General features: G+C 46.9%; 3 protein-coding genes across 8 annotated transcripts in view; 1 reads left to right on the forward strand and 2 right to left on the reverse strand.

Moving 5' to 3' along the window:
* Positions 1–35,260: 35,260 nt before the first annotated feature.
* On the reverse strand, positions 35,261–68,945 carry hspbp1 (HSPA (heat shock 70kDa) binding protein, cytoplasmic cochaperone 1). Of its 2 annotated transcripts, none has more exons than XM_043679717.2 (8): positions 68,076–68,945; positions 53,241–53,384; positions 51,549–51,735; positions 51,095–51,319; positions 48,095–48,250; positions 43,747–43,843; positions 41,546–41,657; positions 35,261–36,656 (listed from the first exon to the last, which is right to left on the reverse strand). In XM_043679717.2, the coding sequence occupies exons 1-8, from the start codon at positions 68,109–68,111 to the stop codon at positions 36,582–36,584; spliced, it is 1,032 nt and encodes a 343-aa protein (XP_043535652.2). In that variant the 5' UTR covers positions 68,112–68,945; the 3' UTR covers positions 35,261–36,581. The 2 variants fall into 2 exon arrangements, with proteins under 2 accessions (XP_043535652.2, XP_043535654.2); XM_043679719.2 differs by lacking the exon at positions 68,076–68,945 and adding an exon at positions 58,840–58,913.
* A 325-nt stretch (positions 68,946–69,270) lies between these two features.
* On the reverse strand, positions 69,271–101,245 carry LOC122542218 (histone-lysine N-methyltransferase KMT5C-like). Of its 2 annotated transcripts, XM_043679715.2 has the most exons (9): positions 101,200–101,245; positions 90,753–90,889; positions 87,652–87,817; positions 85,091–85,200; positions 80,673–80,836; positions 78,426–78,445; positions 77,141–77,277; positions 75,309–75,490; positions 69,271–73,323 (listed from the first exon to the last, which is right to left on the reverse strand). In XM_043679715.2, exons 2-9 carry the CDS (start codon positions 90,860–90,862, stop codon positions 71,678–71,680), a joined length of 2,535 nt encoding a protein of 844 aa, XP_043535650.2. In that variant the 5' UTR covers positions 90,863–90,889; positions 101,200–101,245; the 3' UTR covers positions 69,271–71,677. The 2 variants fall into 2 exon arrangements, with proteins under 2 accessions (XP_043535650.2, XP_087834420.1); XM_087978294.1 differs by lacking the exons at positions 87,652–87,817; positions 101,200–101,245 and having other exon boundaries at positions 90,753–90,879.
* A 16,853-nt stretch (positions 101,246–118,098) lies between these two features.
* Positions 118,099–143,830, forward strand: part of tmem150b (transmembrane protein 150B) — a 75,548-nt gene continuing 49,816 nt past the window's right edge. For 3 of the 4 annotated variants that reach the window (XM_087978096.1, XM_087978094.1, XM_087978092.1), the window contains exon 1: positions 118,212–118,591. The gene's annotated coding sequence lies outside the window, so the exon portion shown is untranslated. Of the gene's footprint in view, positions 118,119–118,211; positions 118,592–143,830 lie in introns of those variants that run through there. The other variant, XM_087978093.1, reaches the window with a different exon arrangement.

Raw genomic sequence — 143,830 nt, forward strand, 5'->3', positions numbered from 1 at the left:
GAGGAGCCTGTTACCCACAGAGCCTCCCATATACCACAACTGCGATAACGAATATGACCTACACCACACTTTCAGCAGATAGCATCATGTTCGAGAACTGTCACAGCAGCGAGCAAAAATTGCTCCTGACGCGTCACTGTTCATTAGCTAAAGTTTGGTTTGAGTCACATGGTCATGCATTCATCCCCTCGTTTATTCGCAACATTTCAGTGCTTCACAGAGGAAGTGCTGCATTATTGGAAGCACATCTCTCAGAAGGCACAGGAAACCCAAGGCACAACCTACTGGTTCAGGTGGATGCAAATGATCAATGGGAATATTTGAAGAACTGCAAGAGCCTACTCACTAATCTGGACATTAATCCCTGGTTGGACAGTTTACTGCTGCATTCCAGATGCTGCTGTGTTCAGACTGGTTGGTCCATAGTAACTACACTTCAAAAGCAATTCATTGATTGTAAGGAAGTCCAAGTGAACAAATGTTCCTGTCTTGGAAATAGTTTCAGTCTCAAGTGTTTCAATACATGCCTGTTTCTGCAGAACATAGGACATTTTTGAAAAAAAAAAGTTTCAATGGATGTGGGTGTTAGTGGTTAAGCCAGCATTTATTGCCCTTTAGAAAGGTAGTGAGCAGCGTCCTTGGAACGCTGCAGCCCAAGTGGTGCTGGTACTGTTTCAAAACTGTTAGAAAGGGAGTCCACAGTCTTGAATAAGGAACGTTGAAGGTTGTGGCAATATAAATCCCAAATCTGGATAGTAATTGAGTTGGAGGGAAATTCACAGACTGTGATATTGCCATGTGCCTGCTGCCCTTCTCCTGCGAGATAGTAAAGGACTTAGGTTTGGAAGTTGCTGCTGGAAGAGCCTTGTTAAGTCGTGCAGTGCACCTATAATTGGTCAACACTAATGCCACTGTGCATTGATAGTGGACTGAGTGAATGCTGAAGATACTCAAGTGGAAGTTGCTTTTATGCAAGTTGAGCCCAAATTTGCACACTACCAACATAATACACATTTATTTAAACATACAGGCAAAGCAAATCTCTCAACTGAGCCGTGGCTCAATAAGTAGCACTCTCGCCAGAGTCAAAAGACTATGAGTTCAAGCTAATCCAGAAACAGGAGTACTTGACCTTACCTGAAACAGTACTAATGGAGAAATGCACTAAGTAAAGCCTTTCCGGCAAGATGCTAAACGAAGGCCATGCCTGCTCTTTCAGACAAATGTAATACATCGCACAGCATTAAGCAAAGGGGAGTAGGGATGTTCGCCCCAACCAGTATTCTGGCTAATATTTATTGCTCAATCATGAAAAGAAAATCTTTCATCATTGTTCATGGGATCTAGCTGTGCACAAATTTACAAATGCACTTCCTGCATTGCATCAGTGGCTACATTCGAAAAGCACTTAGAAGTTTCAAGGTGATGTCTAGAGCTCTCTCAATGGAAGTCCTTCTTTCAAGAGGGCATGGACTTGTATTTAAAACTCTGTTGTGATCAGAAGCGTTTATTTCATAAGCTCTGACTTGTTAATAAGATTCGGGGTACTTGACATAAATAATTATTATTCTGGATCAGTGGTGCTGGAAGAGCACAGCAATTCAGGCAGCATCCGAAAAGCTTCAAAATCGACGTTTCGGGCAAAAGCCCTTCATCAGGAAATAGAACACTGTTTTATTTATATAAAGGTTACGAATTGAAACTTCTGTATCTGGAGCAGCACCAAAATTGACCAGTGTGTTTTTTTTTGGTGGTGTTAATTGCAGGAGGAATGTTGGCAAGGACACAGAAAGCCTGCAGCTCTGTGAGCAATACTGTCAGAGGCAGTAATGTCTTCCTGATTCAGAGGAACAGACACAAAGAACCTCAGGTTTTAGGTTTCATCTGACGGACGGCATTTTTGAACAATTTAGCTCTCCCTCAGTGCAGCTTTGGAATATCAATTGAGATTATGAACTGAAACCTCTTGAGCTGCACGAATCCATAATCTTCTGACCTAGATGCACGATTGTATGTCAATTGACATACAAAGTAATAAACTTCATAAGAACCAACACCAGAAGCACCAGACTGATGTTATTTTATAACTTGCTGTGGTGCATACCTAAAATTTAGAGGTGGGAAGAGAAGAAAGAAATGAAATGTAAATGTAGGGGTGAAAGCTTCACTTGTCAGGATTACAGCTTTTGCATGACCAAATGACTAAAATTGCACTTTTATTACAGGAACTTTACAACCATTTTGTGATCTCATTCCGAAATTCTGCCCATTTATAATTAGATTCTAGGAGTTTATGGTGCTTGAACAAGTAAATTCAGTTTTTATTGCCAGGGACTTAGTATTTTTACTCATGGTTTGAGGATCTTAAGCTGCAGTTCCATCCCTCCGTGCAGAAAGTGCAAATTAGCAGAGCTGATCATGTGAGATAACTTAACAAATACAAAGGAGGCCATAACAACATTCAGGCCAATGATAATACTTTATCCTAATCATTTTTCATCTTCTCATTAACATTATGAATTTAAATTTTGGATTAGTGGGGCTGGAAGAGCACAGCAGTTCAGGCAGCATCCGAAGAGCAGCAAAATCGACGTTTCGGGCAAAAGCCCTTCATCAGGAATAAAGGCAGAGAGCCTGAAGCATGGAGACTGGATCAAGGACTGTTCCCCATACCCTATAAAGAGCGCCAGGCATAACTGGACACATGCGGGTGCCCACAGCCACTCCTTTGACTTGGCAAAAGTGAGATGAATTAAAGGAGAAATTGTTCAGTGAGCGAACAAGTTCAGTCAGGAGCAGCAGCAGTGGTGGTAGATGGGGATTGTTCAGGCCTCTGGTTGAAGAAGCCGGGAGCTCTCAGACCACCCTGGTGGGGAACAGAGGTGTATAGAGATTGGACACCCCTGGTGAAGAGGAGGCAGTTAGGGCCAGGGAACTGGAAATTGTCAATACGGTGGAGATATTCCAAAGCTGCACTGAGGGAGAGCTAAATTGCTCAAAAATGCCGTCCGTCAGATGAAACCTAAAACCTGAGGTTCTTTGTGTCTGTTCCTCTGAATCAGAAAGACATTACTGCCTCTGACAATATACCTTATGAATTTAAATATTGAATTAGACACATAATAGCAGGTAATGAAAAGAACATTGCTAGAGGAGGCAGCAATATCAGAGGTATTGATATTAAAAGCATAAGCCAAAATTTTGATGCCAAAAATCTTGCAACTTCACTTTGACTGGTCTGTGAGAAATGAAAAAATACGTGAGTCCAGTAAGGATTTCTGCAATGGTAGGACAGAGATAGTAGAACACAGGAAGAGGTGCTTTACTCCATGTACAGCAGTGATACATCTGATCTCAGAATGCTGGATAATGTCATTCTGTATCTGAATTAGCCAGTGGCCCATTCCCAATTTTAATATCACTCACCAGGATTTGCATACAAATGAGTTTAAAAATGAAGAGAGAGTAAGGCAAAATTAGTTGAATTAAAATTCACCCTCCTTTAAATACTTACAGACAATATACTACAACACTTGATTTAAAGCCATGGTTCAAATGGTCCAAATAAAATTTTTTAACATTAGATTCTCCTCAGTATCAGCTACCGTTTTGTGAGAAGAACATTCGTCCCAAGTCAGAGGGCTGCAGGCTTAACTTCCATTTCAAGATTTGACAAAATAAGGCTGGCACTCCAGCATTGTAGTGAAAGATTACCACACGTCAGAGGTGCCACTTTTCAGATGAGAAGTTAAACTTAGATTCTGTTTGTCCTAATAAAAACAGAAAGTGCTGGAAATACTCAGGAGGTCAAATGCTCAGGAGTTATATTAGACTTGAAACCTAAACTGCTTCTCACTCCACAGATGCTGCCAGATACAGGTTTCTTTACTAATTTCTGCTTTTAGAAGAAAATTCTGTTTTCCAGCATCTGCAATACTTTGCTTTTATTCCATTTGCCCCTTCAAGGGGATGTACAAAGATCCCACAACACTACTTCAAAGGCAAGCAGGAATTTCCTTAATCCTGGCTAATATTTATCAATCAGCCAATGCCACTAAAAACAGATCAACTGGGCATTATCACATTGCTCTTTGCTATGTGTAAATTGGCTACCATGTTTTCTGCATTACAACAGTGACTACATCACACAGTATTTCTTCAGCTGTAAAACATCTTGCAATGTTCTCCTGGCTGTAGAAGACTTAATATAAATACAACTCTGCTCTGTTGTTCAATTGAAACAATTGAAGAATGGGAGTTTTAAGAGGAAACTTGCATCCTAAGTCAAGCCAGGTCTCATTCCATTAATGTTCATGAGTTGGAGGTGCTAGGGTTGGACTGGGGTGGACAAAGTTAAAAAGAAAATCACATAATATCAGGTTATAGTCCAACAGGTTTATTTGGAAGCACTAGCTTTTGGAGCACTGCTCCTTCATCAGGTGGTTGTTCGGAAGCTAGTGCTTCCATATAAACCTATTGGACTATAACCTGGTGTTGTGCGCGTGTGCGCGCATGTGGTGGTGGTGGGTGGTGGTTGTGGAATGGCCTAGTGCTTCCCAGAGGGAACAATCCCCGCAAAATGCAGACGGGGGAATGAGGGGAAGATGAGTTTGCTGGTGGTGTTCTGCTGGAGTTGTCTGAAATGGTGGAGAATGATCCTTTGAATGCAGAGGCTGGTGGAATGAAAAGCGAGGACAGGGGAGCCTGATCACGCTGTTGAGAGTGATGGGAAGGGGCAAGGGTGAAAGCATGGGTGACAGGATGGTTACAGTTTGACGGCCCTGTCAACCGCAGTAGGTGGGACACCATGGACATGGAAGAAGCAAGCCCTGTCACCAGTGCTGTTTTGGAAGGCGGTAGTGTCCGAACAGATACGATGTCGGCAAAGGAACTGAGAGAAAGGGATGAAGTTCTTGAGGATGTGGGGTGTGATAACCTGTAGCGAAGATAGCTATGGGAGACAGAGGCTTTGCAGTGGACAGCTTATTCCCTGAAATAGAGACAGAGAGATCAAGGAAAGGAAGGGAAGTCTCAAAAATGGACGATGTGAAGGTTATACAGGCGTGAACATTGGAGACAAAACAAATGAAGTTTTCAAGGCCTTGGCAGAAGTATGAAGCGGCACCAAATCGATACATTGAGAAAAAGACTTGTGGAAGGGGGTTTGTGTAAGACTGAAACAAGGACTGTTCCCCATACCCTATAAAGAGCCAGGCATAACTGGACACATGCGGGTGCCCACAGCCACTCCTTTGACTTGGCAAAAGTGAGATGAATTAAAGGAGAAATTGTTCAGTGAGCGAACAAGTTCAGTCAGGAGCAGCAGCAGTGGTGGTAGATGGGGATTGCTCAGGCCTCTGGTTGAAGAAGCCAGGAGCTCTCAGACCACCCTGGTGGGGAACAGAGGTGTAGAGAGATTGGACACCCCTGGTGAAGAGGAGGCAGTTAGGGCCAGGGAACTGGAAATTGTCAATACGGTGGAGGGCATCAGAGGAACCTATATCAGCAGATATAGGTGGGCAGGTTCTGGACAAGTGGGGAGTGGATTGAGGCATTGTAGGAGGAAAAGAGCTTGGTGGGTCAGGAACAGGCTGATACGATGGGCCTACCAGGGCAGTCTGGTTTGTGGATTTTGGGAAGGAGGTAGAAGCGGCTGTTCAGGGTTGGGAGACGGCTACGTTGGAGGTGGGAAATTTCCAAAGGTAATGAGGTCGGTGACAGTCCTGGCAATAATGCAAATGTCTACCCACTAAGTAAATGCAAATTGATGACGACTAAAGGACCATGAAGGCTTTCTGGTGGGGTGCTAACAGTCTTGAAAGAAAGTGGAACTGCATGAAAAGACATAATACAGATTTTGATATCAGATTGTATTGTAATTTCAAGGGAAATTGACTAGTCAGCGCTTTAGATGGAGGAGAGGGTCAGTACAGTCAAAGATTTGTCTCATGTGCAAGATGAGGTGAGAGAGGTCAAATTTAGAAAAAAGGAGAGAAGCCAGAAAACTGTGCAAGTTGAAGGCATTTCAAGGCAGGGGAGCAGCAAAGGCAGCTGAATGGAGAGTCTCAATCTTAGCAACAAAGCTGCTCACAACTTCCTTGCAACAGAGTTCAATATTTCATGAAGCAAAAACAAACAGCTAGAGAAACTCAACAGGTCTGGCAGCATCTGAGGAGAAAACAGAGAGTCAGTGTTTTGGATCCAGTGACACAGAAGTCTGAAGAAGGGTCACTGGATCCAAAACATTGACTCTACTTACTCCTCATAGATGCTGCTAGACCAGGTGAGTTTCTCCAGCTGCTTGCTTTTGTTTCAGACTTCCAGCATCTGCAATTCTTTGTGTTTTGTTTCATATTTCATGGTTTGTGCATTTCAAAATCTGATGTAAAGGCACTGTTATATAATTACTACGAACTTCGAACGACTAACGGCACTTTGAGTCATTGCTGACCCAGCTCACAATTTAGACAGGTTCTGTTGCACTGTCAATTGTTGTGGCAAGGACAGACTACTGAGCTGTTACAGATGCGCTTTATGGATGCAATATATAAAACCAAGGCAGCATCTACCTGCGCAGGTAAGACTCTGGAGATCTATTTGTTGACCAGTAGAGAAGCTACTAGATGTTCTGTCAACATTGCTCAATGCACCAACATCATAGGCAAAGATGAAGGCAAAGTCACCATAGCCCCAGAGGGCTGCTCTCTCATCAGTGAGACACAACTGATTGTGGTTTAACATGAGCGTCCTGCGCCTTAAGAGATAGGAGAGGCCGAGATGGAGCGTCCTTCATGGCAACCTGAGCTGGTGTGGGAACTGAACCTACACTGCTAGTGTCACCCTGTATTACAAACCAGCTGTCCAGCCAACTGAGACAAATCAAAGGTAAAATGCCAAGAACAGATGACCTGGTTATCCTCGTAAATGCCAGATGCTACATTTGTTGATGTTGCAAACGTTTAGGAGGTAATCTCTTGGCTGGCATTTTTGACTCCTGGGAGCAATGACTATATGTCCACAATGGCAGATGAGGATTATGTGAGTCTTATCTATGGAACTCTGTCCAAATGCCTCCATAGAATCCACAGATCCATGGAATCCCTATGGTGGGGAAACAGGCCCAAAAAGTCCACACCGACTCTCCAAAAAGCATCCCTCCAAGACTCACATGCCCTCCCACCCACCCTATCGCTTCCCATGGCTGATCCACCCAAATTACACGATGGGCAATTTGGACACGATGGGCAATTTGGGATGGCCAATCCACCTAACCTGCACATCTTTGGACTGAGGGGAGAAACTGGAGCACCTGGAGGAAATCCATGCAAACATGGGGATAATGTGTAAACTCCACACAATCGCCCAAGGTTGGAATTAAAACAGGGTCCCTGGCGCCGAGAGTTAGCAGTACTAGCCACTGAGCCAATGTGCCGCCCTCTTAAGTTCACCTTGCATGAGGCAAATCTTTAGCTGTATTCACCCTCTTCCCCACCTAAAGTGCCAACCAGTCAATTTCCCTTGAAATTACAATACAATCTGATAACATAATACAATCTCTCTTTTCCAGTGCTATTTAAATCAGCCCATTCAAAGAATAAATGGTAAATATCTAACAGGTATCAATCATATCTTTGATTAGAAATATCATGCAAATAGAATCTTAGATCAAATGTAGCATTTAAACTACATTTCACAGTAACAAAACAATCTTGTTTACTCAAATTACTTTGTATTTGGTAAACAGAATGGTGAGCGAAGACATTCAAGAAGAGAAAATTCATTATAAAGCAAGAAAGAAATGTTGTTCATGGTTCTGGTGAAAGCTGTCAATTTGATGGAAGCATGAAAAATAAGAAAGAAGGGTATTGATCTGGGAATGACAACTTGTTGAAGGACCTGCGAGACAAAGAGAATTGGACACAAGCCGGATGTTAATAAGGCAAGTGGGTCAAAAGGCAAGCTTTTTTCCAGGGAAGATGTTGGGTAAATTAATGGCTGGTATTTTGAAAAATAGCTAGATAGTGACTAAGGAGCAGCAAATACATAGAATGTCAGTTTCCTGCTCGAAACCACAGGTGAGAAAAGTTGGGCTTGAACCAAGCTCTGGTGCTTTTATAGTCAAGCACCTTACTGATGCTGACAGCCCAGGATTTCATGTGAAATAATAGACACATGGATCAGATATCATTGTATGCTTAGCACATGTGAAGTCAAACTTAGCAAAAACATAGTTACTACAGGAGAAATAGGATATAAACAAAGGTAGAAAAATATTAAAATTGCTTGGATGATCAAGGCAAAAATTTAAGGCTTCTTTACTATCTGCAATCCACTAGTAGGTTCTGGTGTTTCCTCGAAAAATATTGCATAACTACTGATACTGGTGCTTATTGCCATACGTTGAGCTCGCAAGACTTTGGGCTATTTTAAGAAACAGTTAGAGAAGAATTCACTACCCACCATACAAAACAGTTATGTAATTTTTTTTTAAGAAAGAGGGGACAAGGCTAACCATAGAGCAGTTCACACCAGTTTGACTTGACATGAATTTCATGCTGCCTCACTACCGGTCACGTCATGCTTCCTTGCGCTAATGCTGAAGGTCTAATATTTGCATATACACAAATCATGGGCAGACACAAACTTTTGTTTCTGAGACTTAATACCATGATCTACTTTGCAATTGCACATACTAGATTCAAAAGAGTTAGAATCTATGGAAGGCCGGGTCTTAGTTAAAGCAAGGCAAGTTTAAAGGGTCATCGAATCATAGAGTGCTTACATTGTGGATGGAGGCCCTTTAGCTCATCAAGTCCACACCTACCTTCCAAGCAGCACCCTGCCCAACCTTTACCATTTCCCTGAAACCTCGCATTTCCCATGGCTAATCCACCTAGCCTGCACATGCCTGGACACTATGGGCAATTTCCCATCGTTAATCCACCCAGCCTGCACTTCTTTGGACTGCGAGAGGAAACCAGAGAACCGAGAGGAAACCCATGCAAACACAGGAAGAACCGTGCAAACCCCACACAGACAGACAGTCACCCGAGGCTGGAATCGACCCTGGGTCCTTGGCGCTGTGTGGCAGCAGTGCTAACCACTGAGCCACCGTGCTGCATGATCAGCTGGGAAGTTTGACAAGCAGGAAACAGAAAGCTGCTCGTGGAGGTGCCTCCTCCTAGAAAGGAGATGCAGTGGAGAAAATTGGTAGCAAGATAAAATTCTGAAGAACAGCAATACCAAGCTCTGGATTTAAAGGCTGCACAAAGTTGGGAACAAAGGGACAGAAGGTAAGAAGCAAGGCAGACCCTACAACTGAAGATGGAAATGGTGCAAAGTTCAACTCCCAAAACTATATGGAAATGAAACTAGATTTCATATTAAGTTTTCTTGATATAAAGATTTATGCATTGAACTCATATCAATAGGGTTGCTGAGTTGTCTCATTCAGTTTGAATGGGAAAATAAACCCTGTATTTGGAAGAATAATAGCTGTACTCTTCACTTTTTCACTCGGTTGGTGGATATACTGCCTAGCATGGAAGACAAGCATCGTCCAAATTCTGATCCCTATCCTGAAATGGGATCTGCTGACTCGATAGATAGTGGCACAATTGTGGGGATGGGAGAGGAAAATGTTTCTCCATCCCAGTTATCAGCCGTCCATAGTTGCCAGAAAATCCAGGGTGTACACTGGATTAATAGGGACAGTTCCATCATAATACAATTATATAGCCTTGCATCATATTCTACCTAGGCTAATAAATTAATAAAGGCTCACATGAGTGAGATGTAAGAATATATCTAATACTTCTGGACTGCATGCCAATGTCTTAATAACTTTAAGAATCAAGGAAAAAGGTTTTAAAATGAATTTCATCCAGAGCCAAATTTTACAAAATCAAATGCTTTTGCCATTGCAATCAAACGTTTGGAACAACCCCTTACTTGTATCGAACTTTCTCATCCATATCTTCAGATGGTTCCATCGTGATGCAAGTGACAAGAGCTTCCATACTACTTGGCCGTGTCAGGAATTCCACCAGCTTGCGATTATTGGCTTTGCATTCTTGTAGGACATCCTCCTCGTCCATGAGCTCAAAGAGCGTAACATCCTCACGTTCCAGGAGCGTGTCAATGTGTGATGTCGTGTGTAGGTCAAACTTCCAAAACATGATGCGCTGTAGAAAACCAAGAAACAATAAAATCAGGAACTTCAGCAAACCCTGAATGCAGTCACACTATATCCAGCCTGGAATGCTCGGGACTGAGCCACCCCGGGTTTCAGAACTTTCTGGATTGTAGAAAGACATTAGAATGCCTAACCACAAGTCTAAGCTGGAAAATACCGTAGATATAAATATTTATTCAAAATACAAAACAAACAGTATCAAAATATTTTGCCTTGGACTCGTCAGAACAATTCTCAAGAATACCAATGTAAGGGGGAAATCAAGACATACTCGGAGAGGAAAGCACTAATTAGTTCACAAGTAGACTCTGACTGGTAGAGGCAATGCTTGGGAGAATGCACCAGTCAATGATGACTGACATATAAGTGCACAGCTTTGTGAAACTTCAAACCAGGCAGGTTGACTTCCATTGGTCAAAGCCCAGTACTGAGAAGTGAACCAGCAAATGGCTGTCATGTATGTTTAAGAGTACATAAACGATGAATGGAATATATAAACTTCGGTGCTGGTATAACATCAGGTGTGTAAGGTCATACATCCTGAAGATTGGTGGATGGTATCAAACAGCACAACCCTTTGGCTGTTTGCAGAAAGCAAGGTTCCTACCAGATTCTGCTTACAAATCTCTCAATTCAATGTCCAGTGTCATGTTTCATAATTGGACAGCATTTGCTGGATAATCCTGTGTGTACAAAGAATTACACCGACAACCAATTTAGGATTTGCAGTGAGATGCACTTGCATACCCTGGCAGTTACATATGTTAATACTCAGGAATCTGACTGCTGCAGACAGAAAGAATATATACAAGCACTGTATCTATTTTAACTCAACAAAATAGGTGACAGCTACCCTACGAAGTACTGTACTCAAAAACCGCCAGGTCTGCTTAACTTCCAAATAGTATATTTCTGAACGTGAGATTGCAGTGCATAAGCAATCAGATATGAAATATAGCAGATCATGAGTATTGTAATTGGGCTTTACCCACAATACTGTATCTCAGGTTTGTTTGACAGGCAGCTCCCAAATCCAGGTGATCAGAGCTGTAAACTGCTGACCTCTAAATCAATGTCTAGAATTTCCTATTTAACAGCAATCCAAATTATTTTCGCCACACAGACTGCAGTGGCTGAAGATAGCTCACTACCATCTTTATGCATGGCAACTAGAGACAGGTAAGCCTGACTTTGCCAACACAGCCTTACCTTAAGAATGAGCAAAACACAACCAGGGAGGAATCAAACTGTATCAGCTGTATAGAGCAGAAAGAGGACATTAGAGAGCTAGGGACAGAGCATCAGCATCAGGAAGAAATCCTTTTTGGAGAAGGCAACTTGGAAACTAGTGGCACTCTCGTAATAACTCACTTGGTAAATTAAACTCATTAACCAAGTCCCACACATCCACCCTTGGGCTAGAATTCCCAATGTTTTGGATGGATATATCTAGCGAGCAAGGCAAAGATGGTATTAGTTTTTCAAAGAAATCCTTGGTTAAGCACACCAAGTCCACATTTAAGTGAAATTGCTAACCTGGGTAAGGCACAGATTCCATCGCCTTTCCCTCACCTGAAACAAAGAAAATACATTGCAGCTTTTGAAGCAAAAGTCAAAGCATTTGAGAAGAGAACTGAAAAAGAGGACGTCCTTGCTTGCAGGTGGAAGGAATCTGCTGCAAGGACTCTCACCTGTAGGGATACACTCAATCACGGTCACTCAATCCATGGCCAGATGTGGTGCTGCTGCCCCATTTGACCTTCCACCCAAACAGCAATCACTGCCCGGAAGGACTCACGAGATGTTTTAGAGTGTCATACTGAGTATCACATTTTAAGTATCACACGCATGGACCTCACTAACAATGTCCTGTTTAATGGTGGTCCCTTTGTTAATTTCTAACTAAAAGCTAGACCAGATTTTAAAATATGTACGTCTGAAGAACAAAATTAAAGGGGGAAGAAAACCCAAACAATATAGAGACAGAGTTAAATTTCTTTGCCTGAAAATAGCTTATCTGAAAAATGAATGAACATCCAACAATACATGGGGGAAAAAGGGGGAGCCTGAATGCTTTCTATTGGTCGATTTAGACAGCCCACTCATCAGCAAACAGAGCAGAATGTACACATGCATATATGTACTTCTTTAATTATTGTTGTTTATTCAGCAAAACACCAGTTTACATACATTACATATTGTGCAGTAATTTTTTTTCCTGTCTCTACATCTGAGGCATTGGTTTGCATGTGTATAAAAATTTGAGTGCCAGGCTAGAAGGAACACAGGCCCTTACACAGGCCCTTACATACTCACCCAATGTTCTATTAACTTAAAGCAAGAAAATTAAGTTAGCAATCCTTGTGGATATTTCTCTCTGTCCCATTTCCCTACACTCAATTTGCTCTCAAATGTTATTAAATCAACGCAATTATTTCACCACTGTTACACTGATCAGGAGCAATGTCAAAGAAACACATCTAACCATTTCAGAATCCCTTCTCAACAAATTGTCAAAACACGCAACAAATATTTTCATCTTCTTGATAAGTCGTGGTTTTAATAAACATATCATTCCTATTTTTATTTCACCACACATCAGGAGGACCAAGTTCAAACTTGAAACACCCAGCTACAGTGGAACTCCATTTTCAGTGAACTCAAGAGTTTCAGTACAGACCTGGTTACAAACTACATCGCTACTGAATCCTCACTTCCACTTCTACCATCTCAGTTAGCCAACCTCTCAATTTGAAAACATATCGCAAAGCCAGGAGGTGCTGATTATATACCTGCATTGGCTGGCATCATTTCAGGTAGCAGAATGATGCTAAAATAGGTCTCAGAACCAGTGGGTTTGAGGAAAGTATAGAAGAGAGTCAGGTAAAGCTCCTGCACCTGATCTTTCCCAAATCAGAAGGCAGTGATAGGTTTAGGTCTTATATCAAGAAAGTTCAACACAAAAATATAATCTTGATGTTAAACTGAGGCCAATTCTGCTCTCTGTTGGATATGAAGAAATCTGATGTGCTGTTTCAGAAAAACGTAGGGGGGGGGTTTCCGGTGTTCTGAGCCAATATTTATTCTTTAACTAACAACAGGACAAATTATTTGCCTGCTCACAACCATACGGTTGTTTAGTGGGAGCTTGCTGTGCATAAACTGGCTGCCATGTACCCAACAGTGACTACTGTGCAAAACATACTACTGGAAAAAGACTGGAAGCACCCAAAAGGTTGTACTTTATATGAACACAAATCCTTTCTTCCTGCTGCAAAGTACACATCTGGCTACTGGGTAAGACCTAAATTAAGTTCAGCTGTAATTTCCTCCCATCCAATAATCAATAAACTTCCAGTATTCTCTGCCGAATTAACGTAATAAGAATAGACAATCAAGCTAGGTAGTTAAGTGCTCCAGGGAGTGGCGGAAATGCACGTCAGGATGAGTCACTGCCTTCAAAGATATAGCACAAGAAAAAAAATACATCATAGATTGACAGAAGAGACATATAAAAATATAATTAGGGAAACCACAAATGTTGGGTCAGAGAAAGGAAAAGAGGAGATTAAAACCATGCGAGCAACACACACACGCACACAAAATGAAATAAGTACCGAGTATAGGTTTGCTGAAACTTAATTCTCAATACCTAAACTGCTTTAAGAAAAGTTAACTGGCAAGAGCTACCAGTAATTGGCAACATATTGATTACAGCATGAGCCAAAGGTAAATGGACAGGGGTAAGAAGCATCAAGCTCAACAGGTGACCACACTGGGCAGGAGACTCAAGATGAAATTCTACCATTTGCAGTTAGCATTCTATAAGCCAAATTCCATGATTAACAACTGTGCAAGACATCTGAAAATAATGTCCGTTCTGAAACATGTTAGCTGTGCTGCAGAACATATGAAGATGGATTCAAGTTAGAGGTGGATATGAACAAGTCTAAAAAGATTGCGATCTCCAGTTTCATGGCAGATGTGATAGATCGTATAGCCCACTGGAATAGGTCAGCCATTCAAAACTAAAATGGATGCACTGTGGTGCAATTTTTCAGCCATATCACCTCCAAGTTACATCTCACTTGCTCCAATTCCTTGAACCAAAATAGACAGGATTTTCATTCAAGTGCTAATTTACCTAACATCTCTTCCCTTCTCTATGTCAGTACATTTCAATTGTCAGTCTTCCGAAGGTGATGATTGAGACCTTGCTAGGAATGGTTCTTACATCATGACAGATGTGACTAGTTACATTGACTGCTGGTCTCGGAGCATAACTGAGCTCAAACTTTATCCTCTTACCTGTTGTCTACCATGCAGTGAATCAGTAGGCTTCAACAATCTTCTAAACTCTCAATGCTACCTACCCCAGCTAACTCAGATGAGACTGGCAATTGGTCTGTAACCTAGCAAGGCTCTAATAGTCACAGTTACTGAAGGGGCTTCTCTCATGTTCTGGCATGAAACATTAGTCAAAGTGTTTAGGGCTTTTACCCTTAACCTCAGCTTTATGCCAGTGATACTAAATAGCACATCCTTTCTGTTTTCTGCATCTCATTGAACAAGACAGCAAGAACCTTCCTTTTAGGCCTATGAATGATTAGTAGGCATAGAGCTCAAGTCATTTCCTTCAGCAACTTACAAAGCATCACACCTGCGCTATCTTTTTCATAGCTTCAAATAAAAGTACCCAGGGAAAGCCCACACAAGTTACACTCCAGGCTTCCTCTTATTGGCAGCCAACATGCCCAAATATTAAATATTTTCATTTTGTTCAGTAAACATCATTCTGCTTATTGGGGGAGTAAATTCATTCAGACGTTTCCTGCAATCAAATTGCTGCAGCACTTTAATGACCTCAGCCATCTACATCCACCCACACTTGGGCCACCCACATATTTCAATTCAGAAATGGCACCCAGTTCATTAAGCAGCCCTGATGGAAAACACGTTTGCACTGCAAACCCATTCAGCAGTTTTATACCAAATTGTTGCACAGGAAATCAAAGTCAGCGCTCGAGTTGACATATTTTAACATTAATCCTAGCTGAGATTGCCATTTTTATTGAGGTTTCTTTGCTAAATCAGCTCCCTATTAGCATCAGCAGGACTTTATTGGAGCTAAAAATACACTCAAGATCCAATCCAAGTTTGGAAGCAGACAAATCTATAAACAAATCATACTGCTTGGTGCTGTTATACTTTATATGTGAACGGGCCAGGAAAACATCTCGAAGCCAGCAATCCTTTGATGATTTTGTGATAAAGCAGTATCCTGCTCTTCTGGCATGCCATGATTTACACATTGCACTCACCACCATCTGCCACATCTAAAGCCAACCAGCAGAATCAAAGGTGAATGAAGATTTCCTTTTCTGGCAGACATATCATTAAAAACCTCTGCACTCCCAATAATTCCCTCACACCATCAAACTGGTAAAATGGAGAGAAAAACAGATACTTACCCTTTAGAAGTCTCCAGACATTGTGCGCAAAGTGGATACTCTTCATCATTCTACATAGGTGCACAGGTCTCTGATGGAGGAGCTTTTCCAAACAATATATAAAAAGGCCTTTATTTTAAGAGGCAAGGTGATGAGAGGGAGGGTGAGGTCACAGCTACAGTATTTGGGAGCATTCCCTGGAGTTCTTTTAAAGATGGAATTTAGTTTGCCTTATTAAATTAGAAAATGAATGCAATCCCTGAAGGCCCATCTATTGATGGGCAAGCGTCTGATGCTCCTTCCTATTTTTGCCACTGTACATCCTATCCTGAAAAAGCTGACTATTTGACGGGCCATCGCTTCCAAGTGGTGCAACTCAGTATAATCGAAATGTCGACTACAGGCAGGTCAGATACGACAGAGGACTTCAACTCCAAGCTCCAATCTTTCTCCAATCAAGCATATATATGTTCATTTGCCACCACAAAGGGTTACAAATCTCAGTTAACTGAAAGCTTGGTGTGAGATCAGGCATGCTGACGTGGGACTGGTTTATGTGCTGCATCAGATTCATTAAAGTTGCACTTAATTTTGAAGCAAAGGGAAACAGTTACACTGAAGTTGCAGTTCTGAGGTACATAGATCACTAGGTCCCAAGCTCAGTTTAATGATATATTTGGTTTAGCTAATTCAATTTGGTTAGCAGTTAAGAACACAGATGCTAGGGATGAAGGAAATAAAATCATCAAGCTTGCTATCTTTCAGATCACATTCCCATGACCAAATGAAAATGCACATGCTGGCGTGATGCCCATTGCAGATGAAGAGCCCACCATCATTTGCCATTTATTTCTTACATAGGAAGGCTGCGAAATAAAGACAGCATGGCAAGCATTAATCTAAACGACAATCACTAGCGTCCAGATGAAATGACAATTCTCTTTTACGGACGTACTTTCCTCTTAAAATTGTTATTTAGATATCAGTGACATCCATGCTCCCAGACTGACATGGCTTTGACACTTGCCTGTCCCTGCAGGTGCTGGTGCAGTCCACTCTGGTGCAACAATTAAATCCCATCACTTTCACCCCAGCCAAATGGTATACCACAATTTCTGGTCAGAAGTTTTATAATTCCTTGTATAGCTGACCTGTTGATCTAGGAGGTTAATTCTCACTTTAGAATGATCAGTGACTGAGTACATGAAAGTACTTGGGTTCAAATTCCAAGTGAGCCTTGCTGAATTGTCACTTCCTGACCAAGTCGCAGATACTTTGGGCTCATGTGGCAGAGTGATATTGTCACTACCTCTGAGCCAGAAGATCTGGGTTCAAGTCCCACCAGCTCCAGAGGTGTGTCATAACATGTCTGAATAGATTGACTGAAATACCTATAAACTCCTTGCCTGCACTTTACTACTGGCTTGAACGAAAGTTAGCTGATGCTTCTGGGACATGAGTTCAAAAACACCACAGGAACTGGTGGAATATGAATTCAATTAACAAATCTGGAATTTAAAGATAATCTCAGTGGTCTTGTGGTGGCGTGTTTTATCCCCATCTCTGTACCAGGAGGCCAGGTTCAAGTCCCAGCTCTTCCAGAAGTGAACAATAACACCTCCAAGTGAGTGGTTTAGGAAATACCTTTCAAGCTAGACTCAGTAATGGTGACCAGAAAACTATCATGGATTGCTGTAAATACCCATCTGGTTCACCCTTGCAAGATCTGACCTACATGTGAATCTAGACCCATAGCAATGTGGTTGACTCCTAACAGCCATCTGAAATGGATCTTGCAACTTACTTAATGTAAGGGCATTTAGGGATGGGCAAATGCTGATCTTGTTAACACCACCTACATATCATGAATAAATAACGAAGAAAAACAGTGAATTTTACTGGCTGCTATTTAGCTCTGCTTCGGTTTCTTTTCCTCAACCAGGCGCTGAAAGAAAGTATTAAGGGCCCAAATTCAACTGTAACCTGTTTCTAATAATTATTTGTTTTTGACAAACTTTAAATTTAAAGTTTCTTCCTCCATAATAGCTGACTAGACAGTGATTCGTAGGTATTTACTGGTGCAGTGTTAAGTGATTTGACAAGACCCATCACTAAGCTCTCAATAGTATTAGACTAACAGCTTTCCCACAGAATTGTAAATCATTAAAGCATTTGCTCGAGTATGGAACAATGAGGAGAGAAATAAATGTCCAGTCCAACTTATACACTGGTCTTTGGGCACAGTACAAACACTTCAATAAAAAAAAATCAAAGCACATTCTCGCATTTCCACTGCAAGCAGCAACTATGATGATGTTCGGATCTATCCTGGCCCAATAGGCCATCTGCAGACATGTTCTATATTCTCTGAAACATATAGAGGTAAGACTGGAAGACACATGCATTACTTTCAAGTTTACTTCTGATCCTGGTCTCCACCAACATCTCTCTCTTAACCACATCTCTGCTGAAAGTGGTGAATCAAGAAAGAAAGAAGAGCCACTCTTCTGGTGTATCAATTTAGTGTCCATTCATCATTAGTGAACTGATATAATGAATTTCAAATAGGAGGAGACAGAAAGGGGCAGACAGAGGGAGAGGAAAACAGTATTGTAAGTGTCAAAATCCTGCTCTCAATTCATATCCAAACAGGCACACTCCCATCACAATCATTAACCACCAAGCAGAAGTTTAAGTGATTTACACAATCACTCCTCCCCAAATATGTTTGCCTAAGGAATGCCTTGGACGACTACATGAATAAGTGGATATTTCACTGAGCAGGAGACTGTTGACACCATTACAATCTCACAAAACAGTATTAGGTAAGCTTTTAAGACAGAACCACAAACTGCAAGGAGGCACCCAGTAGAATATGGACTAGTGGTCCTGGAGGCATAGATGTACACACTTATTTAATTTTGAAAAATGTGGTGCTGGAAAAACACAGCAGGTCAGGCAGCATCCGAGGAGCAGGAGAATCGACGTTTCGGGCATAAGCCCTTCTTCAGGAATGAAGAATTCCTGAAGAAGGGCTTATGCTTGAAACGTCGATTCTCCTGCTCCTTGGATGCTGCCTGGCCTGCTGCGTTTTTCCAGCACCACATTTTTTAACTCTGGTCTCCAGCATCCGCAGTCCTCACTTTTTCCCTCACACTTATTAATTCTCAACATGCAGAAAGGGAAAATCTTTTGAAGTTAATATCCTTTATCTTTTGGTCAATGAAACCTACTTTATGTCAGAAACAACTTTTGTAAGCATTCTACCCAATGCTGGAAATCAACAACTACCCTTAATTAATGGTGGCAACAATGTCCCTTATGCAAAGCTTCATTCACCTTAACTAGCTCCTCCATATCCCACTTCAAACACAAACACCGCTTGTATGAATGTGGAATGATACACATACATCACTATCACATCCTGAGATAGGAACTTTTGGTACAAAGTTAGGGACATTATCACTGCGTCACAAGACCCTGTCAGCTAAGCTTCTTTACTACCAGGCCCACCAATCCAATTAATGATTAGCACACCAACTTAATCATTCCTTCTTATCCAATTAATGCATTGTTAATAGGTTAATACAGTTTTCCCAATAGTCTTAGAAACTTTCAGGTTGATCAGTCTCTCTCAGTTCACAGAATTTTCAAAATGAAATACTGCTCCTCCTTTATCTACAAATCTTTTAAATCATGGCTCATCAACATTCACAATCTTTGAAGGCAGCCAACAGCTTGATGTTGTTCTCAAATTTGTACTGTTATGCCACTCAAGCGGTCAGTGTTTATCTCCCTTGTTTCCCTCTTGCTCTGCTACCTGCAACTTTACCAGTCACTTCCAGATGTATTCATTGCTATTTCCTAGGTCCACACCCAAAGAATTGTAGCTGTCTTGGTAACCATCGACAAAAATTCTGATATGTAAATGTTTCTTTGAAATGTTTAATGATCATCACCATGCATATCAGAAACAATTCACAGGGTTTTAACTTGAGGTCTCTGTGATATAAAGACACCAGTAGGGACATGAGCTAAGCCTTTGCAGGCACTCAGAAATAAAGGGACAAGGATGTTGAAACTAACATACAATGAGATAGGTAGTCAAGCAGAGATCAGGATGATGGAAGTATGTTGGGTTGAGGCTAGAGAACTTGCTCTGAATCACCATTAGGGAAGTGACACACAAACATTTGTGCAGATACTTTAAGACCCATCTTTGTCACTTCAAGTTAAGAATCTCATCAACACTATAGGAGAAAGGGAAGATGTAGAAGTTGGTCTAATCATGAAAGACAGTATTATTACAAATGACATGGGATAGAAACCTGACTGTCAGGAAGGAAAACATCAAGATTTTGATACCACTGGATTTAACCCAAGACGAAGTGGAAGGCAGGAGCTGATGAGATTTCAAAATTTCTGGCAGCATTAAAAATGTAGTTATGATGAATTTAAAAATTGGGACAGATAGTTAAAGTGAAGTGAGTCTTGGAGTCAAGAGGTAGCAGAATGGTGTATTTAATTGATAGAACAGTAACATACAAATGCTGAAAAAGGAAAGAAACTAGGATTTATCCCTGGTACACTTATTGAGGGAATTCACCAAGTTATTTAAGGCAGCCGTAAGTATCAACTGGACCAAATGGTGAACAGACTCGTAGAGACATGCTGTCAAGACATTGAATAGGGCTAGAAAGATCAAAGCAAGAGATTGTGGATGATAAAGGGATTATAAAAATAGCCATGGTGACCAAACACAAGGTCACTCGTGACTCTAATCGTCACATCTGTGTCTTATGGGGAAAGAGACAATGCTGCAGAATCCCAAATAGACAATGAGAGAGCTGGGTACCTAGATGCAAGGCAAAAATAGATCTGAAACTTGAGAAATGCAGGAAAGATAGAGCAATAACCGAAAAGGATGGTTTAAGCATGATTTTAAGTTATTTGGTTTGACAGAAGTAGGGATTTTAAGAAAGATAGTTTTATAACCTCACCTCCAGATCAGGGGGAGTAGGAGTTTAATTAACAAAATACAACAGGAGAGGAAGAAACAGGAGAAGGGAGGAGTTAGATTCAGGGAGTAGTAACATATATAAAACTACGAGTGGTCTTGATTTTAAACAAAGACTCTCACTTCGAATACTAAGAAGGGGTAGCAAGAACAGAGAGCAACCATGGAGATAAGTAGCACAGAATCTAAAGTTACATAAGCATAACTGAAAGAGTTGAGGTCTCTGCATTACTAAAAGGAGACAAGAAGTTGATGCTTATCATTTTGCATCTTAATCCTGGTGACTGCAAGACAAATACCTTTGACCTCCTGCCTCCTTTTAGCAATGTTTAAGTCTCTGCAACATTGATAACATCAATGCCTCTCCAATAATGCTGCAATTACAGAAAGCATAACTAGCCAAGGGAGCACTGATTATCAGGAAAATGCAAAGGAAAAGATGTCGATTTTGATTTGTCTGAGAGGACAGACATTTTGGAGGTATACACAAGGGACACCGGATACAAGAAATAAGTAAAACTAACACTGTTTCCTCATCAAACCGCTCACCATCATTGGCAAAAGCTGAGAGGAAGAAGTTTGAATGTGTCAACTCAACCACAAGAGTTTGTGATGGATTTCTCCACAGTTAAAAGTCACTATTTATAGGTAGTTGGCAATGTTCCTTTCAAGAAATATGACCAGAGTAATCTATAACAAGGATAACTTGCACACAAGTGCCTTGCAAATGTCAACTATATGAGTAACCAAAATTTTCAGCCACTCTCACATTTTATTTCCTGAGCTATCTTAGATTTCTGTATTGCGTGCAAGCACAGACAAGAAATCAGCCATGCATTATGCTCCAAGACATCTGCTCAGGACAATTTCTTGTAGCTAACGAAAAAAAGAAACGTCAGGGCTCAATCAAACATCTGATGCCACACATTCTTAACACATTCATTCATACATTTTGGTTGTGAACAATCACCATATTACGTAGGAGTTAAAGATCCAGAATTTGGTTTCCAGCATCTGCAGTCATTGTTTTTACCAATATAATCAGTGTAGGCAATATTTCTGTTAACTCCTTGAAAATTCAATTCACTAATTTCAATTTATACCTTTCCAGTGGCCTGAAGTATTGTCGAACTTTAGATATTTTAATATTTAGATACATTGATGGGTCTACTTAGCTGACTTTGTTATTAACTGCAAAGGTTAAGCTTCATTAACCTTAACTTGTAGCTCACTGCATTTTCACCTGGGGCCTGTACTGTTTCTTTTCTCTGATGTAAATTTAGCTCGTGTGGGTATTACCATTGAACTGCACTCTAAGCATAGCTAACCAGTGCATTCTATAACTGCTATCTCTCCTGACTATACACCTCCAGCGCAGGTGAGACCTGTACCCAAACTTTCTGGCCCAGACACTATGACTGTGCCACAAGAGCCCCTTCTCTTTCCTGACTATATAACAATTTTTATTTAAAGCTTCTTAAACTGATTCATTGTATTTGTCTTTTATCCCGAAAATGTCAGCTTTGTACAGGTAGTTACTCTCAATTTCTTTCTCCATGTGCCAATCTCATTTCATGCAGTGGTTGCTCTTTTTATGCCCGTGCTCTTTTTAATATACACGGAAGAAGTCACGATTGTTTAGTGTATGCCAGGCTCAATATGTAATTGGAGTTTCTTTGCAAATTTTACGCTGCATCCTTCTTCCTGGAAAAGTCACTCTTCCAACATTGCGTCATTGGCAAATGTAACCAGCTCAGTACGTTAGCAGCAGCAGCCCCTCCCATTCGGCCCTATCTGGAAGAACAGTGCCTAACCTCAGATCAACACCTCCCCCAACAGGTCTGCTCAGACAACACACAATATAGGGGTATGTTGCAGGCCCAAATAGTTCAGCAGCTCAGGAAACACATGTACTTTAATATTGTTACCAAGTCTGGCAATGGGCCTTACAACAGCAGTGCAACACGCCAAGAATGCTCTACTTTAGATATAGTGGATGTTGCAAGAACTACATGGTTATATATTGTTACCAGGGTGATTTTATTGTAACATTTCATAAACAAAACCAGCTAAAGGGGGGAGGGGAGAGAATTATTCAGAGTTTCTGGAACCAAACCAGTGGCCAGCCTGTGAAGCAGGTAAGGAAAGATTTCTTTCAGCTGTTTTCATAGAGATGTAAAGCATGGAAACAGACCCTTCGGTCCAAACTGTCCATGCCGACCAGATATCCCAACCCAATCTCGTCCCACCTGCCAGCACACGGCCCGTATCCCTCCAAACCCTTCCTATTCATATACCCATCCAAATGCCTCTTAAATGTTGCAATTGTACCAGCCTCCACCACTTCCTCAGGCAGCTCACTCCATACACGTACCACCTTCTGCGTGAAAAAGTTGTCCCTTAGGTCTCTTTCATATCTTTCCCCTCTCAAACTAAATGTTTTCTTCCTTGCTCTCCTGTTGTGTGCTGATACTTGCCAGAGTGTAGTCATCTCTGGTATATTGTCCAAGTGTTTATGCACAGGTTAATCATACAGGTTGAACCACAAATTCATCCAATGCTGCACACGCACCATCTCACTACGAAATCAGTGGACAAGACAGTTAACTGCAAGAATCCAGTGCGATCACTTGCCAGAGATGCTGAATATACCATTTTTACTGCCATACATTCAGAGATCAGATAACGCAACGAGAGGTGAGAATGTTAAACCCGCAGTTTTCTCATGTGCATGGTTCAAATTAAAACGTGCTGTTATGTGCAACAGAAAGAGCCAAGTTTTAGTAGAACATGCACCACCCTGCAAAGCTGCACACCTCTTCAACCACTCCCTCCAGCATCACCCAAGGTGGGGATATAGCTAAAGTTTCGTAAGAGGATGGGGCAGGTCAGAGTGCAAACAAGTTCACTATGGGATAGTTGGGCTTAGGTTCACAGTGACGTTATGAGTCATTGAGATGTACTGTCTCAAACATGGCGAGCTTCCAATCTCAGCTGAGCTGCCAGTGAAAGCAAGATTTTGGGCGAATGTTTAAACAAAATATATAAAAGTTCCAAACACCAGGACTACAATTCAGCCAAGGGAAGTTTGGGTAATTTCTTTTGATGCTCAGAAAGGGATGTGTGTGTTGCAAAACGAATTGCCAAAGAAATCTTCCGAAACGATATAAACAGCTTCAGGAGACATTCAGACCAGGGATTAAGTGGTACAAGATGGAGGTTACGTAGGGTTGACAGTTTCCCAAATGGAATAAGCTTTGTAGAGCTAATCTTTTCTTCCTGAAAGTTCATGTGAGTTTGTTAAGCAGCAATGATAAACAGTCTTTCTTAAGGTACAAAAAAAGGCACAGCAATGAAGGCTGAACTAGGGAAAGCAGTTTAGGCAACACTTGGTTTACCATTCAGATTACTGTTAAAAGCTATTCTTAGTTGTTTCTAGTAAGATTTCAGATCGAACCCATTCCTTTTCCAGCTGCCATTATTGCAGGTGGTGTAACTAGGTCACTGTGAATTAGTTAAACAGCAACATGTTTTAAGCACTTGATTAAAAAGAGAGACATTGATCGAGGTAAACTAGGGAATCATGAAATCTCATGCGATATTCCCATCTCCCACTCCAGTGGGATAAAGTTACATAGCCACAAGCACCCCTTCAACCTCAAACAATCATTCATCCTTTGTGCATTTACCTGCGGAAAACATCAGCCCAAAGTCCGACTTTACATGACATCAGAGCCAAACTCAATTATCTCCTTCCAACAGCCACGTGCACATTTTCCAAAGTGATCAGCAGTGGAATTCATTTTTGGTTCTGGGTTCAAATGCAAAATCCCCAAACAATGCTCCAATTAGCAAAAGACGAGCATCTATTACTTTGTTGACCAGTCGGTTGTTCCAATCTTTCAACCAACACTGACAGTAAGAGAAAGATAGAAAAGTGCCTAACAATTAAAAATAATTCAACATATAAAATTAAATTAGCCCCATCAGAAAACTTTCCTTAGTGAAGTACAGAGGAACCTCGATTATCTGGAATTCGATTATCCGAATATCGGATTATCTGGCAGGATCGCAATGTCCCGATGCTCAGCTAATCCACGTATCCAGAATTCGATTATCCGGCATTCGATTAACTGAACTAAATACTCCCCGCCTGTGTCCTTAAGATAATCGAAGTCCCTCTGTAAACCAATCCAATTTAGGATATAGAACACACTGAATGAGTTGTATAATATTTTCCAAAGTAAGGGTTATTGTTTGACATTGTTAAGGCAATTAAAATTAAGCGGCAGCCTAATTAAATCAGCTTCCTCATCGATAATGGTCAGTGATTCTCGAACATTGGGAGCAAACTTTAACCTTAAATCTCTCTTCAGAGTTGCAAAGTTGACCTGCAGAAACTACACCCTGGTCAAACCATGTGATTAATCGGCCCAGCTATTACACTACCACTGTTCCCAAATCAAACCTTTCCTTCACCACAACCCTATCTCCCTTTCTTCCAGATCAGAGCTCTTAAGATAATGCACTTATTCCCTGCCCATATCAGCAAAGTACCACAGGTGAGGACACATCTTAGTGATTGGCATTTTAATAGTTCATAATTCTAGATTAAATATACACAGAATCACATACAGGCATGTACCTTTGTGACTTAGAATGTCATTTCAGTTGAACTATACTTGTCAAATAAACAATATGGAATACTTTACACCCGATGACTCAGTTAAGCGATAAGGACCTTATCTTTCTCATCACAAATCAGCAAAGTCACCACATTACGTACCATAACCAAAACTGGACCAGTGTAAATAAGACAAATGAATATTTATACAGTTTGGATTAAATCTCTCCAAAATTCACAATCTTCTTTCTAGTGCAAACTTGGTAGCCATTCTACATTGGCAATATATCTGCAATAATATAAACGACTAGTTCATTTGTTTACTGTGGTGCTGATTAAATAAGAATACTCCCTTATATGCTTGCTCAAACATTGACATGGAATATCTACTGGCAGGATAATAGTTCGAAGTTTCAAACAAAGGACAGTAGCTCAGACTATACAGCATTCCCTCAGTACCACTTTACATGCCTGCATCAGGAATGCACAAGTCTTGTATAATCCACTTGGATAAACACCATGAAGCCACTCGGAGCACAAACAAAGAAAAACCTCCCATTATGTTGCACGTATCTTCCAATATTAAATCATCTTGACATTCTTCATGGTGCATACTATGACATGATAATGGAAAGATATAAAACAATTTTGAAATGCTTGAAACAATCTGTCACATTACATCACTCAAGTCCAAATAACCTGACTAACTGTGAAGCTTCATTGCTATGTAGAACACATTATTCAGCGCATGTAATTCTAAATTTCTCCAATTGCTTTTGCCCCTCTGTCCTGATTTTCTCCTGCTGGGATATTAAATCTTTGCAAGGAATCATTTCCATCAACCTCAGTGATCTCCAGTAATTGTTGTGTGCCTAAGTTATCAATTCAAGATAGATTGCAACCTCCTATCCTGCAACCTCTGTGTGGACCAGTTGCTTCAGCAGGCAGGGAACTTACTGCAGGTATTTTAAATTCAGTTGTTCAGGAGCACTCATCTCCTGCAGGTGATGACCTATCAATTCAGCTGTCACCCCTATGCTGCTCTGTTCTTGTGAGCCTTTTGGGGCCCAAGACTCAGTCAGAACCTATTCTAATGCAAGGCAGACAGTTTTCCAGCAGAAATCATTGAATAGTGGTTAAGAAAGTGAACATAAAACACACATTGGCAATGATATACTCCTTTCCCCCTCACTATCAACACTTTAAATAAACCAAATTCCATTCCAATGAACAACCAAGATCCAGCAACTAAAGGAAATTACACATTGAAGTCTACACCTTTTAAATTATGGGAACTCGAAACAGGCTGTGAACTGGCTCCTCAGCAGCACAGCAGATTGACAAATCATAGAAAAGCTTACACGAGGAAGATCTTTCATCCTCACCAGCAATTGTTTGATATAATTTGCTGGGGGATAAAAGAAAAAGAAAAACATGCAGTCTATTTAAAATCCAACCAGATTTCAGGATGGATGAGCCAATTTCCGAAAATAAAGTTCTGATGGATTAAATGACTATTTTGATTTTTTTAAAAAACATTATTTCTAACCCAATGTTTAGATCAACTCTATCATCATAATGGATATGACTGCCACTCGGTCCATCATCTCAGCCCAGCTCACTATAAGCACAACTCTGCTCGTCCAACTCTTTTCTCCCCACCCACAGGCCACAAATTATTTGAAACAATTATCTAACTCCCTTAAAAAAATGATTGAACACACTTTTACCACACACGCTGGTAGAGCATTCTGAATCCTAGCCCATTCACCACTAAGAAAAACTATTTCTCAAAGTTATTTCCTTCATGTTGCTGTCAGTATTTTTGCCACTGAACTTGAATTGGCCTGCTCTGGTTTTCAGCCCTTTAACAAAAAAAAATTCCATGTGCTTTGTTTACTCTCAACTGCCCCAGCATCTGCACTCAATCCACACCCCACATCCCTGAAATCATTCTTGTAAACATTTTATGATTAGATTAGATTACCTACAGTGTGGAAACAGGCCGTTCAGCCCAACCAGTCCACACTAACCCTTCAAAGAGTAACCCACCCAGACCCACTTCCCTCTGACTAATGCACCTAACACTATGGTCAATTTAGCATGGCCAATCCACCTGACCTGCGCATCTTTGGACTGTGAGAGGAAACCCACGAAAAAATGGGGAGAATGTGTAAACTCCACACAGGCAGTTGCCTGAGGCTGGAATCAAACCTGGGACCCTGGTGCTGCGAGATAGCAGTTCTATCCATTAAGCCACCGTGCCGCCCTATATGCTGTCTCAAATACCTTCACATCCTTTGCAGAAATAGGATACAGTCAAGTGAGGGCCACTTGAACACACTAACTTCCACTAACATTGAAATCCATAGATACCAGCTACTCAAGTACCTCATCCAATTTTTGTTCTTTCTGCACAGATTTTAACAAAAGATATCGACAAGCTATTTAACTGTGAACAGCATCACAGTCCAGCCTCATTCCCCTCTCAACTGACGATGAACATCAACTTTTTTCTATAAAACTGCCTTGGCCTTTGAATAGTGAACTGGGAAAAGACGTCAAGTTGATTTATTTTCCTGAAGAGCATCTATATTGGCAAAGCAGATCCAATATGGGCCTAATTCTGCTCTTGTCTTATAGAACTCAGACTGAGCTAACAATTAAGAAATTTAAAGCGTGGATTAGGCTATTCAGCCCATCACCTCAATGACAGCTGAGGAAGAACCATCGACTTTACCCCACGGTCTGCTCTTGGTCCATAGTCATGTTGGTTCCAGCATTTCCAGCACAGGGATTCTGCCCCAACACCCTTTCAGGTCGGGCTCCAGACTGTACCATACTCTGGCTAACAGAACCCCAACTTTCACCGAAACCTTCCACCTCCAGTTTATACCCGTTCGCTGCCTAGGGAAATGCATGTCCACTTCGGCCCCTCATAATTCTGTACACCTCAACTGAATAGTGCCCTCTGCACTCCCACAAATGACGCATTCCTTTCAGAACCCTGCAAACTGCACTGCTCAGTAAATCAGCAAAACATGATTTGTCCTGAAATGCTTCGTGCAATGATTTTCACGTTTGAAAGATAATCTTGCCAGCCGCCCCCTCCCCCAGTGGTACCAGGAAGAGAGAGAGGGAGGGAGAGAGGGAGGACGCACAGGAGGAGAAAGTGAATGTAAAAGTATCCACAGGTTGAACAGGCACAGCACCATCACCCCCCCCCCCACCAACAAAAAAACCCAACAAACAAACAGAAGGAGTGAAGAGGTCCCAAGCTGTGAGAGGTAGGCACTTACTTTTAAATCAGGGTGAGTGGGTAGGTCCCCGCCGCCAGACGGTAATGGAGGTGCTGCTGGTTGGATGGAGACGGTGAAATGCGAAGCAGTCGTCCGCCGAGAAGCTGCATTGGGCGCCCGTCTGGTCCACTTCCCAAACCTGACGGCAACCTGCCCTCCGGCTTACCCCCCCCCCACCCCCGCGTCCCTCCCTTCCCTTCCCCGCCCGCCTTCCTTCACCCGCAGCCCGGCCCCGCTCGCCAGGAAAGCCCGGGGATTGACCTATTTCCGCTAGGCCTCGGCGACCAACTTCTTTTTTTCTCTCTCTCTCTCCTGTTCGGTCGGAGATGGTGAAAGACCAAGAACGAATATTTTTTTTTTAAAGATTAAAACGGGGGGAGGGGAGTGAAGTGAAGGCTGCGGGTGGGGGGAGTTGGGGAAGGTGGCTCTGTGTGTGTGTGTCTCTCTCTGTCTGTCCCTCCCTCCCTCAGGCTCGGTGTCCGTCTCCCTCCCTCCCGCTCGCCCGTTGCTATTTACTATCGCTCACTCGCTCCGGTTCCCTTCACACAACATGTCCGCCCGACCCGGTCCTCCAGTATCCCGACGTGCACCGCGGTGCCTAGCCAGCCGGTTGCGTGGGGGGGGAAGGGAGAGGCTGACCATCTTACACCCCCTGCACCCTCGTTAGCTGGGGCATGGTCTGGGAGACCATGTGCCCAGAGCAGTGGGGAGTGCCAAAGAAGACTCAAAACCTTAATCCTCTTTTCCTTTTCTCTCTCTCCACTGATAATGACTGATCTCCTCCAGCAATTTATGTTTTTGGTTCAGGGTGGTTTAATAAAAGAGCTGGGTTGTGGCACTGTGGTAGTGCCCCTACCTCTGGGCTAGCAGCCCCAGACTCAAATCTCACCAGGTCCAGAGGCGTGCCAGGTTGATCAGGAAAATAGGGGCAAATTACTGCAGGTGTTGGAATCTGTGCTGGAAACAGAAAAAAGTGCTGGAGGTCACAGCGGGTCAGGCAGCATCTGAGGTGCAGAGAGTTGATGTTTCTGGCATAAGCCCTTTATCAGGAATGTGGTGCCCGAAACATCGATTCTCCTACTCCTCAGATGCTGCCCGACCTGCTGTGCTTTTGCCAGCACCACACTTTTCGACTCTGACTCTCCAACATCTGCAGTCCTCACTTTGGCTCTGATGAAGAGTCATCTAGAGTCGAAACATTAGCTTGCTCTCTCTCCATGGAATGCCGCCTGGTCTGCTGTGATCGACATTTTTTGTTTTCTGATCAGAAAAATATATTGCTGTGGTATGTCCCTAACTCTGAGCCATCAGCCTCAGGCTCAAATCTCACCTGCTCCAGAGGTGTGCCGTAACCCATCTCCAAACAGGTTGATCAGAAAAGTATCTGGCATAGTGGTACTGCTCCTACATCTGGGCCAGGTGCCCCAACTCTCACCTGCTCCAGGGTTACACTATAACACCACTGAACAGATTGATCAAAAAATATTTGACGCAGTGGAAGTGTCCCTACCAGTATGCCAGGAGGTCTCGTTTCAAATCCCACCTGCCCCAGAGGAAAGTCATATCATCTCTGCTCACAAAAATAAAGCAAAGAACTTGGAAATCTGAAACAAAATTAGAAATTGCTGGAAATACTCAGCACATCTGGCAGCATCTGTGGTGAGAAAACAGAGTTAACATTCTGGATCCAGTAACCCTTATTCAGTTCTTCAGTGAAGCAGAGTTAACTGCTTTCTCACTAGGTTGCAGACCTATTGAATTTCTCCAGCAACTTCCAATCGAAAAATATCTGGTGCAGCAATAGTGTCTCTACTTTAAGCCAAGCGACCTAGATACAAGTCCCAATTGCTCTTGTGTTTTGTCGTAATCTGTTTGAACAGAGTGGTTTAATAAAAGAGCTGGGTTGTGGCAGGTGTTGTGGCACTGTGGTAGTGCCCTTACCTCTAGGCCAGAACATCTGCATTCAAGTTCCATCTTCTCCAGAGTTGTTTAATAATATCCCTGAGCAGATTGATTGGAGATTTTTTTTGGTCAGCCTGCACGTGGATGCTATATCACACCTCTTGAGAAGGTCTCCTGGCTCATGACCACTTGAATACCATCTGTCCATTACAGAAGTGTCATCCACAGCTTTTCAATTGTATGCAGTCTGGCTCAGTTGGTATGGTTCGAGCACCTTAATCTCAGGGGCATTGGTTCAAGACACATATTTGCCATTGTTTTGAGGGTCTTGTGGTGCATTAGTAGTGTCCCTAACTCTGCGCCAGAAAATCCATGTTCCAGTCCCACCTACCCCAGACATGTATCAATAGATGTATGAAAAAGTCAGTTAAATATATCTATACATGCAAACCAGTGTATAACATGCAGTGCAGATACACAATGTATATCATAAATATTAAGAACATTACTACTGTATCGAGACACTAGAGTGGAATTTTCAATGTCAAAGAAAGCTGCATTTTAATTCACTTGACACCAGTTTTCAATTTGAAATGTTTGCCATCAGGACATTCCCCCTCAAGTATTACGATTACAATTGTAGTGAGGAATTTTGAGAGTGAAAAATGTTCAAAATGCACTGATTGTTGGTAGGGATATTTGGCAAATTGTACCTAAACTTCACCTCGAGACCTCAATTGAATAAAGTCACCCCCATAAATAGAATGGATGGAAATGGTGAGAAGCTACTCCTTCAGTCACAGGTTTATTCTCTCCTATGCTTACATGAATCAATGTATGGGGAAATGAAATGGGTGCTATTTTAATGAACAATGTCAATTGTACAATTGTTTCAATTCATAAACAGACAAGATCCTTTCCCTGTGATGGGGAAGGCCAGAACTAGATGACATAGGTTTAATGTGAGAGGGGAAAGATTTAAAAGGGATCTAAGGGGTAACGTTTTCACGCAGAGGATGGTGCATGTATGGAATGGGCTACCAGAGGAGGCTGGTACAATTACAACTTTAAAAGGCATCTGGATGGGTATATGTATAGGAAGGGTTTAGAGGGATATAGGCCAAAAGCTCAAAGTTTGAGAGAAGATTTGTAGCTCGAGTGCTCGTTGTTGTGGTTCTGTTCGCCGAGCTGGGAATTTGTATTGCAGACGTTTCAACCCGTCGAGGTGACATCCTCAGTGCTTGGGAGCCTCCTGTGAAGCACTTCTGTGATCTTTCCTCCGGCATTTGTAGTGGTTTGAATCTGCCGCTTCCGGTTGTCAGTTCCAGCTGTCCGCTGCAGTGATCGGTCCATGCCTCTAGGACAGAGAACAGCCAGGGGATTCCTAGAGGCATGGCACTCATCCACAGATTCAATCAATAAGCACATCGACCAGGACCCAATATATCAACCACAGCAGCGGACAGCTGGAACTGACAACCGGACGCAGCAGATTCAAACCACTACAAATGCCGGAGGAAAGATCACAGAAGCGCTTCACAGGAGGCTCCCAAGCACTGAGGATGTCACATAGACAGGGGACGAAACGTCTGCAACACAAATTCCCAGCTCGGCGAACAGAACCACAATAGGCCAAAAGCTGGCAAATGGGACTTGATATCTGGTCGGCATGGATGAGTTGGATCAAAGGTCCCGTTTCCATGCTGTACATTTCTATGATTTTAAATATTTGCATTTACATGCTATATGTCAAAATACCTTACATACTTTGAATTACTTGAGGTCAGTGGCTGTTAGAGAAAGACATGCAATGGTTTAGCGGTTATCCCACCAGTTAAAGAAAAGTGTATTTAGGATGAAGGCTGATGATGTTTTGAAATACGTAATTTTTTTAAAAAATGTTGCCAATTTATATCTATGTGTGATGCTGATTTAAGTACTGTGGTATTAGGGAAATTATGCTTACCTAGTACATTAATGGAGCAATGATAATTATTGGGGATACTGATGACAGAGTCCAAATACCCCAAACATTAACACAAATCATCAAATCCCTAGTGTGGAAACAGGCCCTTTGACCCAACAAGTCCATACCGACCCGCTGAATAGTATCCCACCATAACCCATTTCCCTACCCTATTACTCTGCATTCACTCTTGACTAATGCACCTAACCTACACATCCCTGAAAACTATGGGCAATTTAGCATGACCAATCCACCTAACCTACACATCTTTGGATTGTGGGAAGATACTGGAGCACCCAGAGGAAACTCACGTAGACACAGGGATCACGTGCAAACTCCACACAGATGCCGGAGGCTGGAATCGAACCCGGGTCCCTGGCGCTGTGAGGCAGCAGTACTAACCACAGAAGATAATCTTACTAAGCAATTGCAACACCTAACGAAGGAGTTAGTGAGACAAAAGCAGAAACATTTTGAGCTCCAGTATGGTGTCAAGTTGAATTTTATTGTCCTTCCTGTAATTTTGGAGTTCAAACTTCTGCAAAATATATAACAGTCTCAGAGAGCAGTGGGTAATGTCTCTGCCTCAGAGTCAGACTTCTAGATTCAAGTACCACTCCAAGACTTGATGGCTGATGGCCACAAAGTTGCATTGATAGATTGACCCAAAGTGTGTGGAAAGAGAAATAGAGACAGGAAAGCAGCTAAAATGGGTCTGAGTGGGGAGGTACCGAGATCCCATGGGGTGTTGACAAGTACTTGGAAATTGGAGGAAGGTAGATTGCTATTAGCTTGGGTGAAATCAATCATTGACCCGGATGCATCACATACAGCCATATTCACAAGACTTGTCCAGAGTACCATGTGCACCTTTAGCAAGGGTGATGTATTTTTTCATCAACACCCATCAGAACAATTCACAAGAATACTTTGAATTATAATGTCTGAATGTGCCAATTGGTTGAGAATTGGATTCTGATTTGTAGATGTGTTGCCATGAAGAATGTACCAACTAATGATCAGAAAGGCCATGTGTTCATGCCACCTTCAGTAATATGGTTATCCTGATCAGAGCACTTCTTGCTGCATAGCTCATAAATGCATAAAAGATGCAAAGGTATCTCAAAGGTTTCAGCAAAAAAGTGAAGCTTGGTTGTTCATTCTGATATATACTAGGAACAAGTGGTGCTCGCCACTTACAGGATGCTGCCATAATGCCAAAGGATATTCAGTCCATCGCACAAACGAGTATTGTGGTATATAAATTTCAGTGTTGGTGTGATATCAGGTACGTATGCCCTGCATCCCACACACAGGCATGTTGTACCAAACAACATATTCCTTGAGCTGTTCACGAAAAGCAAGGGATTGAAAACAACCAACCAGCCTACATTTGCAAAACATGAAATAGTGTGCAACGTTGGAGATAATTGACAAACTTTTAGCAGCATTGTGTGGTTGCTTTCATCAGGGTTGGTCTGTGACTCCATGCAGCGTTTTCTTTGGCAGCACGGTGGGTCCAGTTCAGAGTTCCAACACAGGCAAGGGTCATGTCCTCAAGCCCAGAAACGGACCAATTGGACTTTGTCTTATACTCTTTTCAAACTTTTTGCTTGATGATATTATCATGGAAAGACTTATTTCTGATCTTTTCATTTTTTTTTGCTATGATTTCGTATTTTAATGCTGGACTTTTTATTTCTTTATTTTTCTAATTTTTCTGAAGAATTTGTACTCAAGAATCTGCATAGGTACATATGTACCTAAGGTGGTACCATTAGTGGTTGCTCGTAAACTTTCACTGTACTCATTTGAGTACATGTGACAATAAAGCTAATTCAATTGCTGGAGATTCCTGAGTATACAGAGAGTTATGCTGACAAAGTTCAGATTGTCAATTGATCTCTCAGTGTGTACTGGAAGCTATGTATCTTAATGCACAGGACCCTGTTCTTTGCCGAAAGAAAGAGCACATACGTGCAATGCACCTGTTTCAAGTTAATGAATAAGTAATAGTCAGTCACTGGTTGAGGAAGTCACTTGGAGGGTTTATAATGTTGACTCTGATTTGTCATCAATCTGTCTGAAAAACTGAAACAAAGCCTGGCACTTAATTATCAAACATCATCATGGCAATTTTACCAAAGTCCACGTACCAACCAATTAGCATTCTTCTCTCTAATTGTGAAAATGCTGGATTTCACACTGGATTGGCATTCTATCAATAAACACATTGACGTGGATCCTATTTACTACGCCCCGAGAAAAAGAACAGGAAATGACATCACCAACCCAAGGAAACCCAAACATATAAATAGAAAACGCGAAACACCAGCAGTGCTTCGCCCGGAGGCTCACTGAAGATGTTACCTAGTTATGGTGATGAAACGTCTGAAAACGAACCTTCCAGCTCAGTGAGCAAACCTACATTGTGAATTGGCATTCTTGCAAAGGGCCCTGATGAGTGCAAGACAAAAGGTTTTTGACAAAATGTGTTTTTTAATCAGTAACACATTTTACTTAGAAGAGCCACATAAATGAAAGTTGTTGTTTACTGATGATTGTCTGTTGAACAGTGGGTTAAAAATGTGTTGCTGGAAAAGCGCAGCAGGTCAGGCAGCATCAAAGGAGAAGGAGAATCGACGTTTCGGGCATAAGCCCTTCTTCAGGAAAGTGAACAGTGGGACCAATATCATGACACTGAGTCATTTTAGAGAAAGGTGAAGATTATGTTTTAAAAAAAAACACAGAAGGGAGATCGTGTCAATTTGATGACTGCCAGAGTCAAAGAAAAATGTAGATTGGAATGTATTCAAAAAGTATATTTTTTTCACAGAAACTGAATCATAACGTTTTGCAGAAAAACAAAATAAAGACTTCAAATACTGCCGGGTTATTACAGTCATATCTTTGCTTCAGTTTTTAAATCAACATACAACATTGCTTCTGAATTTAGAATGAACTGTGGAGTGATCAGTAACACAGTGTGCATCTTCCAGGATCTGCACGATGCCCAGAGGCCACCTGACAGCTAGAGACACATAAGGCTGCCCTCTCTCAGCAGAACCGCAGCTAATCCTTCGAACTGCAGGTTAAGCATTAACTCACAGCCAAGTCAGAGTCAGCAACCCTTGTGGTCATCAACACACGAATGAATCACACCCCTGTCATCCTGCACACAGTGCTTAATTAATGTTTCCAGACTAAGAAGGTAACTTAAAATGCTTGCATTAGATGACAGAGTTTAAAATTGCCCCTCGCTGCTTAAAATTCAACTTATTTTTTCATTTGAACTGCTACAGCGAGCACTTCAAATTATAGACCAGTGCGTGGGGAAAGGTGTCCCGAGATCAGAGACTAGGGTACCGTTCTCAGCAACTTCACCAGATTGAAGTCACTTGTCTGGGTTTGTGCGTCACAGCAGCCCGAGAGCACAGACAGACAGACACTCAGAAGCAAACCGTGCGTCCCTAGGCTGGCTGCAGGAAAGCTGCCAAGCAGGGGCTAGAAAGAATGGGGTAACTGATGCATGCAAATTGCAACAATATGTCTTTTCATTGCTGTACTAAAAGTACTTTTTAAATCAACCTATTCATGTATCTCTGGGACTTGAACCCAGGCCTCCTGTTCCAGGAGTAGGGACACTACGACAGCACCACAAGAGTGGCTCTTGGTACTATCAGGCCAGCAACTGTACACAACATAGCTGAGGACAGTCTCTATCTAGCAGTCTGTCAGCAACCTAATACCTGAAATAAAACATTTGCAGCTAAAGGTTTTAGACAGTAAGTGACTGAAATTATAATTAATACCAGTCACAACTTGCTGACTGTATTTATCCTACAGTTGACTAAAGGAAAATTAGGGTGGCTGGAAACAAATTGAACGCCGAACAGGAATTCATTATGAAGGGTAACCGGGAAAAGCTCCTTTTGGGAGTTTTGTACATTTCTACCTGGAACCATTAAAAGATCAAACAAAAGTTTTTTAAACAGTCCACATTTTTAAATACGTGTAATATGTAGGCTCATTCAAAACACTCTAGGCTTTGGAGTCTTTACAGATTCCAATGGTGGGAAGCCATTTGAAAAAAATCAAAGCACTTTTCTCTGACAGTGCAGCAGCACATCACCGATCCATCCCATGCTCCTCTGGCTGGCTGAAGCAAGTTTGCAGGAGATGCTCGCAGAACTCCAACTCTTCCTGTTGAAAGATTAAAGTCAGACAGATTTCATTCTTTTAGCATCTCTGCTGATCTCCTCATACTCTAATCATCCATAAAAATTGAGAACCCATTCTACTTTTGTGGTCTGCCCTTGTGTTACAAAATAGTATTGCCCCAAATATGTTTTCTCCTCCACCCAAAACATTGAGACAAACTGTCTTTTGTCCTATTTGAAATCGCGTGCGTATTTAGGATAAAAGGGTTACAGCTTATGTTTCAAAGAATCCCTATAGTGTAGAAGCAGGCCATTCGGCCCATCAAGTCCACATCGACTCTCCAAACAGCAGCCCACCTAGACACAGCCCCTTACATGTAACCCTATATTTCCCATGACTAATCAACCTAATATGTACATCCCTGGACGCTATGGGCAATTTATCATGACCAATCCATCTAACCTGCACATTAGATTAGATTACTTACAGTGTGGAACAGGCCCTTCAGCCCAACAAGTCCACACCGCCCCGCCGAAGTGCAACCTACCCATGCCCCTACATTTACCCCTTACCTAACACTACGGGCAATTTAGCATGGCCAATTCACCTAACCTGCACATCTTTGGACTGTGTTGCAGATGACACAAATTGGAGGTATAGTGGACAGCGAAGAGGGAGGAAACCGGAGCACCCGGAGGAAACCCACGCAGACACGGGGAGAACGTGCAAACTCCACACAGTCAGTCGCCTGAGGCGGGAATTGAACCCGGGTCTCTGGCGCTGCGAGGCAGCAGTGCTAACCACTGTGCCACCGTGCCGCCCACATCTTTGAACTGTGGGAGAAAACTAAAGCACTAAAAGTAGTATTTTTGTAATTCATAACCCTTTTTATTTCAGATTTCCAGCATCCACAGTTCTTCAATTATTATAAATTCTTGCACTTCAACAAATGACAAAGGAAATGGATTATAATAAAACAAAGTTATCTTCTTGTCCACAACTCGATGTGCAGTACTTTTGGGTTTTGAATTGCAGTCAGTCAGTCAGGTATGATGGAAGATACTTGACATAACCTACACATCTGAAACTTTCACCTGTTTTTTCCTGAACCTGTGAGATGCTGAACAATCAGTTGATTGAGGAGTACAGCATTGTCAACAGGAGCGTTGTGGTACTGCAGATGGCTGCAAAGATGTCAACATTTAATCCACCAATTTTTAAATAAATGGTCAGAAACTTGACCTTTAAAATTGATGCCATACAGATGTACAGCACAGAAACAGACCCGATATCCCAACCCAATCTAGTCCCATTTGCCAGCATTTGGCCCATATCCCTCTAAACCCTTCCTAGTCATATAGCCATCCAGATGCCTTTTAAATGCCGTAATTGTACCAGCCTCCACCACTTCCTCTGGCAGCTCATTTCTTCCACACACAACCCTCTGCGTGAAAACGTTGCCGCTTTTATATCTTTACCCTCTCACCCTAAACCTATGCCCTCTAGTTCTGGACTCTCCCACCCCAGAGAAACTAATCGGTTTATTCTATCCATGCCCCTCATGATTTTGTAAACCTCTATAAGGTCACCCCTCAGCCTCCGACACTCCGGGGAAAACAGCCCCAGCCTGTTCAGCCTCTCCCTGTAGCTCAGATCCTCCAACCCTGGCAACATCCTTGTAAATCTTTTCTGAACCCTTTCAAGTTTCACAACATCTTTCCAATAGGAAGGAGACCAGAACTGCCCGCAATATTCCAACAGTGGCCTAACCAATGTCCTGTACAGCCACAACATGACCTCCCAACTCCTGTACTCAATATTCTGACCAATAAAGGAAAGCATACCAAACACCTTCTTCACTATCCTATCTACCTGCGACTCCACTTTCAAGGAGCTATGAACCAGCACTCCAAGGTCTCTTTTTTCAGCAACACTCCCTAGGACCTTACCATTAAGTATACAAGTCCTGCTAAGATTTGCTTTTCCAAAAATGCAGCACCTCGCATTTATCTGAATTAACTCCATCTGCCACTTCTCAGCCCATTAGCCTATTTGATCAAGATCCCGTTGTAATCTGAGATAACCCTCTTCGCTGTCCACTACACCTCCAATTTGTGTCATCTGCAAACTTACTAACTGTACCTCTTATGCTCACATCCAATCATTTATATAAATGACAAAAAGTAGTGGACCCAGCACCGATCCTTGTGGTACTCCACTGGTCACAGGCCTTCAGCCTGAAAAGCAACCCTCTCCCCTGTCTTCTACCTTCGGCCACTTCTGTACCCAGATGGTTAGTTCTCCCTGTATTCCATGAGATCTAACCTTGCTAATCAGTCTCCCATGGGGAACCTTGTCGAATGCCTTACTGAAGTCCATATAGATCACATCCACCGCTCTGCCCTCATCAATCCTCTTTGTTACTACTTCAAAAACTCAACCAAGTTTGTGAGACATGATTTCCCACGCACACAGTCATGTTAAGTAACCCTGATCAGTCCTTGCCTTTCCAAATACATGTAAACCCTGACCCTCAGGATTCCCTCCAACAATGTGCCTACCACCAATGTCAGGCTCATTGGTCTATAGTTCCCTGGCTTTCCTTACCACCTTTCTTAAATTGTGGTACATTAGCCAACCTCCAGTCATCCGGCACCTCACCTGTGACTATCGATGATACACATATCTCAGCAAAAGGCCCAGCAATCACTTCCCTAGCTTCCCACAGAGTTCAAGGGTACAGTGCTGGGGATTTATCACTTTTATTCATTTCAAGACATCTAGCACTTTCTCCTCTGTAATATGGATTTTTTTCAAGATGTCACCATCTATTTCCCTACATTCTATATCTTCCATGTCCTTCTCCACAGTAAACACTGATGCAAAACACTCGTTTAGTATATTCCCATCTCCTGCGGCTCCACACATAAGCCGCCTTGCTGATCTTTGAGGAGCCCTATTTACCCTAGTTACCCTTTTGTCCTTAATAGATTTATAAAAACTCTTTGGGGAATCTCCTTAATCCTACTTACCAAAGGTATTTCATGTCCCCTTTTTGCCCTCCTGATTTCCCTCTCAAGTACACTGTTACTGCCTTTATACTCTTCTCAGGTTTCACCCAATCTCTCCTGCCTATACATGACATATGCTTTCTTCTTTTTCTTAACTATAATATCAAATTTGTGGATAAAGGACTTGTCACAGGTTCGCAGAATTCTACAGGTCAAAGAAAGCAACAAATAGTCCACATTGCAGAAAGAAAATACTTGTTTAGTATGTTCCCATAATGGGCGGCACGGTAGCACAGTGGTTAGCACTACTGCCTCACAGTGCCAGAGACCCAGGTTCAATTCCCGCCTCAGGTGACTGTGTGTGCAGTTTGCACGTTCTCCCCATGTCTGCGTAGGTTTCCTCTGGGTGCTCCAGATTCCGCCCATAGTCCAAAAAGAAATGTGCCAGTTAGGTGAACTGGCCATGCTAAATTGTCCATAGCGTTAGGTGAAAGGGTAAATGTAAGGGAATGGGTCTGGGTGGGTTGCGCTTTGGCGGGTCGGTGTGGGCCGAAGGGCCTGTTTCCACACTGTAAGCAATCTAATATAGAGGCAGCAGAGGAAGTGCAAATGGTTTGAACGGTAGGACTGAGGTTACAAGCATCAGAAAAGTTTAAACAGGTTTAGGCTCTTTTCCCTATAAATGAGATGGCTGAAGGTAGATTCTGGGAGAGGTCCTTAAGATTGCAGAGGGTAGGTCAAGCTGGACGTACAGATGTTTTCAAGTAGGGGCCATAAATGCATGATTCTAATAAAAGCAACAAAAGGTTGACCAATAACCTCTGTACTCTGTAGCTATTGCTTACATGCGACACAGGAGAGAAAAGAATACAAAGGTAGAGAGAAGGCTCATGTGGATCCTCGTGATAGAGGATGACGTAGTGGTATTGTTACTGGCTGAGTGAGCCTGGGTCATGGAGTTGACTCCAACAGGGGGTGGAACTTGAATTCAATTATTAAAAGATAAATCTGGAATATAAAGCTAGTCTTAGTGACTAACGATAATCAATAATGGTAAAATTGACAATTATGCCCAAGTGTCAAAAACTCCATTTCTCTCACTAATGCCCTTTAAAGAATGAATCGGCAGTCCTTGTCTGGTCTAGTCTACTTGAGAGTCCAGACCCAAAGCAATGTAATTTACTCTTAACTGATCACTGCAATGGCCAAGCAAGTCACTCAGCTGAAGGGCAATTAGGGATTGCTTAAAAAAACTCTTTCGCGGGATGAGGATGTAGTTGGCCAAGCCACCAGTTATTGCCCATTTCTAATTGTAGTTAAGAGTCACCCAGGAGAAAGTGAGGTCTGCAGATGCTGGAGATCAAAGTTGAAACTTTATTGCTGGAACAGCACAGCAGGTCAGGCAGCATCCAGGGAACAGGAGATTCGATGTTTCGGGCCCAGGCCCTTCTTCAGGAATGGCCTGAAGAGTCACCCACATTGCCGTGGATCTGGAGTCACATGTTGGCCAGACCAGGAAAGGATGGCAGATTTCCTTCTTAAAGGACATCAGTGAATGAGATGGGAGTTTCTAACAATCGACAATGGATTTGTGGTCATCCTTAGACTTTTACTTCCAGATTTTTATTGAGTTCAACTTCCACCATCTGCCACAGCAGAATTCAAACCCAGGTCCCCAGAACATTCCCTGGGTCTCTGGGTTAACAGTCCAGTGATCATAGCACTAGGCCATTGCCTCTTCTGGGCAACAAATGCTGGCCTCGCCAACAACACCTATGACCCCTTCAAAAAAAAAAACATAAACTGATTCAGCTGAGTGGCTTCTGGGAGAATAAGTGTGCAATAATAATTCTAACAATAATACAATAGCAACTAGCTTGGGTTTCCAATGTCAAGCCATATGTAAAACCTCCTGCGCACCTGAAATTCTTCTTGATCTTTCAGCATCTGTGATCTCTCAAGCAGAATGTCCTCCAGACCCAGTTCCAGTTCTTGGCACTGCCTCACGCCACGAGGAAAGTCTGTCACAAGGCTGCAGAGGGGAAAGAGAAAACACAGAGCCATTCAAGCAGAGAAACCTGGTCAGGGCCTATCATGTACAACAACCTCCGCGCTTGCTTCCCCTTCCCCCACACGCACACACATAAAAAGAGTGAAGGAACAACAGAAAGCAAACTTTTGCATACTTTTAATTTAAAATAAAAATAACTGGTCCTGTGCATCTCGGAAAATAGCACATCATGGTTTAACAACTAGAGCAGGAGAAAGTTAGGACCACAGATGCTGGAAATCAGAGTTGAAAAGCTGGAAAAGCACAGCCAGTTAGGCAGCACCTGAGCAGCAGGAGAGTTAATACTTCGAGCATGAGCTCGTGCCCAAAATGTCGATTCTCCTGCTCCTTGGATGCTGCCTGACCAGTTGTGCTTTTCCAACACCACACTCTCGACTATAGTTCTCTGCACCCTGTCTCCATTCCTTTTTCAATCAAAAAAAGGAGCTACATTCGTTACTTTCCAATTAAATGGAACCTTTCCCAAATCTAGAGAATTTTAGAAAATGGAAACCAACACATGGGCAGCTCTACAATGCAACAGTTGTGTTCTTGTGCAAACCCCCCGCATTATAAAAAAAAAAATCACACTTTAGATGCAGCACTTAAAGTGTTGGCGATGTAATTGCATTACAGCCAGCACGTTTCAAAAAGCTGGCACTTTAGAAACAGCTTCCCCAATTTGCCAATCACGTTACAGTGAATTTGTGCTGGAGAAACACATTATAGCAGAACGACCTGCATCACCTATCGCACTACACACTATTTCAAAGACCCTAGGAAGAAGTTGATCAGAATGTGGGGACTTGGCTGGCTGCAGCTCCAGTCATTTGCTCAATACCACTTCCCTGGTGATTGCGAGTTCCTCTCTCCTTTCCATTTCCCGACTTATAGCTATTTTTGTTTTATTACCTGTGTACCTTACACAGTGAAGGCTGATGAAACATATCTGTTTAATTCATTTGCCATTTTGCTACTTACCCTTATTAACTCTACAGTCACACTTTCTACAGGATCTACACTCACTTTGTTATCTCTTTTCTTTTTAAGTATCTAAAGAAACCCTTCCAGCTTTTTTGTCATACTTTAAACAAAATAAAACAGAAAGAGTGACTAAAAATAATTAAGGAAGGAGCGATTAATCTACTGACATTCACCAGCATTCTCCATTTATGTGTTTTTCCTTCAGGTTTGAAACTGTCTTTAGCTTTTTTTTTTTAAAGTTAGTGGGTCCTCCCCTTGGAATTTTTGTTTCTCATTGAAATGCATTTCTTCCGAGTCTGCACTGCATCTCTATTCACCTCTTTCTTATTCTAATTTACCAGCTAGCTCTACTTTCTTGTGCTCATAACTGATCTTCTTTAAGCTTAAAATACCAATTTGGACCCACTCTTTCCTCCCACAGACTGAAGGTAAATGTCAAAGGTGAGCACTTCCTTTCTCCTTTTATGCCTCCAATGTTCCAACATAAAGAATAATGACAACTTACTGAGCAGTGATGCAGCTCGAGTTCACACCAGCTCACTGCGGAGCAATTTCATTCGACGTAGCCCTACAAATTTATTTTGCTCATTTCCTTCTGAAATTGTTCTTAGTTTCCATTTCCACTACGTTATGAGCCACAAGCACCAGGCCATTAACACTTGCTGCATCAGGCAAGTTCTTTGCAAACTCCACCTTCCTTCCATGGTCCAAATGCTTAAATCTGTGTCCCTGAGTTCTTGTGTGATCAGTTAACTGTAACTGCTTTTGTCAGCCTCTGTAAACCTGTCACAATCTTCCACAGTTTTATCAAATCTCCCCAAACATAACATCAAACAGATTTGCTCTATCCCGAAACTTCAATAAGTTAGCTATTTGAACTCATTTGTCTCCACCTGCTAATTAAAGGAATCACAGCAGGAAAGTGCACGATTGAGCCTGAACAGGATCGAGCTCAGCGATAAAGTCCCCACGGTTAAACAGTCCACCAATGCTCACTCAGAGGAATAGATGCACAAGTGGGTAATTGCAAGGTCAGTAAACAGTAGTAATGATACTGTGAGAGGGAAAGAAGGCTTATCTCACTCACCTGCAAAGTGCACCCAGAACATGCTCATGAAAGGAATCATGTTCTGTCTGTATGAGTGCCACTAATTGCTGTACCATCCCCATTGAGCAGAGAACATCTGTAGGAAGGGAAAATGCAAACTTGTAATCCAATGGCCTTGTGACAATGATTTCAATGGCCTCACAGCATTGTAAGAAATATTCTTCTTGATCTATTTTAAATTATGTATGAAGGATCTGCAAATCCCTACTACTGCTTGAAGCAGGGTTGACAGTTCCTGTAGTCTTGCTCTCGCAATATGATCAAGTTTCACCCCTCCCTTTATGAAGTACTGGCTTCTTGCTGGATTGCAGTTCCATCTGTGTCAGCTCTATCCCAATTTGACAAAAATCCCATCCAACAGTCGGTGGGCTATTCAAACACAGCATCACAAACAAGCCCAATCCTGTCTACTTTTCAAAGGTACCTCCAGTAAAGATTTGAGGGACTTTTTGGGGGGAGGGGTTAGAAAACACTACAGTTAAGGGTCATTTCCACATAAAAGAACTCAGTCAGCACACACTGGAGTTGCGATGTGGAATTTCCTGGTCTACGAAGCAGAAAATCAGTGGGATCTGCCATTGTCAGCAGCCATGTTAATGAGGACCTTGATGAGCAATGCGAGATCCGTGCCTTCAACGCCACGCAAGGAATCAAATTACATGCTCCCTGTGCAATCCTTATCTAAGATAACGTCACATATTAATGGTACAAGAACAAATCTAGGCAGCATCAAACACCACCATACCCGGCTCCCGTACTGACCCTAAATCCACTACAATACTAAGGCTCTGTACTAATGTGAAAGCTCTGGTGTGTAAACCGAGTGGTTAAGCCTAAACTGCTCCTGCATCAGGTCAAATTTGATTGCATTTTACCAGAGTTAGAGTGGCTGCAGAATAAAACAGTTCTGTGCAGATGCCTATTTCTACCTTTGTAACATCGCCTGTCTCAGGGAGACGGTGGCATAGTGGGAACGTCACTAGATCACCAATTCCAAGGCTCAGGCTAATGCCCTGATAAGGTTTCAAGCACACCACTACAGCTAGTGAAATTTAAATTCAATTAGCAAAATCTGTAGTCAGTAATAGTGATCAAGAAATGATCAATGATTTTTATCAAAAAGAAGTCACCAACATAGTTTAAAGAAGTACATCTCCCTTATCTGGTCTGGCCACATTCCACTCCCAACCACAGTAATGTGGTTGACTCTTAAATGCCCTTTGAGATGGCTTGAACATTCAGTTCAAAGTTTACTTCCTCAGAAGGTTAAGGAACTTCGGCATGGCCACAATGAGTCTTAACAATTTTTACACATGCATCTCCTATCCGGATGCATCACAGCAGCACAGATATCTGCTCCGTGACCGTAAGAAATTACAGAATTGTGAATGCAGCTCAATCTATCACAAAACTCAAACCTTCCTTCCATTGACTCCGCCTACACTTCCCACTGCTTCAGGAAAGCTTTGCTACTTCCAGACTATTCTAACACATTCCTAGGTAGCCTTCCAAATTTACTCCCCAGTAACATGATGTCACCCAAACCTTCACTGCCCATGTTCCAAATGATTTCAAGCCCAGACCATTCATCGCTGCTGCACATGATAAACTACATTAACCTCCCTATGAAGCAACCTTAAAATTCCCAACCTCATTTTTAAACCCCACCATGGCCTCACCCTTCCCATCGTTATAACATCTGACAGCCCCAATAATCTCTGAATTGTCAGCCCTCCTGGAATTCTGGCCTCTGGTGAAACCTGACTGTACCATGAATGGACGTGGAAATCTCTTCCTATATATCTTTTGGCTTTCTTTCCTCCTTTAAGCTGCTCTTCAAAGCCTAACCCTTTAAATAAGAGTTCCAACAAATAGTCTCTGGACTCAAAACGTTCACTCTGCTTTTTTCCAGCACCTTCAGATTTTGTTTCAGATCTCCAGCATCTGCAGTTCTTTATTTTATTTTCTTTTAAATAAGCGAACTGTTCTAAAATTTCCTCATGCCATTTGGCATCACACGTTGCTTCATAACACAATGGTGAAACGCCTCATTGTATAATGTTAAGAACGTGAACAGAGAGCAGTACAGGCCCCTTGGCCCTCGAAGTGGCACTGACCTGGGGAACCAATCTGAAGCCCATCTATCCTACATTATTCCACTTTCATCCATATGTTTATCTAATGACCATTTAAATGCCCTTAAAGTTGGCGAGTTCTACTACTGTTGCAGGCAGTGCGTTCCATGCTCCTACTACTCTTTGAGTAAAGAAACTACTTCTGACATCTGTCCTATATCCATCACCCCTCAATTTAAAGCTATGACCCCTCATGCTAGCCATCACCATCCAAGGAAAAGCGATCTCACTGTCCACATTATCTAACTCTCTGATTATCTTATACGTCTCAATTAAGTCACCTCTCAAACTTCTTCTTTCTAATGAAAACAGCCTCAAGTCCCTCAGCCTTTCCTCATAAGGCCTTCCCTCCAGACCAGGCAATATCCTAGTAAATCTCCTCTGAACCCTTTTCAAAGTTTCCACATCCTTCCTATAATGCGGTGACCAGAACTATACACAATACTCCGAATGTGGCTGCACCAGAGTTTTGTACAGCTGCAGCATGATCTCATGGCTCCAGAACTCAATTCCTCTACCAATAAAAGCTAACACACCATTTACCTTAACAACCCTATCAACCTGAGTGCCAACCTTTAGGAATCTAAGTACGTGGACACTGAGATCTCTCTGCTCATCTACACCACCAAGAATCTTACCATTAGCCCAGCACTCTTTATTCCTGTTGTTCCTTTCAAAGTGAATCACCTCACATTTTTCTGCATTAAAATCCATTTGCCACCTCTCTGCAGCTTATATATGTCCTTCTGTAACCTGCAACATTCTTCAGCAGTATCCACAACTCCACTGACCTATGTGTCATCTGCAAATTTACTAACCCAGCCTTCAATGCCCTCATCTAGGTCATTTATAAAAATAACAAACAGCAATGGCCCCAAAACAGATCCTTGCAGTTCACCACTAGTAACTAAACTCCAGGGTAAACATTTCCCATCAACCACCATCAGCTATCTTCTTTCAGCTAGCCAATTTCTGATGCAAACCACTAAATCACCCTCAATCCAAGGGCTCCATATTTAGTGCAATAGCCTACCGCGTGGAACCTTATCAAACACCTTAATGAAATCTATGTACACCACATCAACTGCTTTACCCTCATCCATTTGCTCACCTTCTCAAAGAACTCAATAAGGTTTGAGAGACACTACCTACCCTTCACAAAACCGTGTTGACTATCCCGAATCAACTTATTCCTCTCTAGATGATTATAAACCCTATCTCTTATAACGTTTTCCAATAGTTTATCCACAAAGACGTAAGGCTTACTGGTCTATAATTACCAGGGTTGTCTCTAGTCCCCTTCTTGAACAAGGGAGCAACATTTGCTATCCTTCAGTTTTCTGGCACTATTCCTGTCGACAGTGATGACAAAGATCAAAGCCAAAGGCTCTACAATCTCCTCCCTGGCTTCCCAGAGAATCCTAGGATAAATCCCATCCAACCCAGGTGACTTATTTATTTTCACGCTTTCCAGAATTGCTAACATCTCCTCTTTATGATCGTTAATCCCATCTAGTCCAGTAATCTGTATCTCAGTATTCTCCTCGATAACATTGTCTTTTTCCAGCGTAAATACTGATGAAAAATATTCATTTAGTGCTTTCCCTATCTCCTCGGACTCCATGCACAACTTCCCACTACTATCCTTGATTGGCCCTAGTATCTCTCTAGTCATTCTTTTATTTCTGATATATCTATAGAAAGCTTTAGGGTTTTCCTTGATCCTACCTGCCAACTTCTCATGCCCCCTTATGGCCACCATATGAATACAAGCTTTTGTTGTTACAGTAAGTGCAAGCTGTGGGGACAAATGTACCAACTGGAGTGGCCAAATATAAAACCTGGACTTTGATGTTTCAGTTGATTCCAGATTCCAAAACAAGCCTCAACCACAACAAACCTGACTGAAGTCATAAACAAGCCTCCTGCACTAGTGCTCACCAACTCTTTCTGTCAGTGTGTGTTCATGCAGGAGGGCAAAATCAAACTGCCTGCCAATACTTACTGGGGATAAACGACCAATGTGGAACTGCCTCCTAGCATGAGTCAGCACCTTCAGTAGAAGAGGGGAGATAAATGGGGAAAAAATGAAGAAATAAAACTTCAAACCCAATTGCCCCACAATTTCAGTCTGGGCTAGGACGATGTGGGATCACCCATCTATCTACACCTTGATTAAGGCAAATTCTGACCTTTGTGCTCAGGGTTGCTGATGAGCAGGTTCTGCAGCAGGAACGCAGCTTTCACTTTCAACTTCTCAATGCCGCTCTGCATGGCTCTCATCAGCACGGAGAAACCATCGCGGTCGACAAACTCAAGTAAACCAGCCGCCTGCTCACGCACCAAACCTAAAAGAAGTGGGAGGAGAGGGGGTTGCATTAGTATCTAGGTCAACCTTCCAATGTATGATAAACACCTACTGTTAGCAAGTCTTGAGAAGACTGGTAGCTCAGGTTGAAGTTCTGGATGCAAGTTTGCTTGCTGAGCTGAAAGATTCATTTTCAGACGTTTCGTCAACATACTATGCACAATCTTCAGCAAGCCTCTGGATGAAGCACTGTTGGTGTTTCCTTGGGTTGGTGATGCCATTTCCTGTAGTGATGCCATTTCCTGTGGCAATGTCATTTCCTGTTCTTTTTCTCGTGGGTAGTAAATGGGGTCCCAACCGGAACTCTATCAACAAACACATTGACTTGGACCCCATTTACCACCCCCACCTCCCCCGCAAAAAAGAACAGGAAACAGCATCACCACAGGAAACGACATCACCAACCCAAAGTAACCCAAACACAAACGGAAAGCAGGAAACACCAGCAGTGCTTTGTCCGGAGGCTCACTGAAGATGTTACCCAGTATGGTGACAAAACGTCTGAAAATGAACCTTCCAGCTCAGCGAGCAAACGATATCCAACACCTACTGTTGGTGAAACAATGAACAAAGCACAACAGGTATTAATTCAAAAGCACAGTCCAGTTCTTCATCTGCAAGGATAAGGTGATATTTGATGACAATGTGTACTGTAAATGCAAAATCTTTACCCTCCCCAAGAAATCAGACCTGGACATTGTAAAACACAGGTATAACTTCACCATATGAACTACAGCAACCAAGGCGGCAATTCACCAACATCGTCTCAAGAGATGGCTAAAAATATGCTTGCCTTGCCAGCGATGCCCACACTCCATGAAGAAATTAAAAAGAAAAACGTCCATTTATACTTTCTGCCTAAACTCCTAGTCAAATGCCTGCCTGCAACGTGGATGTTGCTGACAAGAGCACTTGTTGCCCATCCCATAACTGCTCCTGAACTGAGTGGCATGTTATGCCATTGGAGAGAGTAGTGAGGGTCTCAACTACATTGCTATGCATCTGGAGTCATGTGTAGGTCAGATGAGGTGAAGGGCTGCCAATTTCTTTCCCTAAAGGACATTACTGACCCACATCGACTTATTGGACAATGACACTGGTCACGGTCACCATCACTGTGGTTAGCTTTCAATTCCTAATTAACTAACTGAATTTAAAGTTGCCATGGTAAGAATTGAACTCCTGCCCCCAAAGCATTAGCCTGAACCTCTAGCATTGATTGCGCCTGGAGGAGCACTAACTCAGTGAAAGATGTTTCTCAGTCTGTCTAAAACAGTTGGTCTTGCAGGGTAAAGAGGTGACTGAGTGTTGCAGACTGGCACGTTCCAAAGTCCAGGACCACGTGCTGAGGGACACACTAAAGACAGCTGCCACCAAGGCGCAGTGGGAAAAGACCACTGTCTTCGGTCTTTCTGCCAAACATGAGGCTGGAAGAACACAGCAACCCAGGCAGCATCAGATGGTGGAGAAGTTCATGTTTCAGATACAACCCTTCTTCAGGACTGGAGGTGGGGGTAGTCAAGAGTATGGTGCTGGAAAAGCACAGCCAGTCAGGCAGCATCCGAGGAGCAGGAAAATCAACAGTTCGAGCATGAGCTCTTCATCAGGAGTAAGGTGAACTACAGGTAAAGAGTATAAAGAGAAAAAGTGTAACAAGAGTGTCTTAAGGTCCAAGACACCTTGCATGAGTAGAAAATTATCTTGTTTTGCAACTGCAGGGAAACTCTAGAGGAATGTCAAATTCCAATGTTATTTTTAGAACCTATATACTTATAGATAATTTTGATGAATAAAGTATCCTTTTGCAATAAAAAAAATAGCCTCACCTCTGGATTACTAGCTCACTGATATTACCACTGCAACATTGTCTCCTCAACTGCACATCCCTCCCTGTGGGCCTGGACACTGGCCATATCAGCAGCTGTTTAGGTCCATCCATTGGATATTAATTCTCTAAACCTTGCCTCCACCTTTAAGACAGCAGTGTAGAGAGACCCATGCCATCACTAAAGCTTTTTCTTGTACTTCTCTCAGTGTACATGTCTTCCTTGGGAGACTCTTTCTACAGTAAAGGTGCTCCATAAATGCTTGTTATTGACAGTCCCACCCAGTTTTCCACACTGTGCATTCTAATATGGCCTGAGCACCCTCAGATGCTCACAAATGATTCCATGCTGTTTTGAAGAGGAGCGGGGGAATTCTGGACATTGGGAGGGGGATCCTCAAGCTCAGAGCTGTGAAATAGACTGTGAACTTTGTCAAAATTCTCCTTCTAAATTTATTTTTTCTTTATTATATTATTGTGGAAGTATTGGTATTCAGAACGTTTTATCTCTTCACTTTTCTAATTTATTCCTATGACTTTGTACTTTTGAAGGTCTATTTTAATTTCTTCACTTGCTGATTTTTTCCCCAAAGACATTGTACTGAAGAATCTATACCAAGATACCTTTGTATTTAAATGGTGCCGTAAGTGGCAAATTGTAAACTTTTCACTGTACTCACGTGAGCACGTGACAATAAAGCTAACTTTAATATATTCTAACTCAATCGATTAAGAAACAAAATATCTGGTTGCTGTTTGTGGTAGTTTGCTGTGCACAAATTGACTGCTGCTTTTTCCCCTAATCACAACAGGGTTTTTACTTCAAAAGGTACTCGGATGTCTCTGCAGCACTTTGGGACATTCTGGAGTCACGAAAGATGGTAAATTAACACAAGTCATTCTTATAGTCATGGAGCTAGCACGGAGGGAAGCCTGATGTTACCATGGCGACTCCTACCCCTTTCTCCACTACATCCAGGGAAAACTGGCATCACTTACAGGATACAGCAAAGAGGGCCTTGATTCGCACCATGTCGTTGCTGTCACTGTTCAGAAGGTCCAGGAGTTTGGACATGGTGCCCAGGTTCAACACGTGCTCCTGGACAAAGGGGTTATTCTGGCTACAGGTGCCAATGAGGTGCGCCGCTCGCCATCGGAGCTCCGGGTCCGGGCATTCCAGGAAGTTCTGGACCACAATCTGCATGCCACCCAGCTTACAGAAATCTAAATAAAGCAAAAAGAGCATTAATAAACCTCCCTTCGTTGAACATTGAAAAAGATCAGTCATGGTTTCCAGTCTCCATAATAGCAGTTACACATTGAAGAACGTCATTGGTGATAAAGTACTTTGGATATAGTGAGAGTGTAAAAGTTATTATACAAAAGCCAACACTTTCCTCAAGTCTTTAGAAATTGGAAAAGACTCCCAGGGTTCAAAGGCAACATCAATTACCTCCTGCATTGTCTAGGTTTTCACACAGATCGGCCACGGTATCGAGTGCATTGCTCCTCCTTCCATCCTCGTTCAGGTCATCTTCAGAAGTATCGCTCAGAATTTGAAGACAATCCTTGATCTGTTTCACTTCATCAAGGTGCCCATTAAACACATCCGATAGTGCATCCTGCAGCCACTGTCTTCGCTTTGGGTGGAAAAAGGAAGAGTGTGAGAGCGAGAAATAAGAGGTCAGACAGCAGTAACACATGTACAAGACGGATGTCAGGCTCTGGACTACTTCAGTTCAATTAGCAGAGCTGGATTTTATCGAACATCAACCTGACACTCCCCAGCTTGATTCCTGGATTGTGATGTATTCAGGTGAAGATAAAATTTACGTGGAAGATATGAAATTTAAAAAGTTGAAATGAGAAGTGAGTCTACAAAGATATTTAATGCTGCAGACAGACAACTTTTAAGTTACAGGAGACAACAATCCTTGCAGATCATGCCATACATCACCTTTCTTCCCAATTTTTGAATAGATCACTAAACTGAATATCTGCATGGTGTCTCAGTGGTTAGTATTGCTGCCTCACAGAGCCAAGGACCTGGGTTCAATTCTAGCCTCGGGAGATTTCTGTGTGGAGTTTGCAAGTTCTCCCAGTGCCTTTATGGGTTTCCTCCCACAGTCTGAAGATGTGCAGGTTAGATGGATTGGCCATATTAAAGCACCCACAGTATCCTGGGATGTGCAGGCTAGATGGATTAGCCTTGGGAAATGCAGAGTTACAGTGACAGGATAGTTTTTGTGGTGGGGGGGGGGTCTTGGTGGGATGCTCTTCAGAAAGGCAGTGTGGACTTGATGGGCCAAAATGGCCTGCTTCTCCACTTCAGGGATTCTATTATCTGCCACAAATTGGCAACTGTTTTTGGTGTCAGCTATAGCATTCAGAATTAGAAGGACATGGGTTCAAATGCCACTCGAGAGACATGGACAAAAACCTCAGCTGACACTTCCAGCACAGTACTGAGGGTTTGTTATGAAGTCAGAAGTAATGTCTTTAAACTAAAGCCCTGGCAGCTTCCTGACGTGGGATGAAACAATTTCATGGCCATGGTTCAGAGCAAGGGAGTTATCCCCAACGTCCTGGTCAATATCTATCCTTCGTCACAAAAAGCCAATTATGTGACCATCAGCACATTGTTGTATCTCAGAGCTGGATTGTTTGCAAATTGTCTGCTGCATTTCAAGCTTTACAAGAGGGCAAATTTAAAAGTGTTTCATTGACTGCAAAACAATATAAAATGCAAGAATTTCTTTTCATTTCAGTTATGATCGTGTCTACATTGTGCATGCATTCTTCACAAGGACTTGCTGTTACAACTGAAGCTAATCGTTATTCACCCAAAATTTTAATAAGCTTTGGAAATATTGGGTAAGACATGGCTCAAATGATGTGCTATTAGTCAAAGGTTGACTTGCCATTTCTCTCCATAGATATGGTGCTTGCTTTTAGTGCATTTGCAACATGTTCTGTTATAGCTTTATTGCTACCCAGACTCACAACAGCAAACTTGGTAAATGCAAGTATTTGAGTACCAAGACAGCTAACCTGTCTAACTTTGTCGTGCCTCTTAAACAGTAGGCCATCGGGTAGGGTGTGGAACAGGAGGTGGGTTAAATAACAACAAATAATTCACACATACTTCCTCTGGCATGGGATGCAATTCAGGAGCTGTATCCCCCACTGACCCAGCTTCCACTGCAAGCCTTAGCAGCCCCTGCAGATTGTTGGGATGTTGCCTGTTTCTCTCAGATCCACCGTCCGCCATTTTTAAAAAAGGCTCAATCTGGAAAAAAGGAAAACCAAAGAGCAACCTGTTAAAGCAAAATGGAAAATGCCAGAAATACTTATTGAATGGGAAAAGCAGACTGCAGTCTGGTTTAGTCACTTGGCCTACTATCTGATTTTACTTCGCACTGCTATTAATCTCCCCTGTCTTCCACCTGATCGTAAACCTTGCCTTTGGTTCTTTCCCTCTCCTCATGCCCACTTTTTCTGCCTCAGTGCTTATCTAAAACTGGTTATACCTCTTAACAAAAAAGTTCATTTGCTTGAACTCATAAATCTGCTTCTATTTTCAAAGATGCTGCCAAAATGGCTGAGTATTTCCACCATTTTCTGATTTTTATTTAGGGTGCTGAAATTCGGAAATGTTTCACTTGTGTCTTTCTTTCAAGCAAGGAATGGGAGGAAAACCTTCTCATTATTTCCACCATTCCATTGAGACAGAGTGCACCAGTATCATTGTGTCGGGATTTTTCTCTCTATTCTTCATGAGATGTGGGTGTCACTGGCAAGGCCAGCATTTGTAACCATCTCTAACAGCACTTGGGTAAACGACTTGCTTGGCTCTTTCAGAGGACAGTTAAGAGTTAGCTATGTAGCAACACAGATGTAGACTGTTTTGACCCAGCTGCATGTTCTAGAAGAGCACGGCTAACATGGTTGTGGTATCGGTTCCACTTTCCGGTCTGCTCTCCATCGGAACTTATTCAAAGCAAAGTTAGATTTTGAAGTCCCAGACTTCACTACAGCCTGGGGAACAGAGTTCTACATCAGTGGCATTCAGAGAAAAACACTTCTCTAATCTCAGTCTTAAACGTTCCATAGGTTTGGGGTCACACCTAAGCCCGAGAAGGTAAGGGTGGCAGATTTCTTTCCCTGAAGGACACTGTTGTACATGAATTGTCTCAGAATTTTGATTACTGGCAGCCAGTCACTCTCCAGGTATGCCCTGTACAAAAAAAAAAGGACAAATCCAACCCCAGTCAATCAGTGGACTCTCCATCATCAGTAAAGTGATGGAAGGGGTCATCAACAGCACTATCAAACAGCATCTGCTCAGCGATGCCCAGTTTGGGTTTCACCAGGGCCACTCAGCTCCTGACCTCATTACAGCCTTGGTTCAAACATGGACAAAAAGAGCTGAATTCCAGAGGGAAGGGAAGAGGGACAGCCATCGACATCAAGGCCACATTTGACGAGTATGGCATCAAGGTACCCTGGCAAAACTGGAATCAATGGGTATCAGGGGGCAAACACTCCGCTGGTTACAATCATATCTGGCACAAAGGAAGATGGTTGTAGTTGTGGAGGGTCAGTCAGCTCAGCTCCAGGACATCCCTACAGGAGTCCCTCAGGGTAGTGTCCTAGGGCCAACAATCTTCATCTGTTTCATCAATGACCTTCCCTCTATCATAAGATGAGAAGTGGGGATTGTTTGATGATTGCACAGTGTTCAGCACCATTCGTGACTCTTCAGATACTGAAGCAGTCTGTGCTCAAATACAGCAAGATCTGGTCAATATCCAGACTTGGGTTGACAAGTGGCAAGTAACGTTCGTGCCAGACAAATTCTCGTCAATGACCATCACCAATAAGAGACACTCTAACCACTGTCCCTTGACATTCAACGGTATTATCATCATTGAATCCCCCACTGTCAACATCATTAGGGGATACCATTGACCAGAAACTCAACTGGATTTACCACATAAACACAGTGGCTACAAGAGCAGGTCAGAGGCTAGGGATACTGCAGTGAGTAACTCACCTCCTTGACATCTCAAAGCCTATCCACCATCTGCAAGGTACAAGTCAGGAGGGTGATGGAATACTCCCCACTTGCCTGGACGGGTGCAGCCCCAACAACACTCAAGAAGCTTGACACCATCCAGGACAAAGCAACCCCTTGAATGGCACCACATCTCCAAACATTCAATCTCCGGTGCTCAGTAGCAGCAGTGTGTACTATCTACAAGATGCACTGCAGAAATTCACAAGATCCTTAGACAGCACCTTCCAAACCCATGCCACTTCCATCCAGAAGGACAAGGGCAGCAGGTACTTGGGAACACCACCACCTGCAAGTTCCCCTCCAACGCACTCACCATCCTGACTTGGAAATATACCGCTGTTCCTTCACAGTCGTTGGGTCAACATCCTGAAATTCCCTCCCTACTGGCATTGTGGGTCAACTCACAGCAACTGGATTGCAGCGGGTCAAGAAAGTAGCTCACCACCAGCGTCTCATGGGCAAATAGGGATGGGCTATCAATTCTGGCCAGCCAGCGATGTCCAAATCCCACAAATGAATAATAAAAAAAAAGACAGGCGGAGTAGGGTTGTACTGTCATGTGGATGCAGTAACCGTAGACAGACTTAGTGGTCTTATCTCATCTTTACTTTCCTATGCCCGGATTCACAAACGTTCAGGTTCTCATTGCACATGCTACAGAAGTACATAGGTCAGTCAGTAAACATGAAGGAGAAAGGCTTTATATACATGTTGACTGCATTTGCAACATCACAACCAGAAGTGCCAGGTAATGACCACCTCCAACAAGGTGCCCCCTGTTCACTGGCATTGTCATTGCTGTATCCCACGTTGTCAACATCCATTTTGAACACCAGGTAGGAGAGGGCATGGTGATGGTGGGGAATTAACCACTGACCAGAGTCTGTATTGGACCAGCCATTCAAATACTGTGACTTCAACAGCAACTCAACAGCTATGGATTCAAAAGATGTCTAATTAACTAACACATCTCTCAACTCCTCAAAGCTTGTGTACCACCTATAAAGGTGCAAGTTTGGAGCGAGACAGAATACTCTCCACTTTTTTTTGTTGTTGCAAGATGGCAGAGTAGGACGTGCCAGCCAGAGCTGGTCTGATCCACCTGCCCTTCTTTTCTTCTCCCTAGTGCTTTTTATTTTGTCTTGACTTTTGGCCTCTGACGATGAACTTTGGCCTGGCATATAGCAACCTCCTGGTGTTGGCGTGGGAATCTCCCAACGGACTCTTGGCATGGTATGGCAACCTCCTGGCCTGGCACTGTGACCTCCTCTCAGCATGGCATAGTGACATTCCAGCCTCCTCTCATAGGGGTCACCCAGCATGCTGTGGCAACCTTCCAGCCCCCTGCTGCGGCTAGTCGCCAGCACAATGTTCAGTCAGGGCCTGGTGCAGATTGGAAGCTAAGTGACACCATGGTCTGCTGTACTGAAGTCTTTCCTGTAATGCTGCATATTTTGTTTCCGTATTGTCCAAAATCTTGTAATAAGAGAATCTATGCCTAGGTACTTTTGTATCTAAATCAGTACTGTAGTTGGCGACAAAACAAACTGTGACTATACTAATTGAATATATGTAGCAATAAAATCTATTTTATTCTATCGAACACAAATGTCATTCTAATTACACTCGAGAAGCTCACCATCCACCCCATCCATCAGTTTAACCACTAACCCTCTACAAGATGACTTCATTCATCTAAACCACAATCTCCACCACCCTGCACAACAGGGGCAGCTGAGGCATAGGAACACCGTAACCTACAAGCTCTCTTTCAAGTCACACATCATCCTGACTTGGGACCATATCAGCAATCCTTCACTGTGGCAGGGTCAAAACCATGGAACTCCCTTCCCAATACGCAATGGAATTACGACAGTTGAAGGCAGCAGCTCACAAACTTGAAAGGAAATTAAGAATGATTAATAAATGATGACCTTGTCAGCAACACCCATATCCCTCAATTTTAAAAAAGATGCCATCTGGCCTACATTTTGTTTCCTCCTTGTAACATACACATGGAATGCTGCAGGTGAAAAATGTATCGTCAGGAGGCAAGACATAACTCACAAGCTACAGGAAACATCAAATAAAGATTTGCTCCAATGGTAGAATTGAAATGATTTTAATAGCTTTTTGTGCCATACTAAGTTGAAAGAATTATCAAAGATGATCAAGGGAAATTTTGATGGAAGAGTACAAAATTATAACCTGTTTAAATAAGGTAGGCAAAGTTGATTGTACAAAGACGCAGGAACACCAATTAAAGGTTTTAGGAAAGAGATGCAAAGCAGATTTAAGAAAGAAACTTTTCTTTCTGTAATGAGTAGATTAGATTACTTACAGTGTGGAAACAGGCCCTTCAGCCCAACAAGTCCACACCGCCCCGCCGAAGCGCAACCCACCCATACGCCTACATGTACCCCTTACCTAACACTACGGGCAATTTAGCATGGCCAATTCACCTGACCTGCACATCTTTGGACTGTGGGAGGAAACCGGAGCACCCGGAGGAAACCCACGCAGACACGGGGAGAATGTGCAAACTCCACACAGTCAGTCGCCTCAAGAGGGAATTGAACCCGGGTCTCTGGCGCTGTGAGGCAGCAGTGCTAACCACTGTGCCACCGTGCCGCCCACGGCAGAACTCACTGCCTAGGAGTGTGGTGGAAGTACAGACAGTGACTTCATAAGGAAATTTCAACTGCTGAGCTTTCTCTGAAATGACTTAAGCTGTCCTTGTCTTCCCCCAAAGACAGTTGTTCTCTATCTATTTAAATTATTTTTACCATTTTAAACACTTCAAACAGAACATCCTTCAATTTTCAAATGCAAAACTCTTATTTCTCAGAATTCATTCAATGCAACTGGTTCTTCCCAGTTCGGTTGCAATCACTGACACTGAACCTGTCTTTTTACATCCTCTTTGTTCAAATCCATTGTAAGTTTCATTGGTTTTGGCTGGGTCTTTAGCATCTCAAGGATAGAACATAGCCAGGAGAATATGGGGATTTTTAAAAAAGTACTTCTTGATTTAAAAAAAAAAGTCATCTGTACAGACCAGTCTCAACCAATTATTATATAATTTCAAATCAACTTGCTCAGAGGTGTTATTACACATCTCTAGAATGGGAGAGCCTTGAACTCATGCTTCCTGGTCCAGAAGTAAGCATACTGCAACGGCAGCACATGTGCACTTTACTCAGCCAGTTGTTACACACAGCTTCCAGGAATAGGAAAGCTGCCTAAGACAGACAAGTAGGTCACTCAAACCTGCACTGCCATTCAACGAGACTGAGGGTGATATGATAGTGGGCACACAATCCATTGTCCTGGCTTCGGTTTGTAACCTAGAGCTACAAAAACACGATCTGCAGAAATGGCCTTCTTCTCCCCCTCCTCCAACAGCCATACCCATGGAGCTAAAATCCCGGCCGTCCACCCTTACCCTGAGCCCCTAACCCCATCACCTCCTCCGCCATCAACAAGACGCTTCAAAATGGTCGCCACCCAAAACCTCCACGGGCTCCCATTCCCCCATTTCAACACAGCGTTACCGGGGGGGGGGGGGGGAGAAGGTCACTTAACCCCAATCTCTTTCCCCCCCCCTCCTCCAACACGACCTCTTGGCCCGGTCACCGCTCCCGGCCGTGCGGCCACTCCCTACCGCTGCCGAAGCCGCTCCACCTTTCCAGATTCTTCCAACGCGTTCAGCCCAATGGGCGCCACCATCTTGCCGGATGTCGCGTCGCGGCTGCCTTGTTGCGTCAGTGGGCCGGACGTGACGCCACTGCGGGGCAACTGTCCGCGTATGTTGCCGCCTGAGCACCCGCCATCTTTGAAAGGCAGCTGCCCCCCCCCCCCCCCCCTCACCCTCTCCATCCCTGAGGCCTTTATCTCAGTGAAGCCAGAGAGGGGGAGGCAGGATCATTGAATCTAAAAACGTTAACTCTGCTTTCTCCCCATAAAGGTTGCCAGACCTTGTTTATTTTCAACGACAATTACTGTTTTTGTTTCAAATCATCAGCAGTTTTTTTAATTATAAACCATAGGATGACACTGGACTTTGATGGTCCAAATCACAGAGCCAAAGAGTTTTTAACAACACAAATAAAGGCCCTTCAATCCATCGTTTATATCTATTCTAGTCCCAGTTTCCAGCACTTGGCCTGTGTGTGGCCAAGTGGTCATCTAAATACTTGGTAAATATTTTGTGGGGAGAAAGCAGAGTTAATATTATGAGTCCAGCATCCAGTCCTGAATTAGGGTATGAAGAAAAGAACTGCAAATACTGAACATCTCAAACCAAAATAAAAAAATAATTGCTGGAGACACATAGCAGGCCTGACAGCATCTGTGGACAGGGGAGAGTTAATGTTCTGAGTGTGACTTCTTCAGAAACAAGAACAGAAATTCCTTCAAATGCTTGAAGGTCACTGGACTCAAAACATAAACTCTCTCTCTCCACACGTGATGCCAGACATGCTGTGTTTCTCCAGCAATATGAATTGTTTCAGATTTCCAGCATTCACAGTTCTTTGTTTTATTTTGTTTAAAATGTCTGAATGCTTACTGCCTCTATCATACATTTAAGCAGTGAGTTCTGAATTCCCATCACTCCAGGTGAAAAATTCTTTCCTCAGTTCCCCCTTAAACCTCCTATTCCTTACTTTAAGACTATGCCCCCTCTACTAAGGGGAAAAAGGTTCTCAATATCTACCCTATGTATATCAGAACAATTGTACATTTTAATCAGATCTGTCCCTCAGCCATTTCTGTTCTAAGGAAAACAATCCTGGCTGATCTCATCTCTCTTCATAATTGAGTTGCACCAGCCCAGGAAACACCAAGGCTAATCTCCGCTGAACCTTTTCTAGTACAATTACATCTTATAGTACAGTGACCAGAACTGCAAAAATAAAACTCCAGCTGTGGACTAATTAATTAGAGACAAAAAGACTGCAGATGCTGGCATCCAAAGTAGACAAGCTGGAGGAACACAGCAAGCCACAGCAAGAGGTGGAGAAGTTGACATTTTAGGTATAACTCTTCTTCAGGAATGGAGGTTGGGATATTCCTGAAGAAGGATTATACCCAAAATGTCAACTTCTCCACCTTCTGAGGCTGCCTGGCTTGTTGTGGACTAATTAATGTTGGACAAAAGCTCCATCATAATTGCTTTGCTCTTATTTGTCAAGAATCTCATTTGCCTTCTTAACCACCTCATCAACCTGTGGCACTGCTTTCAAAGATTCTTGGACATGCTCACCCAAGGCACCTCTAAAGATCTGTACTTCCAAGGATCCTACCATTCAATATGTACTTTCTCGCCTTGTTAGCCTTCCCAAAACGCATCACCTAACACTTTTCAGGATTAAATTCCTTTTATCACTTTTCAGACCATCTGACCAGCCCATCTATATCGTCCTGTAGTCTAAGGTTTTCCTCTTTTTTATTTGCAACACCAGTTCTCATGTCATCTGCAAACTTAATGATTCATTCTCCTAAATTCATATCTACATCATTAACATATGAACAGAACAGGATCCAGCACCAAATCTTGTGGTATGCCACTTGACATGGGCTTCCAGTCACAAAACTCTCTGTTTCTGCTTTCCCTAATTTCCAAATCTGCTTGCCAAATTTCCCTAGATATCATGGGCTCTTAGTTTCTTAAACTGACTGCAATGTAAGACCTTGGTCAAAAGCCTTAGTGGAGTTCACAAATTATATCAACTGCACTACCCTCAACTGACATCTAGTCACTGCCTTGAAAAGATCAAAGAGATTTCTTACGCATAACTTTAGCAGGCTTAGAATTAAATGGGAGGGGAGGGGAGGGGAGGGAATACATGAGCTTAAAGATAAAAAGAATTGAGTTTGCAGAGCAATTACTTTGATAATTGATTCTGGATATGGTAAGATTAATCTTATGAGGAGAGATCGAGTATGTTGGGCTGCTACCCATTGGAATTTAGAATAATGACAGAAACCTTATTGAAAAATATAGGATTCTGAAAAGATTGGATAGAGTAGATGCTGAGAGGTTGTATCTCCTTGTGTGACAATCTCGGACTGAAGGGATAAATCTCAGAGTAAGAGATCATCAATTGAAGACAGACTTGAGGAGGAACTTCTTCTCTCAGACAGTATTGAATCTGTGGAATTATTTTCCCCAAAGGGTTGGTACGTTCAAAGTTGAGGTTGACAGATTTTTAATCAGGAAGGGAATCAAAGGTTACGGTATAAAGCAGGAAAGTGGATTTCAGGAATATTAGATCAATTACAATCTCATTAAATGGTGCAATAGACTAGAAGAGCCAAATATTCTACTTCTGCTCCCATGCATTATGGTCTTTGCCATGTTATAAACCTTTTTTTTTGTTTATTTATAAGACATGGGTCATTATTCTAAATTCCAGTAGGTAGCGGTCCAATATACTCAATCTCTCCTCATCTTTCATGACTAATTACGGATGGGCAATAAATTTTGGTTTGGCCAGTAACACCCATGTCCTGTAAATGAATAGAGCAGTGGTAGTGTAATGGTAATGACACAGGGCAAAAACCCCAAGCTGATGCTCATGGGGCAAGGGTTCAAATCCCAACATGACTGATGGCGAACTTCGAATGAATAAAAATCTGGGATTAAAGGCTAATGAAATAGTGACCGTTGTTGTTTACTACAAAAGCCTGTCTGGTTCAGGTGAGATACAAATCATGAACCTGCATTTTGGGGTGGCTCAGTGGTTAGCACTGCTGTCTCACAGCACCAGGGTCCCAGGTTCGATTCCAGCCTCGGGTGATAGTCTGTGTGGAGTTTGTACATTCTCCCCGTGCCTGCATGGGTTTCCTCCAGGTGCTCAGTTTCCTCCCACATTGCAAGGATGTGCGGGTCAGGTGAATTGGCCATGGTAAATTGTCCATAGTCAGAGGAGGGTGGGTTACTCTTCGGAGAGTTGGTGTGGACTTGTTGGGCTAAAAGGCCTGTTTCCACACTGTAGGGAATCTATTCTAATATGATGAATTGTCTTCTTGAACAGCGGCAGTCTGTGTGGAGAAGGCATGTTTTGACATGGAGAATGAGTGTTAACTAAGGTAGAAGCCCACAAAACTATTACTGACAAATTACTGACATGGCTGGTAATGCAGTAAAGTTCCAAGTCAGGACGGTGAGTGGCTTGGAGAACTTGCAACTGATGGTATTCCTATGTATCTGCTGCCCTTGCCCTTCAAGAATGGAAGTGATTGTGAATAGTGAATGTATGAATGCTGCTTAAATATTATAGGAGACCTGAATCAACTACCCTTTCAGGCACTGAGTTTCACATTCTCTCAACCTTCAGAGTGAAAATAATTCTCAACTGTCCTCTTAGCTCAAACCTATGCTATATATTAAAAACTCAGCAGGCCAGGCAGTATCAAAGAGGGAAACAGAACTAATGTTGAGACCACGATGAATTCTTCAGAACCAAAGCCAGGTAGAAAAGTGATCGGTTATATGCTGTTGAAAAAGGCAGAAACAGCAAGTGGAATGAAAGGGAAGATTAGAGGATAAGTGAAATTAGAGATCACCATGGGAGAGGTAACAGTTGTCGAGAAGTGAGTGGGTCCAGAGTAGGTGTTAATGACAGAATATACGTGAGCTCTGCTGAAAAAGGCAAAACCAAGAAAACCAAAGAGTGGGAGAGGAGGAAGAGAAACATGATTAGAGTTCAATGGTGAGTCCTAAAGGCCGTAAATTGCAAAATAGTGATTTAAGCGCTGTTGTTGCTGCTGCAGCTTATGTTGGTCAACTCTGCTGCAGACCTGGGACATACATTTGTTTGGATGAGAGCAAGTTTATTGAAATAGCAAGTGACCAGAAGGTCAGGGTCACGTTTGCAGACCAAGCAGTAGTTTTCCGCCAAACAGTTGCGCAGTCTGTGTTGTCTTCATGATATCGAAAAGGCCACATTAGGAGCAGTGAATATAGTAACCTAGACTTGAAAGAAGTGGAAGCAAAAGACTGCTTCATCTGGAAGTTGTGTTTGGAGCCTTTGATAATGAGGAAAATTTTACACTTTCTGTAATTGCATGAGGTGTCATGAGAAGGAAATGAGGTATTGGGGTCAATGGAGGAGTGGACCAGGATGTCACAGTGGAAGAAACCCCAGCAGATGCTGACAGGGGAGAGGGGAAGATGATGAGTTTATTTGCGACATCATACTGGGGTGATTGAAATGGCAAAGGATGATTCTTTGAATGCAAAGGTTGGTGGGATGAAAATTAAATGGACAAAGGAAACCCTACTTCCTGCTTCTGGGAAGCAGTGGATGGGGTGAGGGCAGAAATGCAATAAATGTGGTGGATATTGTTGAGGGCCCTGCCCACCAGAGTTCAGGTGGGGGAAAGAGGGCAATGGAGGACTCCTTAACTGAGGGAAAATGTGTACATGTTGGAAGGACTCTTGTGGAAGGTGGCATCATGGGCACAGATGCAATGGAAAAACTGAGAGACTGGAATGCTTACATGAAACACTGTATAAGGAAATGTAGCCAATGTATCTGTTGGAGATGGGAACTTGTAATGAATATCAGCTGACAAGCATTCATGTCAAATGAAGGTACAGAAGTTAAGGAAGGGAAGAATCAGAGACAGACCAGATAAAAGAGAAAGTGAGGATGGCAGAAGCTGGAGATCAGAGTCGAGAGTGTGGTGCTGGAAAAGCGCAGCCAGTCAGGCAGCATCCAAGGAGCAGGAGAATTGAGGTTTTGGGCATAAGCCTTTCATCAGGAATGAGGCTTGTGGGCTGACAGATAAATGCGAGTGGTGCAGGGCGGGGGAAGGTAGCTGAGAATGTGGTAGATAGATGAAAAAGGAAGTTAGGTGATAGCTTGGAGTGTAGGATGGAGCAGATATATGGGAAAGGCGATGGACAGGTCAAGAGGTCTGTGCCAAGTTTGAGTCTTGGGACTGGGATAAGGTGGGGGGAGGGGAAAAGAGGAAACTGGTGAAATCCACATTAATCCTGTGTAGTTGCAGGGTCCCAAAAGACTGCTCCATCCGGAAGTCATGTTTGGAGCCTTCGATAGTGAGGAAAATTTTACACTTCCTATAATTGCATGAGGTGTCACGAGAAGGAAATGAGGTATTGGGGTCAATGGAGGAGTGGACCAGGATGTCACAGTGGAAGAAATCCCTACAGATGCTGACAGGGGAGAGGGGAAGATGATGAATTTAGTGGTGGCATCATACTGGGGTGATTGAAATGGCAAAGGATAATTCTTTGAATGCAAAGGTTGGTGGGATGAAAATTAAACAGACAAGGGAAACCCTACGTCCTGCTTCTGGGAAGGAGAGGAAGGGGTGAGGGCAGAAATGCAAAAAATGTGGTGGACATTGTTGATTGCAAGGTTTTAGGGTTCATCGATGAAAGAAGCCCAGGTTCTTCATGTCCTTGGCAGACTGATGGGGGAAGTTGAAGTGTTCAGCCACGGGGCAGTGGGTTTGGCTGGTGCGGGTATCCCAGAGATGTTCTATGAAATGATCCGCAAGTTGGCGTCTAGTCTCCCAATGTAGAGGAGACCACATCGGGTGCAATGGATACAGTAGATGACATCGGTGGAGGTGTCAGATGTGGAAGAATCCTTTGGGGCCTTGGACGGAGGTGAGGGGGAAGGTGTGGGTGCAGGTTTTGCACTTCATGTGGTGGCAGAGGATGGTGCCAGAGTGGGGTATGAACTGGTGGGGGGTGTTAGTGTGTGAATCTGACGAGGGAGTCACAGAGGGAATGGTCTCTATGGTACGTTGATTTGGGGATGGGGGGGTGTGGGTGGGGAGAAGAGCAATATATCCCTAGTGATGGGGTCTGTTTGTAGGTAGCAGAAATGGCAGAGGATGATGTGACGTATACGGAGGTTGGTGGAGTGGAAGGTGAGGAGTGGGGTTGGGGAGTTCTGTCCTTGTTGCATTGGGAGGGGTGGGGATAAAGGGCAGAGGTGTGGGAAGTGGAGGAGATGCGCTGGAGGGCATCAATCACGTGAGAGGGGAAATTGCAATCTTTGAAGAAGGAATTTCCTCTACACACTCACCAACTCCCACAGGTACCTGGACTACACCTTCTCCAACCCTGCCTCCTGTAAAAATGCCATCTCTTATTCCCAATTCCTCCCCCTCCATTGCATCTGTTCCCAGGATGACCAATTCCACCTTGGAAAATCCCAAATGGCTTCCTTCTTCAAAGATCGCAAATTCCCCTCTCACGTGGTGGTTGATGCCCTCCAGTGCATCTCCTCCACTTGCTGCACCTCCGCCCTTGAACCCCATCCCTCCCAATGCAACAAGGACAGAACTCCCCCACCCCAGTCGCCTTCGTAACCATCGCATCATCCTCTGCCACTTTCGCCACCTACAAACAGACCCCACCAGTAGGAATATATTTCCCTCCCCACCCCTAAAAGCGTTCCGGAGAGTCCATTCCCTCAGTAACTCCCTCTTCAAATCCACACCAGCTCACACCCCACTCCTGGCACGTTCCCCTGCCACCACAGAACCTGCACCCACACCTCCCCCCTCACCTCCGTCCAAGGCCCCAAAGGACCCTTCCGCATCCTACAGAAATTTACCTGCACCTCCACTAATGTCATCTACTGTATCCGTTGCACCCAATGTGCTGTCCTCTACAACGGGGAGGCTGGATGCCAATATGCAGATCCATTCAGAGAACACCCCAGGGACACCTGCACCCACCAACCTCACTGCCCCGTGCCTGAACACTTCAACTCTCCCACCCACTCTGCCAAGGACATGCAGGTCCTGGGCCTCCTCCATCGACAAACTCTAACCACCTGACGCCTGGAGGAAGAACACCACATCTTTCTTCTTGGGACCCCACAACCACACAGGATTAATGTGGATTTCACCAGTTTCCTCAGTTCCCCACCCCCCACCTTATACCAGTCCCAAGCCTCAAACTCAGCACTGCCCTTTTAACCTGTCCATCGTCGTTCCCATCTATCTGCTCCACCCTCCTCTCCGACCTATCACCTTCACCCCCCACCTTCATCTACCTATTGCATTCACAGCTACCTTTCCCCCAAGCTCCAACCTCCTCCCATTTATATCTCAGGCGCCTAGCCCACATACCTCGTTCCTGATGAAGGGCTTATTCTCGAAATGTCGATTCTCCTGCTCCTCAGATGCTACCTGACTGGTTGTGCTTTTCCAGCACCACACTCTCGCTTCTGACCAGATAAAAGTGAGAGGGATGGAAATTGGAAGCAAACTGCTTGTTTCCTTTTCAAGTTCCAGATGAGATCAGAAAGCAACAATCATCAATTATACCGGAGTGTGTGTTGTGGAAGGAGGTCCTCATGTAGGATTGGATCAAGGTGTTGCACAAAAAAAACAGGCAGAACCAGGGCCTGTGTGGGTATCCCTATCTACACCTTTCATTTGGAGGCAATTTTATTTGATTTCCAGCTTCTGCAGTATCTCGCTTTTGTTTTAGTATTAAGTACAATTTGCAGAATAAAGTTCTAAACTTGAACCATATTTTGAAGTTAGAAGTTTCCTAATTTCATTAAAAAGGTCCTGCTTTAAGTTTTACATCCTAAAGTTTCTATCTATTCTTTTGTATCCATTTATCCAGGATGTGAACTCCTGCTCAATTTTCTCTTCCTCACCACACTCTTCCCCCCTCTCCCCCTCCCCCCCACCTTCCCCAAAACTCTGTAATGTCCTGCCTTTTTGTCATCGTACTCCAAGATGAAGCAGAGACTGACATCTGGCTTGGATACTACTGCCCCCTGGTCAGTAAACTAACTGAGGATAGAGTTTGTTTTCCCCCTCAAGTAACAGCTATGCTGGTGAGAAAAAAAAACTTCTAAATAAGTGACTGCATAGAATTTAACAAACTGAAACAGGACACTCAGTGGTCTGCTATATGCTTAAGTCCACACATGCTTCCTTTCATTACTTTACTGATTATTACCAGAATTCAAAACACAGAATTGCACATACTGGAAATCTGAAATAAAAGACAGAAACTGCTGGAAGGACACAACAGGTAGCAGTAGCAGCAACTGCAGAGAGAAGAGAGTTCACATTTTCAGATCTGTTATAATGTCACAATCCTGAGATGTTATCTCTGTTTCTCTCCACAAATCAGACCAGAATATCCCTCTGTTCTTTTTTTCAAAAGTCATGCATCTCCCCTCATTTATTACTCATCCCTGATTGCCCATGAGATGGTGATGAGCTGCCTTCTTGAATTGCTGCAGTCTATGTGTTGTAGGTAGACCCACGCAAGGGCGTTCCATAATTTTGACTCAGTGACAATGAAGGAACGATGATGTATTTCCAAATCAGGATGAGGAGTGACTTGGAGTAGAACTTGCTGCTGGTGGTGTTCCACTGTACCTGCTGCCCTTGTCTTTCTAGATGATAGTGGTCATGGGTTTGAAAGGTGCAATCTAAGCAGCCTTGGTGAATTTCTACAGTGCATCTTGTATAACTTCAGAAAGTCTCCTTAGACAGCACCTCACAGGAGAACTTATCTAACTTCCACTTAGTTTCATAGAAAACCCCACAGTGTGGAAACAGGCCTTTTGGCCCAACATGTCCACACCAACCCTCCGAAGAGTATCCCACCCAGACCCATTCCCCTACCCTATATTTCCCCGACTAATGTACCTAACCTATACATCCCTGGACACTATGGGCAATTTAGCATGACCAATTCACCTAAGCTGCACATCTTTGGATTGTGGGAGGAAACCGGAGCACCCGGAGGAAACCCACGCAGACAGGGGGAGAAGGTGTAAACCCCACATAGACAGTCGCCCAGATCAGAATCTAACTCGGGTCTCTGGCGCTGTGAGGCAGCAGTGCTAGCCACTAAAGCAGATCAATTCAACTTACCTCAGTACTCCCTGTGGCAGCAAGTTCCATGTTCATATCAGCTTCTCAATAAAGACATTTCTCCTGAATTACCGACTGGATTGATTCATAAATATATGTTGGCCCTAATTTTTAATTTCTAAAGTATTTTCTCCATGGAATGGTGTGTAGCATGCAGGCAGGCTGCAGCAGGGGAGAAGACAAAGATCAGAACAGCTTGACAATAAAAAACATTATGTTTAGATGTGTGCAATAATTTTGTTCCCTTCAAACCCACTTGATTATGAAGCCAATGGGTATGTGATATAAATGTTAAAACATCAACAACAATGGATACAAAAGCAAAAGGATGCCAAATCTGATATATGGGATAAACATTTCTACATTGGTCTTGATCCAAAACCAGTGACTGAATTGTAATTTTTTAAAAAATAAAGAACTGTGTGTGTGTGTACATGTGTGTATATACACTTATCCAAACAACAAATACTTGGATGAGGTGCTCAAAACTAGCAAGCTGCACACCACACATTAAGGAGGAATTACAGAAGATGCAAAAAAGAATAACATAATGGTTTTAGGGGTGAGGGACTTCAGTTTTGTAGATAGACAGAAAAAGCTGGAGCTTTTCATTCAAAGCTAGGATGAATCTGGACAGAGTAGACAGGGAAAAACATTTCTCATTGGTAAGAGGGTCAGGAACCAGAGAATACCAATTTAAGGTGAACGGCAAAAGAATCAAAAGGTGAGATGAGGAAAATTATATTTATGCAGCAAGTGGGTTAGGATCTAAATGCACTGAGAACGTGGCAAAGGCAGATTCAATCTTGGCTTTCAAGGCAGCACCAATTTAGATAATTAGCTGAACAGGAAATACATTTCAGAGGTTCCTGGAAAAGGCAGGCAGGTGGGACTCACTGAGTTGCTCTTGCTGAGAGTACCTCAAACAGAATGACCTCTTCCTGTGCTGTATCCAATCTACAATTCCATTCCACTCTCCGAGAATGCCACAGAATCTGATATCTGGGATCAATATTCTCATATTGATTGGATAAATTAGAAAATAAATATAATTACATCTTTTTTTTAAAAAAGGGGTTATTGCAGATTTACTTATAGCAGGAAATGCAATTATTCCAATATTTATTCCTAGATATCAGTGCTTTTAGATTCCTGAACTCAACTGAGAAAAGGTTGATACACACATGCAACAAGATTAACTTGCATAACAGACATTTACTTAATATATTTAACAAAATAAAACATCAAAATTGCTCTGCAGAAACTAAACAAAGAAGAATAATTTGAGACAAATAATGGATAGAATTCGGTATCACAATCTCAGGTTAGGACTGAGGCGAGGACAGATTTGTTCAAAAGGATCTAAATCTTTGCAATCCCCTAACTTAAGAGTGCTGTGGACACTCAAAGTATATTTATCAGTGAGACATATTGAGTTTTACTTCTCATAGGAATCAAAGTATGTGTGGAAGGTGGATTTTGACGTAGAGCCATAATATAACTGAATAGGGGAGCAGATTCCAAGGGCTGAACACTTCTCTTTATGTGTTACTGCTTTGCCAAATCACTTATCCTAGTCATTAGTTACACAGACAGAACGTTTCCAGACAGCAGATAGGAAGCCTAAAAATGCATAGCCTAAGACATATAGCTAGATCCTTTAACCTTGATTCCTTTTAATGGGACTCTCTTTAGCTGAACTGCCTGGACAAAATGGCAGGGATTTAGCATCCTTTGCTTCTGACGAACAGTACAACTAAGAGTAAATTTTAAGACCCAGCTCAGGCCAGCAGAGGGAGCACACAGCCAGACGTGCACAAACAGACTCACATGTTTACACTTCTACAGTTAGCACAGGGACATATTGTATTCTCACCCTGTAATCCATGAGCTAGAGTCAGTGTTGTCATGGGCTGAATTACCACACTGGTGCTAAGATATTAGGAAGAAAACACTTTGATGTTGCATTCTTAAATCACTGTATCAAATTACTCACAAATCCAGTGAAAGACATGGACAGAAACACCATGAATAGTACATGTTTCTAACTGCCTATGTCCCACTTTAAAGATCCAAACTTTTAGCTGCACTACTGAGTGTTTTCCATAACAGTCTTGCCATTATATTTTACTGAAACCACACTTTTGAAGATATTTGGATGGATACATGAATTGAAAAGGTTTGAGGGGAAATCAGCCAGGAGCAGGCAGGTAGTGGGACTAGTTTAGTTTGGGAATAAGTTCGGCATGGACTGGTTGGACCGAAGGGTCTGTTTCCATGCTAAATAACTCTCTGATTCTATGACAACAAGAGCTGGGTGAGGAGGGAGTTGAGATTTTTCTTAAACACAATAGATTGTTACATTCTGGAAGCAGATTCAATCACAACTTTGAGAATACCATTATAAATGTATGTGAAAAGGAAACATTGCAAAAGTATGTGGAAAGGACGAGGAAATAGGTCTAAATAAGACAACTGTTTAAACAAAAAGACCAGCACTGGGACAACAAGCCAAATGGTCTGCCTGCTTGCTTCATGATCCCAGAAATCCGAATGACATCACTGACTCTTGGAGACGCGTGAAATTTCAGACCTTGTTAGAACCACGAGAAAAGGAAAACCTGTAAAACTGCTTTTAGACTTCACAGACACAAAGAGGAAAGGCTTGGCTTTAAAAAAAAGTTTTTACTTTTCTCATGAGGAAGGATATCAAGCACATCAGCTGACCAATAAGCACCAAAAGTTGTTATCCTGAGGTTATATGAAGCTTTACGAATTGTCCCTGGGACCGAGTCAAGAAAATGAGAGAGAGTGTACTTCAAATTCTCTTTAAGGAGCACTCGAAGGAAAGTTCAAACTAATCTCACTTCTATGAATTGTACTTTACATGCTGTGTGACTTGCCAGTTCGCGAGCTACTTACTTCAAGAATCCACGGCCTAAATCGACCAGCAGGACAGACACAGCCACTTCCTAGTTTGCACAGAGATAAAGCTTTGTTTCTTTAAGTTTCCCCGACTCTCCTGCCTTCTCATGACTCCTGCAGCTTCAGGACAGTGGCAGCTCTCTGGTACCTCAGTCAAGTGCCCCCCTTAACCCAGATACGGAACGACTAAGCCAGCTGCTTGATCCAAAGAGCATCCCAGCTGATGCTGTCCTCAGTAGAGGTCGGCTGATTTCCCAAACCCCCACATTCTCAAATTACAATGAGGCCAACATGAATGCTAATCACCCCTGCACTGGTTGAGAACAAAGGAAGCCCGCAGACAGGGGAAGTCAAATCCCTTGGGGCTTCCAATTGGGTTTGGCAGAATCCCATGCTTGGGAGTGCAAAGATGATGTCAAGTAGAGCCCCACCATCTCAAAATCATTGTGCAAACCAGGGAAACAGCTACAGTTCAACCTGTCAGCTCATCAATAACAGAATGCAGGAGGAAGGAATTTCAACATTATCTCTGTGTGTGTGTGTATGGGCAGCATTAGAAATTGAATTTTTTCTCTCCTTTTTGTAAGATAGTTCGTTATGGGGTTTGAGGGTTGGGGGAGGTGGGTGAGGGCGTAAAGGAGGGTGGGGTGGATACACTTCTGACCCCAACATAATACTCAGACAGAGTCTTCACTCGCCGAAGAGGAGATATCAAAGTCTATAGAGCCATGACTGACAACCAGACGCAGGCGCTTGGATCTAGCAAACGGGGTGAAAGCTGCAGGTCTTTTGTCATCTTCCATCGAGGAAACAAAACAATCGTGGGCCAGCATGCCCTCGGCACACACTGCACTCTGTGATGGTCCCAGCCCCGTCACCTCTCTGCTACACACCCTTGTCTCCTGTGCGCAGCTTGGGAAATGTTTGGAGCGTTTGCGCTGGGTTGCATCATGCACTGAGTTGTTAATGGCTGCTGAGCCCAATCCATTCACTGTTGCTATTCTCTCCCCATCGGGTGCTTTCCTTTTGTTGGTTTGCTTTAGCGGCTGGCGGCTACCTGCTTTCTGCCCGTGAGCTGTCCACCTGTATTGTCTCACTGGCCTGCTCGCAGGAGAGTGAAGCTCAGCACAGGGCAAAGTCCTCCACAATCTGTCGGCTGCTGTGTGTTCAGCTCCCAGTTTGGAATCCACCAAACAGCTCCCTCCCTCAGCGCCCATGCTTCGCTTCGCAGCCATCCTCCTTCGAACGTACCATGTCCGAGTGGCACACTCACAGATCTTCGAAATATCTTCCAGAACTACGCGGACATCCCGGATTTCCGCTGAGTGCGCAGCTTGACAGTTCCCGTCCGCTGAAACCTGTGGACTTTGACTGCAGTTTTGCTGAGAGGTTGCCTTGCCTTGTGCTGAGCTCTGTGCTTCATTTTTGACACTGGTTACAAGGACGGCATCCTTACTCAAATCGATTTTCACAAAGTGGGTCAAACCAAATGCTCTCCTTGGTGGTATCTCTGGGCTTCGTGTGCTCTTCCTCTTTTGACAGGTTCTCCTTCTCAATGCCCTTTTCCTCCTCCTCCTCCGTTTCCTGGTCAATGTGCCAGTAGACCCCTTCTCACTGGCAGTCTGTAAATGATGAGGTGGTGAGCCTGGAGAAATGGCTTCTTTTGTGCTCTGGGGTTTTGTTTGTGCTTGGTCCAATGAAGGAAGGGTCACTCCAGGTAAATGAGGTGTATTACAATCCTTCCAAATGAGCTGTGCTAACTTTCTTGACTTGAGCTTAGGTGCTAGGACTGCATTGGTGCTGGCTGGAGCTTTCCGTGTGGTCACGTCTCCTGGACACTGGGGGGTAACTGGCCCCGGGTCTACCTCTGGCTTGTCCCATAAATACCTCCCGTTTTCTCTTGTAGCTGCTTCTTCTATATTGGTCAATGGTCCAGCCAGGTTTGTGCAATCGTGTAAATCCACTCGCAGGTCCTTCAGGAAGATGCCTTCTGGCCTCTGGAATGTTACAGGTGTTTCAGGACCAGTTTGCCCAGCAGTGGGCTGAAGCTCGGATACTGAGGAATGGCCAAATCCACAGTGACGGCTTTCTGCCTCACCTTTCCATGGAGGAGATTCCCCTCCCTGATCAGCAGTCTGGCTCCCATTCTGCAAATGCGTCACGGTTGCCACGTCCGTCTCTTCACCGGCCTGAGCCTTCTGCAGTTGCAAAGGCGTCGAGCGAAGCACAGGTGGTGACTTTGAGTGGGCTCTACTTGGAGTCCGCCTTTTCCATTTTCCACGTTTACCCCTCCGTGAACTTAAGGACAGCCTTCTGGCTGAAGCTGAAAGTAAAAAAAAAAGCTCAAGTTCAATAAACACGCTCGGCAATAGGCGGACAGGCTCCAAACACAATGGCCTTTGTCCTATTTTGCAATGCTCTTGCTGCTATCTCATCTATACATCCATTCCCTAAGACCTCAAGCTGGTGAGAATTGGCTGCCCTTAAACCAATAATAAGAGTATAATAATGGAGTTGGATCTACCCTCACATCACAACCAACACATACAATCCAGTAACATTCACTGCATAGCAGTTAAATGGGCTATTTTTCCCTCTCTACACCAGAAAGATACTGGTACCAATTATAGTTGTTCCACTAGTGCTGGCATTAGGGTCATCTAACAACCAATCTGATTTGAAACATGGGGTAGGAGATTCTTAGAGAAGGGTCCCCATTTACCTGTGGAATTTACAACCATTGTTCGTGGTCTGCTTGATCAGCAGTGAGGGGCATGCAGCCTGCTCCTGGGCTATGCCAATGTCCTTAGTAGACACTTTATAACATGATGGTCAGTCGACACCTCGAGGACCATGTCCAGTTCTGGTAACCAGAAGAGACAAAGATGTTGGAAAGTTTGTAAAATTCAGCAACAAGGCTGATTGCTAGGCTGATTTAAGAAGAAACGTTAAATCTTGAAATCCTACTGGTTCCCTCAGATGCTACAGGGAAGGAAATCTGCCATTCTTCCCTGGTCTGGCCTATACGTGACTCCGGACCCATAGCAATGTGGTTGACACTTCACTGTGATCTGAAATGGTCCAGCAAGCAACTCAGTTCAAGAGCAGTTAGGGATGGGTAACCAATGTTGGTGCTGCCATTGACACCCACAACCCATGAGAGAATAAATAAGAGCTAGAGACCAAGATCTTGAACTTTGCTCTTTTAACCTAGAAATTAACATAGTAGGTTAAACAGCCCTGATGTGGCATTGCAACAAAAATACAGACTAATGATTAACGGAAATCACTAGTGTCTAAAGGCCTCAGTCATGCCAGTGAACACTATGTACTCCCTCTCAACAGACACCGTAGCACAGACGTAACCACGAAAGAGTCAGGTATAACAGCCCTCTGCCTAGAACTATTGATGGCCACTTCGGTCACGCCCAGGAGCAGAACCACAAGGAGACCCTCCACTAGTTGATTTTCTAGACTTACTCATGACTAATGCAGGCAAGGTTTTACTCAAAAATAATGCAGCAAGGTAAATCCGGAAAGTTAAACGGTGATAGTAAAAAAAAAATAAGAGGGGCAGAGTTTGAAATGAGTAAATGGAAAATTCAGAGCTGGTGCATTTAGGGAATGGACTTTCCGAAAGAGAAGTGAAAGTGAAAATCATTTAAGAACCCCACGTGTGTTGGGACTTCGTTCTAGATGGATGAGATCAGGAGAGCCAAATTATCTTTCTTATCTGTAACTAGCTTGTGAACAAAAGCTGAATACAATGGTTATGAATCAATTTTAATGTGCTCAACTATCGATAAAAGAAAAATTCCGTTTAGTGAACTCCTCAGAATGTTGTTGCGCCCACACATTCTATAACAGCACCACCATCCTCCAGATATCCTGACTGGCTGACCTAATAAAACAGTAAAATTTCCATTATTCAGCAAGCACCACGATAGGGTGGTGCTGGTAAATCAAAATTTCTGGTTGCCATTCTTAGTAATCAAAGGAACCCAACAAAAGCAATTCTTGATGTATAATACAACATGCAGAAGCCTACTGCCTCTCTACCTTTGACTCTTTTCATGATAACATGGAGGGAAAAATACTTCCAATGTTTAGCCAGTTCTTTTACAGTCTTTTCAGACTGACTACACTAATATTTTATATAGTACTACTGATACCAATGAGATAGGGTGCAGGATGCTGTTGGGGTGTGGTGGTGGGGGGTGGGGAGCAATTTCAGAAATTCCAGTTGGAGGAGCACCGGCTAACTCAATTTTTACTGTACAAGCTTTTCTTTTCTGTGGCTATACTCACTCTGCCACAAGGCTCTTTCCACCGTTTTCTGATATAAATCAACATGTGCTCCCTTGGGCCGTCGTCCTTTGCCTTTCTGTTTCATACGGCTCAGGCGACTGTCCGTCTCTCTCAGTCCATACTTGCAGAATGCGCCCATGTCAATGACACGCTTCTTCATCTTGAAGGCTCCTTCTCCTCGCCTGGAAAGAGCAAAGATCAACCTTTTCGTTTAAGGAATAAAATGGAGCTTCATTCATGAATTTCTGATCATTTTCTCCTTTCTAGCAGCTTTTACGTTGTCTCACCAAAGGGCTGGTAGTCACCGGTGTAGAAGCTTGACACCATCCTAGACAAAGCAACAAACGTGATTGCCACCCACCTAACACCTTCAACGTTTACTCTCTTCAGCACTAGCACACAGTAACAGCAGTGTCTACCATTTACAAAATACACTACTGCAAGTTACTGCGGCTCCTTCTATAGCACCTTCCAAATCCAGGCCCTCTCCCCCCTTGAAGGACAAGGACACACTTAATGGTAAGGTCCTGGGTGTGTTCCTGAACAAAATGACCTTGGAGTGCAGGTTCATAGTCTCTTGAAAGTAGAGTCACAGGTAGATAGGATAGTGAAGGCAGCGTTTGGTATGCTTTCCTTTATTAGTCAGAGCATTGAGTGCAGGAGTTGGAAGGTCATGTCGCAGCTGTACAGGACATTGGTTCAGCCACTTTTGGAATATTGCGTGCAATTCTGGTCTCGTTCCTATCGGAAAGATGTTGTGAAACTTGAAAGGAGTGAGAAAAGACTGACAAGGATGTTGCCAGGGTTGGAGGATTTGAGCTACAGGGAAAGGCTGAATAGGCTGGGGCTGTTTTCCCTGGAGCGTCGGAGTGGAGGGTGACCTTATAGAGGTTTATAAAATTAAGAGGCACGGTGGTTCTGTGGTTAGCACCGCTGCCTCGCAGCACCAGGGACCCAGGTTCGATTCCACCCTCAGGTAACTCTCTGTGTGGAGTTTGCACATTTTCCCAGTTTCTGCGTGAGTTTCCTCTGAGTGCTCCAGTTTCCTCCCACAATCCAAAGGATGTGGAGGTTAGGTGGATTGGCCATGCTAAATTGACCATAGTGTTCAGGGATGTGTAGGTTAGGTGCATTAATCAAGGGTAAATGTAGAGGAATGAGGAATGGGTTTAGGTGGGATACTCTTTGGAGGGGTGTGTGGACTTGTTGGGCTGAAGGGCCTGTTTCCACACTGTAGGGATTCTAAGATTGAGGTGCATGGATAGGATAAATAGACACGGCCTTTTCCCTGGGGTGGGGGAGTCCAGAACTAGACGGCATAGGTTCAGGGTGAGAAGGAAAAGATATATAAGGGACATAAGGGGCAACGTTTTCACACAGAGGGTGGTGCGTGTATGGAATGAGCTGCCAGAGGAAGTGGAGGAGGCTGGTACAACTTTAGCATTTAAAAGGCAACTGATGTCAACGAGATAGGGTGCAGGATGTTGTTGGGTGTGGGGTGTGGTGGTGGTGGTGGAGCGCAATATCAGAAATTCCATAAATAGGAAGGGTTTAGAGGGATATGGGCCAAGCGCTGCTCCAACAGCATTCCCATTTGTCCTGGAAGTCAAACTCTTCTGTCTTTCACCCAGTCACAGACCTTCCTTTCGTCCTGGTCCCACTTACCCCTTGCTCAAATCCTACCTCATTCCTGACTTCGTCAAATTCTGATAATCAGCCTGAAGTGTTAAAGAGCTTCTCTGTCCGCAGCTACTGCCTTGATATCCTGAAAATCTCTGGCATTTCTTCCAGAAAACCACAGGACTCTGCTTTTTGATGATTATATCCCTTACCTTTCACAAGTGTAGCATTCGCATAGCTCATTCTTTTCACCGAAAAAGCTGTCACCATAGTAACAGGTGATCTCATCTCCAGGTTCAATGTCTCGAAGAACTTTGACACATGCTCGGTCACCTTCAGTTGGAACAAACTGTGGAAGGACAAAAACAGAAAAATATGGGGCAAATTCCTGTTATACTGCAGCCACTTTCCAAACAGCAAGGAAATATAACACATCCAGCTAGTTGTGTTTTACACTGAAGTATGGAGACACCGTGTTACAGAGCGGTACACACAGCTTCTATGCTCTAAACCAGAGTTTCTGCTCACAATTAAGCAGTTGTGCAACACTTTATTAAAGGAAACACACCAAATAAATAGTAGTGTCAGGGGTTGATGGAGTCCAGCTTTCACCACCATCATCAGTCCCAAATGAAGTTCCTTTTATGAAATTTTTGCTCAAGGTACTTAATCGAAAAATACCTTCAATTCTTTATCCTTTCCCTTAACAATACAATTAACATAACTAATATCTTTCTGGACGCAACACACAGAGGTAGTTGTACTGAGTCAATGATGTCCTCCTGATTAATAAAGGGAACGGGAAGAAATTCACAATTAACATGATGTGAATTGTGCAGAAAGGCACTGCCTGGTGAATATAAGGAAGCAGGAAAGTTTCAAGAATTGATGCCCATCAGGTTAGCACATCTCTGTCCAGAAGGGAATTAGATCTTTTTAAATTGGACAAAGTGACCTTCAACTATGCGATGACAGGGTCACACTCCTAATTACCGCATGTGTTTTGTCCAAAAGTCAAGCAAGCAAAGAAAAGCTTTCTACCTCCTTGGGGCCTATACAGAACACAGTCACAGAATTAATTTTAACAAGTGTCCAACCCTTTCTATCCAATTTCCCAAACAACAGATACAGGGGAATGGCGAGTAACTCAGATTTGTAGGTTGGAAGAGGAACAAATATTGGCAGACAGAGCCATAGTTTAACATCTCATCCCCCCAAAAAAAGCAGCATCTCCGACAATGCTCCAGATCCTGCACTGAGATAATAGCCCAGACCATAGCCCTTGGTCTGTTGGAAGATTGAAGACCAAATCTGCTGATACAGAACGAGGTTTATACTTCAGTGCGAGCTGGTGCCTTCACCGAGGAGCGGTCACAAGTGCTGGGCATAGTTTTGAGCACTGCATTCAAAGCCACAGTGCAAAACCCCTGGTCCAACATCAGGCAGCTATTACAACAATATAAAACCAGCTGAAAATGAAAACGGTTGCTATCTTACCTTACAGTTCGGTCTGCAGTCTTCAGGGAAGAGAGACAGCGAGAGATAGATAGAGAGAGAAAACAGAGGAACATTAATAATTAAAGTTAACTTTATTCAAACATGCTCCTTTCAAAAAATACTAACTTGAGACATATAGTATCTTCAGGAGTACCTCACTGAAAGGTAATCAATTTCTTGATTACAAGAAATGATGACAATTGGACTGTTTGGAATAGCAAAATCAAGGTTACTATTTTAAGACAACAAGCCTTGATTTGGAACAGTGTTGACCATAAATCAATTCTTTCATAGGAAGGTCAAGGTGGAAAGTCTAAAGCACTCAAAATAAATCTCAAAGAAGAGATGATATTTATCCCAGAGCACTCAGAGACCGAGGAAGGAGATTTCAAAGGCAGAAATGATGATTAAGACGGAAGTGATAGTCACTGGGACATTATTGTAGCAGACTGGAAACATATTAATGTGATTCCCAGTCAAAGGTGGTGGACAAATTGAAACTACTGGCTTTTGGTCTGATTGCACAGTGGTAAAATAGTGGAATGGATTATTGGAAATAAAGGTGAGAATAATCCAACCAACAACTCAGTAAACAGTAGGCATACTGGATTCACAAAGGAAGTTACATCATCAGTGGACCACAGGAAGCGCTGGAATGCAGCTTTCCTCAATTCCTAAAGCTTCATCTTAATATAAGGCTATGGGAATGCAGGGTAAACCTTGGGAACGATTAGGAGATTTGCTTGGAGGATAGAAAATGGGTAGTTACTCGAAGAACTAATGTAAGGTGAAGAGGGTTGGTGATGGGAGAGCATTGGGTGGGTTGAGTCAGGGGCTGGGTCCTTCATTGTTTCTTACATAATTATGTGGAAAAACAATAGATAAAATGTAATACAGACAAGAGGAGAGAAAAGTGAGAACGAAGTGAACCAGCAACTTAAAACCAATTAATGCATTTTATTAACAGGTTTAGGCTGTGCATGCTCATTCAGGACTGAGTGGAGACTTCTTCAAATAAAGTTCACTTAGATTCCTTAGAACCAGAGACAAGAAATTTCCATCGTATCAGATTGATTGAAATTCAAATCCTAACCACAGAACTGAAAGGATGTTACGTTAATTTGATAATACATTTGTTAAACATAAAAATGTGCAAATTCTCAGGACAGACATCAAGTGTAAAACTGTCTTTGGAAGGAAAAACTGGTTTTAAACATAAACGTTATGATGGACAAAGTACATTTAACCACAAACTGAGAAAGGAGTATTAGGTTAGATACTCCTACAGTATGGAAACAGGCCCTTCGGCCCAAGTCCACACCGACCCTCCGAAGAGTAACCCACCCACACCCATTCCTGTACGCTATATTTACTCCTGACTAATGCACCTAACACTATGGGCAATTTAGCATGACCAATTCACCTGACCTGCACATCTTTGGACTTTGGGAGGAAACCAGAGCACCCAGAGGAAACCCACGCAGACGCGGGGAGGATGTGCAAACACAGTCACCCAAGGCTAGAATCGAACCCGGATCCCTGGTGCTGTGAGGCAGCAGTGCTAACCACTGAGCCACTGTGCCGCCCCGATTAATTGACAATGCTTCTAACTAAGGACATAGTGGCTATGAGCTTAGCAGGATGGGTAGTTTTGAGACAAAAAGAAAGTTTGCGCTGATATAGCGCCTTTCACAACCTCAGAAAATGCTTCACTGCCAGTTGAGTCAACACCATTGTAGGAAATGTGGCAGCCAATTTGGGCACAGTAAGCTCCCAAAAACAGCTCTACAATAATGAGCTGATGTTTTAGTGAGGACGATTGAGGGATTAATATTAACCAGCACACCAGAGGTAACTCCAATGGTTTTCTACAAAACAGTAGTATCATAGGTTATTTCACACTGAACCAAGGCTGGGTCTCAGTTTAAAATCTAATGCAGTGAAACTGGCCGATATGGAGTAAGTTCAGGGTCAGCTAGCTCCAGGTCAGTCTCCCTAGGGCTGGGACAAAAGCATGTCCCCATTATTTCTATGGGTGCCACTTCAGAGTATCAATGATATTCTGTGAGTAATGCATCAAAGAGCAAGTGAGCAGGATTCTCATAGACTTGAATATAATCTCAAGACAACGTACGTCTGATAAAAGTATCAGTGGAGCCTTCTTGAGATGTAGAGCATATAAAACAAAATGGGCAAATATTTTTGACAGAAATACATAATCCTTAAAAAGGTCAGTTATCTACATACCGTGATTGATGAAGGAAGCAGGGCCCAGCCAGAGTTGAGCACATTTTTTCCGGGTAGAGTACATCACACTGAAGTCATTCTCCCCTGGGCGTAGGAGGGATTCCTCCTTCTCAGAAAGTTCTGCCAAGCAGCCAACTAGCAACTCAATCTTATCATTCTCCTTCCTGTGAAATAAGAAGTAGACTGCTGATTAAACTGCAGTGGGCAGGAAAGCTGCTGAAAATGTTACTGCACAAACATTGTGCTGTTTGGGAATGGCATTATTCAGTGTGAAAACTAGCCTCACAGACCATTAAGATCCTAAATCCTCTGGGACCCAAAGACTTTGCCAGTAAACTTATCCCACGTAAAGATGTAGCAAGAGCTCTCCAATGGAGTCTTCACCTCAGGCTATCTATTTAAACATCACAGAAACATTCAACATAATCAGGCAGAGTCAACATGGTTTTGTGAAAGAGGAATAATCCAATAGAGTTCTTTCAGGAGGTAACATGCGCTCTAGATAAAGGGAAACCAGAGAATGTGTTAAACTTGGATTTTCAGAAGGCATTTGATAAAGTGCCACATCGTAGGCTATTGCAGAAAATTAAAGTTCACAGTGTAATGGGTAGCTTATTAACATGGGATATAAGGTTGGCTGGCTTACAGGACATGGAGGTTAGACATAAATGGTCTTTTTCAGGTTGGCAAGATGTAACAAGTGATGTGTCACAGGTATCAGTCCTGGGACCTCAATTGTTTACAAACTCATATAAATGATTTTGATGAAAGGACTGAAGAGACGATTGTGACATTAGCTGATGACATAAGATTGGTAGAAAATTAAGTTGCAAAAAAGGCTACAAAGGGATAAAGATAGGTTAAAGGAGTGAACAAAAATCTGGAGCCTAACGTAGAAAAATGTGAAAGCGTCCATTTTGTCAGGTATCATAAAAAAAGCTAATGATCTCAATGGTGAGAGATTACAGAGCTCTGTATTGCAGAGGAACGTAGATGCCCTAATGCATGAATCACCACAGGTTAGTACACAGGTACACCAAGTAATTAGGAAAGCTGACAGAATTTAATTATTTACCACGGGAGGAAACAAATCCTGTACTAAAGTAGGGACATTATCCTGCAATTATACAGGGAGCTATGAGACCACACCTGAAATCCTGGGCACAATACTGGTCACCTTAATTATAAATATTAATGTGTTAGAAGCAGTTCAGGGGATATTTACAAGACTATTCTTGCAGTGAGCAGGTTGTCTCATGTGACAATGTTGGACAGACCTGACTTGTATGTGCTGGAATTCAGAAGAGTAAAAGACAGCTCAATTGAAACATACAAGATCCTAAGGGTTTTTACCAGGGTAGCTGTGGGTGAGGATATTCCTTTTTATGGGAGAATCTAGAACTAGGAGTCACCATTTAAAACCAAGAATCACCTGTTTAAACCAGAGATGTGGTGAGTTTTTCTTCTGAGCTTTGTGTGAAGTTGGAACTCTCTTCCTGAAAAAAAGTTGGAAGCAGAGTTCCTCAACATATTGTACGTAGAGGTAGGTAGATGCGTGTTAATCAATGGGTCAAAGATTATTGGGGGTAAGTGAGAATGCAGACTGAAGTTTCTATCAGATCAGCCATGATCTTATCGAATGGCCAAACAGGTGTGTGGGTCTGAATGGTCTCCCCTTATCTCCCCAATAAGGGAGGGAAAGCACCTCACATGCACACATCCACATCCACACCATCCTTTGATGCCTGCTGGAAACTACATTGACGTGGGGATGTCAATGGACAGATGAAAAATTGATAGTGTTTTGGAAGTCAATTCCTATCAAAACTCACATTCTACGGGAAAACATATCCTAGTATAATCCTTCAGTGGACAAGGGAATATAATAATTAGATAATTCTAAGTTTGTGGGAAGGCTAATTTTACACAATCAACATGATAGTCGTGGACTCAGAGATTCTGCAACTAGCTTGAGCATCTCTGCAACAAGTAATTAGGTATAATAAAGCAGCCTAGGGTTAATTTCCTCTTGCACCAAACAAGCATGTTGCGGCTGTACAGGACATTGGTTAGGCCGCTGTTGGAATATTGCGTGCAATTCTGGTCTCCTTCCTATCAGAAAGATGTTGCGAAACTTGAAAGGGTTCAGAAAAGATTTACAAGGATGTTGCCAGGGTTGGAGGATCTGACCTACAGGGAGAGGTTGAACAGGCTGGAGCTGTTTTCCCTGGAGCGCGGAGGCTGAGGGGTGACCTTATAGAGGCTCACAAAATTATGAGGGGCATGGATAGGATAAATAGACAAAGTCTTTTCCCTGGGGTTGGGGAGTCCAGAACTAGAGGGCATAGGTTTAGGGTGAGGGGGGAAAAATATAAAAGAGACCTAAGGGGCAACCTTTTCACACAAAGGGTGGTACGTGTATGGAATGAGCTGCCAGAGGATGTGGTGGAGGCTGGTACAATTGCAACATTTAAGAGGCATTTGGATGGGTATATGAATAGGAAGGGTTTGGAGGGATATGGGCCGGTGCTGGCAGGTGGGACTAGATTGGATTTGGATATCTGGTCGGCATGGACTGAAGGGTCTGTTTCCATGCTGTACATCTCTATGACTCTAAGTACCCTTGTTCCCTATTGGAAGCCGCATTGGTGAGGTCCAGCTAAGTGGAATCCAAATCAGCAATCACAAAAAAGTGCCGCTTACAGTCTCAAATTGACCAAAGCATTTTATAACCAATGAAATACTCCTCAGCCAACGTCTGCATCGTTACTAGTTTTGTTTTCCACATTACAAGTTGCTTGAGGAATATTGTCCAGGACACTGGGGAGAATTTCCCATTGTTATTCTTCAAAATAATGCCATGGGGTCACTTACGTACCTGTGAGGGTGTGAGAGGCCTCAGTTTAACCACTCATGTGAATAAAGGTAACTTTGACAGTGCTGCACTCCCTCAGTACTACATTGGGCATGTCAGCGTACATTTTGTACTCAACTCTCTAAACCACATTAATGAAATGTTTTCCAGGGCAGTGCCTATGTCATTGTCATAACCAATTACAAAAGGTGCCACTTAGAATATCCTAAGTAGAGCATGTATTCTGCAAAGTTTAATAAGCTTAATAATGTTGTTTACTACTTGACTGAGCAGCTGTGACCATCCCATTTGTTGTTCTTAATGGCTTACACACAGCTGAGTGATACTGCCTGAAGACTGTACTTTCCAATTGCCCTTCCAGCAACTGTTGAAAACTTCAGCCTCTCACAAAATACAGACAATCTGGTTTTGTTTAATTGTAATTCAATTTTGGATCAGTTACGCATCAAAAAACATTCTCTGCTACATTTTAAACTAGATTAGGGATCATAGACTTTTAAATTTTCAAAATCTTATCCATCAATACATTGAGAATCTGACACAATTGTGTACAATTAGTATTTACATGAGCAAACCTGCTGTAGGTAGAGGGGAGTTTCTGCAGAAATATTTTGTGCTCAAAAGGTTTAAAGACCAACAATGTGAAGTTAGGAACAATTTGTGTTTTTGTACTATTCTGCGCAGCACGGTGGGGCTGGCTCAGTGGTTAGCACTGCTGCCTCACAGCATCAGTGACCTGAGTTCGACTCCAGCTTTGACTGACTGTCTGTGTGGAGTTTGCACATTCTCCCAGTATCTGCCTCCGGGTGCTCCAGTTTCCTCCCATAATCCAAAGGTGTACAGGTCAGGTGAATTGGCCATGCTCAGTTGCCCATAGTGTTAGGTGCATTAGTCAGAGGGGAATGGGTCTGGGTGAGTTACTCTTTGGAGGGTTGGTGTGGACCTGTTGGGCTGAAGGGCTACAGTATATTCCCATACTGTAGAGAATCTAATTTAATCTAATCACTGATCAGAAATGCAATTTAGACTGTCCAGATTCCTTTCATGTTACAATCCTTACACCCAACAAACTTCAAAAGAAAGAATTTTTGCTCTGATGGCATCTTTCACATCTTCCACCTTTTTGAAGCTTAGCTATTTCTGTTGCTTTGGCAAGTGAGCACAGCAAGATCTCACAAACAGCAATGAGATAAATGATCAGCACAACCACTTTGGCTACGTTATTTGAAAGATAAATGTTGTTATCCAGAAGACTGCTCTTCTGAATGCTCCAATTGATCTTCGACACTCACCTGAACAGGCAGATAGGTCATTGTTTTACATCTCATTCAAAAGCACTGCAAGCGTACAGAAGCATCAGTCAAGGCTTTGTGCTCAAGACCAGAGGTGGGGCCAGAACCTGTGAACCGAGACGAGCTGCCACATTTACCCAGTTTGCCAGGGGAATCTTCCAATCAAGTTACAGGTACAAAAAAAGTGTTTTCTCCCACAACACCAGCCTCTCTCCATTTATATATAACATTAAAGACAAAAATATACATACCACTTCCTTAAGGAGACAATCTTTGCTCCATTGGATTCTGAAGAGTATCGATTACAAGGTAGAATTTCAAAGCCACTTTCAGGTAGGAATATTCGAAGGTAACGGAATACCTAAATCAAGGACAGTAATGCATGAGTTTAACAATAGAACATGTATTCCAAATAATACCGTGATAGTAGATTTGATGAGTTTATGTATATACACAGCATGTTAACTGGTCATAAAACCAAAGCCAATACCAAAAACAAATTTGAACTTACAATAGGTCAAATTATTATCAATTAACTATAACTAAGTAAAATGCCTGATTTGAAGTGAAATGGATAGTCTCAGACAAGGCTGCTACAACTGGTGTCAGTGTCTCAGCCCAGGGAATGGGATATAGCTGGAAGAAGTGTGAAGAGAAAATCAGAGAGGGTGCTTTATTCCGATCCAGATAGTTTGTTGATATGGAGGAGGATAAAATCAGGATAGGTTGTGATACCAATGGAGTTGCCTGTCAATCTTTACTCTCTGTACTGACTCACAATGAATGGCTATTAAGCTATGGCCTTAGTGAGTTGCTGTATTCCAATATTGTACAGAAAATGAGACAGAGGATTAGAACAAAATCATTTACCAAGAATTTAGAATGGATAGCTCAGTGTTTTCTAATTGCTCCTGCAAACCACAAAGTGCACACTTTGATAAAAGGGGACAGGCCAAGATAAGAAATAGATTCCAAGTCAGATGGTGAAGTACAAAACCTAAAAAACTAATGGTAAAAGGGACACTGTAGTAGAAATGGAATATAGAAAACCTTATCAAAGTAAAACACCGTTTCTGAGACTGATGATGCACCTAGCGACTGGCGAATGCCTCATATGTACTGGCATACATTCCAAGGGCACTTGGGTGTATACGTCACCACAGAAGATGCAGACAGCTACATCAAATGACCACCTCAAATGCCCACAGTTTGGTTTTGTTCAGGCCACCACGGCTGCCCAGGGGCAGACCCATGAGGAAGTCCTCTGATCTGCCCCCCCCGCCCAGTCTCCACACCACATAGCTAAAGATCATGAGCATGGGGATGACAATCAAACAAAACTTGAGGAATAGCCCCCTTAAACAGTAAATTCAACCTCACACAGCCTAGGTAAACATGGAACCCAGACTCCTCAAGACTGCAGAAATTACAGGCAGCCTTGGAGTCCGTGAAGCAACTTAATCAATGTTTGCATGGGACTGCCACATGCATCAATCTCCACAAAAAAAGCAGAGAGCATCCCACCGGGGCACGACATTAGTGGAATATGAAGAAATGTCTGAAAGGTTAGTGAAGGCGAGCAAGTGCAGAGTGTGCTGCAGCTATCCATACAATAAATTCCTTAGCACATATCAGAATGGCACAAAGGGGATTTCCACAATTCTGGATTAGTGGTGCTGGAAGAGCACTGCAGTTCAGGCAGCATCTGAGGAGCAGTAAAATCGGCTCTAATCGTGGGCGTGAGGTAAGTAACAGAACCCAGGGCCTACATGAAGTTATGTCCAAATGGGGATCAATTCTGTTGGAAAGATACTACATGCATGAGCTGTCTTGACATGAGGACACAGTCCCACAGTTCTTCTTCATATGTGAAGATATCTCACCAATCTACCTATTTACCTCCTAACCTCCCCTATCTGTTTAGCCTTAACATAATGAACATAACATTAACGCAAAGAACACGGTTAAAAATCACACAACACCAGGTTATAGTGCCAATATCACCTGATGAAGGAGCGGCGCTCCGAAAGCTAGTGTGCTTCCAATTAAACCTGTTGGACTATAACCTGGTGTTGTGTGATTTTTAATTTTGTACACCCCAGTCCAACACCGGCATCTCCGAATCAATTTTAACTTTCTCAACCACCTAGCCAGAGGAAATAGCCTTTTGGCATGATTCTAGCATCTGCCCTGTCAAGCTATGTAAGAATTTGATAAACTTCAAATGGATGGCCTCTTATTCATCTAAGCTCTAAAGAATATAGACTCAAAGTCCTCGATCTCTGCTCGTAGGATAATTTTGCCAAACAATCACCTGATGAAGGAGCGTTGCTCCGAAAGCTAGTGTGCTTCCAATTAAACCTGTTGGATTATAACCTGGTGTTGTGAGATTTTTAACTTTGTACACCCCAGTCCAACACCGGCACCTCCAAATCATGACAAAGAACACAGGTACGCAGTTCTACCCTAATAGTACTGCATAGTCCGATAATGAGGCGGAGAAAGCTGTTGAGGTTGTGGCAGGGACTCCACAGTTGGCCTGAACAATCCTGCGTGAGGGAAAAGCAAACAAGAGAATAACAACCCGATAGCCTTCTTGCCTTTCCTATCCTAACCTGTCCTGTGCTACTAAACACAGATACAAACGTTGGGTGAAGTTGCAATGGGATGTGGCAGTGATCATCTCAATAACAGTATAGCCTAAGGTAAAAACTGGGCACTCGGGTAAGATGACAAGGTTGCCAATATCCTTACTGCAGGAAAGCCCCAAGGAGAGGGAGAAAATTTAGCATAGATCCACCTGCTCACTCACCTGAGCTTTAAATATTTCTTCTTCGAGAGGAGTTTTGTGCAAGAAATAATGCCAAGCCCAGTCTCCCAATGTCAAGGCCCGATACACTGTCTCCAAATCTCGTGTCTTAAGAAATTTTTGTAGAATGTCCCTGAGGTATTGGTGTCTCCTTACAACAGGTCGGTTGCTGGAATGAAAGATCACCACAGAACCATCCAGAATTAGGCACGATACTTCAACCCCAAGTCAAATAAGAACAAAGGGTTCTCTATAACTCTCCATGACTTAGTAGTCAGCAGTTAAATACACCAAAAGTTGACAAACAAGCCAATCAGGATATAACAGGGTTTCACATTCAACAAAACATATCTAAGGTGCACCATCACAATTGTGACACAGAGCCTGTTGGTAACGGTATAAGCTAATTTAGAGAAGAGAGTCAAGGAGCTAACAAATTACCAAGAAACTGGGAAAGCCCTAGTAAAGAAGCCAGGACATATTCTTAGAGATCGCTGAGATAGGACAAAGTCCTATCTCAAGTCACTACTGGGAGAATGGGTGGTACAGAATATTCAGAAATATTAGTTAATTGGGAGTTACGTTACTCTTGACACAAGATGAGGCATTGCTCTGTCTTTGAGAGCTAGTGGGAACAGGCGAAGCAGCTGGACAGTCAAGACCAGCATAATACGGTGGCACAGTGGTTAGCACTGCTGCCTCACAGCGCCAGAAACCCGGGTTCAATTCCCCCCTCAGGCAACTGTTTGTGTGGAGTTTGCACGTTCGCCCCGTGTCTGCATGGGTTTCCTCCGGGTGCTCTGGTTTCCTCCCACAATCCAAAAAAGCGCAGGTTAGGTGAATTGGCCATGGTAAATCGCCCGTAGTGTTAGGTGAAGGGGTAAATGTAAGGTAATAGGTCTGGGCGGGTTGCTCTTTAGAGGGTCAGTGTGGACTTGTTGGGCTGAAGGGCCTGTTTCCACACTAAGTAATCTAATCTAATCTATTCTAACAGGGCGTCACAGTAAAACCACCACAACTGACACCATGACCTTCGAGCAGTTCTTTTCATAAAAACTGAGCTGACAACTTCACTAACAGGTGCTCCAAGCAGTATGTACTTCTTTGCACACAATAACCAGAGGGGGAATGGAGGAATGATGATGAATAAAGCCATGGGCAGGGTACTGTGTGTTGCATACCTCCATACTGAGCTGAAGCAGGCAGAGGAAAGGCTGAGAGAGGCTTTGAGCTGATGAATTTGCTTTAGTTAAAAAAGAAAATTTCAATTCATCCAAATCTTAAACGTTACACTAAGTTGTGTGTTGTGGTTGTGTTGCTAATATCGCAGGCTCAGTGGAATTTTATGGACATGCAGAAGCTTCATGCTTACAGACAGCGTTACCAGGAGTAGCTTCATAAACTATTAGGAATAAAAAAAAAACCCAGAAATTGGTGGAAAAGTTCAGCAGGGCTGGAAGCATCTATGGAGAGAGGTCAGAGTTAATGCTTTGGGCAGAGTGGTACTTCCTTACAATTGAGGAAGGGTCACTCAGCCCAAAATGTTAATTCTGTTTTCTCTCCACAGATGCTGCCAGACCTGCTGAGCTTTTCCAGCAATTTCTGTTGTTGTTTCTGATTTACAGCATCGGCAGTTTTTTCTTCGGTTTTTAAATCATGGTTCACGGTGGTGTGGCCGAATCAGACAAGGCGAATGCAGTGAAGAAGCTGGAGAAAAGCAGAGAAATCAAAAATACAGCGTTTAGGAAATCTCTTAGGAGAAAGGCAGAAAGCAAAGCTGGACAGAATGAAGGGGACATAGCATGGAGATAAGACCATTCAGGCCTTTGAACCGGTTCTATCCAGTAGCCCATGACTGATCTATATTGTAACTCCAACTTATCCCATTGGTTTCTAATTCTTGGTCTGTTGGAAAGGACAATTCCAAACTTCCAATATCCGCCATGGGAACAAGTGATTTATCAATGGCCTAACTCTAGTTTTAAAGTTAAAAATCACACAACACCAGATTATAGTCCTATACCAAATAAACCTGTTGAACTATAACCTGATGTTGTGCGACTTTTAACTTTGTCCACCCCAGTCCAACACCAGCACCTCCACATCTAGTTTTAATGTCAGACCCACTTGTTCAACATTCCTTGCCTCCCCCACCATGATGAAGTAGTTTAGGAGAAATCCTTTAATCATCTTAAACTGCACAAGCAGTTTAAATGGAGGTTTGCATAATAGAACTCAAACAGATTGGTTACAGCCAAAAAAAAAACCAAATGCCTGCATTTCAAATCCTCAGGATATCCCAAAGCACTTAACAGCCAATGAGCCACGGCATGAAGTGTAGTCACTGCTGTAGCATAGAAACTGCAGCTGAAAATGTGCCCCCAGCTAGCCCCACCCACACAGTAATGTGATAATGACTAGATCATCTGTTTTTCCCAATGCTGATTAAAGGGTAAACATTGGTGAGGGCACTAGGGAGAACATCCATGTTCTTCTCTGAAATAATGCCATGAGATATTTTATGTTAATCTGAGAAAGAAATAGGAAACAAAAACCTAAATTTCTGGGAGAAACTCAGGTCTGGCAGCTTTGGTGGTGGGAAAGTGGAGTTAACATTTCGGGTCATCAGAACTCAAGGCAATGGGAGCTCAGCTCAACAGCTCATTTGAAAGACAGCCCATCCAATAGCGCAGCATTCCCTCAGTACTTAACCTGGATTCATTAAGCCTGTGGGTGGAACTTTAATACACAACATTTGCTTTGGGACATTATGGAGTCAAAGGAGGCCATTCAGCCTCCTGAATCCATGCCACCACTCCGTAGAGCACTTGCAGCCCATCCAGACTCCACCCACCACCTCATTCTATGCTCATAACCCTGAATGTTTATTTCCCCCCTCCAAGTGCCTATCCAATTCCCTACTGAAATCAATTGTCTCTGCTTCCACCACTCTCGTAGGCAGCGATTTCCAGATTACTATCCGCTGCATAAAAAAGTTCTCCTCATTTCCACCCTTTTGTCCAAAACCTTTGATCTGTGCTATGCTTCAGAGACAACCACACTCACTCAACTATGGCTACATGAGGGAAAGAAAACTGGCATACCTGATATTCATTTTGTGGGTTTGAAAACCCAGATAAGGATCCAAAACCAGGCTTGTTGCAAGATCATCATATTCGCAAAGATCTCTAGCTGTTACACGTATGGATTCCATGGCCTGCAATCACCATACTGTTGTGCACTGCATTTGGAAAGAATACATGTGAATAAAGAACCACACAAAGTCATGATGACATGCTCAAGCCTTCATAGAATCTTAGAATCCCAATCATTTGGAAGCAGGCCAATCAGCCCATTGAGTCCACATCGACCTTCTGAAGAGCATTTATGGGCAGCACGGTGGCACAGTGGTTAGCACTGCTGCCTCACAGCGCCAGAGACCCGGGTTCAATTCCCGCCTCAGGCGACTGACTGTGTGGAGTTTGCACGTTCTCCCCGTGTCTGCGTGGGTTTCCTCCGGGTGCTCCGGTTTCCTCCCACAGTCCAAAGATGTGCAGGGTCAGGTGAATTGGCCATACTAAATTGCCCATAGTGTTAGGTAAGGGGTAAATGTAGGGGTATGGGTGGGTTTCGCTTCGGCGGGTCGGTGTGGACTTGTTGGGCCGAAGGGCCTGTTTCCACACTGTAATCTAATCTAATCCCACCAGAATCCAACCCCTATCCTATCTCAGAAACTCTACATTTACCATAGATAATCCACCTAGACACTATGGGCAATTTAGCATGGCCAATCCATCTAACCTAGATATCTTTGGACAGTGGGAGGAAATTGGAGCATCTGGAGGAAACTCGGGCAGACCGGAGGACAATGTGCAAACTTCACACAGTTGCCCAAAGTGGAACCAAACCCAGGTCCTCGGAGCTGTGAGGCAGCAGTACTAACCACTGAGCCACCGTGCTGCTTTTAAAATTAGGGTTGGGATTCAAACCAGATCCCTGAAGCTCTTCTCTCTTTCATCAGGCCCAGAAACTCAAAAACAAAAAGCTTCAAAGTTTTACTCTGTTCTTAAAACAAACTAATGCTTTGTCACATAATACAAGTAAACTGCTGTCAGCAATTGATTAGCTGTTAAGGAGGCAGCACTTCTAAGCCCCAGCCCCAGATTCACTTTCATTGTTTGTGGCGTTAATGCAGTTTGCAGTGAAGAAAGATAGAAGACTTTAAAGAGTACCTCGGGTAAAGAGTTGTGGTTTAGACCTTGCAGTTGATTGCCATGAATAGATAAATAGATCAATAATTTATGAAAAATAATGACAGCAGGTGCTCAAACTGTGACAATGAGACAAATAAAGCAAGTCATCATTATTCATAACAGTTGTAGAAAATTATCAAAGTAAAAATGAACTCCATAATAATAAAAGGATTTATCAATTATGAACATTTAGAAATACATATAGTGCCTTGCAAAATGCAGCTCACTTTATTTTACAGAATGAAATTGAAAGGTCCACTGCACACTGCATTTGAAATTAAAGGCTGATTATATGGTGTCAGGCTGAGTTCATTAAATTCTCATTCATTTTCATAATATTTATAAGTTTTATAAAATATGAAATTGGGTTGCTTTGTAGCCTGTTCATTCTGAAACTTTATTGCTGGAACAGCACAGCAGGTCAGGCAGCATCTAGGGAACAGAAGATTCGACGTTTCGGGCACATGCCCTTCTTCAGGAATGAGCAGAGAGTGTTCAGCAGGAGAAGATAAAAGGTAGGGAGGAGGGACTTGGAGGAGGGGCGTTGGAAATGTGATAGGTGGAAAGAGGTCAAGGTGAGGGTGATAGGTCGGAGTAGGGTGGAGGCGGAGAGGTCAAGAAGAAGACTGCAGGTCAGGAAGGCGGTGCCGGGCTGGAGGGATTCGGCTGAGACAAGGTGGGGGGAGGGGGGATGAAGAAACTGGTGAAGTCCAAGTTCATCCCCTGTGGTTGGAGGGTTCCCAGTCGGAAGATAAGACGCTCCTCCTCCGACCGTCGCGTTGTTGTGGTTTGGCGGTGGATGAGTCCAATGACCTGCATATCCTCGGTGGAGTGGGAGGGGGAGTTGAAATGCTGTGCTACAGGGTGATTGGGTTGGTTCGTCCGGGTGGCCCAGAGGTGCTCTCTGAATCGCTCCGCAAGTAGGCGGCCTGTCTCCCCAATATAGAGGAGGCCACACCGGCTGCAGCGGATGCAGTAGATAATGTGGGTGGAGGTGCAGGTGAATCTGTGGCGGATATGGAAGTTTCCTTTGGGGCCTTGGAGAGAAGTGAGGGGGGAGGTGTGGGCGCAAGTGTTGCACCTCCTGCGGTTGCAAGGGAAGGTGCCGGGAGTGGAGGTTGGGTTGGTGGGGGGTATGGATCTGACAAGGGAGTCGCGGAGGGAGTGGTCTCTACGGAAAGCTGACAGAGGAGGGGAGGGAAATATATCCTTGGTGCTGGGGTCTGTTTGGAGGTGGCGGAAGTGACGGCGGATGATGCGCTGTACATGGAGATTGGTGGGGTGGTAGGTGAGGACCAGTGGGGTTCTGTCCTGGTGGCGGTTGGAGGGGCGGGGCTCAAGGGCGGAGGAGCGGGAAGTGGAGGAGATGCGGTGGAGGGCATCGTCGATCACGTCGGGGGGGAAATTGCGGTCCTTGAAGAAGGAGGCCGTCTGTGTTGTGCGTATTTTGAACTGGTCCTCCTGGGAGCAGATGCGGCGGAGACGAAGGAATTGGGAGAATGGGATGGCGTTTTTACAGGGGGCGGGGTGGGAGGAGGTGTAGTCCAGGTAGCTGTGGGAGTCGGTCGGTTTGTAGTAGATGTCCGTGTTGATTCGGTCGTCTGAGATATAAACAGAAAGGTCTAGGAAGGGGAGGGAGGAGTCCGAGACTGTCCAGGTGAATTTGAGGTCGGGGTGGAAGGTGTTAGTGTAGTGGATGAACTGTTCAACCTCCTCGTGGGAGCACGAGGTAGCGCCGATACAGTCATCAATGTAGCGGAGGAAAAGATGGGGGGTGGGGCCAGTGTAGTTGCGGAAGATGGATTGTTCCACATACCCTACGAAGAGGCAGGCATAGCTGGGGCCCATGCGGGTGCCCATGGCTACTCCTTTTGTTTGGAGAAAGTGGGAGGATTGGAAAGAAAAGTTGTTCAGGGTGAGGACCAGTTCAGTCAGTCGAAGGAGGGTGTCGGTGGAAGGGTACTGGGTGGTACGGCGGGAAAGGAAGAAGCGGAGTGCTTTGAGTCCTTCGTGATGGGGGATGGAGGTGTACAGGGACTGGATGTCCATGGTGAAGATGAGGCGTTGGGGACCGGGGAAGCGGAAATCCTGGAGGAGGTGGAGGGCGTGGGTGGTGTCACGGACGTAGGTGGGGAGTTCTTGGACTAATGGGGACAGGACCGTGTCGAGGTAGGAGGAGATGAGTTCGGTGGGGCAGGAGCAGGCTGAGACGATGGGTCGTCCGGGGCAGTCAGGTTTGTGGATTTTGGGCAGGAGGTAGAAACGGGCGGTTCGGGGTTGTGGTACTATGAGGTTGGAGGCGGTGGATGGGAGGTCCCCTGAGGTGATGAGGTTATGGATGGTCTGGGAGATGATGGTTTGGTGGTGGGGGGTGGGGTCATGGTCAAGGGGGCAGTAGGAGGAGGTATCTGCGAGCTGGCGTTTGGCCTCAGCGGTGTAGAGGTCGGTGCGCCAAACTACTACTGCGCCTCCCTTGTCTGCTGGTTTGATGGTGAGGTTGGGGTTGGAACGGAGGGAGTGGAGGGCTGTGCGTTCCGAGGGTGAGAGGTTGGAGTGGGTGGGAGGGGTGTGGGAGTTCAGGTAGCGGTTAATATCGCGGCGGCAGTTTGCAATAAAGAGGTCGAGGGCAGGTAGGAGGCCAGCACGGGGTGTCCAGGTGGACGGGGTGTGTTGGAGGTTGGAGAAGGGGTCGTCAGAGGGTGGGTGAGGGTCTTGATTGAAAAAGAAGGCACGGAGGCGAAGGCGGCGGAAGAATCGTTCAATGTCACTCCGTGTATTGAATTCATTGACCCGAGAACGTGTGGGAACGAAGGTGAGACCCCTCCGTTCTCACCCCGAAGGTGAGCCTGTTCATTCTGGAGCCTTTCCTTCATTTGAGCAAAAGTGAGGAGTGCAGATGCTGGAAATCAGAGTCTAGATAAGAGTGGTGCTGGAAAAGCACAGCCGGTCAGGCAGCATCCGAGAAGCAGAAAAATCGACGTTTCGGGCAAAAGCCCTTAATCAGGAATGGAGCATCTTTCCTTCATTTGCCCCATCCTGAATGTTTATGAAGCAGGACAGGATCAGATGTTTTTAAACAACCTGCTCAGACATGTTATGACACATATTTAAGACAGGTGAGACTTGAATCTCTGCCGTAGAGGTAGGGACGCTATCACTGTGCCACAAGAGACCTTAAAGCTTACAGAACTTGATGTTCCTAGGCAGTCTCCCATCCAATGCAAACCAGGCTTGGAGGACAAGATTAAGCTTACTTGTGATGGCCTCAGTGGTCAAATAGCCCACTAAAATTCACAAGGTTGAGACTCACAACAATCAATAAGGCAACATTTTACTTCTGAGTCCAATCTTTTCAAGCATCTCACAGGTCAGCAGGGCACTAGCTTACTTGTCTAAAGTACAAGTAGAATACCCCAAATCTGACAATTATGAAATCCAGTCCATGCCAGATTTCAGATCTAGCTGGGTTGGTAAATTCGACCAAAGAAGAAAATAACAAGCATATTTCACAAAACAAAATTAAAATGTGTTTTGGCTCACTATTGATCGGGCAAGATTATTAAAAAACGTAAATCTGAGCATGTTTCGCTCTGTCCCTTGAAGAAACAAACAAGAAAACTAAATATTTCTGCTGACAGCTACATTTTTAAAACATTCCTTCAGACAACATTCATGTAGTTTTTGGACATTAATGCATTTTAAGTTTTGAAATTTACAGATATGGTTGCATACTATTAACTCATTTCATCTCTAACCAGTGTCACAATGGATTTTGTTTCCACAGGACTCTTACACATTTGAAAAATGCATCAACAGAATCAAATTCGGACTAAAGTCTTTGCCTTTCAGAGTCTTACCAATCTGGCCATTCATTATCATTTATTTTCCAACACTCTACATTTGAAACTGCAGTTACCTCTAAACACTGAAAGCATTTCTGGCTCGTTGAATGTACTGCTTAAAGGTAGCAACCTCATTCCTGAAATTTGAACTGGAGATATCAACATTATTCTTCTTGATAATGGCAAGCCTGATCAAATCATCACTCAGTGAACATCGTAAAAACTACAGAACAGACATTTCCACCACTTCTCGCCCTGAGTGGTGGGTGGGGGGGGGGGGGGGGGGGGGTGGCGGAGTGGAGATAGTGAATGAGCTGGAAAGGATCTTGGGAATGGAAGTTAGGGAAGATCCAGCGTCCCTCTTTTTCAGACTACTGAATCTGCCCTCTCTGGGTAAGCATGGGAAGAGGTTATTCGATATTCTTACACACTGTGCGAGGAAGAACATTCTAATGAATTGGATATCAGAAAAACCACCAGGTCTCGCAGGGTGGCACAGACTTGTGATGGAGCACGTCCCTCAAGATTATCTGATGAGTACGGTGCACCATGGAACAGAGCAATTTTATAAGACATGGCAGCCCTTTCTAAATTACATAGACATGGATCTGTCAGCAATACTGATTAGGACCTTTATATAGCCACGAGGGCTGTACATGGTGATCTCGGGACCCCGGGGAGGGGGCAGAGGGAGCCTAGTAAATACAAGTATAATAGCTGTTGCTCCCATGGACAGCAGCCTTGATGGGGGTGCGGTGAGTGGAGTAATGTAGTGTAATTTAATTTGAGTGGATTGTAATTTAATTTAATGTTATTTTATTTAATTTGAGTTTAAGCTAAATTGGTTTAAGTAAATATGGGACAACTTTTTCTTGAAGAATAGTAGGCAGTTTATTGTCAACGTTACTGTAGTACAATATAATAGCTCGATAGTATTTCTACTTTTCCGTACTTTTATATCTCTTTGGGTTTCTTTTTGTAAAAAAGTGAATTTTTTTTTAATATATGAAAAAAAGAAATGATTAAGGAATTGGAATTGATAAAGTCACTTCATATGAGTTGCTATTTCATGTACTCATGGGAAAAGTTACTTGAGGTTTAACTAATGTTAATTTACAGTAAAAAAAACTAATAGGAAAACCAACAGTCTGGGTGGCTTTTGAGCGCAAAAAGAAGTTATACTGGGAAGAAATAAATTGAACATTAGTAAAACTCTGTCAGCTATAACCTAGCAAGTTACTTTTGGGAAATTGATCTGGTCAGGGGAGGAACCAGCGTGACATCTTGAGTAACTTTCCTGCATTCATTGCTGAGAACAGTTTGAAGAAATGAAATACTAACTCCCAGGAATAAAGTATGCTATCAAGTCCTTACCAGGTGGTAGGCCTCGTCAAGAGGCTGCCTTCTTCAGTCAGAAGATGGACCAGGCAAAATGGAACTCGATGAAGGGAAGGGTCCTCTAAAACTGCAGCATGATGTAGCCATCCCTAGCTACAGAGATCAATACACACAATATGCCAACCGTTCATTTGTCATAGATTCAGAATCTTAGAGATGTACAGCATGGACACAGACCCTTCAGTCCAACTCATCCATGCCATCCTAAATTAACCTTGTCCCATTTGCCAGCATTTGGCCCATAATCACTCTAAACCCTTTCTATTCCAATACCCATCTAGATGCCTTTTAAATGTTGAAACTAGCCTCCAGCAATTCCTCTGGCAGCTCATTCCATACACCTTCTGTGTGAAAATGTTGCCCCTCAGGTCCCTTTTAAAATTTTCCCATCTCATGTTAAACCTATGCCCTCTAGTTCTGGACTCTCCTCTGGTTTCAGGCTTCCAATGATCACAGGTCATCTTCCTTTTCTGACTATTTAGTAAAAGCATCACATCAACCACTGGTTCTTAATAAACTACTTACAAATAGCTGACTGTCTATCTTAGATACCTGTGACTCCTGAACCCAAAAACATATCTGATAGCTTGGGAAGGATGCACAGAAGCCAATATTCCGATTAGGGAAGCAGTGCAGAAGAGAGAGTGAAGTAACGGCCATGGGGCTTGCTGCAAGGTAGGGCACAGGCAAAGTTCAGGACCAGGGAAAATCTTTGATAATTCAGGGAATGGAAGATTCAAACGAAAAGCTGTTGAGTCTGGAATGAAGAAAGGCGAGAGATATGCCAAGTTAACTATCATCTAATGCAGTTAAACAGTAAAGCCATTCAAACCAACTGACTTATGTTGGTGCTTACAGTCCATAAGAGCCTCTCCCACACTACTTTAGCCTCTGATCCTTTCTCCACTATGTAATTAGTTAGTTTTCCTTTAAATGCATGTATAGTTACAAGCCTGAACCACTCCCTGTTCCTTAAGCAGTTCTCAGTTCTAATGGAGAAAGAGGAGGAGTCACCAGTTATGAGGATTTCAGCAGCAGTTGAGGTAAATACAGGCATGACCGTAACAGGGCGAAAGTGAGTACTACAGATGCTGGAGATCAGAGTCAAGGTTAGAGTGGTGCTGGAAAGGCACAGCGGGTCAGACAGCATCTGAGGAACAGAAAAATCGACGTTTTAGCCAAAAGCCCTTTATCAGGAATGAAGTTAGGAGCCTCAGGGGTGGCATCCTTCCTCCAGGCGTTGGGTGGTAAGGGAGTAGCGATGGAGGAGGCCCAGGACCTGCATGTCCTCAGCAGAGTGGGATGGGGAGTTGAAATGGCCCCGTGGCTGAACATTTCAACTCCCCCTCCCACTCTGCCGAGGACATGCATGTCCTGGGCCTCCTCCACCGCCGCTCCCTTACCACCTGACGACTGGAAGAAGAACGCCTCATGTTCTGCCTCGGGACCCTCCAACCCAAGGGCATCAGCGTAGACTTCACCAGTTTTCTCATTTCCCCTCCACCCCCTTACCCAGTTTCAACCTTCCAGCTCAGCACCATTCTCATGACCTGTCCCATCTGTCAATCTTCCTTCCCACCTATCCGCTCCACCTTCCTCTCTGACTTATCACCTTCCCCCCACCTCCATCCACCTATTGCGCTCCCAGCTACCTTCCCCCCCCCCCCCCAAGTTCCATCCCCTCCTATTTATCTCTCCACCCTTGAGCCACCCAGCTTTATTCCTGATGAAGGGCTTTTGCACAAAATGTTGATTTTCCTGCTTCTTGGATGCTGCTTGACCTGCTGTGCTTTTCCAGCACCACTCGAATCACGACTGTAACAGGATCAGACTTTGGCATAGAGCTTCCCGATCAGCTCAATAACTCACTAATGATTATGGTTTCTACCCTCAATCTCCACGCCAAGGAATTTCTCTTCATTGGTGATTGCCATCGTCATCTCAACAGTCTTTCTCTCCAGTGTTCAGTTCCCTTCATCGTTCTTTAATATTTCTCTCTGTATAAACTCACGTATAGTTGCTGGAAATGAAGAACTTCGAGTATTGGAAGAAAAAAGGGAAACATGCCACTGAACCTATTCATCCAGCACTCGTCAGGGTAGAAACAAGAATGCCAAATTTCAAAGAGAGCAGCAAATGAGAAAAGTATGCTGACTGGTTGGTAAGTCAACTCCTTTGAAAATTTAGCACTCTTGCAACTGTCCTGATGAATGCAAGACAAAGCTTTAACAGGATTGCTCTATTACAGCAATATTCAAAGTCATGTGTACTAATGGTCAGACCTTGACCTTGCCATCTCACATGGGTTCTCCACCCACTATGGCCCTCCACTATGACATCTCTACAGCTACCAAAGGCTTTTGCCCGAAACGTCGATTTCGAAGCTCCTTGGATGTTGCCTGAACTGCTGTGCTCTTCCAGCCCCACTAATCCAGAATCCAGCTACCAATCAAAGTCTCATTACTGATGATGCCCTTATTTACATTAAACCAGTAAATGACCTCCTTGGTCTTATCCTTGTTATGTCCCTCAATTCCAGTCTTTGAAGCCCAATGAAAGTAGACTTGAATATTTACAACAGACAATCAGCTCAGCCTTCCAGCCCACTAGCTTTCGGAGCGCGGCTCCTTCACAATGACCTGATGATGGAGCGGCGCTCTGAAAGCTAGTGCTTCCAATTAAACCTGTTGGACTATAACCTGGTGTTGTTTGATTTTTAACTATTTACAGCATAGGAGACCATTTGGCCCATAACTTTTCTGCTGGCATAGAAAGTATCTGGCTTTATCTAATTTTTTAGCCTTTGATTTCATCACCCAATAGGTTTCAAAACTTATGGTGCTTCCCTAAACACTTTTCAAATATTGGTGTTTCTGCCTCTACCAACTTTTCAGGCAGGAAGCACCAAGCCTCACTGTTGTCCAGATTTTTAAAATAATGTAATACGATTCCTCTCTATTCAATCTACCAATTAACTTCATCAACTGCAATTCATTCATCGCGCCCCATGCTCACTGGCCCACACTGGCCAACAGCTAGATTTTTAAATTCTCATCCTTGGTTTTTAAAATCTCTCTTTGCCCTACCCTCCAAGATCCCAGCAGTCCTCCAATTCCAGCATCTTGTGTACCTCAATTTTAATTACTCTGTCACTGTTGGTCATGTCATCCCAGCTGGCTCAACCCTAAACTTTGGAATTCAATCCCTAAACCCCTCAGGTCTATCGTCCTCTTTCAAAAGAGAGCTCTCTAGACAAGCCTTAGGTCATAGCATTGAACAGTTACAGCACAGGAGGCCATTTGGTCAGTGATGTCTATGCCCATTCTCCAGAAGTGTCTCAATCTCCCACCTTTGCTCAAAGTCAAGCAAACCTCTTCTCTTCACATAAGTATCCAATTCTCATTTGGTAGCCTGAACTGAATCTGCCTCCACCACACTCTTAAGCTGTGCATTTGAGACCCTAACTGATGACTGAAGTTGTTCATCATGGTCTCCATTACTTCTGTGGCTTATCACCCTATACTAATACCATCCAGCTTTTGATCCATCTGGCAAAACAGGAACAGTTTCTCCCCACTGCAGACCACTTATAGGATTTTGACATATGTAACACAGGGTCAAATAATGCTCAACAAACGCTCCCACAAAGCACCCAAGGATGATTTTACAAAGTTAAACATTCAACATATATACATATATATTGCTGTGTGTCTTGTTTCACAGATAGAAAATGACCATTCACCTGGGAGAACAGGTATTGGAGCAAGGAATGCCCAGTACTCCTGATATTGTGCTCAATATTCTTTGGGAAGAAAATTATTACAATGAGAAAATCATATTAGCAAAATGAATTACTGCATTAACTCAGGAAAAAACAATCAGTGTAAAAAAGGGTTGGACATTTACAATGTATTTATAAACAAAGAGCAATGGCTTAGGTTTCCGTTTCCAACAGCTGGAATAACTTTTAAAATATCGAAAACATCCCCAACCCCTAAGTTAAAGTTAGGAAAATATTTATCATTTTTAAAAAAATATTTCTGATGTCACAAACTTACCTTTAAACCAACTGAGACAATCCCGAGGTGGCTCCGCGCGCCACCCAAACCTGATGGCGAGCCGGTCCCGCCTCCTGCACAAGTTGATTGGTCGAGTGTCTTCCATCACCTCATCGTTCTGTCCTCCGATTGATCAGCGGCACGTCAAGCAATTCCCACTTCCGGCAGCCAGCAGGTTCGGGTGTACCAGAAGTGTAGGCCGCCCGGAGCCTACCTTGCGTTGCTAAGCGACTTTTTTCTTCAACCCATTCATCAATTTTAAAAAAAAAGAAAATAAGTGCAAACAAATTTAACTTCTGCTGCAACTACCAGTTTTTAACCTGACGAATTATGTTCTTTATTTAAAATTAATTATCTATCTTGAGCTCTGGTTACCCAAGGTTTACCTTTCACTATTAACCTGTCTCTCTGAAAGCACTTCCAGCAACCACATTGACTCAGGTTAAGAGCTACAAACTTTTTTTTCCCTGTCGATGACAACGGTCATCATTGAAAGCCCTTGCATTGATGTTCTTCATATAAGATCCTAGGATCGTTATAGCATTGATAATGGCCATTTGGTCCATTGTGCTTGTGCCGGATCTCTTGGAGCTAACCAGTCCCATTTTCCTGTCATTTCTCCACTGACTTGCAAATTTTTATATTTTTGGGTATACAACTCCCTTTCCAAAGCCCTATTCTTAAAAAAAAAATGTTTCATCATAGAATTCCTACAGTGGGGAAAGAAGACATTCAGCCCATCAAGTTTGCACTGACTCTGAACAGCAGCCTACCCTATCCCCACATTTACCATGGCTAACTCACCCAGCCTGCACAGCCCTTGACACTATGAGGCAATTTGTCTAACCTGCCTGCCTTTGGACTTTGGGAAGAAAAAGCAGAGCATCCAGTAGAAACAGGGAGAATGTGAAAACTCCACACAGTCACTCTAGACTGGAATTGAACCAGGAACTCTGCTGCTGTGATACAGCAGTAGTAACCACTGAGCCATTGTGCCATGTTTGTTTGCAGATCAGCTGATATCGATGTCCAATGGCAATGATTTCTGTCTGTCTGTCTGTCTATTTTGACTTTTATCTCCACTTTGAATACCTGTTTCAAATCTCCTCTGAATTTATCGCTTTCCAAGGAGAACAACACCACTTTGCCAATCTATTCATTTTTTAATTCATTTGTAGGATATGGGTGATAAATACTGTCCAAAAAAAGAAGTAACTAAAGTCTTAACATTTCACAAATCTAAAATGTCTACATACAAAAAATTCTTAACTAGCATTTACAATCTATGCTATACCTGCTAATCACTCCTGACTGTGGTGGCTACTCAACCATTTTGCTACAGCTTAATCCTCGCTACTGTGGGCATTTTCAAGAGAGAGATAGAGAGTTTATTGGTAAGCAAGATGTTGAAAGATTATTGGCAAGAGTGTGGATTTGAGGTTAGAGTCAGTTCAGCCATGAATTTAGAGGTTATTGTTCAGATTGGAGGCCTGTGACCAACTGTGTGCGATAAGGCTCGGTGCTGGATCCACCATTGTTCATTATTTATCTAAACGATTTAGATGAGAATATAGGAGGGATGGTTAGTAAGTTTGCAAATGACACCAAAATTGATGTTATAGTTGACAGTACAGAAGGTTATCGAAGAATGCAACACCATTTTGAACAACTGGGCCAGTGCGCTGAGGAATGGCAGATGGAGTTGAATTCAGATAAGTGTGAGGTGTTGCATTTTGGCGAGATAAACAATAGACAATAGACAATAGGTGCAGGAGTAGGCCATTCAGCCATTCAAGCCTGCACCGCCATTCAATATGATCATGGCTGATCATTCCTAATCAATATCCTGTTCCTGCCTTATCTCCATAACCCTTGATTCCACTATCTTTGAGAGCTCTATCCAACTCTTTCTTAAATGAATCCAGAGACTGGTCCTCCACTGCCCTCTGGGGCAGAGCATTCCACACAGCCACCACTCTCTGGGTGAAGAAGTTTCTGGGTGAAGAAACCAGGGCATCATTTACATAGTTAATGGTTGGACCCTGAGAAGTGTTTTTGAATGGAAACCTTACAGAGGTTCATAAAATCATAAGGGGCATATATAAGGTGAATTGCCAAGGTCTTTTCCCCACAGTAGGGAAGTCAAAAACTTGGAGGGCATAAGTTTAAAGTGAGAGGGGAAAGATTTAAAAGGGATCTGAGGGGCAATTTTTTCACACAAAGGGAACAAGCTGCCAGAGGAAGTCATAGAAGGGGGTACAATTACAATATTTAAAAGACATTTGGAGAGATACATGGATAGGTAAGATTTAGAGGGTTATGGGCTAAATGCAGGCAAATGGGACCAGTTAAGTTTAGAAAATCTGGTTGGCATGGAGTGGTTGGGCTGAAGGGACTGTTTCTGTGCTGTATGATTCTATGACTCAATTGTTTGGCAGAGCAGGCTCAAGAAACCCTTTCAGGGACTACTCCTACTCCTGGTTTGTATGTTATTTCAGGAGGTGAAAACACTGACAGATTTAGGGAGGGAATTCCGGAACTTAGGGCTCAGATTTTTGAAAAAGCAGTCGGCAAAATGGAGTAATTAGAACCAAGGTGAGCCAAAAGGCCAGAATTAGAGGGCTGCAAACTTCTCAGAGGATTACAAATATAAAGAAGGGCTTGTGGAGAAATTTGTAAACAAGGTTCAAAGAATTTTAAAATTGAAGTGTTTCCATCTAGGTTTGCAAACACAGGGCGAGTAGTAAGTCTGCGAATAAACTTGAGAATATCAATGCTATCGTCTGACTAGTCGCATGCAATCATAATTTTCAGTTCTTTTACTAAATGTGCAGTTAAGTAAAAGTGAAAACTGCTGAATATAAGAAAGAAAATAGAAAATGATGAAAATACTCAGCACTTAATGATAAAGTTCTAGGGAGTGTTGCTGAACAAAGGCAACTTGGAGTGCAGGTTCATAGCTCCTTGAAAGTGGAGTCACAGGTCGATAGGATAGTGAAAAAGACATTTGGTATGCTTTCCTTTATTGGTCAGAGTATTGAGTACAGGAGTTGGGAAGTCATGTTACGGCTATACAGGACATTGGTTAGGCCACTGTTGGAATATTGCGTGCAGTTCTGGTCTCCTTCCTATCAAAGATGTTGTGAAACTTGAAAGGATTCAGAAAAGATTTACAAGGATGTTGCTAGGGTTGGAGAATTTGAGCTATGGGGAGAGGATGAATAGGCTGGGGATGTTTTCCCTGGAACATCGGAGGCTGAGGGGTGACCAGATAGAGGTTTATAAAATCATGAGGGGCATGAGGGGATAAATAGACGTCTTTTCTCTGAGGTGGAATCCAGCACTAGAGGGCATAGGTTTAGGGTGAGAGGGGAAAGATATAAAAGAGACTTAAGGGACAATCTTTTCACACAGAGGGTGGTGTGTACGGAATGAGCTGCCAGAGGAGGTTGTGGAGGCTGGTACAATTGCAACATTGGCTATATCAATAGAAAGGGTTTGGAGGGATATGGGCCAGGTATTGGCAGGTGGCACTAGATTGGGTTGGGATATCTGGTCAGCATAGACAAGTTGGACCGAAGGGTCTGTTTCTGTGCTGTACATCTTTATGACTCTATGACTCTATGCCAGCTAGAATCTGTGGAAGAGAAACTTTAGCCCTTTGTTTGAGAAACGTCTATCAGGTTTGAAGATTTGCAGTTCTTCAGGACACTGCCTTAAATCTAGCCATCTTTAGCTGCTTCATTAATGACTCTCGCTCCACTATAAGGTCAGAAGTTCACTGATGATTGCATGATATTCCACATCATTTGCAACTCCTGCGATGCTGAAGCTGTCTTGTGTTGGGTAATTATTAAGCTCCAGTCAAAACTAAGGGTATACGAGCTAATTGTTTGTTGCAATCCAAAAGAGAGGTTTTATTCTGAAGCTGTGTAATCTGTAAAAGCTCAAACAAGTTAGAACAAGCCCATGAGTGCTGGTTGAACACTCACCAGTGTCACATAATTTACACCTCAAAGTGAAATGGTCCCAACATAACATACAACAACTATAATACATAACACAACCACAAATTCTTCTACAAGACCTAAACAACATTCAAACTTATGCTAATTAGGGGCAAGTAACATTTGCGCCACAAAATGTCATGTCTAGCAAGAGAAAATCTAACCATCATTTTGACATTCAATGGCATTATCAATATGGAAAGCCCCTCTACCAACATCTTGAGGGTTACTTTGGTCAGAAACTGGACTGAACCAGCCATATGTGGCTGCAAGATCAGGTCAGAGGCTGGGAATTCTGCAGTGAGTAACACACCACTTGTCTTCTCAAAGCCTGTCCACCATCTATAAGGCACGGTCCAGGAGCGTGATGGAATATTTACCAAGTTACCTGGATAAATGCAGCTCCACCAACACTCAAAAAGCTGGACAACATCCAAGATAAAGTACACCACTTGACCCACCTAAAATCGACAACATTCACTTTCTTCACCAGTGACACACAATGGCAGCAGTAGGTACCATTTACAAGATGCACTGCAATAACTCACCAATGTCCCTTAGACAGCACCTTCCAAACCTATGACTTCAAACAAGTAGAAAGATAAGGGCAGCAGTTACACGGGAACATCACGATCTGCAACTTTCCCTTTAAGCCACTCATCCTCCTGACTTGGAAATATATCATTGTTCCTTCATAATTGCAGAGTCAGGATACTGAAACTTCGTTCCAAGAGCACTGTGGTGCCCCTGCACTACATGGATTGCAGTAATTCAAGAAGGCAGCTCATCACCGCAATCTCGAAGGCATTTAGGATCGACAATAAATGTTGGCCTTGCCAGTGTGCCCACATCTTGTGAAAGAAGAAAAGAAAGAAAATGGTAAGAAAGAATGAAATAGTATGAGAAAACCCAAACGTTTGACATGTGGTGTACAGATAAGATATGGGGTCAGCCATTTTTTAAAAAAGGGCAGCATGGTTAGTACTGCTGCCTCACAATGCCACAGTCCCAGGTTCAATCCCAGCTTTGGGTGACTGTTTGTCTGGAAAGATATGCATGTTAGATGGATTGGCCATGCTAAATTTCCCATCGTGTCCAGGGATGTGTAGGGCTGGTGGATTAGCCATGAGAAATGCAGAGTTTGGGGAGGGGAGGTATGGGGGTGAGTCTTGGTGGGATGCTCTTTAGAGAGTGGACTTGTTGGGCGGAATGGCCTGTTTCTGCACTATAGGGATTCTATGAAGTATGTAATAAGACGAGGGAAAGGGCTATAATTGATAGACAAGACAATCACAGAGAGAGACACTGTGATGTTTGGAGTGGAGGCTGTCAGGACACTATGTTGAGAGGAGTGTCAGCCTATCTTTATTCATTTTGCATTGTTGGATCCTAGCCTCTTTCATTATCCGATGTTTCTTAAGACCTTCCTATTTCAACTATTGAAATGCTCTGTTTCATGTTTTTCATGCTTTCAGTTAACCATGTCATCTTATTTTGCAAGCACCTCTCTAATGTTTCTCCTTTCTGATTTTCTCCCCAATTTTTGCTTCGGTCTGAATCTACTTAAATCTGATTCATTTCATATAAATATGAAACAAAGAAAGCCTTGTACTTACTTGCAACCATCAGATTCCTCAAAGTCCTTGATAGCCAAATGAAGTGATTGTGCCGGAATGTTAGGAAAAGTGGTAACCAATTTGCACACAGTAAGCTCCCACAAACAAAATTATGATAATGCCTAATCTGTTAAAATTATGCTGTCCAAGGGATAAATATCAGCCAGGGAGAGAACTCATCTTCTCAAAACATCATGGAATCTTTTACATCCATTTGAGCAGTCAAATGGACCCTTAAATTGACATCTCTTCTGTAAAATGGCATCTGCAGCAACACAACTCATTTCCAGCTTTGTTTTTCTTGTGCTCATGCCCTGGTTCAGTTACCAGTCTGTTGTCTCCATGGATGCTGATGCAGTGTCTCCTATATTTGCCATTTTGATTACTGATTCATGTCATCGCCACGCAGAATCCTCGCTTGGAAAGATATCCTTTGTCAGTGCTGAGTCAAAACCCAGGGTGTCCCTACACCTGCATTGGTTTGTGAAGGTGATTCGCCCTTATCAAGGGCAATTAGGGATGGCTAACGCAAGCAACATCTGCATGTCACAAACTAGAAAGAAAATCTCTGTTAAAGAGCTGGCATTGGGGTGATGGGTTGAATGGCCTCCTTCTACTTTGTAAACATCCATGGACTCTAAATGATCTCACATAGTGGAGCAAAATGAGCCATGTTATGTTGTTGCCACTACTACAGAGCACCTGATATTTACTTCCTTTGACCGCCATGAGATGGACTGTTTACAAATAACTGGATTTTTCAGAATTAATTTCACAGGTTGCTATGGTGATTTCTCACATACTTATCCTGAAGCTTAGCCAGTGAGCTATCGTACCTTCGTCTAGTGTCATGGGGAGATACAATAACTTCAGATTCCCCTCAGAGAATGAAGGAATATCTGGATGGGCTTTTACAAAGCAATCTAGCTACAAAAAGAAATCAGTGGGCGACTAATTCAGGCTAACAATCTGAAGGCATTGGTTTGAATCCTGCCAAACTGATGAAATTTAAAATCAATCAATAAATTTGGAGTTGAATATTAGTCTCAGCAATGATGACCATGAAACTGCTATCAATCTTCTTCAACAACCTGGTCAGATGTGTACCATCACATGTATTTAAATCAAGGCCTTCTGGCCCAGAGGTGGGGCGCTGCCAGTGCACCCTGATCTTCCCTCAAGTGTATAAGAACCTGAACTTCGACAAATAGATTCACGTCCTTTCTTTAATGAATGAATGAACATATATCTAGGGAGATACAGTGGAAAGTGTTTCATTGTCATGATCCGGTGCCATTTTGAGGTAGGAAAGAGTAAAAAGGAAGTACTTAAGTAAAGTTCATCTTCATTGGCCGGGGTGCCAAACGCAGCTCCAGGATGTCTGCAAGGTTCCTGCTCAGGGCCTATTGCAACCAGGTGTCCCCGCTCCAGGCACCAACACCGCTGCAGTCAACAACTCACTGCCGCTGATACAGTCCACACTCCGGGCCTCCAACAAGCAGGAGCCCCACTCCACCATCACTGCAGCCAATGCCTCGCCCCCATTCCAGGAGCCTGCCATCATTACGTGATTTGGCCTACGTGTGACTCCAGACCACTGCAAATGCTGCCCTTGCCAAGGATGTCTGATAAAATACAGAAAAGGCACTAATGAACACATCTCAAGAAAATAAATGGCAGCCCAGCTGTAAGTGGCGGGATGTGGGGGTCTTGTGCTGCCGTGGTAACCTCTGGACTCACAGGTCCTAGGTTCCAGTCCCACAGGTTAAATGCTTGAGAAGTTTAAATGAAAATATCTGAAGTTATCAAAACATGGAAGCATAAATTTGTGAAAAGGGCTCTTGCGGTAGTGTTCCCCTCTGAATCAGGTGGAGCAAATTACTGTTGGTATCTACTGAAAACAATAAACGCTGGAGATCACAGCGGGTCAGGCAGCTTCCATGGACAGAGAGCAAGCTAACATTTCGAGTCTAGATAACTCTTCATCAGAGCAGCTCTCTGATTTCAAGCTATTTTTGTTCTCTGAACCAGGACGCTTATATTCAAGTCCCAGCTGCTCCAGAGGTGTGTAATAACATCATGATTATAAAATGAAAGTTTGTGGAAAAAGACTAATCTGTGGATCTTTAGATGGTATGATTCTCTGTGGTCATACTGTTTGGCTCATAAATAGACAGAAGGTGCTTTTCAAATAGAAATATCCAGAAAAGACAGAAGAGGGAGTGGTGAGTCAATCTAAAGAGGGACAAAGTGGATACAATCTGGTGGATATATGAATAATCCTCATGGCTCAAACTGGAAAACGTGTAAATAAAGGTTTGTGAAAAAATATTCTGTCTCAAGCTCTTTTCCAGAAGAATCCATAGTACAGCACAAACAAGTAAATGATCTGATATATTTGGGGATCGTTTAAAACTCAACTGTTTTGGCTTTTACATCTTCGTAAATCTTTTCTGAACCCTTTCAAGTTTCACAACATACTTCCTATAGCAGTCGGATCCAATTACAGATTGCCTCCCCAAAGCCCATTTTGGACAGCAAGTCCCATAAGAAGGGGTGCGATATTCTGTCAAAGGCCTCCTCCTGGTCCAGGATGAGGCAGGGGTCCACCCCCTTATTGTGCACGTAGCTGACTGAGAAGTGTGAGGCTCCCAGAGAATGTCTTGCTCAGTAAAGTGCAGGTTTGGTCAGGGTGAATCACTGATCCCAGAGCTGACCTGACCCAGTTGGCGATGACCTTAGACAGGATTTTGGAATCTGCGTTCAGCAGTGAGATTGGTCACCAATTTCTAATTTCTTCCCTCTCCCCTTCCACTTGTAGGTGAGGGTGATGATACCTTCCCTCATGGATTTGCACATGTTACCTGCTAGAAACATATTGTTGAACACCTCCAGCAGGTTCTGGCCAATCAAGTCCCACAGAGCTGAATACAACTCAGCTGGTAAGCCGTCATTTCTGGGAGTTTTATTCTTTCTAAGGGCTTTGGTCAGCTAATCCAGAGATAACAGCTGGTCCAGCCTCTCCCACATGCTATCTAAGACCTCCATGATAGAGGACAGGAACAGCTTTGTGTCATACAGACTGGCATAAAAGGATTTGCTGATCCTCAGGATGTCAGGCTGAGATGACGTTACCGAACCATCTTCTTCCTTCAGATCAGCATGGCCGGGGCATGCACAAAACCTTAGGAAGCGCGCATCAGCAAGGTGATGCAGAAACTGGACCTTTGGGAGCACTGCTCCCTCTCCATTGCAGGTAAAAACCTCGTCATCAAGTGTGAGGCACTTCCTCAGTTGTTGAACGTGATGTGGATTGGCCCAATCCCTGAAACTGCACTGTTGCAGTTACCCCACCCATCTTCCACTGCATCTGGAGGTTTACAATGGACTGTGTCAGCAGTGACACCAGGTGCAAAGCTCTGATGGCCACCTTTGTGTGTGGGTGCATCAAGCTGTGCATAGACCCTCGGAATGCAAGCACCAAGTGTCACTACGTACTAATGTTCTACCTGTCCCTGGTGTCGTGAAGGATGGGCCTGCCCTCATTGCCGTGGAACGCTCCAAGTAGTTGGACTGTTCAGTATCATCTGTCCTTTGTGGAGAAATTTGTAAAGAAAAATACCTTTGACCACAAGTCCATCAGGAAGTGGTCAGCACACAGTGTCCTTGAGACCCTGTGGGAAAAGGACAGGGTGGATCCTGCTGGGTTATTCCCTGAACAGACTGTCAAAGCCATTTGGCAGAATGCCTCATCACCAGAATTTTCTAACAAGCACCAAGACATCGCTTGGCTGGTGGTAAGAAGGGCAATACCTGTGAGATCCTTCAGGTACACCTGGACTCTTTGCACAGGACTGTGAACTAGCCGCTGACTTCACATAATGAGGTCAGCCCGGTGGACCTCATAGAACGTGAGATCCCTGATTGGGGCTGTTACAAAAAGAGCAGTGTCAGACATCCTGTTCACTCTGAGTGAGCTAGATCAGTGTCAAGGACTCTCCACGTGTCAATAAAGAATGACTTGGTAATGGGATACCAGCCTCTGTGGAGTTATTTCAACTCCCTCACTCATACAGAGATTGATATTCACTCACTCACATCCTCAATCAGACCCAGATCCTCCTGACCTTTGTCATTCCTTCTAGCCCTACTTGATAATTCTGCTATCTTGTATGTCCCTGCTTTTAATTGTTCACAGTAAGCAGCTGTGCCTTGCTTGTTCCAGCTCCTACTCTCTGTAATTCCCTTCTTAAACTTCAATTTTCTCCTTTTAGAAGCTGATTTGTATCTAATACCCTGATCATGATTTTGGCCACTTTCCCTCAAATCTCCTTCTATGGCTCAGTGTCAAATATTATTTAAATGGAGAAAGATTACAGAATGCTCTGATACAGAGTGATCTGGGTGTCCTTGTACATGAGTCATAAACAGGTACAACAAGTAATTAGGAAGACAAATAGAATGTTGGCATTAGTGAGACCGCAACTAGAATAATATGTACTATAATTTAGTCTTCTTGTTGAATGAATTTAAAAAAAAAAACGATTCATGAGATTTGGGCATTGCTGGCTCGGCCATCATTTATTGCCCAGAGGTCAGTGAAGTGACAACTCATTGCTGTGGGCCTGGAGTCACATAGGCCAGAACAGGTAAGAATAGCAGATTTCCTTTCTTAAAGGGACATTATGGAGCCAAATGGGGTTTTGCAACAATGGTTATATGGTTGTCATTAGGCTATGGTAGAATTAAAAGCCAAGTCCCCAGAACTGGATTATTAGGCCTTACATATGTGCAATATAGTCAGTTCAGTCAACATTCACTGGATTGATCCTTGGAGTGTCTCGTTGACTTTGGAAGAAAGGCTGAGCCAGTTAGGCCTGTACTCATTGCAGTTTTGAGGAGTGAGAGGTGATCTGATCGAAACGCATAAGATTCTGAGGGGCTTGGGACGGTGCATGGTCATGTGGAGCAATCCAGAATGAGAGACGTGATTTCAGAATCAAGGGTCTCCCATTTTAAAATGGAGGATGTTATATAAAGCAGTTATCGAAAGGGTTAAGTGATGTCAGAAGATGAGATCTGCCCTTTAATGAAATATTAAGGACTGTTCCTGGGAGGAGCTAACTAATGCCTAAATGATAGGTTGAGCTGTTTTGTCTGCACCACAATGTTTTGGCGCCAGTAATGTGTTCTTATCTTAAGTTGAGCTTGATGCCTCACAAGAGCCCATCATGTATCTCAGATATAATGTAACTAGTTAAGAAGTGAAACCAAAAGAACTGCTGATGCTGGAAATCAGAAACAAAATTGTTGGAAAAGCTCAGCAAGCCTGGCAGCATCTATGGAGAGAAATCAGAGTTAACGCTTTGGGTTGAGTTCCTCAGGACTGATGGTAGCGAGAAAAAGATGGTGTTTCTGCAGAAGAAAGGGTTGGGGTAGGTAGCAAGGAGTAAATGATAGGTGGAGGTAGACAGGTGGTGTGGTTAATAAGTGATTCAGAATAAACCCTTAATGTGCATCGAGATTGAGCTTCTCTTCTGCTGAAAATGTCATGAGGGGTGTCCTTCACCATTGGGAATTTAGATGAACCCCAAGCAGAGGGATTAGCACCAGTGAAACTACCCCAGAACTCCACAGAAGCCGGTATCCCGTCACCGAGTCACCCTTTATTTACACGTGAAGACTACATGATGCTGATCCAGCTCCCTCAGAGCCAGTTCTCAGAGTGAACAGAAGCAAAAAACAGAAATTGCTGGAAAAACTCAGCAGGTTTGGCAGCATCTGTGGAGAGAAGTCAGGTGACCCTTCCTCAGAACTCAGAGTGAACACAACCTCATTATATCTGTCAGCCAGGGCTCCCTGATTTGACCAGATTAACAGTCCAGATCAGAGGCTGCAACCACTACCCCAGGCATCCCAGTTGGTTTAACTGCAACATAACATAGATGGTGACAGTAGCGAGGATTTTGCTCAAATATAAGAGAGAAGAGAAGGAATTTAATCTTTTAGAGGGTCTTTAGTTCTCTATACTGAAGAAGTGGAGAGCATTTTAAATATAAATTAGAGTGGTGCTGGAAAAGCACAGCAGGTCAGGCAGTATCCGAGGAGCAGGAAAATCGACATTTCAGGCAACAGCCCTTCATCAGGAATCAGCCTTTCATCCTGATGGGCTTTTGCTCAAAACGTCGATTTTCCTGGATGCTGCCTAACCTGCTGCGCTTTTCCAGCACCACTCTAATCTTGACTCTAATCTCCAGCATCTGCAGTCCTCACTTTCACCTAGAATTTTAAATATATTCAAGGCTGAGTTGGACAGATTTTTGATGAGTAAGAAGAGACAGAGTTATGGGGGATAGATGGGAACAAATGCTTAATCCAAACAGATCAATCATGACTATATTGAATGGTAGAGAATAGCTGAGGGGCTGAGTGGTCTCTTCCTGCTTCTGTGGCTGATGGTGATAACTCCCCTGTAATACCTTGGAACATCTTACTAAGTTAGAGGAGCTACATAGCTTCCCTTTATTATTGTTAGTGCACTAAACCAGAATCGTTGGCAATTCTAGATTTCTCAAAATAAGAAATGCAACTGTTCCCAGGAAAACACATTTGGCAAAACTGTTTTTAGTTGGGGCGTGGAATTTTCTGGAAGCTGACAAACTATTTTTTCCATTGTGTCACAAATGTCAATAATATACAATCGACTTGACTCACCTCAGTGTACCATGTCATTCCAGGTAAATCAGAAAGAGTTTGGACAAAATCCCTGAGAACTTCCCATTTAAATTTATGTTTTGTGGAAAAATTGATGGCTAATACAGTATTAGCATGCGCCCAGTGCAAAACAAAGGGATCTTATTTGAGGCTACAGTGCCAACATCAAGGCCTGGATTTTTAGGCCCAATGGCAGGCAGGCACAGAGCTGAATATAGCCTGAAAGCACAAGCACTACCTGACGTGCTCATTTCCTGACTCCATTGCCAACGCTTGTCTTTTTTGCAGGAATGTTACCGTCTTTTGAACTGGACGGATGGGGGGATGGGGGGAGGTGGGGGTAGTGTAGTTGCCTGGAGGCAAGTATCCTGTGGGATGCTATGGCCAGAGCTCTCCTCGGGGTCTTGGAGGATTTCCCTATTGGACTAGGTTCAGGAGCAGTCAAAGACCATCCTGTGGATCCTAACTCATCCCCTTCTCCCATTCCCATTGGGTCGACCCAGCTGCTGGACCAAAAATGGAATGATGGGTCACTTCACTTCCATGCTGAAGTGCCGTCTCTCTTTTGCAGCCTGCCATTCCTCCAAAAGTCCTCTGTCTTTGAGCAACACCTCCGCCCCACTCCCATGAATTGAATGTAGAATCTGTCTCATAATAATTAAGACAGTTGGGTGGCATGGTATCTCAGTGGTTAGCACTGCTGCCTCACAGTGCCAGGGACCCGGGTTCAATACTATCCTTGGGTGACAGTCTGGATGGAGTTTGCACGTTCTCCCTGTTTCTGCATGGGTTTCCTCCGGGTGCTCTGGTTTCCTCCCACAGTTCAAAGATGTGCAAGTTAGATGGATTGGCCATGCTAAATTGTCCTGTAGTATCCAAGGATGCGTTAGCCATGGTAAATGCGAGGTTACAGGGATAGGGTGGGATGCACTTTGGAGGGTCAGTACAGACTTTAATGGGCTAAATGGCCTCCTTTTGCATCATAGAGATTCTAATTAAGCTGGCACCTCCATGAAAAGCCCTCCTGGAAGTGGGAAACACTCTTATTTTCCAACTCCACTCAAGGGGCCTTTACCTGGAAAGGAACAGGGTAGTGAGTACCAGGCCAGGGATCTAGCTACTTTTGTCTAACCAGTGAACCAGAATGGGCAAGGTGCCAGGGTAGGATTATTGTAAAACGTCCAACACCGGAGAACGCGCCCTCCAACCTTTGTGGTTTTGACCTTTCTTTGTGTATGAACCTTTCAGAATATTTCATTGGTGTGGGCCGAAGGATAAATATTGGCCAACTGAAGTGGGGGGGGGGGAAGCTGCCCTCCTTTCCTTCAAAACAGTGGGTGGGGGATATTTAAAGTTCCCCTAAAGCAGGGCATTGGTTAGCCATTTCATTCAGAAGGCAACAGCCCAGACTGTGCAGCATTCCCTTGGCACTGCACTGGCAGTGTCAGTGTAGGTGCTGTGCTCAGCTCTCTGTCACATGAACTAATACCCTATTCTTAGATGCTGTCCAATCTTTTTTTTATAAATTCATAAAATGTGAACATCTCTGGCCAGCTTTCAGCGGCAAGTGCTTCCTAGACCTAATTGCCCTTGAAGTGAGTGGCTTGCTTGGCCATACTATGGAACCCAAAATAGTACAGTACAGGAACAGGCCCTTCGGCCCATGATGCTGTGTCGAACATGACAAGAAATTAACCGAATCCCTCTGCCTACCCATGGTCCTTATCTCTCCATTCCTTGCTTATTCATGTGCTTAACTAAAAATCCCTTAAACACCCCTATTATGTCAGCTTCCACCACCAGCCCTGGCAACACGGTCCAGGCACCGACCACTCTCGTGTGTGTGAGAAACCTGCCCCTCACATCTCCTTTGAGTTTTCTACCTTTCACCTTAAATGCACGGCCTCTCGTGTTAGAACTGGGCAGTTAAGAGGCAACCATGTTGTAGTCATGTATATTTCTTACTGCAAAAATGTACTTTATTCATAAAGAAAACTTTATCTACCTCTATAGGTAGTAAAGTCGTTCTGTACAGTCTTTGCACATCAAGAAAAACATTGACGTTTCCTGCAGTTGTGTTGGAATGATCCTTTTTATGGAGAATAATAATCTTTCAGAAGACAACAGAGTTTGAGGCATGGCTAACGACAGGCCCAACAAGTTGCAAAAACCAAAGGCATTTCTCCCTCGTGCAGAACACCATTTACATACATTGAGGCACCAGGAGGGTCTGATAGCTGATTGGATCCCCATTGTACTTTGGCTGAAAGACCTCAGACGGTGGTTTATCCTCACTGCCCCAAGCTCTACTGTGTCCTTCACCACATAGTCCTGGACCTTGGAATGTGCCATTCCGCAACATGAGATGTACTGGACAGGGAAGGAGGTTACCTTGGATCACAACGGGATCTTGATCAGATGAGCCAATGGGCTGAGGAGTGGCAGATTTAGATAAATGCGAGGTGCTGCATTTTGGGAAAGCAAACCTTAGCACTTATACATTTATGCACTTAATGGTAAGGTCCTAGGGAATGTTGCTGAACAAAGACATCTTGGAGTGCAGGGTCATAGCTCCTTGAAAGTGGAGTCGCAGGTAGATAGGATAGTGAAGGAGGCGTTTGGTATGCTTTCCTTTATTGGTCAGAGTATTGAGTACAGGAGTTGGGAGGTCATGTTGCGGCTGTACAGGACATTGGTTAGGCCACTGTTGGAATATTGCGGGCAATTCTGGTCTCCTTCCTATCGGAAGGATGTTGTGAAACTTGAAAGGGTTCAGAAAGGATTTACAAGGATGTTGCCAGGGTTGGAGGGTCTGAACTATAGGGAGAGATTGAAGAGGCTGGGGCTGTTTTCCCTGGAACGTCAGAGGCTGAGGGGTGACCTTATAGAGGTTTATAAAATTATGAAGGGCATAGATAGGGGAAATAGAAAAAGTGTTTTCCCTGGGGTGGGGGAGTCCAGAACTAGAGGGCATAGGTTTAGGGTGAGAGGGGAAAGATATCAAAAGGACCTAAGGAGCAACTTTTTCACACAGTGGGTGGTGCATGTGTGGAATGGGCTGCCAGAGGAAGTGGTGGAGGCTGGTACAATTGCAACATTTAAAAGGCATTTGGATGGGTATATGAATAGGAAGGGTTTGGAGGGATATGGGCCGTGTGCTGGCAGGTGGGACTAGATTGGGTTGGGATATCTGGTCAGCATGGACAAGTTGGACCAAAGGGTCTGTTTCCATGCTGTACATCTCTATGACTCTATGACTTAGTCAAAGGTCAACTCCTTGTTTTGGAAGACCAACTCATTTCACCAAGTTGATGGTCCTCCAGGACAATTGCTGTTTGCCTTCGTGTGTGTCACGGGGAACAGACCATAGAGCACAGAGTCCCACATCATGGAGCTGCCTGGGACGAACCCTGACAAAAACCATTAGATCTTTCTCCAGACTGTCTTTGCAGCTCTGGGTAAAGTGGGGGGAAGAACGTACCCAATACTGCCCTCATCCTGATGGCCGCCTTTGTGTGCGGCTGCATCAAGTTGTGCATAGACCCTCGGTACGCAAATACCAAGTGTCGCTACTTACTGAGGTTCTACATGTCCGCCGTGTTGCAAAGGATGGGTCTGGCCTTGTTGCCATGGAACGCTGCAAGTAGTTAGACTGTACCATATGACCCGTCCTTTGTGCAGAAATTTGTAAAGAGAAATATCTTTGACCACAAGTCCATCAGGGAGTGGTCAGCACGTAGCGACCTTGAGACCCTGTGGGAAAAGGACAGGGTGGATCTTGTCAAGTTGATCCCTGAGCAGACTGCCAAAGTCATCACAACTTTCCAACAGCCACCAAGACATCGTTTGGCTGATGTTGAGAAGGGTGCTGCCCATCAGATCCTTCATGGATGCCTGGAATCTGTGTACCACCACACGCTACCCTCGAAGTGGCAGTGGGGGGGAGAGTAGAGACTGTTACACATCTCCTTCTGTAGCCACATATAGGTCAGACTGGGTAAGAGTAGCAGATTGCCTTCCCTAAATGACACCGGTGAACTAGGTTGGTTTTAAAAAGCCATTGATGCTAGCTTTGTAGTCACCTTTACAAGATGTTAGATCTCTTAATTGGATTGAAATCCCACCAGCTCCCATGGTGGACCTTGAGCCCCTGTCCCCCAGATCATTTCCTGGACTATTCAGCAAGTGACATTACCGTAGAATTCTGCGCTAGTTTCAGATTCTCAGCATTCACATTTTTCTCCTTTTAACCTCTTGAGAGATTTTCATGTTTTGCAGCTAAAAAAAGGCAAAATGTTAAAACGCTGTGGGAGCTCAATTTATTCTGGAAACGTGTGGATAGTTCTGTAAACTCTTGCACCTATACACTGCTCAAACAGTGCCTTAACAGTGAGTGCTTTCAGTGTTTGTCATGTCCTTGGCAGTACGCTTGGTTTGCTTTGGGTCCAGCAGGATGTTAGTGTTTGTTTATGCACCGTAACAGGAGCAGGAGCCCTCGAAAAGCTTCTTTATCACAGGTTTCTTCACTGACTGAAGAGGGTTCTTCCAGTGGAGCAAATGTCTTCACCGCAGATTTCCTCAGGTACGCATAAGTTAAATTTTCTTTTAAAGGTTGATTTATCCTCACTGTTTTCCCCTTTTCTTGCAACCCACAAAGTTTCTTACTTCACAGGAACTTCACCACAACCAATGCTGACTTGACAAGTCGGCCACCAATTCTGGAAGACCCCACCAGGTCTCGGAAGCGGCCCTCTCCCTGCCGCCATCTTTCTGTCTTTGGGTCAAACGCCACGCTGCGGGGACCCGGTCACCCAACTTCCACCGCCAAACCCCAGCCGGCTGCAGTCAGAAAATGTATGAGGGTTTTGTGAGCAGGCTGGAACCGGTTTTTAAAAAATAAAATGCGGGACTGGGACAAACACAAAATGCTGAAAAATCAGCCAATGGACTTCTGCAGAGAGCACAGACAGTCGAACTGTTTAAATATGGATCCCTCACTCTCATCTGGGAAGACGTAGAGTGTTGCTTGTGCTGAACAGGGACAGAAGGAAATAGGTAAAGGTGTCATCATTCCACAGTAGTCATGTTTGGAGATGCCGGTGTTGGACTGGGGTGTACAAAGTTAAAAATCACACAGCACCAGGATAGAGTCCAACCTGGTCTACCACCTGATGAAGGAGCGTCGCTCCGAAAGCTAGTGTGCTTCCAATTAAACCTGTTGGACTATAACCTGGTGTTGTGTGATTTTTAACATCATTCCACAGAACTGCTGTCTTATTAGAGAGAGAGAGAGAGACACAGAAAGAAAGAGAATTTAACCTGAAGGTCACCACGCCTCAGGTGAGATCGAGAAGGTAGGGCCTTTGTGGTCAGCTCAACTGCTGTGAGAATTGAACCCATGGCTGTGGGTACAATGAGTTGCGAGCCAACTGAACTAACCCAACCGCAGAGAAGGGGACATGTAAACGGATCCAAGTTAAAAGCATGAAAAAGCGATTTGCACTGACAAAGTGACATCACCACGCAGTGTCTCAACAAGCAAAGCAATGCTTTTTGAAATGTAGCTGCTGCTGTAATATACAGCCAATGTATACACAGTAAGATCCCACAAACACCTATTTGATAACAGACAGAAATTCTGTTGTGACATTGATTGAGGAATAAATACAAACGTGGCCACCACCACAACTTCTTCGATTCTCCTTCAAAACAATGCAGCACGTGGTTCCAGCAATTGGTGTCATTCCACCCCCTACCTCCAACTACTGCTCAAGGAGCAGCGCTCCCTACAATCCTCCCCAGGAGATGCCCTGAGGCCACTTGAGTTCTCTGGTTCAGCTGGACGGACCAACATCAGTCCTTCCATGCTAACCTAAGCAACATTGCTTCCGTGTAATCAGGTAGGGGTGTTGGATGGTGCGTGTTGAGGGGGAGGGAGGTGGGGTATTCCCAACCCCCTGAGAGCTGCAGATCAATCAGAGGCCAACTGCGCCACCAGGAGCGGTGAGCGATTCCTTCATTTTCTCAGACCCAACTCAAGGATCTTTGTTGTATTCTATTTAACTCCATCTTTTATACTCCATATTATAGGGAGGCAATGGCTGAGTGGTATTATCGCTGAACTATTATTCCTGAGACTCAGATAATGTTCTGGGGACCCTGGTTCAAATCCTGCCATAGCAAATGATAGCATTTGATTTCAATGAGAATCTGGAATTAAGAGTTTAATGAACCTGTTGTCAATTGTGAGGAAAAACCCATCTGGTTCACTAATGTCCTTTAGGGGAAGGAAATTGCCATCCTTTTCTGGCTAATCAGCTCTTCAAAAGGGCATCATTACCAAGAACGACCTCCTGCTTTTTCCCTGGATCTTTGCGCATGAGTTCTGTCCAAATATTGCCCTCCTCAATGCCTCAATTGACCGTGCTGCTCCCACTTTTCCAGGCTGTCATACCCTAACTACTCACTGCGTGAGAAAGCTTTATCCCCCACATCACCTTTGATTCACTTTCAAATCACTTTACATCTGTGTCCATCTTAAATAAAACAGAGAGTTGCAGGTCTCAAACCATCAAAAACAAATTGCTGGAGAAACTCAGCAGGTCTTGCAACATCTGTGGAGAGGGAAGCAGAGTCCAGTGACCCTTCTCTCCACAGATGGAGAGAGGAAACAGAATTAATGTTTCAAGTCCACTGAATTCAGGATTCTGAGTAAGGGTCACTGGACTCTGCTTCCCTCTCCACAGATGTTGCAAGACCTGCTGAGTTTCTCCAGCAATTTGTTTTTGATGGTTTGAGACCTGCAACTCTCTGTTTTATTTAAGATGGACACAGATGTAAAGTGATTTGAAAATGAATCAAAGGTGATGTGGGGGATAAAGCTTTCTCACGCAGTGAGTAGTTAGGGTATGACAGCCTGGAAAAGTGGGAGCAGCACGGTCAATTGAGGCATTGAGGAGGGCAATATTTGGACAGAACTAATGCGCAAAGATCCAGGGAAAAAGCAGGAGGTCGTTCTCGGTAATGATGCTCTTTTGAAGAGCTGGTATAGACACGTGGGCTGATTAGCCTCTTGCTGCGCTGTGACAGTGCTGTGATTCTGGGGTCTGTGAATCGAGCTCTCCACTTGTTCGAAACAACCTCCATGTTGGATAGCAGGTACTAACATCCTGGGGCGCGCTCCATGGGCACTGACTACATGCATCCCATCTCCAAGGACAATGGCATCCAACAGGCACCAGTCTCTCAGAACACTCATGGTATCTCTCCGATCCACCTACAGGACACTAATAACAATGGGCGAGCATGAGGCTCGGTGGGTGGTGGGAGCAGCAGCAGAGATAGGGTGAGGGTGAGGTTTCAGATAGAAGGAGATGGCACTTACACTGGCAGAGAGGAGATGGTCCGACAGCGCTGGGCATGCTCCAAGGTGGCTTCTTCTTTTTTCACGAGATTGAAAGAACAGCCAACAAATGAGAATTCACGAGAAGCTGAATAAGTTCTGGTAGTTTGGCTGATTTAGTGCTGGACACATTTTCCTCGAGTCGATCTGCTAGATGATGATGACTGTCTGCTAGAAACTTCCTCGAGTAGGATCGGTGAGCTATTTCCCCCAGTGTAGAAGCATCAGTGGTCTGATTGGAGAAGACAGGCTCCAACATGTCACAAACTGGGAACACTGCCAGGTCACATAAGCCTGTGAGTAGTCAAGGCCCCCATTCCAGCTTCTCACCTTATCAAATACCAACCCTTGGTGCAGTGTGCACAGTTTCCCCCCCGTGCACTGCCCCCCCGTGCACTGCCCCCCTGTGCACTGTCCCCCCTGTGCACTGGCCCCCTGTGCACTGTCCCCCCCTGTGCACTGTCCCCCCCGTGCACTGTCCCCCCTGTGCACTGTCCCCCCCTGTGCACTGGCCCCCTGTGCACTGTCCCCCCTGTGCACTGTCCCCCCGTGCACTGTCCCCCCCGTGCACTGTCCCCCCGTGCACTGTCCCCCCTGTGCACTGTCCCCCTGTGCACTGTCCCCCTGTGCACTGTGCCCCTGTGCAGTGTCCCCCCTGTGCACTGTCCCCCTGTGCACTGTCCCCCTGTGCAGTTACCCCCCTGTGCACTGTCCCCCCTGTGCAGTGTCCCCCCCGTGCAGTGTCCCCCCGTGCACTGTCCCCCCTGTGCACTGTCCCCCCTGTGCACTGTCCCCCCCGTGCACTGTCCCCCCTGTGCACTGTCCCCCCTGTGCACTGTCCCCCCCGTGCACTGTCCCCCCTGTGCACTGTCCCACCCGTGCAATTTCCCCCTGTGCACTGTCCCCCTCGTGCAGAATCCCCAATGCATAGACCCCCCTGTGCACTGTCCCTGTGCCGTGTCCCCCTGTGCCGTGTCCCCCCTTGCATTGTCCCCCCGTGCACTGTCCCCCCGTGCACTGTCCCCCTGTGCAGTGTCCCCCCTGTGCACTGTCCCCCTGTGCACTGTGCCCCTGTGCAGTGTCCCCCCTGTGCACTGTCCCCCTGTGCACTGTCCCTCTGTGCAGTTACCCCCCTGTGCACTGTCCCCCCTGTGCAGTGTCCCCCCCGTGCAGTGTCCCCCCGTGCACTGTCCCCCCTGTGCACTGTCCCCCCTGTGCAGTGTCCCCTCCATGCAGTGTCCCCACATGCAGTGTCGCTGCCAGTGCACTGTACCCCCCCATGCAGTGTCCCCCCTTGCAGTGTCCCCATTGTGCACTGTCCCCCAGTGCAGTGTCCCCCCATGCAGTGTCCCCCCGTGCAGTGTCGCCCCCATGCAGTGTCACCCCGTGCAGTGTCCCCCTGTGCAGTGTCCCCCCTTGCAGTGTCCCCCCTTGCAGTGTCCCCTTTGTGCACTCTACCCCCGTGCAGTGTCCCCCTCTGTGCAGTGTCCTCCCTTTGCAATGTCCCCCATGTGCAGTGTCCCCCCTTGCAATGTCCCCTTTGTGCACTGTGCCCCCTGTGCAGTGTCCCCCCGTGCACTGTCCCCCTGTGCAATGTCCCCTTTGTGCAGTGTCCCCCATGTGCAGTGTCCCCCCATGCACTGTCCACCGTGCACTGTCCCCCTCGTGCACAGTCCTCCCCGTGCACTGTCCCCCTTGTGAACTGTCCCCCTCGTGCACTGTCCTCCCCGCGCACTGCCCCCTCATGCACTGTCCCCCTCATGCACTGTCCCCCTCTTGCACTGTCCCCCTCTTGCACTGTCCCCCCGTGCACTGTTCCCCCGTGTTCTGTCCCCTCCGTGCACTGTCCCCCCTGTGCACTGTCCTCCCCGTGCACTGTCCTCCCCGTGCACTGTCCCCCTCTGCACTGTCCTCCTCGTGCACTGTTCCACCTGTGCAGTGTCCCCTGTGCACTGTCTCCCCTGTGCACTGTACCCCTGTACACTGTCTCCCCTGTGCACTGTCCCCCTGTGCACTGTTCCCCGTGCACTGTCCCCCCGTGCACTGTCCCCTCTGTGCACTGTCCCCCCTTGTGCATTGTCCCCCCTTGCGCATTGACCTCTGTGCAGTGTCCCCCCGTGCACTGTCTCCCCTTGTGCATTGTCCCCCCTTGGGCATTGACCTCTGTGCAGTATCCCTTGCTGTGCACTGTCCCCCCCTGTGCAGTGTCCACCTGGGCCGTATCCCCCGTGCACTGTCTCCCCTGTGCACTGTGCCCCCTGTGCAGTGTCCCCTGTGCAGTGTCCCCCTGTGCACTGTGCCCACTGTGCAGTGTCCCCCTGTGCAGTGTCCCCCTGTGCACTGTGCCCCCTGTGCAGTGTCCCCTGTGCAGTGTCCCCCTGTGCACTGTGCCCACTGTGCAGTGTCCCCCTGTGCAGTGTCCCCCTGTGCACTGTGCCCCCTGTGCAGTGTCCCCTGTGCAGTGTCCCCCGTGCACTGCCCCCCCCCGTGCAGTATCCCCCCAGTGCAGTGTGAACCCGTGCAGTGCCTCCCTGTGCAGTGTCCCCCAGTGCAGTGTCTCCCTGTGCAGTGTGCCTCCTGTGCAGTGCACCGCCTTTGCAGTGTCCCCCTATGCAGTGCCCCCCTGTGCAGTGCCCCCCGTGCAGTGTCTTCTCCCTGTGCAGTGCCTCCCCCCTGTGCAGTGCCTCCCCCCTGTGCAGTGCCCTCCCTGTGCAGTGTCTCCCCTGTGCAATGTCCACCTGTGCACTATCCCTCGTGTAGTGTCCCCCAGTGCACTGTCCCCCCGTGCAGTGTCCCCCTGTTCAGTGCTCCCCATGCAGTGTTCCCCCCGTGCACTATCCCCCGTGCAGTGTCCGCCAGTGCAGTGTCCCCCCGTGCAGTGTGCCCCGTGTAGTGTCCCCCAGTGCAGTGTCCCCCAGTGCACTGTCCCCACGTGCAGTGTCAACCCCTTTGCAGTGTCCCCCTGTTCAGTGTCCCTGTGTGCAGTATCCTCCCTGTGCAGTGTCCCTCCGCTGTGCAGTGTGCCCCCTGTGCAATGCCTCCCTGTGCAGTGTCCCCTTGTGCACTGTGCCCCCTGTGCAGTGTCCCCCTGTGCAGTGTCCCCCGTGCAGTGCCCCCCCGTGCAGTGTCCCCCCAGTGCAGTGTGACCCCGTGCAGTGCCTCCCTGTGCAGTGTCCCCCGTGCAGTGTCTCCCTGTGCACTGTGCCCCCTGTGCAGTGTCCCCTGTGCACTGTGCCCCCTGTGCACTGTGCCCCCTGTGCAGTGTCCCCCGTGCAGTGTCTCCCTGTGCAGTGTTCCCCGTGCAGTGTCCCCCCATGCACTGTCCCCCCGTGCAGTATCCCCCCTTGTGCAGTGTCCCCCTGTGCACTGTCCCCCCGTGCAGTGTCTCCCCTGTGCAGTATCCCCCATGCACTGTCCCCCCTGTGCAGTGTCCCCCAGTGCACTGTCCCCCCGTGCAGTGTCCCCCCGTGCAGTCTCTCCCCCTGTGCAATGTCCCCCCTGTGCAGTGTCCCCCCTGTGCAGTGTCCCCCTCGTGCACTGTCCCCCCTGTGCCGTGTTCCCCTGTGCAGTGTCCCCCCTGTGCACTGTCCCCCGTGCACTGTCCCCCCGTGCACTATCCCCCGTGCAGTGTCCGCCAGTGCAGTGTCCCCCCGTGCAGTGTGCCCCGTGTAGTGTCCCCCAGTGCAGTGTCCCCCAGTGCACTGTCCCCACGTGCAGTGTCAACCCCTTTGCAGTGTCCCCCTGTTCAGTGTCCCTGTGTGCAGTATCCTCCCTGTGCAGTGTCCCTCCGCTGTGCACTGTCCCCCCGTGCACTGTCCCCCCGTGCACTGTCCCCGTGTGCACTGTCCCCACCCTGCACTGTCCCCTCTGTGCACTGTCCCCCTGTGCACTATCCCCCTGTGCAGTGTGCCCCTGTGCAGTGTCCCCCCTGTGCAGTGTCCCCCCTGTGCAGTGTGCCCCTGTGCAGTGTCCCCCCTGTGCAGTGTCCCCCCTGTGCAGTGTCCCCCCAATGCACTGCCCTCACGTGCAGTGACTTCTCTGTGCAGTGATCCCCATGCAGTTTCCGCCCCGTGCTGTGTCTCCCTGTGCAGTGTCTCCCTGTGCAGTGTCTCCCTGTGCAGTGTCCCCCACGTGCAGTGTCTCCCTGTGCACTGTCCCCCTGTGCAGTGTCCCTCTGTGCAGTGTGTCCCTCTGTGCAGTGTCTCCCTGTGCACTGTCCCCCTGTGCAGTGTCCCTCTGTGCAGTGTCCCCACTTGTGCAGTGTCTCCCTGTGCAGTGTCTCCCTGTGCAGTGTCCCCCACGTGCAGTGTCCACTTGTGCAGTGTCCCTCTGTGCAGTGTCCCCCTGTGCAGTGTCCCTTCTGTGCAGTGTTCCCATGTGCACTATCCCCCTGTGCAGTGTCCCCCCAGGTGCAGTGTCCCCCCTGTGCAGTGTCCCTTCTGTGCAGTGTCCCCCTGTGCACTATCCCCTGTGCAGTATCCCCCCTGTGCAGTGTCCCCCCTGTGCAGTGTCCCTTCTGTGCAGTGTCCCCCTGTGCACTATCCCCTGTGCACTGTCCCCCCTTCTGCAGTGTCCCCCCCATGCACTGTCCCCCCTTGTGCAGTGTCCTCCCATGCACTGTCCCCCTGTGCACTGTCCCCCCCTGTGCACTGTCCTCTGTGCAGTGTCTCCCCGTGCAGTGTCCCTCCTCTGTGCAGTGTCTTCCCATGCACTGTCCCCCTGTGCACTGTCCCCCCCTGTGCACTGTCCTCTGTGCAGTGTCTTCCCCCGCTTTGCAGTGTTCCCGTGTGCAGTGTCCCTCCCCTGTGCAGTGTGCCACCCATGCAGTGTCCCCCCCCTTTGCAGTGTCCCCCTGTGCAGTGTCCCCCTATACTGTCCCCACCTGTGCAGTGTCCCCCGTGCATTGTCCCTCCTCTGTGCAGTGTCTCCCCCCCTTTGCAGTGTTCCCCTGTGCAGTGCCCCCCCTTTGCAGTGTCCCCCTGTTCAGTGTCCCCCTGTGCACTGTCCCCCCGTGCACTATACCCCCCATGCACTGTCCCCCCTTGCACTGTACCCCCCTTGCACTGTACCCCCCGTGTACAGTGCAGTGTCCCCCCGTGCACTGTCTCCCCTGTGCAGTGTCCCCCAGTGCAGTGTCTCCCCCCGTGCACTGTCCCACCTTGCAATGTCCCCCCTGTGCAGTGTCTCCCCCCTTTTGCAGTGTCCCCCCTGTGCAGTGTCCCCCCTGTGCAGTGTCCCCCCTGTGCAGTGTCTCACTGTGCATTGTTTCCCCTGTTCACTGTCCCCCCGTGGTGTACCTTCTGTGCAGTGTCTCCCTGTGCACTGTACCCCCTGAGCAGTGTCCCCCCAGTGCAGTGTCCCCCCTGTGCGCTGTCCCACCTTGCAATGTCCCCCCTGTGCAGTGTCCCCCCTGTGCAGTGTCCCCCCTTTTGCAGTGTCCCCCCTGTGCAGTGTCTCCCCCCTGTGCAGTGTCCCCCCTTTGCACTGTCCCCCCCTGTGCAGTGTCCCCCTGTGCAGTGTCCCCTGTGCAGTGTCCCCCCGTGCAGTGACCCCCTGTGCAGTGTCCCCCCTGTGCAGTGCCCCCCCTGTGCAGTGCCCCCTGCAGTGTTCTCCCTGTGCAGTGTCCCCCCGTGCAGTGTCCCCCTGTGCAGTGTCACCCCGTGCAGTACCCCCCTGTGCACTGTCTCCCCTGTGCACTGTCTCCCCTGTGCACTGTACCCCTGTACACTGTCCCCCTGTGCACTGTTCCCCGTGCACTGTCCCCCCGTGCACTGTCCCCTCTGTGCACTGTCCCCCCTTGTGCATTGTCCCCCCTTGCGCATTGACCTCTGTGCAGTGTCCCCCCGTGCACTGTCCCCCCTTGTGCATTGTCCCCCCTTGTGCATTGACCTCTGTGCAGTATCCCCCGCTGTGCAGTGTCCCCCCTGTGCAGTGTCCACTTGTGCAGTATCCCCCGTGCACTGTCTCCCCTGTGCACTGTCCCCACTGTGCAGTATCCCCCTGTGCACTGTCCCCCCTGTGCACTGTCTCCCCTGTGCACTGTCCCCCCTGTGCACTGTCCCCCGTGCAGTGTCCCCCCTGTGCAGTGTCCCCCCTGTGCAGTATCCCCCCGTGCACTGTCTCCCCTGTGCACTGTCCCCCCTGTGCAGTGTCCCCCCTGTGCAGTGTCCCCCTGTGCACTGTCCCCCCTGTGCACTTTCCCCCTGTGCACTGTCTCCCTGTGCAGTGTCCCCCTGTGCACTGTCCCCCCTGTGCACTTTCCCCCTGTGCACTGTCCCCCTGTGCAGTGTCCCCCCTGCGCAGTGTCCCCCCTCTGCACTGTCCCCCTGTGCAGTGTCCCTCTGTGCAGTGTCCCCTTAGTGCCATGTCCCCCTTGTGCAGTATCCCCCCTATACTGTCCCCACCTGTGCAGTGTCCCCTGTGCAGTGTCTCCCCCCCTTTGCAGTGTTCTCCTGTGCAGTGCCCCCCTGTTCAGTGTCCCCCTGTGCAGTGTCTCCCTGTGCAGTATCCCCCCGCGTGCAGTGTCTCCCCTGTGCAGTGTCCCTCCCCTGTGCAGTGTCCCCTCTGTGCAGTGTCTCCCTGCGCAGTATCCCCCTATGCAGTGTCCCCCGTGCAGTGTCCCCCTGTGCAGTGTCCCACTGGGCAGTGTCCCCCTGTGCAGTGTCTCCCTGTGCAGTGTCCCCCCCTTTGCAGTGTCCCCCTGTTCAGTGTCCGCCTGTGCAGTATCCCCCTGTGCAGTGTGCCCCCGTGCAGTGCCTCTCTGTGCAGTATCCCCCTGTGCACTGTGCCCACTGTGCAGTGTCCCCTGTGCAGTGTCCCCCTGTGCAGTGTCCCCCGTGCACTGCCCCCCTCGTGCAGTGCCTCCCTGTGCAGTGTCCCCAGTGCAGTGTCACCCCTGTGCAGTGTCCCCCCTGTGCAGTGTCCCCCCCGTGCACTGTCTCCGCTGTGCACTGTCCCCCTGTGCAGTGTCACCCTGTGCAGTGTCCCCCTGTGCAGTGTCCCCCCTGTGCAGTGTCCCCCTGTGCAGTGTCCCCCTGTGCAGTGTCCCCCTGTGCAGTGTCCCCCTGTGCAGTGTCACCCCTGTGCAGTGTCCCCCCCCTGTGCAGTGTCCCCCCCGTGCACTGTCTCCGCTGTGCACTGTCCCCCCTGTGCAGTGTCCCCCTGTGCAGTGTCACCCTGTGCAGTGTCCCCCTGTGCAGTGTCACCCTGTGCAGTGTCCCCCCTGTGCAGTGTCCCCCTGTGCAGTGTCACCCTGTGCAGTGTCCCCCTGTGCAGTGTCACCCTGTGCAGTGTCCCCCTCGTGCAGTGCCTCCCTGTGCAGTGTCCCCAGTGCAGTGTCTCCCTGTGCAGTGTCACCCTGTGCAGTGTCCCCCCTGTGCAGTGTCCCTCTGTGCAGTGTCCCCCCTGTGCAGTGTCCCCCCGTGTAGTGTCCCCCCTGTGTAGTGTCCCCCATTTGCAGTGTCCCCTCGTGTAGTGTCCCCCCGTGCAGTGTCGCCCCGTGCAGTGTCGCCCCTGTGCAGTGTCCCCCCCCTGTGCACTGTCCCCCTGTGCACTGTCCCCCCTGTGCAGTGTCCCTCCCGTGCACTGTCCCCCCTGTGCACTGTCCCCCTGTGCACAGTCCCCCTGTGCACTGTCCCCCTGTGCAGTGTCCCCCTGTGCACTGTCCCCCTGTGCACTGTCCCCCTGTGCAGTGTCCCCCGTGCAGTGTCGCCCCGTGCAGTGTCGCCCCTGTGCAGTGTCCCCCCCCTGTGCACTGTCCCCCTGTGCACTGTCCCCCCTGTGCAGTGTCCCTCCCGTGCAGTGTCCCCCCTGTGCACTGTCCCCCTGTGCACAGTCCCCCTGTGCACTGTCCCCCTGTGCAGTGTCCCCCTGTGCACTGTCCCCCTGTGCACTGTCCCCCTGTGCAGTGTCCCCCGTGCAGTGTCCCCCCTGTGCACTGTCCCCCTGTGCAGTGTCCCCCGTGCAGTGTCCCCCCGTGCACTGACCCCCTGTGCAGTGTCCCCCCTGTGTAGTGTCACCCCTGTGCAGTGTCCCCCTGTGTTGTGTCCCCCCTGTGTACTGTCCCCCTGTGCAGTGTCCCCTGTGCAGTGTCCCCCCTGTGCAGTGTCCCCCCCTGTGCACTGTCCCCCTGTGCAGTGTCCCCTGTGCAGTGTCCCCCCTGTGCAGTGTCCCCCCTGTGCACTGTCCCCCCCGTGCAGTGCCCCCCTGTGCACTGTCCCCCCCTGTGCAGTGTTCCCCCTGTGCAGTGCCCCCCTGTGCACTGTCCCCCCTGTGCAGTGTTCCCCCTGTGCAGTGCCCCCCTGTGCACTGTCCCCCCTGTGCAGTGTTCCCCCTGTGCAGTGTCCCCCTGTGCAGTGCCCCCCTGTGCAGTGTCCCCCCGTGCAGTGCCCCCCTGTGCAGTGTCTCCCCGTGCAGTTTCCCCCAGTGCAGTGTCCCCCCTGTGCAGTGCCCCCCCTGCAGTGTTCCCCCTGTGCAGTGTCCCCCCGTGCAGTGCCCCCCTGTGCAGTGTCCCCCCGTGCAGTGCCCCCCTGTGCAGTGTTCCCCCTGTGCAGTGCCCCCCTGTGCAGTGTCCCCCCTGTGCAGTGCCCCCCGTGCAGTGTCCCCCCTGTACATTGCCCCCCTGTGCAGTGTCCCCCCTGTGCAATATCCCCCCGTGCATTGTCCCCCCCGTGCACTGTTCCTCGTGCAATGTCCCCCCTGTGCACTGTCCCCACTGTGCACTGTCCCTTCTGTGCACTGTCCCCCCTTATGCATTGTCCACCCTTGTGCATTGACCTCTGTGCAGTATCCCCCTGTGCACTGTCTCCCCTGTACAGTGTCCGCCTGTGCAGTATCCCCCCGTGCACTGTCCCCCCTGTGCAGTGTCCCCCCTGTGCAGTGTCCGCCCTGTGTAGTGTCCCCCCTGTGCAGTGTCCCCCACGTGCAGTGTCCCCCCCCGTGCAGTGTCCCCCCCGTGCAGTGTCCCCCCAGGCAGTGTCCCCCCTGTGCAGTATCCCCCCTGTGCAGTATACCCCCGTGCACTGTCTCCCCTGTGCACTGTCCCCCCTGTGCAGTGTCCCCCCTGTGCAGTGTCCCCCCTGTGCAGTATCCCCCGTGCAGTGTCCCCCTATTTCACTGTCCCACGTGCAGTGTCCCCCCTGCGCAGAGTCCCCCCTGTGCAGTGTCCCTCTGTGCAGTGTCCCCCCTGTGCACTGTCCTCCTGTGCACTGTCCCCCTCTGCACTGTCCCCCCTGCGCAGAGTCCCCCCTGTGCAGTGTCCCTCTGTGCAGTGTCCGCCCTGTGCACTGTCCTCCTGTGCACTGTCCCCCTCTGCACTGTCCCCCCTGTGCAGTGTTCCCCCTGTGCACTGTCTCCCTGTGCACTGTCCCCCTATTGCACTGTCCCCCGTGCACTGTTCCCCGTGCAATGTCCCCCCTGTGCAGTGTCCCCCCTGTGCACTGTCCCCCCTTATGCATTGTCCCCCCTTGTGCATTGACCTCTGTGCAGTATCCCCCCGTGCACTGTCTGCCCTGTGCAGTGTCCACCTGTGCAGTATCCCCCGTGCACTGTCCCCCCGTGCACTGTCCCCCCTGTGCACTGTCCCCCCTGTGCAGTGTCCCCCCTGTGCAGTATCCCCCCTGTGCAGTATCCCCCCGTGCACTGTCTCCCCTGTGCACTGTCTCCCCTGTGCACTGTCCCCCCTGTGCAGTGTACCCCTGTGCAGTGTCCCCCTATTTCACTGTCCCCCCATGCAGTGTCTCCCCTGTGCAGTGTCCCCCTATTGCACTGTCCCCCATGTGCACTGTCCCCCGTGCAGTGTCCCCCCTGCGCAGTGTCCCCCCTGTGCAGTGTCCCTCTGTGCACTGTCCCCCCTGTGCACTGTCCCCCTGTGCAGTGCCCCCCTGCGCAGTGTCCCCCCTGTGCAGTGTCCCTCTGTGCAGTGTCCCCCCTGCGCAGTGTCCCCCCTGTGCAGTGTCCCCCCCTGTGCAGTGTCCCCCTGTGCAGTGTCCCTCTGTGCACTGTCCCCGTGCAGTGTCCCCACTGTGCAGTGCCCCCCGTGCACTGTCCCCACTGTGCAGTGTCCCCACTGTGCAGTGCCCCCCCCCGTGCACTGTCTCCGCTGTGCACTGTCCCCCCTGTGCAGTGTCCCCCTGTGCAGTGTCCCCCCTGTGCAGTGTCCCCCCTGTGCAGTGTCCCTCTGTGCAGTGTCCCCCCTGCGCAGTGTCCCCCCTGTGCAGTGTCTCCCCTGTGCAGTGTCCCCCTATTGCACTGTCCCCCATGTGCACTGTCCCCCCTGCGCAGTGTCCCCCCTGTGCACTGTCCACCCTGTGCACTGTCCCCCTGTGCACTGTCCCCCATGCACTGTTCCCCCTTGTGCATTGACCTCTGTGCAGTGTCCCCCCTGTGCACTGTCCCCCCTTATGCATTGTCCCCCCTTGTGCATTGACCTCTGTGCAGTGTCCCCCCTGTGCACTGTCCCCCCTTATGCATTGTCCCCCCTTGTGCATTGACCTCTGTGCAGTATCCCCCCGTGCACTGTCTCCCCTGTGCAGTGTCCCCCCTGTGCACTGTCCCCCCTTTTGCAGTGTCCCCCCTGTGCAGTGTCCCCCCTGTGCAGTATCCCACCGTGCACTGTCTCCGCTGTGCACTGTCCCCCTGTGCAGTGTCACCCTGTGCAGTGTCCCCCCTGTGCAGTGTCCCTCTGTGCAGTGTCCCCCCTGCGCAGTGTCCCCCCTGTGCAGTGTCCCCCCGTGTAGTGTCCCCCCTGTGTAGTGTCCCCCATTTGCAGTGTCCCCTCGTGTAGTGTCCCCCCGTGCAGTGTCGCCCCGTGCAGTGTCGCCCCTGTGCAGTGTCCCCCCCCTGTGCACTGTCCCCCTGTGCACTGTCCCCCTGTGCAGTGTCCCCTGTGCAGTGTCCCCCAGTGCAGTGTCCCCCCTGTGCAGTGTCCCTCCCGTGCAGTGTCCCCCCCTGTGCACTGTCCCCCTGTGCACTGTCCCCCTGTGCACTGTCCCCCTGTGCAGTGTCCCCCGTGCAGTGTCCCCCCCGTGCACTGACCCCCTGTGCAGTGTCCCCCCTGTGTAGTGTCACCCCTGTGCAGTGCCCCCCTTTGCAGTGTCCCCCCGTGTTGTGTCCCCCTGTGCAGTGTCCCCCCCTGTGCACTGTCCCCCTGTGCAGTGTCCCCTGTGCAGTGTCCCCCCTGTGCAGTGTCCCCCCTGTGCACTGTCCCCCCCGTGCAGTGCCCCCCTGTGCACTGTCCCCCCCTGTGCAGTGTTCCCCCTGTGCAGTGCCCCCCTGTGCACTGTCCCCCCTGTGCAGTGTTCCCCCTGTGCAGTGTCCCCAGTGCAGTGTCCCCCCTGTGCAGTGCCCCCCCTGCAGTGTTCCCCCTGTGCAGTGTCCCCCCGTGCAGTGCCCCCCTGTGCAGTGTCCCCCCGTGCAGTGCCCCCCTGTGCAGTGTTCCCCCTGTGCAGTGCCCCCCTGTGCAGTGTCCCCCCTGTGCACTGTCCCCCCCGTGCAATGTCCCCCCTGTGCACTGTCCCCCCCGTGCAGTGTTCCCCCTGTGCAGTGCCCCCCTGTGCACTGTCCCCCCCTGTGCAGTGTTCCCCCTGTGCAGTGCCCCCCTGTGCACTGTCCCCCCTGTGCAGTGTTCCCCCTGTGCAGTGCCCCCCTGTGCAGTGTCCCCCTATTTCACTGTCCCCCCCGTGCAGTGTCTCCCCTGTGCAGTGTCCCCCTATTGCACTGTCCCCCATGTGCAATGTCCCCCGTGCATTGTCCCCCTGTGCACTGTCCCCCTGTGCAGTGCCCCCCTGCGCAGTGTCCCCCTGTGCAATGCCCCCCTGTGCACTGTCCCCCTGTGCAGTGACCCCCCTGTGCAGTCTCCCTCTCTGCACTGTCCCCCTGTGCACTGTCCCCCTGTGCAGTGCCACCCTGCGCAGTGTCCCCCTGTGCAATGCCCCTCTGTGCACTGTCCCCCTGTGCAGTGTCCCCCCTGTGCAGTCTCCCTCTCTGCACTGTCCCCCTGTGCAGTGTCCCCCTGTGCAATGCCCCCCCGTGCACTGTCCCCCTGTGCAATGCCCCCCCGTGCACTGTCCCCCTGTGCAATGTCCCTCTGTGCACTGCCCCCCTGTGCACTGTCCCCCTGTGCAGTGACCCCCTGTGCAGTGTCCCTCTGTGCAGTGTCCCCCCTGTGCAGTGTCCCCCTGTGCAGTGTCCCCTCTGTGCAGTGTCCCCCTGTGCACTGTCCCCCCTGTGCACTGTCCCCCTGTGCACTGTCCCCCTCTGCAGTGTCCCCCCTTGTGCAGTGTTCCCCCTGTGCAGTGTTCCCCTGTGCAGTGTCCCCCATGCAGTGTCCCCCCCTGTGCAGTGTCCCCCTGTGCAGTGTCTCCCCTGTGCACTGTCCCCCCGTGCAGTGTCTCCCCTGTGCACTGTCCCCCCTGTGCACTGTCCCACCGTGCAGTGTCCCCCCTTGTGCAGTGTTCCCCCTGTGCAGTGTTCCCCTGTGCAGTGTCCCTCTGTGCAGTGTCCCCCCCGTGCAGTGTCCCCCCTGTGCACTGTCCCCCCTGTGCACTGTCCTCCTGCACAGTGTCCCCCGTGCACTGTCCCCCCGGTGCGGTGTCCCCCATGTGCAGTGTCCCCCATGTGCAGTGTCCCCCATGTGCAGTGTCCCTCTGTGCAGTGTCCCCCCGGTGCGGTGTCCCCCCTGTGCAGTGTCCCCCCGTGCAGTGTCCCCCCGTGCAGTGTCCCCCTGTGCAGTGTCCCCCCCGTGCAGAGTCCGCCCTGTGCACTGTCCCTCTGTGCAGTGTCCCTCTGTGCAGTGTCCCCCCTGTGCAGTGTCCCCTGTGCAGTGTCCCGCTGTGCAGTGTCCCCCTGTGCAGTGTCCCCCTGTGCAGTGTCCCCCCTGTGCAGTGTCCCTCTGTGCAGTGTCCCCCCTGTGCAGTGTCCCCCCTTTGCAGTGTCCCCCTGTGCAGTGTCCCTCTGTGCAGTGTCCCCCCTGTGCAGTGTCCCCCCTGTGCAGTGTCCCTCTGTGCAGTGTCCCCCCTGTGCAGTGTCCCCCTGTGCAGTGGCCCCCCTGTGCAGTGTCCCCCTGTGCAGTGGCCCCCCTGTGCACTGTCCCCCTGTGCAGTGTCCCCCCTGTGCACTGTCCCCCTGTGCACTGTCCCTCTGTGCAGTGTCCCCCCTGTGCACTGTCCCCCTGTGCAGTGTCCCCCCTGTGCAGTGTCCCCCTGTGCACTGTCCCCCTGTGCACTGTCCCACTGTGCAGTGTCCCCCCTGTGCAGTGTCCCCCTGTGCAGTGTCCCCCCGTGAAGTGTCCTTCTGTGCAGTGTCCCCCTGTGCAGTGTCCCCACTGTGCACTGTCCCCCTGTGCACTGTCCCCCTGTGCACTGTCCCTCTGTGCAGTGTCCCCCCTGTGCAGTGTCCCCCTGTGCAGTGTCCCCCCGTGAAGTGTCCTTCTGTGCAGTGTCCCCCTGTGCAGTGTCCCCACTGTGCACTGTCCCCCCTGTGCACTGTCCCCCGTGCAGTGTCCTTCTGTGCAGTGTCCCCCTGTGCAGTGTCCCCCCTGTGCACTGTCCCCCTGTGCACTGTCCCTCTGTGCACTGTCCCCCCGTGCACTGTCCCCCGTGCAGTGTCCCCCCTGTGCACTGTCCCCCTGTGCAGTGTCCCCCTGTGCAGTGTCCCCCCTGTGCACTGTCCCCCTGTGCAGTGTCCTTCTGTGCAGTGTCCCCCTGTGCAGTGTCCCTCTGTGCACTGTCCCCCCTGTGCACTGTCCCCCTGTGCAGTGTCCCTCTGTGCAGTGTCCCCCTGTGCACTGTCCTTCTGTGCAGTGTCCCCCTGTGCAGTGTCCCTCTGTGCACTGTCCCCCCTGTGCACTGTCCCCCTGTGCAGTGTCCCCCCTGTGCAGTGTCCCACTGTGCAGTGTCCCCTGTGCAGTGTTCCCCCTGTGCAGTGTCCCCCCCATGCACTGTCCCCCCGTGCACTGTCCCCTTTGTGCGGTGTCCCCCCTGTGCAGTGCCCCCCAGTGCAGTTTCCGCCCCGAGCAGTGTCCCCCCTGTGCACTGTCCCCCCGTGCACTGTCCCACCTGTGCAGTGTCCCCCGTGCACTGTCCCCCCGTGCACGGTCCCCTTTGTGCGGTGTCCCCTATGTGCAGTACCCCCCTGTGCAGTGTCTCCCCCCTGTGCAGTGACTCCCTGTGCAGTGTCTCCCTGTGCAGTGTCCCCCCTGTGCAGTGCCCCCCGTGCAGTGTCCCCCCTGTGCAGTGCCCCCCCGTGCAGTGTCCCCCCGTGCAGTGTTACCCCGTGCAGTAACCCCCCGTGCACTGTCCCCACTGTGCACTGTCCCCCCTTGTGCATTGAACTCTGTGCGGTGCAACCCCTGCACTGTCCCCTCTGTGCAGTAACCCCCTGTGCAGTGTCCCCCTGTGCAGTGTCCTCCCCTGTGCAGTGTGCCCCCGTGCAGTGTGCCCCTGTGCAGTGTCCCCCCTGTGCAGTGTCTCCCCTGTGCACTGTCCCCCCCTGTGCAGTGTCCCTCGTGCAGTATCCCCCTGTGCAGTGTCCCCCCGTGCAGTGTCCCCCCGTGCAGTGTCCCCCTGTGCAGTGTCCCCCTGTGCAGTGTCCCCCCTGTGCAGTGTCCCCCCGTGCAGTGTCCTCCGTGCAGTGTCCTGCTGTGCAGTGTCCCCCTGTGCAGTGTCCCCCTGTGCACTGTCCCCCCCCGTGCAGTGTTCCTCGTGCAATGTCCCCCCTATGCAGTGTCCCTCGTGCAGTGTCCCCCCGTGCAGTGTCCCCCTGTGCAGTGTCCCCCCCGTGCAGAGTCCGCCCTGTGCACTGTCCCTCTGTGCAGTGTCCCTCTGTGCAGTGTCCCCCCTGTGCACTGTCCCTCTGTGCAGTGTCCCTCTGTGCAGTGTCCCCCCTGTGCAGTGTCCCCTGTGCAGTGTCCCGCTGTGCAGTGTCCCCCTGTGCAGTGTCCCCCTGTGCAGTGTCCCCCCTGTGCAGTGTCCCTCTGTGCAGTGTCCCCCCTGTGCAGTGTCCCCCCTTTGCAGTGTCCCCCTGTGCAGTGTCCCTCTGTGCAGTGTCCCCCCTGTGCAGTGTCCCCCCTGTGCAGTGTCCCTCTGTGCAGTGTCCCCCCTGTGCAGTGTCCCCCTGTGCAGTGGCCCCCCTGTGCACTGTCCCCCTGTGCAGTGTCCCCTGTGCAGTGTCCCCCTGTGCAGTGTCCCCCCTGTGCACTGTCCCCCTGTGCACTGTCCCTCTGTGCAGTGTCCCCCCTGTGCACTGTCCCCCTGTGCAGTGTCCCCCCTGTGCAGTGTCCCCCTGTGCACTGTCCCCCTGTGCACTGTCCCACTGTGCAGTGTCCCCCCTGTGCAGTGTCCCCCTGTGCAGTGTCCCCCCGTGAAGTGTCCTTCTGTGCAGTGTCCCCCTGTGCAGTGTCCCCACTGTGCACTGTCCCCCTGTGCACTGTCCCCCTGTGCACTGTCCCTCTGTGCAGTGTCCCCCCTGTGCAGTGTCCCCCTGTGCAGTGTCCCCCCGTGAAGTGTCCTTCTGTGCAGTGTCCCCCTGTGCAGTGTCCCCACTGTGCACTGTCCCCCCTGTGCACTGTCCCCCGTGCAGTGTCCTTCTGTGCAGTGTCCCCCTGTGCAGTGTCCCCCCGTGAAGTGTCCTTCTGTGCAGTGTCCCCCTGTGCAGTGTCCCCACTGTGCACTGTCCCCCCTGTGCACTGTCCCCCGTGCAGTGTCCTTCTGTGCAGTGTCCCCCTGTGCAGTGTCCCCCCTGTGCACTGTCCCCCTGTGCACTGTCCCTCTGTGCACTGTCCCCCCGTGCACTGTCCCCCGTGCAGTGTCCCCCCTGTGCACTGTCCCCCTGTGCAGTGTCCTTCTGTGCAGTGTCCCCCTGTGCAGTGTCCCCCCTGTGCACTGTCCCCCTGTGCAGTGTCCTTCTGTGCAGTGTCCCCCTGTGCAGTGTCCCTCTGTGCACTGTCCCCCCTGTGCACTGTCCCCCTGTGCAGTGTCCCTCTGTGCAGTGTCCCCCTGTGCAGTGTCCCTCTGTGCACTGTCCCCCTGTGCAGTGTCCCCCCTGTGCAGTGTCCCACTGTGCAGTGTCCCCTGTGCAGTGTTCCCCCTGTGCAGTGTCCCCCCTGTGCAGTGTCCCCCCCATGCACTGTCCCCCTGTGCACTGTCCCCCCGTGCACTGTCCCCTTTGTGCGGTGTCCCCCCTGTGCAGTGCCCCCCAGTGCAGTTTCCGCCCCGAGCAGTGTCCCCCCTGTGCACTGTCCCCCCGTGCACTGTCCCACCTGTGCAGTGTCCCCCGTGCACTGTCCCCCCGTGCACGGTCCCCTTTGTGCGGTGTCCCCTATGTGCAGTACCCCCCTGTGCAGTGTCTCCCCCCTGTGCAGTGTCTCCCTGTGCAGTGTCCCCCCTGTGCAGTGTCCCCCCTGTGCAGTGCCCCCCGTGCAGTGTCCCCCCTGTGCAGTGCCCCCCCATGCAGTGTCCCCCCGTGCAGTGTTACCCCGTGCAGTAACCCCCCGTGCACTGTCCCCACTGTGCACTGTCCCCCCTTGTGCATTGAACTCTGTGCGGTGCAACCCCTGCACTGTCCCCTCTGTGCAGTAACCCCCTGTGCAGTGTCCTCCCCTGTGCAGTGTGCCCCCGTGCAGTGTGCCCCTGTGCAGTGTCCCCCCTGTGCAGTGTCTCCCCTGTGCACTGTCCCCCCCTGTGCAGTGTCCCTCGTGCAGTATCCCCCTGTGCAGTGTCCCCCCGTGCAGTGTCCCCCCGTGCAGTGTCCCCTGTGCAGTGTCCCCCTGTGCAGTGTCCTCCGTGCAGTGTCCTGCTGTGCAGTGTCCCCCTGTGCACTGTCCCCCCCCTGTGCAGTGTTCCTCGTGCAATGTCCCCCCTATGCAGTGTCCCTCGTGCAGTGTCCCCCCGTGCACTGACCCCACGTGCAGTGTCCCCCCGTGCAGTGTCCCCCCGTGTAGTGTCCCCTGTGCAGTGTCCCCCTGTGCAGTGTCCCCCCTGTGCAGTGTCCCCCTGTGCAGTGTCCCCCCTGTGCAGTGTCCCCCTGTGCAGTGTCCCCCCGTGTAGTGTCCCCTGTGCAGTGTCCCCCCTGTGCAGTGTCCCCCTGTGCAGTGTCCTGCTGTGCAGTGTCCCCCTGTGCAGTGTCCCCCTGTGCACTGTCCCCCCCCGTGCAGTGTTCCTCGTGCAATGTCCCCCCTATGCAGTGTCCCTCGTGCAGTGTCCCCCCGTGCACTGACCCCACGTGCAGTGTCCCCCCGTGCAGTGTCCCCCCGTGTAGTGTCCCCTGTGCAGTGTCCCCCTGTGCAGTGTCCCCCTGTGCAGTGTCCCCCCCGTGTAGTGTCCCCTGTGCAGTGTCCCCCCTGTGCAGTGTCCCCCTGTGCAGTGTCCCCCCTGTGCAGTGTCCCCCCTGTGCAGTGTCCCCCTGTGCACTGTCCCCCCCCTGTGCAGTGTCCCCCAGTGCACTGTCCCCCCCCCGTGCAGTGTCCCCCCTGTGCAGTGTCCCCCCGTGCAGTGTCCCCCCGTGCAGAGTCCGCCCTGTGCAGTGTCCCTCTGTGCACTGTCCCCCCTGTGCAGTGTCCCCCTGTCCCCTCTGTGCACTGCCCCCCTGTGCAGTGTCCCCCTGTGCAGTGTCCCCCCTGTGCAGTGTCCCCCCTGTGCAGTGTCCCCCTGTGCAGTGTCTACCTTGTGCACTGTCCCCCTGTGCAGTGTCCCCCCGTGCAGTGTCCCCCCTGTGCAGTGTCCCCCCTGTGCAGTGACCCCTGTGCAGAGTCCCCCCTGTGCAGTGTTCCCTTGTGCAGTGTCCCCCCGTGCACTGTCCCTCTGTGCAGTGTCCCCCCTGTGCACTGTCCCCCCTGTGCAGTGTCCCCCCTGTGCACTGTCTCCCCTGTGCACTGTCCCTCTGTGCAGTGTCCCCCTGTGCAGTGTCCCCCTGTGCAGTGTCCCTATGTGCAGTGTCCCCCCTGTGCAGTGTCCTCCCTGTGCAGTGTCCCCCCGTGCACTGTCCCCCCTGTGCAGTGTCCTTCTGTGCAGTGTCCCCCCTGTGCACTGTCCCCTCTGTGCAGTGTACCCCCCGTGCACTGTCTCCCCTGTGCACTGTTCCCCCTGTGCACTGCCCCCCTGTGCAGTGTCACACTGTGCAGTGTCCCCCCGTGCAGTGTCCCCCCTGTGCACTGTCCCCCTGTGCACTGTCCCTCTGTGCAGTGTCCCCCTGTGCAGTGTCCCCCCTGTGCACTGTCCCTCTGTGCAGTGTCCCCCCTGTGCACTGTTCCCCCTGTGCACTGTCCCTCTGTGCAGTGTCCCGCTGTGCAGTGTCCCCCCTGTGCACTGTCCCTCTGTGCAGTGTCCCGCTGTGCAGTGTCCCCCCTGTGCACTGTCCCCCTGTGCAGTGTCCCCCTGTGCAGTGTCCCCCCTGTGCAGTGTCCCCCCTGTGCAGTGTCCCCCCCCGTGCACTGTCCCCCCTGTGCAGTGTCCTTCTGTGCAGTGTCCCCCCCCCCCCGTGCACTGTCTCCCCTGTGCACTGTTCCCCCTGTGCACTGCCCCCCTGTGCAGTGGCCCCTCTGTGCACTGTCCCCTGTGCAATGTTCCCCTGAGCAGTGTCCCCTCTGTGCACTGTCCCCCCTGTGCAGTGTCCCCCTGTGCAGTGTCCCTCTGTGCACAGTCCCCCCTGTGCAGTGTCCCTCTGTGCACTGTCCCCCATGTGCAGTGTCCCCCTGTCCCCCTGTGCACTGTCCCCCCTGTGCACTGTCCCCCTGTGCAGTGTCCCCCTGTGCACTGTCCCCCCGTGCACTGTCCCCCTGTGCAGTGTCCCCCTGTGCAGTGTCCCCCTGTGCAGTGTCCCCCCTGTGCAGTGTCCCCCTGTGCAGTGTCCACCTTGTGCAGTGTCCCCCCGTGCAGTGTCCACCCTGTGCACTGTCCCCCTGTGCAGTGTCTACCCCTGTGCAGTGTTCCCCCTGTGCACTGGCCCCTGTGCACTGTCCCCACTGTGCACTGTCCCCCTGTGCACTGTCCCCTCTGTGCAGTGTCCTTCTGTGCAGTGTCCCCCCCGTGCACTGTCTCCCCTGTGCACTGTTCCCCCTGTGCACTGCCCCCCCTGTGCAGTGTCACACTGTGCAGTGTCCTTCTGTGCACTGTCCCTCTGTGCAGTGTCCCCCCTGTGCACTTTCCCCCTATGCACTGTCCCCCCTGTGCACTGTCCCTCTGTGCAGTGTCCCCCTGTGCAGTGTCCCTCTGTGCAGTGTCCCCCCTGTGCAGTGTCCTCCCTGTGCAGTGTCCCCCCGTGCACTGTCCCCCCTGTGCAGTGTTCTACTGTGCAGTGTCCCCCCTGTGCACTGTCCCCTCTGTGCAGTGTACCCCCCGTGCACTGTCTCCCCTGTGCACTTTCCCCCTATGCACTGTCCCCCCTGTGCACTGTCCCTCTGTGCAGTGTCCCCCTGTGCAGTGTCCCCCTGTGCAGTGTCCCTCTGTGCAGTGTCCCCCCTGTGCACTGTCCCCCCTGTGCAGTGTCCTTCTGTGCAGTGTCCCTCCTGTGCACTGTCCCCTCTGTGCAGTGTACCCCCCCGTGCACTGTCTCCCCTGTGCACTGTTCCCCCTGTTCACTGCCCCCCTGTGCAGTGTCACACTGTGCAGTGTCCCCCCTGTGCAGTGTCCCCCGTGCAGTGTCCCCCTGTGCACTGTCCCTCTGTGCAGTGTCCCCCTGTGCAGTGTCCCCCTGTGCACTGTCCCTCTGTGCAGTGTCCCCCCTGTGCACTGTTCCCCCTGTGCAGTGTCCCTCTGTGCAGTGTCCCGCTGTGCAGTGTCCCCCCTGTGCAGTGTCCCCCCTGTGCAGTGTCCCCCTGTGCAGTGTCCCCCTGTGCACTGTCCCCCCTGTGCAGTGTCCTCCCTGTGCAGTGTCCCCCCCGTGCACTGTCCCCCCTGTGTAGTGTCCCCCTGTGCACTGTCCCCCTGTGTAGTGTCCCCCTGTGCACTGTCCCCCTGTGCACTGTCCCCCTGTGCAGTGGCCCCTCTGTGCACTGTCCCCTGTGCAATGTTCCCCTGTGCAGTGTCCCCTCTGTGCACTGTCCCCCCTGTGCAGTGTCCCTCTGTGCACTGTCCCCCATGTGCAGTGTCCCCCTGTGCACTGTCCCCCCTGTGCACTGTCCCCCTGTGCAGTGTCCCCCTGTGCAGTGTCCCTCTGTGCACTGTCCCCCATGTGCAGTGTCCCCCTGTGCACTGTCCCCCCTGTGCACTGTCCCCCTGTGCAGTGTCCCCCTGTGCACTGTCCCCCCTGTGCACTGTCCCCCTGTGCAGTGTCCCCCTGTGCAGTGTCCCCCCTGTGCACTGTCCCCCTGTGCACTGTCCCCCCTGTGCACTGTCCCCCTGTGCACTGTCCCCCTGTGCACTGTCCCCCTGTGCAGTGTCCCCCTGTGCAGTGTCCCCCCTGTGCACTGTCCCCATGTGCAGTGTCCCCCTGTGCACTGTCCCCCCTGTGCACTGTCCCCCTGTGCACTGTCCCCCATGTGCAGTGTCCCCCTGTGCACTGTCCCCCCTGTGCACTGTCCCCCATGTGCAGTGTCCCCCTGTCCCCCTGTGCACTGTCCCCCCTGTGCACTGTCCCCATGTGCAATGTCCCCCTGTGCAGTGTCCCTCTGTGCACTGTCCCCCCTGTGCACTGTCCCCCTATGCAGTGTCCCCCTGTGCAGTGTCCCCCCTGTGCAGTGTCCCCCTGTGCAGTGTCCACCTTGTGCACTGTCCCCCATGTGCAGTGTCCCCCTGTGCAATGTCCCCCCTGTGCACTGTCCCCCTGTGCAGTGTCCCCCTGTGCAGTGTCCCCCTGTGCAGTGTCCCTCTGTGCACTGTCCCCCCAGTGCACTGTCCCCCTGTGCAGTGTCCCCCTGTGCAGTGCCCCCCCTGTGCAGTGTCCCCCTGTGCAGTGTCCACCTTGTGCACTGTCCCCCTGTGCAGTGTCCCCCCGTGCAGTGTCCACCCTGTGCACTGTCCCCCTGTGCAGTGTCTACCCCGTGCAGTGTCCCCCTGTGCAGTGTCCCCCTGTGCAGAGTCCCCCCTGTGCAGTGTTCCCCCTGTGCACTGGCCCCTGTGCACTGTCCCCCCGTGCACTGTCCCCCCTGTGCAGTGTCCTTCTGTGCAGTGCCCCCCCCGTGCACTGTCTCCCCTGTGCACTGTTCCCCCTGTGCACTACCCCCCTGTGCAGTGTCCCCCTGTGCAGTGTCCCCCTGTGCAGTGTCCCTCTGTGCACTGTCCCCCCTGTGCACTGTCCCCCTGTGCAGTGTCCCCCTGTGCAGTGTCCCTCTGTGCACTGTCCCCCCTGTGCACTGTCCCCCTGTGCAGTGTCCCCCTGTGCAGTGTCCCTCTGTGCACTGTCCCCCTGTGCAGTGTCCCCCCGTGCAGTGTCCACCCTGTGCACTGTCCCCCTGTGCAGTGTCTACCCCGTGCAGTGTCCACCCTGTGCACTGTCCCCCTGTGCAGTGTCTACCCCGTGCAGTGTCCCCCTGTGCAGTGTCCTCCTGTGCAGAGTCCCCCCTGTGCAGTGTTCCCCCTGTGCACTGGCCCCTGTGCACTGTCCCCCCGTGCACTGTCCCCTCTGTGCAGTGTCCCCCCTGTGCACTGTCCCCCTGTGCAGTGTCCTTCTGTGCAGTGTCCCCCCTGTGCAGTGTCCCCCTGTGCAGTGTCCCCCCTGTGCAGTGTCCCCCCGTGCAGTGTCCCCTGTGCAGTGTCCCCCTGTGCAGTGTCCTCCGTGCAGTGTCCTGCTGTGCAGTGTCCCCCTGTGCACTGTCCCCCCCCTGTGCAGTGTTCCTCGTGCAATGTCCCCCCTATGCAGTGTCCCTCGTGCAGTGTCCCCCCGTGCACTGACCCCACGTGCAGTGTCCCCCCGTGCAGTGTCCCCCCGTGTAGTGTCCCCTGTGCAGTGTCCCCCTGTGCAGTGTCCCCCCTGTGCAGTGTCCCCCTGTGCAGTGTCCCCCCTGTGCAGTGTCCCCCTGTGCAGTGTCCCCCCGTGTAGTGTCCCCTGTGCAGTGTCCCCCCTGTGCAGTGTCCCCCTGTGCAGTGTCCTGCTGTGCAGTGTCCCCCTGTGCAGTGTCCCCCTGTGCACTGTCCCCCCCCGTGCAGTGTTCCTCGTGCAATGTCCCCCCTATGCAGTGTCCCTCGTGCAGTGTCCCCCCGTGCACTGACCCCACGTGCAGTGTCCCCTGTGCAGTGTCCCCCTGTGCAGTGTCCCCCTGTGCAGTGTCCTCCGTGCAGTGTCCTGCTGTGCAGTGTCCCCCTGTGCACTGTCCCCCCCCTGTGCAGTGTTCCTCGTGCAATGTCCCCCCTATGCAGTGTCCCTCGTGCAGTGTCCCCCCGTGCACTGACCCCACGTGCAGTGTCCCCCCGTGCAGTGTCCCCCCGTGTAGTGTCCCCTGTGCAGTGTCCCCCTGTGCAGTGTCCCCCTGTGCAGTGTCCCCCCCGTGTAGTGTCCCCTGTGCAGTGTCCCCCCTGTGCAGTGTCCCCCTGTGCAGTGTCCCCCCTGTGCAGTGTCCCCCCTGTGCAGTGTCCCCCTGTGCACTGTCCCCCCCCTGTGCAGTGTCCCCCAGTGCACTGTCCCCCCCCCGTGCAGTGTCCCCCCTGTGCAGTGTCCCCCCGTGCAGTGTCCCCCCGTGCAGAGTCCGCCCTGTGCAGTGTCCCTCTGTGCACTGTCCCCCCTGTGCAGTGTCCCCCTGTCCCCTCTGTGCACTGCCCCCCTGTGCAGTGTCCCCCTGTGCAGTGTCCCCCCTGTGCAGTGTCCCCCCTGTGCAGTGTCCCCCTGTGCAGTGTCTACCTTGTGCACTGTCCCCCTGTGCAGTGTCCCCCCGTGCAGTGTCCCCCCTGTGCAGTGTCCCCCCTGTGCAGTGACCCCTGTGCAGAGTCCCCCCTGTGCAGTGTTCCCTTGTGCAGTGTCCCCCCGTG

This window comes from Chiloscyllium plagiosum, unplaced genomic scaffold (genome assembly GCF_037043375.1).
Source record: "Chiloscyllium plagiosum isolate Xiang-an unplaced genomic scaffold, Cpla_swu_hap1 HiC_scaffold_33, whole genome shotgun sequence".
NCBI lineage: Eukaryota > Metazoa > Chordata > Chondrichthyes > Orectolobiformes > Hemiscylliidae > Chiloscyllium > Chiloscyllium plagiosum.

Excerpts from the sequence above, each read along its gene's own strand:
- hspbp1 (XM_043679717.2), bottom strand. The coding sequence starts at position 68,111 with ATGAACATGGAACTTGCTGCCACAGGGAGTACTGAG. Across the intron at positions 51,736-53,240 it reads TGCATCCCATGCCAGAGGAA|CGAAGACAGTGGCTGCAGGA; the intron begins GTATGTGTGAAT and ends TTCCACCCAAAG. Across the intron at positions 43,844-48,094 it reads CAGCAACCCTGAGCACAAAG|ATGTTCTCTGCTCAATGGGG; the intron begins GTCAGAATTTGC and ends CCCTTCCTACAG.
- LOC122542218 (XM_043679715.2), bottom strand. The coding sequence starts at position 90,862 with ATGGAATCCATACGTGTAACAGCTAGAGATCTTTGCGAATATGATGAT. Across the intron at positions 80,837-85,090 it reads ATTGTCTCCTTAAGGAAGTG|GAAGGAGAATGATAAGATTG; the intron begins GTATGTATATTT and ends CTTATTTCACAG. Across the intron at positions 77,278-78,425 it reads ACTGCAGACCGAACTGTAAG|TTTGTTCCAACTGAAGGTGA; the intron begins GTAAGATAGCAA and ends GTCCTTCCACAG.